The following is a 140416-nucleotide window of genomic DNA, read 5'->3' on the forward strand; positions in this document are numbered from 1 at the left end:
TGTAATCTTATGTTATACATAACAACATTATAATACATTATTCGGCGCTATATATGTTGGATTCTCTAAAGTGACTGGCATTTATTCGGAGTATATGCAGCTTTTATAGTATAGTATAAGTATAAATAGTTTTACCTATGTAACGATTAACCAAACCGTGAATATTTAAGGATCTTTTTCAATGTTTTTGACGTTGCAAGTATCGTCTGCTTGAGAAACTTCTGTCTGCAATTATAGTGGAATCTACTGTCTACTATGTTTTCCCTTTCTATCCAAAAAATTAAATTTATTAATCTAATACTGTGTGGTTTTTGATTTAATTTAAATTTGAATTTTTAGACCTATGTTTTGCCAGTGATCTTTAATTTATTTCGATCTTGTGAGATGTTATGTGCCAAATATGTGCTGTTCTAATATTTGTAATGTAGTGGTGCAAAGAGCTTTCAGGGTTGAAATTGTTTTAAGCATAATACTGCAGTTTTTGCATTTTCAGTATATATTTTGTAGTGATTTTGAACACAATGTTTTTTTGGAACCGTACTTATGTGAAAACCACACTACTTCATGTGCCCACCAGGTAAAAATACTATTTACTTAGACAGCAATTCTTTGCTATTCTTTTGACAGGTGTAAAACTATTTATTACATTATGATAGTATTAAAATTCCCAGTTGTATTACAGTAGTCATAATGTTATTTGTAGCCTGCATTGTTTATTTGTCATACCTGTTTTGCTTTAGCTAAGATGCCTAATTCATAAATCAAAACTGTACTACAACTGTAAATGGTTTTTCTATATTATAGGCTATATTATATTATATGCCAATCAATATAAAAGAGTTAGATTTATATGTTGTTAGTTTAAAAATTTGTTGCTTAGTAGCCAATATTATATGCCTGAACAGGATGGCTCAAAATTCATATTCAAAATACGTCAGTATTTAAGACAAGCTTAGACTTTTATAGATCAAAACATGATTGTTTTGCTTTGTCAGTCAATCAGTCTACAAATATTTAAAATGCAGAATTTGGAGAAATAGATAGTCTAATTGATTACACCTTTCATTGCCAAGTTATGGTTCATTAATCAATGTTAGCTTTTTTAACTGTTGAGAACAAGGTATAATTATAGTGGTATCCTAGGAGGAAGTATTGTACTGTATTTGACTAACATTGTTTTCTATGAAAATGATGAGGCTATTATGTGTGTATTCAGCCAATAATGTGTGAATTCTTACAACACATAGCCTATATTTAGCCTACAGTAGATAAAGTTTGCAATAGAAAATAGAATTTTCCGTGACTGTCCAATGTGACCTGACATAAAAAAATTGGAATGATCTAGAACGTGATCTGAGGTTGGGAAAGTACCGATTAGAAATGCCCCTGGCCATCAGCGAGGGCTTAGGTGGTCTGCACCTCTGTCAAAAAAGACAAACATCCCTTGAGATAGTATCTAAATTCAAGCTCAGATAATGTAAGGTCTCATAAAGGTTATCTTTAACTTTGGTCCTATTAGTACTACATATTTATGATAATTTAATTTAAACCTACTTAAATCGAGTAACATCAAGTAGTAAATAGGGACAGAGAGTAGTTTTGTAGGCCTCCAGTGAGATAAACTCTTCCAAGAATAGTAGCCTCTGTATAATACTAAAGTACCTTAACTTTTTAATTATAATATTAATGTAGTATTTATTTACTTACTTACTTACTTATATAGCCTAATAACAAATAGAAGACAGGGATAGAATGGTCTCGCCGACATCGCTTCCTTTTGGGAAGAAGAAAACAAGAACCGATCGTCATAATAATGTGTAATTTTCACAGAAAGTAAAATTGAATCTGTTCTTTCTAATAATAGGCTAGCACTTTTTGGTTTCCAGTAAGAAAAATTCTTTTAAAAATAGTGGCCTCCGGATAATACCAAAGTACCAAAAATCGCGACACATTGTATGCACCACTCTAACACAATTCACGCATCACAGCTGCGGAGGCTGAACAGGAAATTCCATTCTGTACAGGCCTATTAGTTTTATGAATACATGGATGGTGACTTCAATGCACAAGTGCTGAGTACCTATGTGATTAAACTTCCATTTATTTATGACATCAAAAGTTGTCTTTCATGGGATCTTAATTTAATTTCTTTTCTAAATATGCCTTATATTTACTGTCCCCTCTAGGCTGTCTTAATTTATTTATGGTTCGGGAAAATGTTCACTTTTATTATCTATTTGTTTCTTTAGCTCTTTCTTACAATACTTCTTTGTTTGAACAATCCAGTTCATGACACGCTGGGCTGAAGTTGATAGCCATATCTATTGCCAGTGATAGCTTCAAAGGCACAAGTCATATACGGAAAGCAGCCACTTTGATCATTGGTCAGGGTTGTCAGAATCAGTATTCTCATTTTAGGTTAATGCAAGGTTAATGCAATGTCCATCTGAGGGTTGTAAAATTTTATTGGTCCAATATCTGCAATTTATGGGAATGAAATAAGAAGAATGGATTTGAACCATATCAAGCCAACGCTAATGTAACAATGAAAATAGTAATTTGTTTTATAGGTTAACACGTCAAAGTATTCCGCAAAATTTGGTCCTTGTGAACTGAATCTTTCTAATTTAATAATATATGTGGTATTAAAAAATTAGAGTATCTTTGTACCTATGTTTAAATTTTATCAGAATTTTTGATTCATAGCAAAAATTTATAAATAAGGTATATTTAAAAAACATTTTTAAAAGCCCTTTTTGGTAAGATTACAGAATTTCGGATATTTGCCATCGTTATGGTTACAAAAGGTGAAACACAACGTTTCGAGGATAGGAATCTATTCTTTTCGCCAGATGGGAGAGGTATTAGTAGCCTACATACAAAAATAGAGAACAGAAAGAATAAAAGAATGGAAAGAAAAGGATTCAGACTTACCCAAAAGCTGCTTGGAGTCTTCTCCAGGTGTTATCACTGCAGACACAATCACACATCACACCGGCACGGATAAAAGTGGATTACTAACACAAAAATCAATGTTGTCTCTTTTTTTGGCAACACGTGTCATCTGAAACAATGGGTCAGGAAGGCAATGGTTAGGAGGAAGGGGTAAAGGCAAGGTGCTTCCGGCCCTATGTTTTGGTCTTTTTTTTTTTTTTTTTTACAATAGGAAAATGCATTATGCACCGTCAGGGACAGATGTTCGCCCTGGTGTGTGGGACTCTCACCCACTAAAAACCTACCGGTCCAGGCATTGGAAACCCTCTCGAGAACGCATCTCTGCAACTACTTCAAGAGGGTGCCATCGTTCGCCCAATGGGCATTACTTCATTCTAAAATCCACCGGCATGAGCTATTCTGGTGCTTTATAGCTGCTCTCTTCTTTTTTGCCTTAGCACCCTCTTGCAGAACGCAGCGACAGCGCTCCACGATTCGGGACTGGACAACATCTCTTCTATAAGAGTCTCCGGCGAAACACACCCGATAGCTGCCTCCAGATGTTTTGGTCTTAGACCTTAGTGTCATGGTGTGTGTACGAATTTTGTTGGTTGCGATTCCTTTAATTGGTATAATGTTGTTAGGTTTCCTGGTTAGTTCTTTTCTTAATATTGGTACCCAAAGTTGTCTAACCTCAACCGAAGGTTGACTTAGCGGTTGGTCATGTATGAAGCCTCAATAAGTTTTCTTTAAAAAACTTCTCCTCACGTTGTATTATGTTGGCTTCATCCCATTTCATAATATGATGATTTTCAGACCAACAATGTTGAGCAATTTTAGACTTTTCCAATAGTCCTTTTTTGTTTCTTGATGTTCTTTAATTAATTCTGCTCTCAAATCACTTTTGGTCAATAACAAATTTTTTAATTATTGATTTAATCTTCTGTTACTTTGAAGGTATCTACATAATGTATCTGCAGTATGAAATTTGTTACATTTAATTGATAAAATATGTTTGTTTATGAAGGTGCTATTAAGTCATAATCAAAATCTAAGAGCTGATCAAAAATTTGGAAAACACTGGAACTTTATCTCTGAGCTCAATAAATTTGTCAAATAATTTTTTCTGGACATCTATTGTATGTTAATATGCAACAAAAGCTAAATATGATCACTTGCGACTTTCCATGACTTCAAATAATAGGGTTTGGAGGAGCATAGATTTGTATGTTGTTTATTATTTTTTAACTTCTTAAAAAAGTATTTTTAAGGATTGTAGAAATATTCTCGACTACCAGAGCCTCCCTGTGGATACAACGAGGAGTTCACTTAATGTTTGGTGCAATGGGAACAATCCGGTTTTACACCCTGGCCCCGATTCGGCACTAACAGTTGTATTTCTAACACATTGATCATATCTTAATACTATGTCTCGAAAGAAAAAGCTTGTCAGATGTTAAATATCATAGAACATGTGTAAGAGTCAGTGTTGCCGAACTGAGTTTATCCAGTAATATGTTTTAAACCGTAAAAATTACCTAAAGACCTTTAAACAGAATTTAGAAATTCTCGCTAGTTATGGACCTCCTGAAAACCACTCGTGGACCCAATATTATATAATTCTGGTAGTTATGGACTTCCTAAAAGACACTCGTGAACCCCTGGGGGTTCGGTAACTACTTTTTAGGAACCTGTGGTCTATCGTATATAAAAAATATTTAGGTGTATAATTACAAATTTAGTTTAGTTTATGTTTTACAAGTGTTTTCAGTAATTTGTTGTTGAAAAACCATGAATTAATTTATTATATTTTGTAATATTGGATTTTATTACCTAATTTAAAATCTAACATCTAAAGTTAATTTGCATAAGTTGTATTGCTAAAACATTTCAAACTTAAGTAAATCAATGTAAAAGTCATATGTCATGTTAAAATATGTGACCAATGGTGTGATTTTTTTCTGCGTGAACTGTGGCTAGATTGAGATCTGTTACTTTCGATGTAGTGAAAGTAATACAATTTCTTATATAAATGCATTCTGTTATCATTGTTGGGGGCGCAAGTTAACCAGATATGAAAATATGAAGTTTATTTAAATGATAAAGTATAACAGGGCTACACAGTGCGTAATCAATAGTGTACCGCAAATAGCAATGAGTAATGAGGCGCCAATGACAGATTCAAACCATATTATATAAACATTACTATAAAATGAATGAACACAATTAAATGTATGTATATAAGATACTTGTGATAGATAGAGGCAGGGCCGTGCGCAGAATTTTATTTAGGGGGGGTTCTATACTTATTTTATGAAATAAAAAAGAAGAAACTTAAATAAGTAATAGATTAAAAATTAATACGTATGGAAAATGAGTTTATTATAAAATTGTAAAACTACATACTTTTAATACATTTGTAACTCATTCTTTAAACAAAGTAAAAACTTTTTCAAATAAAAACATATGTGATCTACTCTTTCAATAAGTTAAGTCGCTCTATTGCTCTGGTCCGCGCATGCGCGCTCCGTTTTTGGTCCCGCGCGACCAATTGTGTAGCGCGTCGGAGCTCCAATTTTTAAACAGTATATAACACAAATCAGGCGGAAAGCGCGCGCAATCAAACGATTGGAAATATTTGTGCGCGCATGCGCGTAAACTGACGGCGTAATAGAGCACAATTAAACTGATATATGGAAACAATATGATATATCCCAATCTTCAAGGGGGGGGTTTGAACCCCCAAAACCCCCCCATGCGCACGGGCCTGGATAGAGGGCACTAACAACATTGTGTTAGGCACAACAACTAGCTATTCTGTCTGAGAAAACAAGTAAGAAATTGAATAAACCATCGAGAACAACAAGCCTGTGTCGTAGTAATAATGGATATGATACACCTTGTGTCATGTAACAGGCTTCGCTGAGGTTGCATGCAAAATTTCAGATCTACAGCTCATTTCATTCTCAAGATATCCTGCGGACAGATAGGCAGACGGGCTATCATACATAAAAGAAATTTTTTCATCCTTCCCAAGAGGCAAAAGAGAAATTGTGTTACTCTACCGAGTGATAGGCTTCAATGACGATCAGCCAAACTTCATGGTGGGACAAGCACAATTATAAAAATCATTCTTGTGTATGTTGAAAAAGTTTGATACAAAATTTAAAGTCTACAGATTAAATCTTTCTTGATATATATTGTCTCATGGTACATTCACGTTTTTGTTCATTAAGTTAGGCTTCATAGCAATGTTCAAATAATAAACTACAACGCAAGAGTGCACTTAAATTGAATCTTGTCACCGACTTTTAACATTGACTTTCCAATGTATTATATTTTCTTTTCACTCTATGAATTAAAATGTCAAAAGTTAAAATTCTATATTATTGTATTCAGTTTTTTTACCAATTTATGTATTCTATCTTTTTCTCATTGCCTTGATGGTTACCCATAAGAGCAATGTAAAAATATCTGTTAACCCTTAGCCAAATCACCATATCTGGGACTGAAGACCAAGGAATTGATTTCAACAAACAGGGATTGGAAAGAAAAAACATTATTTGTATTTTATCAGGTTTACATATGGTATATGTATACTTTCCAAAAACAAAAGCCAAGGATGTGAACAAGCTCGAGTTGGGATGGCCCTGTGAAGCATTTATAGGGTTTATTTTTGGGAATTATCCTAATCCCAAATATTATAAATCTGCAACTGTTGATGTTTGTGTATTTATCCTGCAGAAACTACTACTTATGTATAATGTGTTGATATTTTGGATTGAAAGATGAAAGTATTTTCCAGTGACCATAATTTATTTTAGGCTGCTCAGTATGTTTTTCAAAAAGGAGATACCGTGATACACTTATTGTATACCCAGGAGTGCTTACTTTGTTATTTAAAATTGAGATATTCTTGATCCTCATTTAATATTATAGGGAATTGTGAATCTGCAATTAGTATAGAATAAAAGTCCTTTTTTTATATTTGATTGAAATGTATTGATCACTAAAAACCCATTGAAGTGAGACTATATGATTTGATTTAGTCTGGTGATATTTATTTAGATTAGTGGAAAAAGTATTATGTTGTCAATATATGGTATACTTTGTACTAATAATTATTCGTTTTGCAGCTCTAAACTGTTATAAAAAATCCTTTTTCCTTTCCAAAAATTATTTTTTTTAATACTGTTATAAACAGTTTAAAGATTTAGTGTGTGAATAGTAATATAAGTATAATTTACTGTATAGCTTCGTTAAAATAGTATAAGTGCAAAGAATAAGCTAGAATCTAATGCAAGCCTTCCAAAGAAAGGCATATTTCCAAGAAATATATTGTATTATTAACCCAATACTTTAGATATATCTTTATAATTAATATAAAGAACTAGAAATAAGAACTCTTTTAAACATTTTATATTTAGCAATTAGCCATGTGTAAAATTTAATAACCTATAAGAAAAGCATGGAAGTTTAGATAAACTTCCTTATAAATTCATGCTTGCAAAGTTTTACTGCTTTCAACCTTTCTAAGCTTTCATGCTTTTTTATTTTTGTAATTTATATATTTAAAAATTTACTTTCAAACATGTTGAGTGTGGCCTTACGGTGCATAATCAGCTTGAGAGTAGCACTGCTGAGTTCTCACTCAGTATAGTAGTGAAGGTGTTAAAAAATTGTCCCACCTGATTATCAGAATAGAGATTATGTACATCTTTCATCAACAGTGAATCCTACCACAATGGGAGTTTCTTAGTCACTAATAGGATTATTCAGTTATATAATTTGTTATGGGAGTCGAACGAAAGATTAGAGTTGCTGGAATTTTAATTTGGAAATTTGTTGTCAAGGCTAATACGCATACCCAAACCCAATAAATACTTTGTTATGTACGAGGTATGTAAATTAAGTAATGAGACTGGCAACGTCACATTTGATCTGGCAACAATGAATTGGCTTGGGTTGGAGGGGTGGTAGAGGAACATGTGATCCACCCCATCAGTACAAATTTGACCTCGCTTATGTCATTTGGTTGTGCGTAGTGATTGTTTTTGTGAAACAGTTTTTTGCATTATGTCCTAAAAATGAGTAACACAAATTTCAAGCAACAATGTGCTATGAGGTTTTGCCTCAGACTTGGGATCAGTACAATGGAAACTCTTGCTAAACTTCTGCAGGCCTACAGAGATAGTGTTTTGTCATAAGCCCAGATTTTTTGATGGTTTAGAGCATTTTTAGAACGAAGAGAGTCGATTGAAAATGAACCATGAAGCGGAAGACCTTTATCTTCAAGGACTGATGAGAATGTCAACAGAATCCGGGATCTTGTGCGTTCAGATTGTCGGTTGAGAGTCAGAATGATCGGGGAAGAGTTAAATTTGAGTCACACCACCTTTCATCAAGTTTTAACCAATGAATTGTATATATTGAAAGAAAAATCTGCGCAAAAGTGGTTCCAAAAAACCTTTTATAAGACAGGAAAAGATCAGAAAGGAAAGGTGCCTTGACTTTTTGGATTCAATTCAAAATTAACCCCATTTTCTGGACCGTATCATTACTGGTAACGAGTCTTGGGTGTTTAAGTAAGACACAGAAACCAAGCATCAGAGCATGGAGTGGCACACTTCAACCTCTCCAAGGCCCCAAAAAAGCAAGGATGGCAAAGTCAAAAATCAAATGCATGCTGATTTGTTTTTTTGATATTCACAGAATCGTCCACAAAGAGTTCCTACCTCAGTGCCAAACGGTCAATCAACACTTTTACCGGTAGGTTCTTGAAAGACTTAGAAAAAGGTCATTCATGTAAGACGTTGCATTATGATAATGCTCCTTGTCACACAGCAATTTCCATAAACAGGTTTTTAGCTAGCAAAAACGCTCCTGTGGCTCCTCAACCTCTTTATTAGCCTGACTACTTGAGTCCTTGACAATAAACATGAGTGTCACTGAACTAATGGTGGATATAATACAACTCATCATGTATAACATGACCGGTGTCCTGCACAGAAGGTAAAGAGTGAATAAAGTGGTGAGAGAATGTCCGTTGCCGCTCTCTGTCTGGTGGACTTAAGTCTGTAACCTTGTGTACGTGCTGCCTAAAAATATTGTTTCATGCAAGTTCCCATATTGTCATACTTGTAGGCCTATTTTGATCGTTAACAAATTTTCTTCTTATTTTACTCCTTATGTTCTCTGTGCCGAAAGTTTGTGAAGGAAGGTAATATACGGAGAAATATAGGAGGTATAAAAAAGGAAAACATGTAAATATTTTTCCAACTTTTACCATTTCATGAAAAGCAAAGTAGAAATGTATACTCCTATGAATTTGAAAAAATTTTAACATTGTGCTGTTTAAGCAACTGGTATTTAAAACAACACTCTTTGATGAAGGAGGATCCGCAATATTATCTCTACCTCAGGTATATAACTAAGCTGAATTTGAAGTTAAAAGAAATTAATCACCTCACAGCATTGTGACACAAAAAATTCAGGAATGTTTGTTGTGATTTCTGACTTGTGCATGTAAAAACTCTAGTATGAATTTTAAATTTTAATACTGATTGAAGAGATCAGATTACAGATCTTGAAATGTAGTTTCATTGATTTATTGTATCACTGAATAATGAATAATGGCAAATGTCCCAAAACATCCTATTACCTTTGTGATAGATAATGTTATATTATAGATAATGTAACACATTGATACAGAATGTCATCTATATTGTTATAGATTAATCCGATCAGCAAATTAGTGGTGACAAATTTTTTTTAAAAGATAAAGATCGTAATAAATTTATAAACCAATCTGGAATCTCATATTGGTTTATTTATGTGAGTTAATGAACATTTATAATGTATTTTAGCTAATATTTAATGTTTCTGTTTCAAGTAGCATCCAATGATTCTGACGATACTTGCAGGATCACATATTATCGACGGGACTGAAGCTAATTTGTAATGTATCTGTTTCAGGTAGCATCCAATGATTCTGACGATACTTGCAGGATCACATATTATCGACGGGACTGAAGCTAATTTGTAATGTATCTGTTTCAGGTAGCATTCAATGGTTCTGACGATACTTGCAGGATCACATATTACCGACGGGACTGAAGCTAATTTGTAATGTATCTGTTTCAGGTAGCATCCAATGATTCTGACGATGCTTGCAGGATCACATGTTATCGACGGGACTGAAGCTAATTTGTAATGTTTCTGTTTCAGGTAGCATCCAATGATTCTGACGATGCTTGCAGGATCACATATTATCGACGGGACTGAAGCTAATTTGTAATGTATCTGTTTCAGGTAGCATCCAATGATTCTGACGATGCTTGCAGGATAGATATCTACGGGACTCTGAAACTAATTTGTAATGTTTCTGTTTCAGGTAGCATCCAATGATTCTGACGATGCTTGCAGGATCACATATTATCCACGGGACTCTGAAGGTAATTTTGTGATAGTTTAAATATAAAGTTTCTAAACAATGATTAGATTGTCAATACAAAGTATTTATAGTTATTGTAAATTCTCACAAGTTTTACTTCCTAAATACTCTTCACATTTTTGAGAAATTATAATTTAAAAAGAAATACATGGTTTATATTACTGTTAATTTTATATGTAAATATAAAATCATTTCAGATGACATGTAGCTTTCCAAATATTGTTGTTCTTTTGAATTTTCCAGTACATATTGCTTAGTTATGTTAAAACTCTTTGGGAAAATGTAATAATAGTTGATGCAATATGAGGAATATTGGAGTCTTGATGAATCATAACACTGAAAAAATTACGTCAGCTAATTGTAATGTTTTAATGATTCATTTACAGGGTTTTTCGTGCCAAAGGTTTTCCCTTCTTTGCTGCACTTTATTTCTTTTGGTCAATCCACATTTCATTTCCTATTGTGTGTATATTTGTTTGAAAAACCTTTCTTTAGTTTTGAACGTTTTGCTCCTGTTTTTCCTTAGACAAGTTATAGATCCATTAGAAAAGTTTAGTTTCAGCGCACTGCAAAAGTTTTGAAAATTAAGTGGCAAGAACCAGTACGTACATTTTTTATCTTTCCTCAAACAGTTTTTTTTTATATGATTTATGATTATGAGACTTTTCATTTGTAGGGTTTCTATATTCTTTACAGGTCGAAGTCTAATTCAAAGAACACCTTAAATTCTTACAGCACTGAATTATACTCATTAATTTCTCCATTACAAAATTTCTTACCCGTTGATACACGAATTTCTTGAATTACCCAGTTTATGATGACAAGCCACTGTGAAAGTTTATCAATAGATTACCGATGGCTGACTAGTAAATATGAAAACTTAATGCGATGAACCATGTCATGTTCAGAAAGCTAAGTCCCTAAAAAATATTATTGACTATTCATATTAAGTGTCATAAAAGTTAAGATTTTAAGTTTTTGCGGATTTTAAGATTGTTTGCACGTATTAGTAATTTGTAATAGTCGAGAAGCCCAGAGCCAAATAGCATTGTATAAGCACACAACCTTATTTTTTTTTTAAATTTCCCCTTAGAAAGCAATCGACCTTCAGTCGCACTGGTGTTGGTGGAGGTTGAGATAGGAGGGTATTAAAGGGTTAAAAATATGAAATGATAACTTTTTTGAAGTTATATTTTCTTAGCTTTATGCACTTAAAACCGACCAAAAAAGACACATAAATGATAGTTATATGACCGTCAGAGAACTAGATAAAGAGACAAAATTGATATTTTAAGGGTCTGTACATATTTAAGGGTCTGTACATATGGTTAGTTGACACTGGTTTAATATTATTTACTCGTTTTAAGTTTAGATTTAACCTTTTTTAGTTTTAAGAGTTTCAAACTAAGAAAAATATTTTGTAACAAAATTATTAGTAATGTAATCTAACTTATATCTAAAAATATTGGAATGAAATCATCAAATTAAGGAAATGTTAAATTAAACATAACACATTTAATTTAACATTACGTACATAAATACTATATATATGTTTTTATTTTTCAGCATGTCAGTCCTCCGAGTTTAAAGGAGACAGTGATATGGAGGAAGAGATTGGGAAGTTGAAAATTACTTCGTATTTAATTACTGATACAGATGATGGTCTTCCGATACCTGCATTTAATCTGTCCTTTACGAATATCAAGTGGTCAAGTAAGTTACTATTGTATATTTGCTGTACGATCTAGTATCTAGATATAAACTTAATAATTATTGAATTTTTTTGGTATGATTGAGTCTGTAGACACTCTATTAGTTATATGTGCTTTTTCACACAACCTTATTAGTTCCTGTGTAAAGATAATTTATTATTGTAGTATCCTTGGGATTGACGAGGTTATAAAGATAGAGTTACTGTTATAAGCATGTATTATTTATGTGACTTAAGTTATTAATAAGACTTGAAAAAACCAGAAGTATAATTTATTGTAAGATTAAAACTATTTAATAAATTACCAAAAATGGCTTTGAATGTTACATTAAATAAGTTTAAAACAAGTAGAGAAAATAGCTTATAGACAAACTGATTGCTGGGACTGTGATATTTGTTCTTTAAGTTTTTAATAATTCTTATCTGTAATGGTTTGAAAAAAAATGTCCCGATTGTTATTAATTTATATTGTTGTTTATTACTATGTGTTGTGTTGTAAATAATTGGTTGTGATTTAAAAATTTTTATTCAGTACTCTAACCAGTGTAAACGTATTCTTGATATAGTGTGTTATTACTATTTGTTGCTGTGTAATTATGTGTTTGATTATTTTATTCGCTCCTTTAAAAATCACACACTCCAATTGTAATTTGTTTTTGTGAGAACTTTTGTGAAAACAAAGTAAAATAAAACCTGATTTAAATAAAAGTGACTTACTGGAGGAAAAGGAATATTGATGTTTATTTTTTATTGTTGATAAAAACCCTTTAAACACAGTTAATATGCAATGGGAACAGCTAAACCATCTATCATTAAAAATATAATTAATTTTTTGGGGAGTAGATAATTTTTTTTTAATTGTAGGAGCACGGATAAGATTTGTGAGAAAGTCGGTGACAAAGAATGAAGTGATGACACCACTGCCTGAGGCCTGTAGGGAGTTGGAGATGCCGAGACAACGCTCGGAGAGTGCCAGCCTGTACCTGGACTGTCTCTGGTCGGACCGCACTTATCAGGGCCACATCTACCAGTTCCAGTACATCGCCACTCCGCCCGACGGGCCGTCTAGAGCTTTCAAATATGCATTTTTTGTTCCAAATGGTCTGCAAAGAAGTAAGTCAACTTGTGTTTTCGTATGAAACAATACTCATACTTAGACATGTAAGTGTTTTATTTATATTTCAAGGTACATGATTTGTTGTCTATAACGTACTTTCTTATAATTTTAGAGATTGTGAAAGACAAATTGTTTTTTCTACTTAGAATAGGAATCAAAGAAAAATTTATTTATTCTGGGAAAACACACTAGCTACCTTAAATATTGTACCAAAATAATATTTCCTCATGAATACTTTACATCTGTGTCTGTGAAGAGTTTTCTATTTATTATTACTGAATAAAATATTAAATTAACATATTATTATAATAAACTAAGTGTACAAATGTTACAACAGCAACAAAAACAACAATAACAATGATAATGATAATAATATAAATAATATTAATGTATAAATTGAAAAACATCTAAATAAACTAAATAAATATTAACAACCAATATTAAAAATATATTGTGTATATCAGTTTTATGATCGTTATACGAGGGTCTTCCAGAAAGTAAAGAACGATTGCGCATCACGGGCGGCGCAGTTCCCCCACCACCGCGGTAGATAGCTTGTTCGTTAGCCACACCTTCTGCCTCAGTGTGAGCTGAGTAGTGGTACCGTGAGGTCACGTTTGCGTCTCCTGTGAAAGTTTAAAATGGCGGCGTTAATTGAAAATCCCGCCAAGTGTGAACTGCGTAGTGTGATACGGTTTCTGAATGCACAGAATGTTCGACCTGTTGAAATTTATAGGCAAATTAAGGCAGTTTACGGTGACAATGCGATGAACGAGTCATCAGTGAGAAAATGGTGCATTCAATTTAAGGAAGGTCGAACTAATGTGCACGACGAGGAACGAAGTGGAAGGCCGTCACTCGTTACTGACGAGTTGGCAGCGAAAGTTGATGGAAAAATTCAACAAAACCGTCGTTTCACTTTGAGTGGTCTAGTGGAATTTTTTCCACAAATTTCAAGGTCGCTTTTGCACGAAATAGTGACTGAACGTCTTGGTTATCAGAAAATGTGTGCTCGTTGGGTGCCTAAGATTCTTACTGATGTCCACAAGACTAAACGGATGGGAGCAGCTCTTGAGTTTTTGACTCAGTATGACGAAGAAGGTGATGCGTTTCTTGACCGCATCGTAACGGGTGACGAAACTTGGGTTTCCTATCGAACCCCGGAAACAAAGCTCCAGTCAATGGAATGGCATCACTCGAATTCACCAACAAAAAACAGGAAAGAAAAACCAAATTTGAACACCAGGAAATTGATGGCAACAGTTTTTTGGGACCGAAAAGGCCTAATCCATGTGGAGTTCATGCCGAGAGGCGAAACAATCAACTCAGAGGCCTACATCGAGACCTTGCATCGGCTTCGCCGCGCTATTCAGAACAAACGACGCGGAATGCTGTCGTCGAAAGTGGTGCTGATCCACGACAATGCTCGGCCTCATTGCAGTGCACGAACCAAAGCAGAACTCAATTCTTTCAAATGGCAAATCTTCGGACACCCTCCGTATAGTCCAGATCTGGCTCCGAGTGACTATCACTTGTTTCCAAAGTTGAAAGTGTTTTTAGGCGGAAAAAACTTTTTGGGTGACGAAGACCTCAAAGAAGGAGTGAAAACGTGGCTTCATTCCTTGGCGGCAGAACAGTATAACGTCGGTATAGAAAAACTGGTGCCACGCTACAACAAGTGCCTTGACAGTTCCGGCGATTTTGTAGAAAAATAGAGTAAGTTTATAAGTATTTATAAATAAATTTTCATGCTCTTATCTTTTGTTTTTATTGACTTATAACAAAACGTTCTTTACTTTCTGGAAGACCCTCGTATAAGTGATCGCGACCAGCTCTAAAATAGAAAGAAATCATCTACCCAGGGATAGGACACCAACCCACAATAGTGACAAGATGTGCGCATAGTACTTAATCCTGAGTTGACCTGCATGAAGGGGTATAAAAGTTTCCTCAGACATTGTTTATGACGTTGGATGTTTTGCTTACCCAACTAAGATATAGTGATTATACGTATTTGTATTATTTCACGAATTCAACAACACTAGTTACAAGCTGCTTCTACATGGGTCATCACAGGAAGCACTTTTTAAAAAGAGAAAAGTATTTATGACTTTAACTTTGTTAAATAAAATGCAAGTTAATGAAATTACATAATTCTCTCCAATATTATTGATTACTTTCAATATCAACATCAGTAAACTTTACTTAAAGTAGAACAAAAAACCCAATGGTAATTTTGATTTTGTAACTGCTTTTATAGGCCTACTTATCATGTTTTATAAGGCTCTGTACCTCACTAGAGTTTGCAAAACAGAAAGATAACACTCAGTATAGTTTTAATCGTAAGAAGCACAATCTTATATTTGTATGTTTTAATAAAAAAGAAACAATTGAAGAACACACTAATTGATAGATTAAAAATTAAATTAAACGATGTAATCGATTTGTATACTATGTAAATGTATGATTGGCAGCACTGACTGTGCCGATGGCGGAGTACCAGTTGTTCATGGTGGTGGATGTGTCATCGTTGCCACTCATACGTCTGCGCCTTCAGGTGGCACCACCACGCTACAACATCACGCGCTACCGCGTGCAGCTGTGGCGAAGCTCCCGGCAGCCGGACGGCAACTCGTGGGTGGTCCATTCCCAGATCCTCACAACCCCCCCTCACACACCTCCCGACACAGTGCTGGTTGTCGCCTACAACTCTGAGTACAAGCCGGGCGTCTACAACTTCACCGCCCTGCCCATCCACCCCCACTGCACCGAACACAACCCTTGCACTCTCTCTAGGGCCCCGGAGGTCTTGATCGGTATGTGGTAGATAGCTGAGCAGCTAGTTTAGTTCAAACATGTCTATTTAGCTACAATACTAATGAAACATATAAATTTTGTCCTTTTTGTATCTTTGTTCTTTTACAGGTACGGTTCAGTAATAATTATCACTTTATGGATAGCTAAACATATTTCTGAGTTAAAGACTCTTGGAGCAATTGGAAAAAACTTATAAATACTACTAAATGTAAATAACACAATGCTTGGAAACCGTAAGGACAAAATTTCAAATGTTAATAAATCGGGAATTTCTGAAATTGGATGCGATGACTGTAACAAAATTATATTAAAAAAAATAAACAATAAAAACATGATTTAAAGAGCATTTATCGCACACAAAATATGGAGGAGTTGAAAAATCTGCTATAGCCAAGCACTGCATCGAATCAAGATCAGAACAGAACATCAATTAAAAATCTAAAATCAATAAAAGAAGTAACAAAACCTTTTATTTTTTTTTTTTTTTTTTTTTTTTTTTTTTTTTTTTTTTTCTGGGGCGGCCTACTGCCATGCACTTAAGCCTCAAGGGCCTTTTGCGCACCCCGGAAACACCATGAGGACTTCCAGTCTACAACTTCAGCAGTTCAACAAACCGCCGAAAACAACCTATCAAGTCCTCCTGGGAAAACTCGCCACCCCTGTTCAAGCTACCAAAGATGGCATACCGCTCTCTTGCTATTGCTGGGCAATCAAAGAGCAGGTGCTCAGCAGTCTCCTCCTGCTCATTACACCTTCCACAGAGCGGATCCTCCTGAAGGATGCCAACTCTGTGTAGATGCTTCTTCAGGTGACCATGCCTCGTAATGAGACCAATCACCTTAGAAGACATTGATCTGTTTAATGAGAGAAGGTCCGAGGCCACCTTGGAGGAAGGTGACTGTAATACCATTCTACTCACTCTGAAACCCGGATGCAACCTCCACCTTCTCTCATGCTCCGCGTGAATCCATTTCGAGACAACCCTAGAGGATTCACACCTTGGAACACCGCAGAATGGTTGAGGGCCCGTCATAATTGTTGCTGAGCCCTGGTTGGCCAGGGCATCAGCTCTTTCGTTCCCAAGAATCCCCTCATGACCAGGAACCCAACAGACGGTTACATTGTTGATTCTGCTGGCAAGGGAGGAAACGGTCTGATAGCAATCCCAAACCAGTTTGGATTTGATTGCACAGGAATCCAGCGCCTTCAGTGCTGCCTGACTGTCTGTGAAAATGTTAATCGTCTTGCCCCTATATCGCAGACGAAGATTCTCACGAGCACATTCCATAATGGCTGCGACCTCCGCTTGAAAGACTGTCGGATACGGACCCATAGGAACCACCAGCTCCCTACATGGTCTCACTCCCAGAATTCCAGCGCCCGTGCCGCTTTTTGTTTTAGAGCCGTCTGTGTACCATTCGAGCTCCGCTGGTGGAAGAGGTTGCTTCCCCTCTGACCAATCATCCCTTGAGGGCAAAATTATCCTAAAGGGTTTGTCAAAGGAAAACTTTTGTGGCATCTGATCAGAGATCATGTGCAAAACATCCTCCTGTATCAGAGTGCCAATTCTGCAGTGCCCACCTCTGCAGCCCGACCAGAATCCCGTCTGCTGAAGACAGTAGGCACTCTTCCTGGCCATAGCTCGAATGACAATGTCCAGGGGGGCGAGATTAAGACAACAGTCCAGAGCCGCGCCTGGCGCACTAGGAAAGGCCCCCGTGATAGCAAGGCTGGCCATCCTTTGGATACCTGCCAGACGTGCTACCACAGTCTTGGTTTCCGTTTTTGGCCACCATACGACAGCTCCGTACATTAGTGCAGGTCTGACAACGGAAACATAAAGCCAGTACAAGAGCCTCGGCTTCAGTCCCTAGGGCCCACCTATCACACGTCTGCATTGCATTAGAGACCACTTACCCCTGGCAATGACCCTTTCTAGATGAGGTCCCCAGTTTAGAACCCTATCTAGGATCACGCCCAGGTACTTGACCTCAGGCTTCAGCTCAACGGGTGAGCCTTTAAATAGAAAGGGACCAATGCCCTCCATCTGTCGCCTCCTGGTAAAGGCAACCACGGCAGCCTTGGTGGGGTTGACGGTGAGGCCAACCTTATCACACCAGTTTCCCACCATGTTCAGAGCAGCATTGGTCAGTTCCGTGATTGTTGTGTTGAACTTGCCACTCACAAGAATCACAATATCATCTGCGTACCCTTGTGCAAAGACACCGCTGCTATTCAAAGAATTCAGCAGGTCGTCCACAACCAGGTTCCACAGAAGAGGAGAGAGGACGCCGCCCTGCGGACAGCCCCTCGTAGCCTTCGCATTAACACTTGCTCCCATGAGGGTTGAAACAACAACCCTGTCCGTGAGCAAGGCCCCTATCCAGTCACACACCTGACCATCAACGCCACGTCCCGAGACCGCATTGATAATCGCCTGAGTGGCTGTATAACAAAACCATTGAACTTAAATGCATGGGAAACACTACACATAAACATAAATAAAGAAAAACTCATAAACAATTTAGGAGGCCCTACTGAAAATTCTAGTCTTATATCTTCTCAATTTATTCAAAAATTATACTGTAGTCATATTTAATTTTTCATACTGGCTGAAATATTTCCAAAATTTTTGTATTTGCATATTTACACTATATGGTATTTTAATTTGAATAAAAATAATGTAAATATTTATTTGTGGAGTCGCCTGATGATGAAAAACCTTTGGTTTCAAAAGGCCTTGTAAAAAAAAAATAATTTGGAAAAGTATCGTATTATTTACATTTAGTAGTATTTATATTTCTGGGTGATGAATAGTTTATGTTACTTTAAGGAATGTAAGGGCTGTACATTAAGTTGAGTTGTGTAATAATAAAGTCAATATAGTACTAAATGTTAACAGATTCCGGAGAAAACATATTTAACATCTGCCTCTGCTATAGTTAACTATATGTTAATTTTGGTAAGGCCGCCTTCGAGACACAAGTACGTATCCTCCGCCATATGTCCTGTGTATGACTGTGTTAGAAGCCATAATTAACATATCAGGATGTTAAGTGAGAACTGCAAGTTGTGTTTGAAGCTGACCTAAACACTCTGGTGAAGTAGGATGTTGTAAATGTAAAAGTATTAGAGATTATTTCAATGTTTTCTTACTAACACCACTACATAGTTACCACTCACACCACACTTTCACTGCACCTCTATATTGTAACCTTCACACTGATAGATTTGCACAACAAGTAGATCAAACAGCTGATTGATGTAACATTTACAAAACTACATACGAGTGGAGGAAGTCGTTCACTTTCTTTTGGCCTCTTGTCACAAATTTACTCCGAGTTTGCGTATTTTTGTGTGTGTGTATATTACAAAACAAGTGTGCAAAAATATGATACAAACTATTTTTACATAATTTGATACTAAATTTTGGCTTCCAATGGGTTCAATTGATTTTGAACTCAAAATCAAATCAGATTATTGCTAAAGGAAATGTTTGTGCTGGTCTGGTTTATACCATTTATAACAATTTATTAGGTTATAAACAGTAAAAATTTAAGAAAAACCACTAGAGTTAAAAAAAACTACTTTTTAACCCTTTCAATCTCTAAGATTAAAATTTATAACTTTTCATAACAATTAGAGAATGACCTAAAAGTTGCACCAAATTACTCGTATAGATATATACTATCAACAAGAAATATATAGATGTAGTTTTAAGTAATTTAAAATCACAAAAAAAATAGCGTTTTAATAGATTACATAAAAAAAATTTTATTTTTTAAATTTTTTTGTAAATATCTAAAAAAGGAAAAATAATTTTACTGTGGGAAGCTATTTTATTATATTGTACATTTAGAAAGGAACAACCATACAAAATTTTGTGTTATTTCTCTCATAAATAAATTCTTTACGACACATTTTGTATAAATACGCATAATTGTACTTCGCAACAAGTGATACAGCAACTGACTCTTACACTGCAAGAAACTTAAAATAAATATTCACATTATGGATGTACCGGTAAAAAGATGATTTTAGGATCCATAAACAGTTTCAATACAATTAAAAACACTATTTACCAAGAAATATTTACACAATTTTATTTGAAATTTATTTACACTTTTTCTATTTACAAATATGCTAGTTACAATTTTATTCCCATGAGATTGCAAATTTTCAGTCATTGTAACTACTAGACACAATAGCTAAGCACGTAACTACTAACACTAATAATATTTACAACAACAAAATAAAATAATAAAGGAGAATCCAGCATACAATAGTACGATTACATTAAAACATAAAGAATTAACAACAATAGATCGAGTCAGCTGATAATGTCACGTGACAATTACGAAATAAAAATGCATAGACCTCCAAAATAAATATGATATTCATATTAATTATCTACAAATATACCAGGGAATAAAAAAACATAAAACTTTAATCATTTGACGTAGTATTTATTTAAGAAAACGACGAATACCAAGGCGGCAATATATTGCCGCCTGGCACTTTTCAGACACGATCTGTGGCGGCAATATATTGCCGCCTGGCCCGGAAAGGGTTAAGACAAAAAAAACATGAGTTTAGATTTTGATGTATTAGGTTTTTAAAATGTTAAAAAAATATTGTTTTATCGAGATATTTATAAAATTATATGTAATCATAACATAAGATCATCCATACAGCCTCTAATTAATTAATTTAACTTTTAATACATGAAAAAGAGAGATTATTGATATTTTTTGTAAGTAATTGTTTTCTTTACCAGAATGAAGAAGAGGGTTGTTCAGAAACTAAGTTCCTTCTCCATCTGCTTATCCAATTTGTGGAGATGGGGACACAATCTTAATGATACTGTAAGGACATCCCACCATTTGTGTGCTTCAAATGTGCTCATAAAATTTGTGGAGATGTGGACACAATGTTAATGATACTGTAATGTCATCCCACCATTCTGTGTGCTTCATATGTGTTCATCTAATATGTAGGGATGGGAAAACAATCTTAATGATACTATGAGGACATTCCACCATTATGTGTGCTTCAAGTCTGCTTATTGAATTTGTGGAGATAGGAACACAATCTTAATGTACTATGAGGACATTCCACCATTATGTGTGCTTCAAGTCTGCTTATTGAATTTTTGGAGATGGGAATACAATCTTAATGTACTGTGGGGACATCCCACCATTCTGTGTGCTTCATTCAAATCTGTGTATCGAATTTGTGGAGATGGGAACACAATCTTAATGTACTGTGAGGACATCCCACCATTCTGTGTGCTTCATTCAAATCTGCGTATCGAATTTGTGGAGATGGGAACACAATCTTAATGTACTGTGAGGACATCCCACCATTCTGTGTGCTTCATTCAAGTCTGCTTATTGAATTTGTGGAGATGGGAACACAATCTTAATGTACTGTGAGGACATCCCACCATTCTGTGTGCTTATTCAAATCTGCGTATTGAATTTTTGGAGATGGGAACACAATCTTAATGTACTGTGAGGACATCCCACCATTCTGTGTGCTTATTCAAATCTGCGTATTGAATTTGTGGAAATGGGAACATAATCTTAATGTACTGTGAGGACATAGGACATTCCACCATTATGTGTGCTTCAAGTCTGCTTATTGAATTTGTGGAGATGGGAACACAATCTTAATGTACTGTGAGGACATCCCACCATTTTGTGTGCTTCATTCAAATCTGCGTATCGAATTTGTGGAGATGGGAACACAATCTTAATGTACTGTGAGGGACATTCCACCATTATGTGTGCTTCATTCAAGTCTGCTTATTGAATTTGTGGAGATGGGAACACAATCTTAATGTACTATGAGGACATTCCACCATTATGTGTGCTTCAAGTCTGCTTATTGAATTTGTGGAGATGGGAACACAATCTTAATGTACTGTGAGGATATCCCACCATTCTGTGTGCTTCATTCAAATCTGCGTATCGAATTTGTGGAGATGGGAACACAATCTTAATGTATTGTGAGGACATCCCACCATTCTATATATACTATATATATACTATTTATATATATAGTATATATACATTCTATACTATATATATAGTATTTTTAAAATATTACTAAAATTTGGAAGTGATTTTTCCAGTTGATAATAAAAGTAACTAGTTGATTTTAAAAATATCAAGAAAAATAATAAAGAAAACTAGGAATCTGCTTTTACAGATTCTTTCATTTAGTTTTGAAATTTCAATTTTGATCCCGAAATAAAAACTTTGTTGTTCTTTTTTGTTTTTCCAACTGTTTACCATTAACAGGTAACTAAGTGTACAGGAAGCAGAATTTTATTCACTATTTATCTAAAAGCTCTATATAACTGTGATTAATTGGGTAAATTTTTTACATGCATTAAGGATTTTTTACATTTACGTAAAAAACTAATTTTTCTAATGACCCTCATATCTGTACATATAATTTATACATCTTGATTACTATGTTCCATTCCCAGACAGTGATTATTTTGTTAGTTATATAAGTGTTGTTGATGTTTACAGTTGCCAGCCCTGAGATGCCACTGCTGATAGGCATTGTGGGAACAGTGATCCTCATTCCTGTCTTCCTTACAGCGTACTTCATTTGGAGAAGATCCTGTGCCCAGAAACCTACAGGTAAAGTACAAGCTAAATAGAGCGATGTAATGTTTAACTGGTAGAAGAGTTTTATTTCACTCTTAGTATCTCACCTTTACTTAATTTATATTTAACACTTGAGATTTCATAATTTATCTTAAATAACAATATATATATATATATATTATATATATATATATATATATAGTCAGGTACTCCAAAAACAGATGCAAAAACAAGTGTATTATCCATTTCTACTTTTGACCACTGCTCAGCAAGTTACATGTCGGATTTTGCAGGTGATGAACCTCGCCTTCCACCCAAGGTTCTGCTCATCTACAACCCCAACTACCCTTCGCATGTTGATGACATGATCGAATTCCACCACTATCTGAAGAAATCCTGTCATCTCGACCCACTGTTTGACCTATTCGCCATCCCCAACACTGACACTAAAGTAAGCATTTAATAATAATATGAAACATTTTGTTGTTAGCATTGGTCTGATAATCTCTTATTTAAGAATAAAAGTACTGTAATATCCTCATACTGGTCCACTAACACAGCTGAATTCTTCAGTGATTTTGTTTCCAGTCAAAGAAAAATATGAATTCATTAAAAATGATTGCAGTCAAATCAATAAATATTAAAAATAAATACAATGGAGTATCAAAGAACCTTTAACGAACTGACTGTAGGGGCAATCTTTGATCTTCTTACTCATGAAAATTGAAGTCCTTTCTTGGACCGAGAAGAACTACGTACAAGTTACAAGTTAATGATTTTTCTATCAAGAATTACTGCACAGGCGGATGGACAAACAACAATACCATTTTAATGAGGACATGTGTTGTTAATAAGTTATGTTTTTTTACAATAGAACAAAATGTTGATCATCAGCCAAATTGATTAAAATCAAACAAATGTAACTTGGTAACCACTAAAAATTTACTGCAATCTCTGCAAATGGAGGAATACATAGCTTTAAAACATTTCAAAATTGGTTATCAGTAATAGTGTGTTCCTTTTAGTTGTGTACAAATATGTAATAAATAAATAACTGCCTTTATAGATACATTGTTGGAAATGGTAGTAGTTGGAGATTTTAGTATTTTTTAATCACTAATGTTATTTTAAACCGAATTAACTTCAATTCAAAACTCGAGGTGAGTGTTTTTATTATGAATATATTATAATAGGTTATACATTGGTGTGATAAATGTGGAAAATGTGTAACAAACAATGCAGCGAATCACAAAAAGCTAATCGGGTGTCGTGACAAGGTTGAACTGAAGATGCAGACTGACTTTACTCCAGTTAAGATGAGGTACTTTGTTACACATTTGGAACTACTATACTTCTTTCGATGTAACCATTCCTGAGTTGAATGTATTGCAGTTCCAGAATCAGCAAGTAGAAAATAATAGGACAAGTTTTTTGATTCGAATCAGTAAATTTGATATTAGCAATTGTTTTTGAGGGGCTGATTTTGTAATTTACTGATTTTCTTGTCATATTTGTGTAGTTTTACGCAATTGATACTTTTTTTCAAAAATGAATGGGTATATTTGGTATTGAAGCTCCAATTAAAAAGAATTTTAAAATCTTTTGTTTTCATATTAGTCAGTCTGTAACACACTGTATAATATTTTTCTTTCTTCCTGATAAATTGTGCACAATATAAATTTGAATTTTGGTTTTCAGATATTTTTTCATATGTGATGCTATAAACAAATAAGTGGTTTATTTTTTGACCAAATGTGTGTGGTGTATGAATGTAGTTGGTAAATATGGATACTCATGTACTTTCTATTTATAAATTTTCCTATTTATAAAACCTGGCTTTGTTCAACATTAAAACAGTTTCAACGGCATTTTTAATGATCAGGAAACAATATAAAGTTTTCAGCTGCACGCTTTTCACATAAACTTTCCATGGTAAAAAAAAGATAGTTACACAAAACAACAAAAAAACTGTCACTAAATAAGAACACAATAAGCCAGGTCAACGATACAGGTGGCACTGTAATGGCGATGAGCTGCGCTACCAATACCTAAGGGCAGAAGTCTGTACGGCACAAGCCCCACTCACAACAGAGCTATTCTGGGAACTTTTGGTACCCCCTCAAATAGGAGAAGAATGTTTTTGCCGTGTTTGGTACTGTTTACTATTTGTAGACATTTTTTTGACTTTATTGAGATTGCCTTGTGTTTTATCCTATATAAACATTGTCCAATCTTAAATAATTGTTCACTCTTACTTATGATTGCAGAGTTTTAAACAATGTCTCATTTTAAAGATACAATTTAAAGTATTGAAATCCTTAAGTGTTTTTTTGTGATTTCTGCCAGTAATGTATAGCATTACAGTTTTACACTTTCATACTGATTTTGGTGAAATGCTATTCAATACTTTTGGGCAAGTGTTTGTAATAAACAAACTTCTAGCTTTATAAAACTATATGTATCATATTTTATTTAATATATGTCAGAAGTATTTCATATAGTTCGTTCCAATATTGGCATGAACAAAATCAGTAAAAATCCTTGAATTTGAAATATAATCGGTTAAGTGTAATGAAGACGATTGTGTGGTCATAGTGGATTTGGCAAGTTAAATGATTTATAGATTTTCTATGTAATTAATGAAAAAAGTAATGAATCGTCTATCAACAAAAGTAGAGTTAATTTGAAATAAATCTCTTGATAAGAAGATTTTTGACTACATGGAAAGACCTATCTGTGAAGTTTATTTTTACTATAATATAGTAATATTTACTGATATCATAACGTTAATTTTGTTATAATTAACTGTTAAAGGGTAACAAAAATGTTTGAGATATATGCTTAGGACCATTTTAACTGATCCACTATTCGTATATCAGATAAACTTAAATAAGGAACGTCGTCTATTTTTTAATGAAAATTAAAAATATCGATGTAGAATTCCAATATTTGGCTACCATTTTAAACTTTACAATTTTTAACGAAACACCCTATATTTTCTTTTGAAATTTGGGATATACAAATATTTTAAAACATTTTTTAGCTCCGAAACTTATTTAATTTCCTTGTTTAGGAGCTACAGCCTATTAAGTGTTTAAAAATGACATGGTTTGACATTTTTAAGGGTGATTGTGTTAGAAATTTGAAATGTAGTATAAAAGTGAATTACATTATTGTTAATTTTGTATTAGCATTGTATCCAGGTTAAGTAATAAAACCTTAGTGTAATTAATATGTTGGAAACATAAGTATAGAAATTGAATACTAAATAAGTAATCATCATCATAGCTTACAACCAAGTCAGTTTATATGGGAATTGCTTTATAGTTTTTGAACGATTTAAAACATTAGAAAATGTTAGAACATTAAAACATTTAATGTCAATGTTGTACATAATTATCAACTATATTTGGTTTAACGCTAGAAACACGAGCTTGTTAAAAATAACTGTGTCAATTGATTAATAGTAAAATCAAAAGGATCACCAATAGATATAAGGAAATATATATAAACCCCGATTAGGTCTAGAACCGTTTGAGGTCAGATTTAGAGCACTGTCTTCTTCTACTAGAGACCTTCAATTTAATGTACTACTTGACCTGTGTTTTCCTACAGAATAGTCCCCTAATTCGATGAAAAATAATATATTTGTATAAAAAATTATTGGTTATGTACTGATGCTACTAAAAAAACGAAAACACTAAAAAAGAGATTGAACACTGCAACAGAAACTTGCAAAAGACTTTACACAATTTACTTTAATTAGCCTTATCAGCATCATATTCAGGTCATTAATCAGAGAATTACATCACTTACTCGTGTATAAGTCACTATAACTCACACATGTTCTAATCACAACTCACTAAAGTTATGACTTACTATCATTATTATACCAAAAATATCTCTAATTCGTTAAAATCTTTGCCATAATATTCTGTTGTCATAACATTCACACATTTATGCCACTCAATTGTATCTTTCAAATTAATTAAAAATTTTAGCATTTTTTGAACCCAGTTTTAGTTTTCAGTGTTTTTTTCTCAATATTAAATTATTTTATTTCATAACCTATCATTACTGTGTGTATTCTTTAGGCAAAATCTATACAAAATTATCTTTAGGAAGTCCCATGCTAAGAAGATGTATGCACATTATTGTTAAATAATCATTAGTAAAATCTATATATATAAATGCGAATGTTTGTATGTTCCGTTATAACTCTGGAACCAATGCGCGAAACATCGTGAAATTTTGTACAGTGATTCTACACGTTCCTGGAAGTAACATAGGCATACATACTAGAGTAAATTTGGTCCAATTAAAATAGTTTATTTAATTAATTTTTTAATTATAAATTGTTGTTGATGTTAGAGTGTTTTATATTGGATCCGACAGACTGCGCTACGACACATAATACAAAGCGAACTGATACTTAACAGCTGATAATACTTTCAGCTGAAGTTCATCAAAGAGGCAGAAACATTTGTTTACATTTAAAATTTAGAAAACTTTTATTGTAAAGTGCTTGATCAGTAGTGTAATGCAGGTTGCATAGAAGACGTCATTGCCTAATTTTAAATTCAGATTGCACCAATGATCAATAATCTTCTATATATATAAAAATGAATGTTTGTGTGTTTGTCCTTTATGGAATCGTAAACTATTTGACCGATCATTACGAAAATTTGTATGTATATGTATTTGTCCACGAAGAATGTTTCTATGCTATGAATATTGATGTAACTCGCCTCCTGGTGGCGTTGCCAAAGATAAATAGTTTTCAAAGCGCCTGCACATTATAAACTGCAATTACGAGACAGTTACGAATATTCAATAGCCAAAACACTATTTGAAGGCACTAAGTTATGATGTATATTTGTCTTGAAGATAAATTTCTGGTTGAACTTAAAGCTTGAGTGTTAGACCACTTCATATAAAACACATGTACGTGTACAATGGCTATAAAACATATACAGATTTTCTTGAATCGTGGCAACAAAGCAAACTCTACATCGGCGTTGGAAATATAATTTACTTGAGCCGGAAGTGCACATACACGGGTAAAGCTTATGAAAAGCGTGCGAAGCCGCATGAAACAGCTAGTCTATATATATAAAAATGAATGTTTGTATGTTTGTCCTTTATGGAATCGTGAACTATTGGACCGATCATGATGAAAATTTGTACGTATATGTATTTTTTCCACGGAGAAGGTTTATAAGCTATGCCCATCCCTTTCCCGATTCAGGATTCCGCCCCACTGGTTACAGAAATACCCATAAAGAAAAGCATTGCAGCAAAACATATGTTAACGTCTTTTCAAATTTTTAATCAGCTGTTCTTTGTAAACATATATTACACTTATAGTTTTAAAGCATAGAGTAAGCTTAAGAGAAACGACAAATTTTGTTTTAAACTGTTTTTGCAATCACTGTTAAACATAGACTTTACTATCCAGATAATACAATTCAAATTTGACGTAAAAATTCACCTTTAACTGCAATATTTATTTAATATAAACCATGCTCATGCTTGATCAGAAGAGTAATGCAGATATCATAATTACTATCTTACGTTGGCTACAAATATAAAGAATGTTTATAAAATCAACCTTAGTTGTTTTTTTTGACAGAAGTATGGTTCTCAAAACTCCGTGTGTAATATTCTCTCGATCGAGACAACAAAGCAAGCTCAATCGTGGCATCGGAGATATAACTAATTTAATCTAAAAATTTATTATAGTAAAAAAAAAAAATTTACTAAGTAATATAAGGACTTCGGTTCTTAAGATTTGCGTGCGAAGCCGTGGGTAACAGCTAGATAGAGGCAGGAATATGGTACATACCTTCATAATACGCCCAAGAGGCTCACGATGGAACGACTATCAATTATCTCAGCAATGTTTAGAATGTGATAGAAAAAGAATAAGTGAATATAGTGTACTGTTTTCAACGGGAAATTGCGTGCGAAGCCGCGGGCAACTTTTGCAAAAAATTATTGAAATGTGCAGCAAAGCGCGCCGGGCCCGCTAGTCTATATATATATAAAAATGAATGTTTGTATGTTTGTCCTTTATGGAATCGTGAACTATTGGACCGATCATGATGAAAAATTTGTACGTATATGTATTTTTCCACGGAGAAGGTTTATAAGCTATGCCCATCCCTTTCCCGATTCAGGATTCCGCCCCACTGGTTACAGAAATACCCATAAGAAATGCATTGCAGCAAACAATATGTTAACGTCTTTTCAAATTTTTTAATCAGCTGTTCTTTGTAAACATATATTACACTTATAGTTTTAAAGCATAGAGTAAGCTTAAGAGAAACGACAAATTTTTGTTTAAACTGTTTTTGCAATCACTGTTAAAACATAGACTTTACTATCCAGATAATACAATTCAAATTTGACGTAAAAATTCACCTTTAACTGCAATATTTATTTAATATAAACCATGCTCATGCTTGATCAGAAGAGTAATGCAGATATCATAATTACTATCTTACGTTGGCTACAAATATAAAGAATGTTATAAAATCAACCTTAGTTGGTTTTTTTGACAGAAGTATGGTTCTCAAAACTCCGTGTGTACATATTCTCTCGATCGAGACAACAAAGCAAGCTCAATCGTGGCATCGGAGATATAACTAATTTAATCTAAAATTTATTATAGTAAAAAAAAAAAATTTACTAAGTAATATAAGGACTTCGGTTCTTAAGATTTGCGTGCGAAGCCGTGGGTAACAGCTAGATAGAGGCAGGAATATGGTACATACCTTCATAATACGCCCAAGAGGCTCACGATGGAACGACTATCAATTATCTCAGCAATGTTTAGAATGTGATAGAAAAAGAATAAGTGAATATAGTGTACTGTTTTTCAACGGGAAATTGCGTGCGAAGCCGCGGGCAACTTTTGCAAAAAATTATTGAAATGCGCAGCAAAGCGCGCCGGGCCCGCTAGTAATATATAAAAATGAATGTTTGTGTGTTTGTCCTTTATAGACTCAGAAACTATTGGACCGATCACTATGAAAATTTGTATTTATTTGTATTTTTCTATGTAGAAGGTTTATATGCAATGCCCATTGATGTAACTCACCACCAGGCTGTACTGCAAGATATAAAAGTTATCAAAGCGCCTGCACATTATAAACTGCAATTACGACACAGTTACGTATATTAAATAGCCAAACACTATTTGAAGGCAAAGAAATATACGGGCAAAGCTTAAGAGACGCGTACGAAGCCGCGGGAAACAGCTAGTAATGATATAATATCAAAAGAAACTGCAATGGTACATCCATATTGATGTAGTGTCAACATATTAGTTACGTACTCAGATTTCCATTTGGCTCCCCTATTGTGTAATTAAAATCTTTCTTGCTTGTCCAGAATTAGAGCACATAAAGGGTGTTGTATTATCAAAAATTGAATTTTTCTAAAATGTTGCATAAATTTTATTATAACACAATCAAATTTGTTGGGATATTTTCTTAAAGTTTTAGGTAATTGAATCTGGAAGTTGGAGAATTGTGGATCAGGGGGAAAAAGCCCAGATTATGGATGGCTGTAGAAATGGTTTTAATCTTGTGACCAATGAGCCATAAGCTCGTGTTCAATGTAATCAATTACTAAATTATAGATAAACCGTTCGCAAAGAAACCTGCGCAGAAGCAAATATCTGAGCAGCCACATGCAGGAGGGGCCCCCTCCAGTGGTGGGGAGTGGGACAAGCATCTCCTCGTCTCTGTTTTATCAGCTGTGTGGGCCATGTCTCGTTCGCCCTATTTTTTTTACACTGCAGCTATGTTACACCTATTCTATAAGTGTATTTTATTTTTATGTGTAGGCCTATACAAGTGTAATTAATTGAACAGACTAATGTAGCCATAGAGCTTGCGTTTTGGTGTGAGGTTAGCCTCTAAGTGGCAGTGGCCAGGTTAGGGGATAGAGCAAGCGGGCGAGTGCCGAGCAGTGGTGGGGATACTGGGAGAGGGTGGCATCACAGCGGCAGAGGGGTATATTACCCACCCTGTGTGGACTAAAAATCGCCCAGTATCTTTTTGTAAGCGGTTTACTTATAAGAAAAAAATTAATGTAAATATTTGGCTTAACCTCTAATTTGTATGAATATTATTGTTTTTGTTATTCATGTACATGTGCTTGTCAACTGGTCTTGTTTTACGATTTATTGATTTAGATTACAATATTGCACAATACTGCAATATCATGAAAGCTTGCTGTATCTGTTTACTCTGATAAATAAAATATTATTGATTTTTGTTATCAGAACATATTTGACACTATCCGGGTTTGAGAATGAGTAGAATGGTATTACAGTCACCTTCCTCCAGGGTGGCTTCGGACCTTCTCTCATTAAACAGATCAATGTCTTCTAAGGTTATTGGTCTCATTACGGGGCATGGTCATCTGAGGAAGCATCTTCACAGAGTCGGCATCCTTCAGGAGGATCCGCTCTGTAGAAGGTGTAATGAGCAGGAGGAGACTGCTGAACACCTGCTCTTTGATTGCCCTGCAATAGCAAGAGAGCGGTATGCCATCTTTGGTAGTTTGGACAGGGGTGGTGAATTTTCCCAGGAAGACCTGATAGGTTGTTTTCTGCGGTTTGTGGAACTGCTGAAGTTGTAGACTGGTGAGCCTCATGGTGTGTTCTGGGGTGCGCAAAAAGCCCTTGAGGCTTAAGTGCATGGCAATAAGGCCGCCCCAAGGGAAAAAAAAAATCATTAATAAATTAAGACTCAACAATTCCTCAAGCCAATTGTGGTAAAAGATTCTGGTGAAATACCTAAATGTAATATAATGCAGCTCAAACATTTAAAATATAGTTTTTCAAAATTTTTTTTAAATGTCCAAGCAATTTTTACAGGTATTGTTTGAAGTGTAATTATTAGTTAAATTAAATGAAAAGCAATATAACTGGCATATCATAACTTATTTTCTTCCTACTGTTTCTTTAAAGTGTTGTTACATTATCTAAGCTTATTTCACAGTGTAAGTTCATGCCGTTTATATTTTTCTTTTGATATGTCTTATTACTTAAGTTAAAATGTCAATTTACTAATCTGCAAAGGTTTGATTTTAGATGGTCAGTTGTTGATTTCTAACTAATCAATCCAACATTTGAATAAGCAATACAATCAAATACTTTTTGAGTTATATATTATATGTTTTAGTACTTACACTAAATCCTAAAATAAAAAATGATAAAATCTGGCACCAATACAATAAAAAAAGATTATATGCAGGTCTGATTTATACCGTTTTGAACCAATTAATTGACTATAAATTATGACAATGTTTTAAAATTTCATGGCTTTAAAAATTCCTAAACATGCTAAAGCCATGATTTTAAAGTAACTAATAACTTATAACTTGATTTTAAAAATTAAAACACTTTTATAGAGTAAAATATGAAAAGCTTTTCTGGAATATGGATAAATCAGCATTTATTAAAATCAGACCATTTAATTTTTTTTATCACAGTTTTAACTGCATTATCATGAACTAAAATTTAATCTTTGTAACCTTGGAATAACAAATTTCTAAATTTAGTTTGTAGCATTTCGTTTAGAAACTCAATAGAATATATAAATATAAAATATTGTATCTTAACTATTAATGTGTTTATTTTAGAAATGTTTGTTTATGAATAATTGTTTTGAAAATTCGTCTCAAGCAAAACATAATTAAATAAGAAATAAAGATATATTCAAGTACTTACTAACTACATTTGCTTGCTTTATTTGTTTAAAAGTCCTTAATTATTTATTTTTGCCAAGTCCTTTGGTTTGAACACGACTGGTGTTTACATACATTCATTCATATGTACAGGCATTGTTCTAAAACCCATATTTTTTGACCTTACGGTATCAAAGTCGACATTCCGCAGAAACCCTTAGTACTAGTTAGTACTATTACTAATATTTTCACCTACACTATTGTCTGAAAAAGTATTATTGTGTCTTTCGACACACAATCATTTGACTTTGACAATTTGTATTAATACATTTGTCAATTTCAATGTTGATATTTAATCTTTTTCTGTGTAAATTATTAGTGTTAAAAAGTAGACGTCTCAACAGAATTATAGAACACAAAATAGTGTGCTTCTGAATGCCCCAAGGATCCCACGAGATGGTACATGAAAGCGTTTAACGAGGCAGACTTTATCTTGGTGTTCGCATCGCCGCCTGGCCCCGCAGGCCCGCAGCCCCACAAGCTCAACACGTACCTGCACCTGGACCGGATAGCCCTGAAGCAACTACAGTACCGTCTGGCACTACCCCGGCCCCGCTGTCCTGCTGTCAGTGTCCAGCTGCCAGGCTGCTCTTGGGAGACTCTACCAGAGGAGGCCAAGTCTCTTTCCAGGTAACTTTTGTTTTGAGATAACCCGTTGTTGCAGTTATGATGATACTGATTCGTAATTTTTCTCTGTTCAAAAATTGATTGAAAGACATATGAAAATACTGGAATCCTAAAATAGTGTAATACAGTGAAAATATTTTAATACCTTAATTTTATTTCAACTATATAGTCTTTTACAACCAATCGTTTCACTATGTTGTTACTTGCATTCATGTGTATGGCACGTTGTACCATTTTCTTGTCGCAGTTGTTATAATTTCAATCCAACATAGCTCCTTAATACTAAGGTTCCTCAATCGAAAAGAATGAATGAAAGCAGTTTTGAAAAAACTTTCTAATGCTTTCTACTTGTGTCGCATTTACTTAAATATTAATATTTGTAAGAACAAGAATTATAACGTTTAAAAATGAACTTTGTTCTTAGGTGTACATGGTCAGTAACAATAACTAAAGGTTCTGGTTCAAAGGGTGTCGAAACATTCCTTACACAAATAAATTCTTAAATAAATTTGACACAGCAGGGCTGAAATATTTCAAGAATGGAAGTGTGCAAGCAATATTATGAAATGATGTAAAATGGAAAACTTGAATATTTATCTAAAAATTATCTTTGACCTCTGATAAGGTTTAAATTTAGACAATTTTACAGACACTGTTAAAATTTTATTTTAATAGCTGCCATTATTTTAAATTATTGAATTAGAATATTGTCTCCTAATAAAGTATTTACTAAATATTATTTCACTTTCAGGTATGCCCTGCCACGTGATCAAGATCCGATGTTGGTGTTTCTGGGGACGGCTCCGATGTGCGACCACGGGGAGTCACTACTGGCCGCTCTCAACATTCCAAAACAGAAACCTCCCTCGGCCTTTCCCTTGTTCAATCCCTGCACCACCTCGACCGCCGGAGCCACCACGACCACCATCGCCCAGGTCAGTGACGGTTCCGCTAACACTCTGGCCGAGGTGCCGCGAGAACTGTCCGCTCACACCATCTCTGCGGAGTGCTGATACTTTCCTTAGTGCCTGCAGGCCGAACAGTGTCATAGCATAGTGTGCCTCTAAGGCTACGACTCGTAGTCCAGTCGTGTTTGAAAGGCAACTTTTGGTAGTTTTAGAATTGCCTTTCCTAGTGCCAGAGGTTTTTTACTTTGTGAAGAAGCTAACGTAAGGTATAAGAGGGTTGTCGGAGTCGAGCTGTTGTTTTATCTCCATATTTGTCTCTCAGAGAGTGATCGGTTAGTTTGACGTAAATAGCGATTATAGTGGGTAGACGGTAGTTCACTAGGGCTCACCACAGTTTTTACTATACAATAATTACTGTAATTAGAGGGTGTATATACACGCGAGTAGCTTTATTTACCTGCACTGGGAAGTATTGTTTTCCATTGTTAATTGAAGTCCGAAGTTGGATCAGCCAAAGTACGTTATAAATGACTCCTTATAGTAAAAAGACATTAGAATCATTGTAAACTAGAATGGTAGAATAGTTTTAAAGATAAAATCATTAACAACAGCATTTGATAACACAAATAACTTTATATTACTTATTTTATATTTTTTTAATATTATTTTTTACATTATAGCCTATATGTTTAATTTAACTATCTATAATTTGGTTTATCATTCAATAAATACTAATTAATGCATATAACATATATTTAAGAGATATTAGTTTATTTTGCATATAAACAATATGAAGAAAAAAACAGGTTGATTTATATTTTTGTAATGTTCTCAGAGATGTATCAGAGTTCTGTTACATTTTAAACAAAATATCTTCCAGTTTAGATCAGATTATTAAAATTTATTTTGTAAGTGTTTTTATGGATAAATCTTAAAGTACATTTTGAATGAGAAGAATAATGGAAATTTCAGAAACTACAGTTTTGTATTTTCAGGATCTTTATCAACCTAAGATATGCTATTTTGTAGAATGCACCAACATGGTTACCCTCGTTTAAAAAATATGACTGTAACTAACAAAATAATGTATTTTTATTTTTAAGAGACGAGTCTTAACATAGATTTTATAGTTCTCTAAATATCTCTCCCACCGGTTGTTATGGATTCGTTCTATTATTCGACACATTCCTGTAAAATATTTGCATTGCTTTTAAGAACATTAAGTAGGAACATACTGAACCTCATTAAAAAAGTTTTCCATAATATCTGTAATCAGTATTTGCAGGCAAAAGTGCTGCAATAGATAAGATAATATCAATTTAAGAGATTGAGATTAAGAGATTAAGATCAATTTAATTTACAAGGGAGAGATAAGACCATATTTTTCACTGTGGTTTTCTTAACTATCTATATTTTTTAAGTTGATTTAAATAATTATATTGCAGATCAGTAAATCATAACAAATTAAGAAGATTAATATACAGATATAATATGTACCGTATTCATTTTTTGAATAGGAAACCGTGAAGCATAGTATGCTAATGACATATTAGTTGTAATATGATAATTTTAAAAAATATTCTTTTATTTTTTGTTTATTGAATATGAAGGGAAAAAATTATTCGTCTTAGATGATTTTTTTAAAATTTTGGATTTATAAGTACTTTACTTTTATGTGTATGCCTTAAGTACCTGTATCAGTTTCAGTATTATTATTATAGTTTGGATGTTTCAGTTTATTAGTGTTAGATTTATAGTGGAAAATGTAGGTTTAAGTTATGTTAACAGATTGCAACAAACTATTATGACAGCTTATCGTTCGTAAATGTTCAATTGTGTGTTTTATGTTTAGGCTTGAAGCAGTTAAGGTTTTAGTATTCGAAGTAGTTTTTGTTTTAATAAAAATATTGTTTACCTTAGCTGTCTCATATGTATGCTAGAGATGAGAATGCACAGTTTTATAAAGAGGAATTTAAATTTATGGTAATTCATAATAAATTAGTTAACAATATTTGCTTCTATTCAAGTTAGGTGTGGATCAAATTTTACTATAACATGTAAAAAACATTCTGGTTTGGAAACCATTTGAACAAAATTGGAAACCGATCATAGTGAACATTTTTATTGCCATTTATAATAAATACTTAATAGTTCCGTAATTGTATCCTAACTTATGTTTCTAATTGAAATAAAATAGTTTAAACTATGAGGCTGAATCAAAAATGAAACTGGGTTTAAAATTATTATATTCTTTGTAATTGGATTACAATCAGTATCTCCCTCTACATCTAATCTATTCTATTCTTGGCATTTTCTCACTATATTACATTTTTCCTATATGATGAATTAGTCAAAAGGATCATACAATACCATGTAAAAATGTTAAAAAACATTTGATTTCCCTCTTTCTATCTGTATATGAATCATATATGAATCACACAAGGTACTGTTGCAATATTTAAAAATGTATTTGTCTTACTAATATCTATTTTTAGAAAAAACCTTTTTAATATTGGCACTACAAGTGTAAAAACTTTAAAATTTAACTCACTATAAAATTTGATTTACAATATTAATAGCTGCCATATCTCTTTCTTAGCCAGAAATTATTAGATATTATTTCGTGAGACAAATTCCTAAGGAAACTTACAATGCTCTAATCTACACCATAATTTTTTTAGTGAGAGACTAATCCCATTTTTAGCTTTGTACCTTTCTTTACGGGTAACTGGCCTGTACGAGGATTTTATCAAATGGAATAAGGAGAAGAGTTGGTACAGTACATTTTCAACAGTACCTATATTAAGTGTAACAGTCACAGATAAGACTGGAGCCTGCGCTATGTCTAACGCAGACACAAAGTCTAATATCTTGGACCTTGAGGCCAGGTCTCACAGCTGTTTATTTGTAAGTAATAAACGTGTAGCCAAAAATAATTTAGGTATGTGTTTATAATGCATTTTTTGTGACTTACGTGTAATTTCTGACCAAACAAACAAATAAAACAAGAAAATTATCTAAGACAAATCCTTAATGACTTTTTTGAACAATCTACCAAATTTTTTCAGGGTACATTTTTATTAAAGAATCCAATCCCTCTTTTCGATTCTCTGATACCAACAGATTTTCGCCATATGTGCAGATTGGTGACTTTAATATCATATCTGCAAGAAATTCAATAAAAACCACTTGTTAAGTCCTTTAGTGATTCTTTGTTTAAAGTTTGTTATTGCCGATGGAAGGTTTGAAAGGATAAAATAGGATTTTGGAAATTTGCCATCGATATGTGTTACAAAATGTATAACGATGGCAAATGTCCGAAATCCTATTGTCCTTTATTGTTGGAAATTTACAGAGAACTGTAAAAAAAAACTCTGTTTCATGTTTGATACACTCTGTAGTTTTGTTTTATTAAATACAGACAACAAAGAACTAAGTTTAAGGCTGGGAAACCATGCATTTCTGTTGTAAACTCTATTGTAGTGATCAGTGGATTGTTTATATTTGAGTGTGTGGCGGTATATGAACTTGGGTATAAGTTTATTGGTTTTATAAATCTGTACGGTTGCTGTAATTTGAAATACTTATTGTTATTCGAAATTGGGTAATTATGTTTAACCCTTAGTGGTCAGATTTCTTTTTTCAAAACTCCACGAAAGCTCAAAAGGCCACTAATGTTACAATCGGTAATGCAAGCCCTTCACTGATGTGTACATTTTATGACAGATGTGGTGGGCTTGTTTCCCCTTTAACTTTTTAATGACTGGTATAGATTATACATAATTTGTAACTCTATGGGAATTATTGTACTAGCATGCATGGGTTCTGTTCAGGAAGTAGTTAAGGTTAAATCATGTAAGAAATGCAGAAAACCATACTTGACATCTTGACTGCAGAGTGTTTTTATTACTGTATTTTTGACCCATTGAGGAAGCCTTTTGGGCCAAGCTCAGAATGGTTTGTTTGGACTAGACGTAGAGTCGTAGGTCTGGCTTGTATCCAGTTTAATAACGACTGTAATAATATGGAGGTCACAGATAGTTTTATTGCTGACCTATTGTTTTGATTCTTTGTTTTGATTCTTGTTTGGACTTCTCATATTTTGACTGACTTTGATTGTTTTACCGGTTATGATCAATAAATCAGTCAGCTGTTTTTTTATAGTGGATGTATGGATTTCATTGTCATTTTGAAAAATGTATAAATATTGTTTTATATTTCAGTTTTTGTAGCTGTACTTTTTTTCCAAGAACTGTTCTTAAAGATATTGTTAAATAACTCACAAATACAGTATTTCAGTATTTACTGCAGTGCATAAAGTCAACATACAAATTTATATTTTTAAATCCAGTGTTATAAAAAAATGAGGTTAAAAATTAAAATAAAAGTTTTTCAATTGATAAAAAATTCTTTGATGAAACATGATTCAAGCTCAACATTTTTCAAAGATAGTAGTAACAATTTAAACAAAATTTTTACTACTTTACTTATTTTAATTGCTTCCAACACAAGGGAGCAGTAATAAATAGCCAGGGCCATACTCAACTTTGGCGGACCATGGAAAAGATATTCAGCCGGGTCCTGTCATGCCCCGCCACCACTCCATCTGCTTCCATCACTCCGCAAACCCCCCCCCATTGTTATCCCATTGACAACATCTTATTATTTTGGTAACAATAGTAAGAGTCAGTAGTAAGTTACAGTTATGAGATTGAGCTATCTCATCAGCCGACACGGTCCCTTCAAATAAACATGTGGCGGACCCGGTAAAATTGTCTGAAAATACCAGTCTGAGTACGTTTCTATAGATAACCGCTTCCTCAGTGGGTCAATTCTGATTTAATTTTTAAGATCCCTTTTACACTTTTTAGCTTTGTAATGAACGTTGCCTCGTAAGTTGTATAATTCGTACAAGATGATGATGATAAGAATTTCCATTATAATCTTGAATTTCATTTTAATCACCAAAAAAGTTAAAAGTATTACAAGATGTTATTAAGTTTGATATTTCAGTGCCTCAAAAATTTAGATGTAACTAAACCGACAGTGGGGATTCATTGTCTAAGAGACTATTTCACTTCAAGGTAAACACAATGAAAAAGTCGTACCGTATATTTAAGTATATACAGTATTCACCTATGTATACTGATAATTTTTCTGGAGAATTTATAAAAACTCAAGTCCCGTTTTATACATTTTCATAATACGTTGTGACGAAATGCTGTTATGTTGATGATTTGTTGAATATTGATCGGGATATAATATTATTGTTCGAAACAGTGATGTGTATAAACTAGACGGCCTATAAGCATGTAAATACGTTGTAAATATATACATAGTACATTGTTGTTATAATGCTGTTACCTGTTAATAATATTATATCACCTACAAATAATGGTATTGCTCACAAAATGGACAGGAAAATTAATTGCTCATTACTGTTATGTTTTATAGAGTTCTCATTTCCCTCTCAAATTTTTACATTGTCTGCATCTTTCATAGGTAATAAACTGAACGCTAACTCTTCTATATCTAAAGTCTTAAGGATTCTGTAAGCATCGTTAATCTAATAATAATAATTATAGTCACCGTAATAACTGAATCTTATATACAGTATACAAATTTTACTAAATTATATCACTGTGAGTGTATATTTTTTGCTTTCTCCAATGTACAAAGTATTGTGATGGCACAAAAAAAGAGATTTTGAGGTTTTGGTGAAAATGTATGTTTCTGTGTCTATTTGTCCATCCAACCATATTCAGATCACACAGATAGTCTGATTTCAATGAAATTTTGCATATAGTTTGTAATTAATATCTTCAGATAATGTTTTTAAAGGTTTTGGATTTTTGCTAAAAAAATGGCTCCAAACATGTATGGTTTATGACGATTGTGACAATTTTATTTCATAAATTACAAGTTTATTTTAAATTATAGCCACGAACGCAATTCAAATTATGATACCAACAAAATGTATGATATAATTTAGGTGAAATTTGGCTTGAACATTTCTAATATTTTTACAACTCTTAAATTTGTTATTGATGTGATTTGTTTCACCAGATACTATTATTTTCATAAAAAAATATTGTGTTTTCTTCAAAAAAGAAAATAAAAAAATTATTTGCACTCAATATTGATTAAATTTGTACTACTACTACTATCTCATTAGATGCCATCAAAAATACGCCATCAAAAATACAACAAACAAAAATTCCAAATAAATTTGGCACAAACGTTATAAATAACAGACTAAATTCATATGTTGGGTTATGTAAGTCCTTTACATCCCTTAATAAAACATTTTATTGTAACCTTAAATTAATTCCAATCTGAAACATGTTTAGTGTAGAGCCGGTGATAGTTCATTAAATAAGTTGTAAGTACCTATTAAGAAAATATAAAGCTGTAATTTGAACAAAAATTACCTTTAAAACTTGGAACTTGGTTTAAAAATTGGCTGTTAACATAAACACAATAATTTTAGTACATGTTATTTTTTGTTAGTAACTAAAATGAACAAAATTGTGTGTTTTTTTAATTTAACTAAAAAGAGCCATCTATTAAAAAGAGATTGAGAAGTGCAAAACAATTTTTCAGTATTAAAAGTTTATTATTATATGAGTCTTTCATTGATAAAAGTCTTGTCAACATGAAATAGGGATTTCAGTTATAATGCATGATGAAAAAGCTACGAAGACGTTGATGAGCGAGAGTTTTTCATGTATGCATAATATACATAAAAGTGTGTATAGTGTTGCATAAGCAATGTGGGAAAGTTGTACCTGTTATGTGGTACCACTGTATTTACTAATACCAATATCCTGCTGAGATATAAAAAAAATTAACTTGTGGTTTTTGCATTGTCTTTGGTTAAAATGTTGTCACTCTTGTAAAATAATATAGGAAATGTCCTTATTTTTTTACAAATAATACTGAGTGTCTCAAAATGGCAACTGTCCTTTTTAATGTATTTATTACAAGAAAAAAAAATCTGCCATTGAAATCATCAACACGTAATCATTATACAAGTAACATTGGTGGAGGTATTTAATCATTATCTGAACAAATTCTACTAAAGGATATTTTGATATATATATATATATATATATATATATATATATATATATATATATATATCTTTTTTATTTCTGATTTTAAAATGTAAAGTTAATTAAACTCACATTCTAAACTAAACAGTTATACATTTTAACTGTGTTCTTTGTTGGGTCAGTGTTAAAAAAAATGTTTAAATAGCTTTAAAAGAAGACGTTATTATAATGCTGAACTGACGTTTATCGGATTTCATGAAGAATTAAATAAAAACCAATAATTTCAATAATTCTTTTAGTTACACACTGAACTTGAGGTACATATAGGTTGATGAGGATTACAAAGTACGTTGTTTTAATTTTAACCACGTAAAAACCGTTTTAAGTTTTTCCGGACTAAAAATTAATGTTAGTATCAGTAGGCCTCGAGTGACTTTACTGGTATACAAATTCAAATGTAATAATTTCGACTCAATTTTTTACATACATTATAAAATGAATTAAGGTCAATAAATAATTTTAGATATAGCCACTGATTTCGTGTGTGTAAAAATCAATAAAAATATATTTATTGCTAAAATGTCTATTTGTATTAAATTTCTGTTGCTTAGATCATGTGATTTATAAAATTCAACACAAATTATGAAGCGATTAGGATTAATGCTTTTTGTATTATTTAGGGTGCTGTTAACTCATGGATTTAGTTGATTAATTACATTTTATCCCTCATGCATGCTATTAGTAAAAATAATGTATTCATAAACAATCAAAAGTAATTCAGTTTTATCGTGCTTGTTATTTTGTGACATTCAGTATATAAAATGTATCATTTGTAAATCGTAGTTTCAAGAATAAAAAAAAAGTAAAATTTATTTTCCACCCAAAAAAAATATTAATAAAACAGCTACCTCAAATGAATACAATAGTAGTTATGTAGGTTTTACATAGGAGTATACAATTTTTATATGTTGAAATGGTTAACTTAATTTAAATTTTCTATTTTTTAACGTGTGTTGAAAACCACAAGTTTAAAAACCATTGCAATGTTTTGACAATAATTACCATTATCTTATTACTGTCTCTTTTATTTTGCCATCACATCTATTGTTGGTTTTATTAAATTTTTAAGATGCTATATGTAATGATTCAGCAAAATAATAAAAATAATCTTGATAACCAACTATTGGAAAATAATACAAGTAATTTATTAAATTTGCAGACACACTCGTTTTAATTGTTATAAAATTTATGCTAAAATATATTGACTTTGTAAATTAATAAAGTGCTAAAAAGTAAATCATAACTGATCAATTAATTTTACATCTAAAAAAATGAATTGTGGGAATATTTTTAAATGTTGTTTTAAAGTACAATTTAAGGTAAACCATTTAAGCATTTTATTTTCAATAAAATTTTATGAGTATTCCATAAGTGTAAGTTTGACGTAGCATGTAGTACGACAGTGATAACTAAATAGTTAGCATCTTCTCAGGACGTTTGAAGTCCAAAAATGTACAAAATTAGATATTATTCCAAAGTACGCGTTTCTTGTAGCCCCAAAATAAAAGTAGCACGGTTTCTGTATTGAGAGTCAGGACAGTTAAACTGGGTCAGATACAAAGTCTAAGTTTATCGTGAATCTATTGTAAATGAACCGTTCTTATAATTTAAGTACTATTTCATAGTTGTAATCTTACGTGTACTTACTTAGTGATGCTGCTTAGTATAAGTTGATCTGTATTGTCCATCAGAGTCGTATACACTTTTAGAATTGAATTTTTTTACTTACACGTGTTGTGTATTATAATTATTTGTGTAAGGAATAGATGAAATCCGTCCTTCAGCCAGGACATGTTGTGTTCCACCATATATTTTTTAAATAATTTTTCATCGGTATAATTTAGAGGAAACAGTAATCTGAGTTGTGAAATAAAAGTTTTGTTGATAACGCTTATTTGTTGAGTTTTTAGAATTGTACTTAAGATGACTTAACCGTCTCAGGACCTGTGTGTGATCCACTATCAGAACATATTTATGCACATGATCTATCACATGTTTGTATGAAACAATAATTTTTTCTATTAATTATTGCATTAAAAATGAATATGTGAGGGAGAAAACACGTCTCGACAGTTCAGTAAAGCAGAGAACAGAGAAGGTACATGCTACCACTGCGTCAATAATTTGAAAAAAATATTATTTGGCGATTTTCATTTTATGGTTGATGTTTAAATACTGAGGAATCAAATATTGTTACTTTCTGAAGAGTTTAATTTATACCAACGATCTGGTCATTGATTTTGTTGCCATGGGCAGTGTCTATTACATGAATCAGAGCACAAAATGTACAGTGAATTTGTTTCTTCAAAGCCAAATATTTGCCATATTGTATATGTTTACAGTTTTCAAAGTGTGCTGTGATCATATAAAGTTGACATTTTCTATCCCGGGTTGTGAGAATTTGTTTGATTTGGTGATTTGAGCAAAGATTTGTAGTAATGTGACGGTAAATTGTGCTTGAATGTAATTTTTTATCATAAAACATTCAATGATTTCTTTACAAAAATAAATAAATAAAATGTCCTTGTTTAGAAGAAAATAATGGTCAATTAAATGTGATGGATTCCAATTTCAGTGGTTGAATAAAACAATTTTAAATAAAAATATAGCATTTAACAATTTAATGATTAAATATGTTATTTTTCAAACAAAACTTTTATTGCAATACAATGAATTTTGATTTGGAGTAACGATTGAAAATTTCAAGCCTATCAACATTTGTGTTTTTTAGCAGGTAAAGAAAAGTACTTAAAAACCCAAAAAAATGTGCTATAGAACTCCAAACGAGACAAAATTCAAAACGTTTCAATATCATTCTCATGAAATTGCCATTATAAAAAATTGAATTTTAATTCTAAATCAATCAACGTATTTGGTATATAAACATGAAGCATTCAATGTACACATAACGTGTAACAAAGAGATGGGTTTTTGTGAATTCTGTCTCCGTATGTCTTAAACAAAAATAAAATTATGATGAAAAGTGGCAAACTCCCAACATTCGGTTTATAAATCACTGCTTGTTGTAGTGCCAAAAATGCATTAGTAGTGCCTAAGAAATAATTAAAATATGATAATAAGTTTAATGTATAAAAAATTATACGCAACCAAACGTTAACTGAACACATATAAAATTACTGTACATCGTAGATGTAAATAATTTGCTTAGACCAACAAAACTTTAATGTCAATTTGTTGTCATATAATTCATATTTTTAGGGAATTGCACCCAGTTCTAAGTGAACTGAGACACTAATTATTATTGGAATTATTTAGGAGACTGTTCAAATTTATTCTGTAACAATGCACACAAAATCACTAAAGCCGAATTTGTAAGAAATATCCAGTCCGTTATTTTAGTCTATACCTTGAAACATATTGGTTATTTTTGTAACATTAAAACTAATGTTCTGAAATTTATATGCAGCAATGCATTTCAAACTAAATTGTGAAGAATCCTGTGTTTCATAAAAACGCAAATGACATCTAGATCTGTCAGGAAAATATATTTAAATATGAAAGTAAAGAGGTACTTACTGTTTTTATGGAGGGTCTATGACGTATTAATTCTCTTTATTAGGCTGATTTTGCTAATATCTATTCAAATAATAAAAAAAAATTAAGAAATGTGATAATTTTAAATTTTGTTTAAATTGTGTTCAAGACAGCATAATAAATCTCAGATTCCTGTTTTCAGATAGGTTTAGGAAATGTTAACCTAGCATAATACTCGTGCCATAGCCAACTACTATAGTGATTTAGCCATAGCTAGTGAGTTGTATTTGATAGATTTGTCATTTTTCTGTAGGAAAAGTAATACATATGAAAGATCAATTAACCATAATGCAGTTATTATTAGGGTAATTTAATTTTGAAATCATTTACTGGTTGATGATACGTTTGCAGATGGTTCTGCTTGTTGCCGTTGTCGAGCAACTTGTAATTTGCCACAGTTTTATAAGTAACATTAATTAGATGTAAACCGAATAGTACAGTAATAAAAATTAATTGATCATTAACGTGTTGTATGATAAAATGAAGCAACATTTTTTAACCTTTTAACAGAGCGGTTTGTAAAGTACAGTTTAAGACAGTGTGTATAAAGCTTAAATATGATATTAAACATGGATATAAATTTGTCAGCTTTGCTTTGCACAAATGCTCAATGTTGCTAGACCAAAAGACTGTTGTGTGTAGGCTTGTACATAGAGCATGCTCCCACTGCGCATTCCAGCTTATCCGTTCATTATTTCCGCAGATTATGTTACGCTCCGTATTGTTATTACAGAAATTAGCTTAAAAAATTGTGATATTTTCATTTTGTATTGCTTTTGCTAATACAGTGTAATGTTATTGATATTTTTAATATTGTTGTTAAATATCTTGTGTTATTAAACATATTGAATTGTTACGGTTTGTTGTTCTTTTTAATTATTCACCATGGAATCCCACATAATGATGTTTATAATTTAGGAGATGAGAGTAATTTGTATTGTATAAGCACGTAAATTGTTCAGTAAATTAATAGAGAGATTTCTACTAAGAAAGAAATCTGTCGTAAGCCTCGTTTTGGTAGATGTTAAAATGGAACCTTATGAAAGGGTAAAACAATGTAAAATGATAATATCCTATCAGATCATATATTTTTAGATGATGCATTCAAAACCAACCATCAGATACGTAAATAACAGTTAAATCAATGTCTTGAGACAATTGATATAAAGACCAACTATCTGGCTTAAAATGGCTAATTTCAAACTCTATCTCATTGGCTGATGGTGATATAACTCTTATTTACATAAATAATATATGTGTCAAGTTAAAAAAAGTATAATATGAGTAAATATTATCGTTTCATAATTTTCAACATTCTTGATAACCTCTCATTTCAACCCCCAATACAAATATTATGGCTGACAATATTTTTCTTTCTTGACAAAAATTCACCTCTTGATCTAATGAAAAATTATGAGACTAAATTGGCTTTTGACTTTTAGTACATCTAGTCTTCACTACAAATGCAGTTGTAATCAAAACTCTTTTTCTCTTTAATCTGTATACTTTAAAGTATGTAAATCACTATTCTTCCTTGAATCTCTAGAATTATTTGTTTCATATACATGTTGTAAAAATTACTAGTTAAAAAAAGACGGTAGTCAGAATTGTTTTTGACATGTTTTATAATCACTGATGGAAAAGTAAGAAAGTTCATGTAGAGAGTGGAGCTGTATCATGATTTAAATCACAAATCAATATGACATCAGTTATCCCACAAGCTGACAGCTTTTTGCTAATGTGATGCTGTCTCTTTGGTAACTGGCTCTGCCAGTTTTGGTTAACTTCTTTTGAATGAAGATTAATATCCACAGCAAGAATATCTGAAGATATTTGAAGATTTTATTTAAAAGCAGTGTGAACAGAATAGCTTAGTAATTAGTTGTAGTTCAAATTATGTCTGTTATTGGCAATATCATGTTATTGAAAAAAATCAATGTCATCCTCCTTCTTCCAAAAAGTACAAGAAAAACAGCACCAATGCATTGCGAACTGCAAAATTTGCAGTATGAACTACGTTACAATATTGATTATGCAGGTTTTCCCTTAAACAGGGTCTTACTGAACCTGCTCAGAAAATATGTTTCATTGCTCAAGAGAATTATCATTTGGTGGGGGAATAAAAATTCAGGTAAATACAAATCAATACAAAAATGTTTATTTAACATAAATAAAATAACTTATAAACGTTAACTATTTTTAAGGTCCTGCTTTGAGTGTAGTCGCACGTTACATTTGATTTACAATTCTGATGAACTAAATTAAATATTAACAGTCTTAATAATATAAATCACATGAAAGATCAAAATTGCAAAGAAACCCTTTACCCCATGTAACGTGCAAGACACTCAAAGTGGGTTCTTGGATGATTAAATGCAAACTAAAATATTATTTTTAATGGAATAAATCAATGGAATGCAAAAAAGTATTATATATCAACAATCTAAAACACACAGTATTTTTTAACAGTGAGTAATAAAACTAAAAACTTTGAATTTAGAATTTCTGTGTAGAAAACGATCTTATCACTAATCGCAGGACTATGAATGTATGTCATGGAATTCTTTACAGAAACATTGATTTTGCACCATAAAGCTCTTCTGTCACGCTATTAATATTGGACTAATTATCACAATTATTACAATAAAATTAAATGGAAGACTATATTTCTAATAAAAGATGTTCTGTAACGACAATTTCATTAATAAAGAGTAATAATTATTGATGGTCCCCCAAAAATCTCTCTATTTAAAATATTATGAACTTTGAGCAGTATGAACAGGTACAATTCACTATTGCTATTTACAACTATGAAATGTGATTTGCTACGACTGAATGAGTTGGTTTACAAACTAACTCACAACTGCAGCGGGTTTCAGTGGCACTGGGTTTAAGGACATTTTACAAGTTTCAAACACGGAGCATAGATATCAACAACTAATATACAGGATAAGAATATCTGTCTATTATCAAATACACAGGAAGTACAAGTTGAAAGTTTCGCGTATGAAAACCACATAGAAAAAGATGTGTTTGATTTTGCTATTTAAATCTTTGGATATTTTACAGAATTCTGTACTTGAAAAAAATAACGAATTTCGTATGCGATTACCAACAATCTCGCTCATCACTGCCGTCACTGCACTCTATGTAGCCGTTGCAGATCCTTGCGGGAGGCAAACACTCTCCTAAGGGACACCTGTGTCCATGACAGGTGCTGTTCAGTCTGCCGACGTGTCCGTTCTTGCTCTCGTCGGCCATGCTGGTGTGCACCCAGTTGACATAGTTGGCCACTTTGGTGTACACTCCGGGCCTGTTTGCTCTGGCGCAGCCGTAACCATTGCTGGTCACTCCCATTAGAGACCAATGTCCATCATTTTCCTGTTGAATAAAAATTGTGTAAATAATGCTCAGTTTCCCCTATAAACCATTTTATAGTTGATACTTTAGTTTTGCTTTCAACAATGTATACACATGTACATAATAATAAGTAAAGAATTTTGAACTGAATTGAGTTTTCCAAAAAAAAGTTGACTAAGCTTAGCAACATGTTTTAGTAAACATATTATTTTGGGATGGGTTGTGTAAGGCTAGGGCGTACTAGATTATATTGGGGGTTGTCTGTATAATCTCTCAGAGCCTTTTAAATTGTTCCAGGTTACCTGAGTAAAATTGCTGGAAGTAATAGCTGAACTTGTGGTGATAAATACACATTTTCCCTCTTTACATGATATGAATTCCTTCATTTGTGATATAATATTAGAAAATTAGGAAGTCAAAGATGAGGAAGTAGACAAAGAACTTCAGGTATGAAATAAATATGTACAGTATCACAGCCACAAGATGGTGGTAGTACCGAGTACTCCAGGTCTTGAGTGCTTACCAAACTGTCTCCGAAATGGCCATCCTTGTGGTGGCAAGGGTCATTCTAATCTACCAGCTCACTGTTGAAAGGAAGCAGGTGAGAGGGAGTGATGTCTGGATTAATGCGGGTTTTAGTGGGTGGGAATCCCTATTACCAGCAGAATACGCTGATTATACCAGTAAACTAGCATTTTCCCCATGATCACAAGAAAAAAAACAGTATTACAACATTTGAGGTAAAACTCAAAGGGAAATATCAGGATTGTGATTCTAAAGGGGCATAAAGAAGTACTTGTTCCTTCTTGCGTAAAGCTAAAAACATATAAAGTCCTACAAGGAATTTAGTGGAGAACTTGCAAATGGAATAGATGACTGCACATAACATAGATATGGATAGGAAGGATTGATACAATGTGAATATTAAGTTAAGCTCCAGTTCAACTTCCTCCTAGTGCAGCTTCTGGAATCTGACGCTGTCACAAGCTTGAGTTCTGAAATCTGGATTTATGTTCATCAGAAGAGATCCAAAAAGAGTCAGCGATGAAGAAGCTGCAAATGAACTCTTTACATCATTTCAACATCAGAGACACCTAAACTACAAAATACAGTATAATCTAGGTGAAGGGAACATTCTCATTGTCTCATCAAGTGCACAATTGAGTGCACTTCTCATCGCTGAGTTTTTTGGATTTTAGGATTCAAGTCTTTGACAGTGTCAGATTCCAGACGCTACATTAAGAGGAAAGTGAACTGGAACTGAACTCAACATTCACATTAAATTAACCCTTTTCACCATGTCTAAGTTATGTGTATAAAACTCAGTTGCTCCACCGTACTTAGAGATTTTGGCTAAAACATTGTAGTGCATTCAATTAACCAAGAAGAAGAGTAGTCTATAATTTTTTTCAATGATAAGGTACACGGTTAGCTTAGCAGAGTTTCTCTCATACTTCAATAATTAGTGAATTTGTAGATACCATATGTGTACATTGTGTTCATTTACATTTCTCACTAAGATGGAGCATAGATTCATCGCTAAAAATTAGAAATGTGCCATCTTCCATAACTTCTAACATTTGATCACAAAATTCAATACACTCTTTTTTATTAGAAATTTGTTTGTTATTATTTTATGAAACACCAAAAATAATATAACTAATTAAAAAAATAAATGTTCATTCTCAGATTCTGTTTTGTAATTGACTTCAAGCGCATAAAGAAACAATTCTAATATATACATTTTATGAAACATTTAGTAATGATTTAAAAAATATATAGTTTAAATGACTTTAAAATTAGATATTTACACTTTTGAAGTATATTTAAAAAAATCTACAAACCCAATTATTTTTAATTTATAAGGGAATAAACAAAAAAACCATTATATCCATGTTGTCACATAATGTGTTCAAGGCCTTAATACTTGATAATAATGAGAAGTTTGATTCTTTCTTCTTTGCTAACATATGAGTTGTATTACAATTGAATAATTTACAACTTCAAAAATAATGTAATATGATGCAAACGTGATATGGTGAAACGTAATATGATGCAATGTAATATGATGCTACGTAATCAGGCCAGATATCTGGCGCTGCCACTTGAACAACAGCCTACTGCTCCGTATTTCGGCACCTGTCTCTTCTAGAGTTAAAGGAAGTGGTTGAGGGCAACTCATATAGAACATAAGAGAGCATGTACCTGACACATGAGAGGTCCCCCCGAGTCTCCCAGGCAGGCGTCTCGGCCCCCTCTGTCGTAACCCGCACAGAACATGTTCTCTGTGACCTTGTACAGAGGTAGGAACAGCGTACGTTTACGGCATTCTGAAGTAGAGATCACAGGCAGCTGCACCTCTTGCAATGTGTCAGCTGAAAATTTTACTGTTCTTAATACTCATCTAAAGATAAACTAAATAACTTACCCTTTGTTAATAATTATCAAGTTGATTATAACCTACACATTACCTTGTGGTTCTTTTACTAAAACTTATAAAAAAATACAGCAACTTTAAACCACCTGTTGTAGGAGAGAAAATCGTACAAAAACAATAGCTAAATGAATGATCATATCTACAAAGTATTCAAGTACTAGGCTAGTCTTGCTTACAATTATTTAATAGCTTATTCTGTCACTTGTTATCTCTGTTATGTTGTTCTATTTTTGTCTGTCATTTGTTACCAGTTTTAATGTAGACTAAGAACAAATAATCTGTCTCTGTAACATAATGTGTGGTAATATTAATTAATTGATCAAAATCATTGAAGCTGATTAAAATTGGTTAGTTTCACATTAAATTTAAACAGGTGTTAAAATTATTGAAACATTTTTCAGTACATTCCCTCATATGACCTGCCGGTACCGGCTGTTGATCGGAATGGCAAAAAGTTGGATAACCCTTGCTCATAATAAGCAAAAGAATATATTTCACAGAAGTATAAAATAATGTTAGCTAAAAATAAAAAGGTTTTTTTTTGTATAACAAGAAGCTGAGAAATTGCACTTCGTGGGGGCCTTCGTGGGGGGGGGGGGTGCTGCTTTTGGAGTGACAGGAAATTCTGGATGGGTAAGGTTGGGGGTAGGGGCCGTCTCCTGTTAAGATCCATGAGGAAGGATTTTGGGCATTAATCTCATTTATGTCTCCTTAGAAGAAGGGAAGCCAGCTCAGCACCAGCCTTTCTATTAAAATAATAAAAGTTTACAATGTGCTGTACACAGCAACTAAATGATGATAATCTGAAAGTCTGCTGTTATTGTTTGAAAAGTTTTGACGTTATTGCCTCATACCGAAAACAAGCTGGTGGTTGAATATCCTGAGGAGTCTGATATGAGAGGCTCTACTTTATTACTATTGAAAAATGTCATTATTAGTCATAATGAAGTTTAACTTACGAAATATCCTTCCAATTTCGAACAACTGTCCCCAGCCAATGACGGTGCACATCTTCCCGTCTCTCAAGATAGCGTTGGGCTGTGGCAGGCAGATCGGACGAACGTAGTTGGTGAGGCTCACGGGTCTCTCCATCTGCAGGAGTGAGATGTCGTTGATGAAGCCTGAGTCCACGTAGTTAGGGTGGAGGAGGATGCGGGACACCACCCTCAGCTGTTCGTAAGGAGAAGGCAAGTTGGTTCCTCGACGCAGAGCTCCCAGTCTGGCCACCCAGTAGTCATCCAGAGCGCTACACAGAGTCTTATTTTAACTGCAGTCCTTGACCACTTACAATTTTGTGGGGAAGGTTGCAATTCATGTTGTAGCAAGTAATTTAGGATCAGAACACTAACTTGTGACTGGTTGTATGGTAGTAAAAAACATTCAGGGGTGGAATTAGTGGTAAATAACGTTGCAGCAGATAATTTACTCGATACAATTAACACTCCAGTGGGCGCGCGGAGTACAGGTGTCCTCCACTGATTTTGTTTTGCGTGACTACAAGGGTTGGCAACACTTGTGACCTTGAGCGACCACATACCTTTCCCCCCACTCACGCTCCACCCGTCAGTGTATTATCAGCGTCTATGCTCGCTAGTTGTCGCTGTGACCACGTGTTTATTTGTACGGTGCAGTAGTGGAGGACAGTTGTCCTCCGCGCGCCCAGTAGTGACGTTACTTTTTTGGCATATTGGTGTGGTATTTTTATTTTTAATCTCGTATTGTTGAAACAATAATGGCCAGTGAAAGTGGGGACTGTGAAACAGTTACGCCGTTGGCTAGATGAAACTGAGGATACCGAGAGTGTTCTATTTATAGAGGACGAAGATGAAGGAGAAGAAGACCACGTTGAATACCACACAGAGAATAGAGTTGATGTAATCAATGTAGAAGATAAACCCGGATGATGTTCCCGACGAAGCCGAGGAAACGGAAGTGATTGAAGTAGCAGTCCCTCCTGGACCTTTCGTGAACCCAGAGTTTTATTTGGGAAGAGATCGGACATCAAGATGGTACTTAGAAACCTCAAGTTGCTCAGAACTTCTCGTACACCAAGGTATAACATTATACCAGTTTTTCATCGCCCAGGACCTCAAGGGTCAGCGAAAAATGCTATAACTCCAGAAGCTGCCTTACAGTGTCTTACTGATGATGAAATAGTGAAAAAAATTTTTGATTGCACCAACATTTACATAATGAAAATTCAACCTCAGTTTGACAGAGAAAGGGATGCTACGCCCACTGATTCCCGAGAAAATTCGTGCATTGATTGGTATAATATACCTTGCTGGGGTTTTGAAGGCTGGCAGAAGAAACGTATTTGAAATGTGGGATAATTCACAAGGAACGGTAGTAGAGGCTGTTTTTCTAACCATGAGCGCCAAGAGGTTTCGATTTCTTTTACGTTGTCTGAGATTTGATAAACGTCCACAACAAACAAAGATGAAAGATAATCTGTTGACAATCTTGCTGCCTTTCGTGAAGTATTTGAGATGTTCGTGTTCAATTGCAAGAATGCATACAAACCAACTGACTACCTTACCATTGACGAACAGCTAGTTGGATTCAGAGGGAAACTGTACCTTTCAGGTTCACATGCTAGTAAACCTGCTAAATACGGGATAAGAATCTTTGCTTTGGTTTCTACAACAAACTTCTATTACTACAAATCATGAAGTGTATGTACGGAAGCAACCAGTAGGCCCTTTTAGAATAAGCAGCAAGACATCTGACTTAGTTTTGAGATTGGTGCAGCCTATTTCAGGAAACCAATAGGAATATTACCTGTGACAATCGGTTCGCATCTGTACCCTTGGCAATAAAGCTACCGGGAAGAAGAAAAAAATAACAATGATTGCTACTCTGAGAAAGAACAAAGCTGAAGTTCCCCCAAACTTTTTACCTGATAACTCAAGAGAAGTCAAAAGCAGTTTGTTTGGCTTTAAAAAAAAAAAAACTGTACATTAGTATCGTACGTGCCCGAAGAAGAAAGAAGAAGACTGTGTTAGCAATATCAACTATGCATGGAAACATGGCCAATCGATCCAAATACAGGTGATGAGCGAATAAAACCCATGATCATTACATCCTACAACGAAACAAAGTACGGCGTGGACATTCTAGACAAAATGTGTCGTCAATACGACACTTCGAGGAACTCACGAAAATGGCCATTAACCCTCTTCTTTCATATCCTGAATGTAGGAGAAGTGAATGCTCTTGTAATATATAAAACAAATAAAAAAAACTTGACCATGTGAGCCGTTGTGACTTTTTGAAAAGAAATAGCCTTCAAACCTATTTAGACCACAAATTGAACCATCGCATCAGTTTGGAAGATGATACCACAGGAAATAAAAAACAGGAGGAAGGATCCTGCTGAAAACTGGACAGAGAACTTCCACCTCAACCAGCAGCCCGAGGAGTCGCTGGGAAAGGAAGATGCTACCTCTGCGGCCGAGCCAGAGGAATAAGACCTCAAGGAAAAAGTGTGTCAAATGTCTTGGGTGGGTGTGTGCTGACCATATGAGACAGGGTTTGTGAAAGGTGCATTGAATAAGCTATATTTTCCAAAGTTTCAACATTCTGTTTGCGTTTTTTATGCTGTACTAAGATGAACCTTTTTTTGTTTATACTATGAAAAACAATTTGTATTTTTAAAACTAGAAAGTATTAACAACCTTGAATTTTTATTTTTTTTCTTCTAAAAACATAAAACTTATATACTTTAGGCTTTTTTATAACGTTTATAGCGTAACCTACTACACTTATTCACGTTATTGTTTGATTTATCAGAATTTTATATTTCCTACTTATATTGTTTTGTAGAATACACTTTTTTATAGAAAATGTGATTCATATATTTCTTCTCAACCCAAAACAAAAAAAAAAAACATGATCGCTAAATATACATTTCATAGGGTAAAGTCACGTAACAAAAGTGGAGGACACCTGTCATCCGCGCGCCCACTCGGCGGGACGGCAAACCACGCGCCCACTGGAGTGTTAAGGGATACATGGTGACAGAATCTCCCGCCAAAATCCTAATTATACAAAAATCAAATGAAGGTAGATGAAATCATACGTTTTGGGCTCAGGGGGCCATGTTCAGTGAAATTGTCAAAATTATCCGTAACCCTGGAGCTTCCAGTAATTTTTTCTTAAATGCCAAAGGATTCTCTCAGCTACGGCAAATATTTTATAAAAAATTACTAAAACTATGAGAAATTTGATATTAAAACAGTTTTTTTCTATGGGTTTTTCAGCTAAAGCCATAAATTCTATTATGTTTTTCTCATACTACAAATTTAAAAAAAAAATATATCTTTCAAAAAAGTATAATGTAATTTTTTTTCAAGATTCCAGATTTCAGGAGTCAAATCTGTCACAGCTGCACAGACTTCAGACGCTGCACTAAGTGAAAGGTGAACTGGAGCTGAATTTAGAACTGACAGTCGAAGAGAGTAGTTGTTAGATTAAGATTGTTCACATACAGGTTTCACACTATCTCAATATTTCTCCTGAATATAGACTTTCTCTTTCTTGAGTCACTTATGTGCGATTAATGCCCTATTTTATGAATTATTTAGTGGGCACAGATATAGAGTTTATCCCAATTATTACTGATTACAAAATTAGAGTAAATCTCAATGTTGCAGTTTAATATGGTATTCAGATATATAGAATATTGAAAGATAATGTACAGTAATGAAAGAAGACACTGACTGGTAGAAGCAGTGACCCGCACTAAGCAACCATTGGTCGGAGATGAGGGTTGCGCCGCACTGGAACTCTCCCTCCTTGTACAGAGCTGCGAGCCACGGCCATGAGCCTGGGCCTGCGTTACCTCCCCCAACGATCCTGGAGTGTCGGGAGCCGGTAACACGCTTTGTCCTGCAACACCATCATCATTGTTAATAGCACTCTCTCTGTGTGTTTGACTGGTACAACATTTAATATTTGTCATATATGACTACATAATATAAGTAGATCAACATTAAATTAGAAAAATAAAATAAAATATTGATTATAATTTTATAAGGTACTGAACAAAAGTTTGAAAATGAATTTGGGAAAATGTAAATACTACTGAGAATAAAGATTATGAATTTTCTACAATATTCAGTTTAAGATGATGCATTGATTGCCTAACTTAATAACAGAAAATCTGCTAAACAAGACAAAATAAATGTTTAATTTAATATTCAAATTTAAATATCATATGACAGTTTTTAATTAAATTATTCTCACTGAGTAAAAACTGAAGTTTGAAATGGAAACAATTATAACAGAGCGAATCAAACCGTAGCATAATCAACACTACCAAACACAATTGTACATTGAAACAGTGTTACTCTTCTGTCCTGCATTGTAATAAACTTTATAGAATCTATTGCCATTGTGAGACAAAATGTAAATTAAATGATCCCGGTTAGTAACCATTACTCCCAGATACAATGATGTTTGATAGAAGACATCAAACTGGTGGAAAATTGAGTCATTAACTCAAGATTTACTAAACTTAATTACACTAACCGCATCATGACTGTGGACTAGTCTAGGATTTTCAAAATTCAAACAACACATAACTCAGCTAACATAATTTCAGTAAAACTAAGTAATAGCTAAGTTAGAATGTTGATATTTATACTGTAAATATAATAAATCCATACTTCAATAATGGTGCTTATAAATAATTTTAAATCAAATTAAACAAAAGAAATATAACTCGTTTGCATGAAATAACCTACAAGTAACTCAATAGCAATCAGCAGAAAATCTAGTAGTTGAGAGGTAAAGAAACTATGGAGGTTACGTATTATACTGACCACACATTATACCAATCAAAACTTACTTTATGTAAATTTTTAACAAGAAATTTAACATATATTGAACAAGAATAAACGTCTCCTTCTTGTTGTATTGTTATGTCGGTTTATCTCATCTCAATGGACAAATTTCGGTAGGGCCTACTATCGGAATGGCAGTCAGTAGGAGTGTATGTTGATGCAGCAATTATTTTGCATGTGTTGCTTTGAATATTACATGGTTGGCCATCCTGTAGGATGATTGGTTCTCGGATTGGGCAGTTGGTACTCTGGTAGAGCTCTTGGTCTTTGGACAGTTTCCTCTTGGATAGGATAAGTTGTAGCATGTGTGTTACAGTCAGGCACTTAGGTTAAGTAAGTGTTTGTTCTGTTTTTATCAAGATCAATATATTTGTTCTGGTTAGGATAGGTACTGGTATCACAAGTTAAGATCTGGTTTTTTTAGGTTAACACACATGGGGAACAATTGTGGGGGCAGCTGCCTCAGGTCTTACGTATAGGTCCTGGACCTCAATGTCATGCCGTGTGTATGAATTTTGTTGGTTGAGGTTTGTTTGATTGTTAATATGTCTTTTTAGGTATCCTAGTTAATTATTTTTTTCATATTGGTAGTTAAAATGGCTAACTTCAACAGAAGACTGATCTGTTAATTTTTGATATATGAAACCTCAATAAGTCTGTTTGAAAAATTTTCTTGTGGTGAATTAGGTTGACATCCCATTTCACTCCCCCTTCCAAGCATCGTCTTCCTGTTCTCTTTGTTACAGGTGACATGCCGCGATACCACAGGAAATGCCGATATTGATTTTCTAGTCAGTCTTGCACCTTTTTTGGTGGGTGTGATGTGCTGCTTGTGATGTTGCTTCTGTGCAGTGACATCGCTTGGGTTCATTCTCTTCAATCTGAACTTCATGCTATTTGTGTATCAGTCAGGTATTATTTGAATATTTTAATAGCAGTCCATCACCACACTTTCTAGTTTTTAGCTTCTTTGTGATGTAGTAGGGGTTTTTTTGACGCAGGAAGAATAGAGTAGATTTCAACCATCAAAATGAAATTTTATACTTTTCCTAATATATATCTGAAACCCTTTTATCCCTTTAAATCATTAACCACCCTTAACAACATTTTAAAGAAAGAATCTATGATTAGTAAGTTTATGGTACTTTTAACCTAAAACATAGAAAAAGAAAATGTGGTCGGTATAATGCATAAGTACTGAAATTACATTGCAAGAAAATGGTCTTCAGAACTTAGAATATGATTTGGGAAGCCAACTGCAAGATTAAATGCAAGTATAATGTGGTTGTAATGTCACACACCAAAAGAGGGAGCGTGTTCACTTACCTAGCCCACTGAGTGTTAGCTTGCGGCCGCACTCCACACTCCAGGTTTCTGCAAGTTATACGGACAACATTCTTCTCTGAACAGTCTGTATCTTGAAATGTGAGTCCCAGTCTGCAAAATGATTGAAAAACATTTAAAAGTGACGGAATCTGTTAACATGTTTTTCTAAATATAAAAGTTAACTAACATTGTTATTTCAAAACGTGCAATTAATTAGTTAAAAGGTTTTTCAGCACAGTTGTTATATTCTTGCAATCATAAGATGAAAAATTGTAACTCTGTGACGATTGGAGTTCCATGGCTTACAAACTACTGATTGCAGAAACTTTCAGATTTGTCGTATGAGTACAGGTCTCTTAGGTTATTTGTTCCAGTACCTCACATAGCAATCTCATTGTGAAAGAAATCAAATCCCAATTGTATAAAATGGGAAAGAAGTGGAAATTTTGCTAAACATCAAAGTGGTGGCACATCAGTTTTTGCTATGCCCTGTGTGGGTTCAACTGGAAGGTATAAACCTACCAGAAGTGATCCCTGCAGAGGTATGGTGGTTACTAAACCCCTCTTTTTACAAAAATGATGAGTTTTTTCATATCAGTTTTCAAGTACTGTATGTACATTGTCTTAGATGTCATTGTACTTCCAAGAAATGTTGAGATAAAGTATATTGTCTATTTTCTGTAATCGTACCTTGAACTTTGGGGTTGATGGGCAGCATCGTTTGAGTAGATCAATTCGTAGTAAGTGTTTTGGTTGTTTGTATCGTTAACACTTTCAATGCTGTCAAAATATCTGAAAAACAGATTAATTCAATAACATTTAAAAAGTACTTAACTTTTATAAAGTCCTATTTTTGTCAACAACATATATTTGACATATTTACTGATAATATATAAAACACTGTTGGTGATTAGGGACAAATAAGTTTCCAGAAGCCAAAGAAACACAGTTATTTTCCAATAAATTAAAGTATTTTTTTTAGTTTGTTCAGATAATGTTATATTTATTTTCTTCTTTTAAATCTAACATGCTTTGATTTAATAAGAAAGACTTATTGTTTCAAGAAAATCTTATACAACCAAACCTTGTTACTCCAAAATTAAAGAGACAGAGAAAAATTCAAGTTGTTGGTTTGAGTAAACGTGATCAAGTTACAAGGGATAATAATCGCCAATTATGAGTATCAAGCTTCAAATTCTTAAAAAATAACAAATTTGATACATTGATACTTTTATGAACTCTATGCTGTAGTATGACCTAATGTAAATGTAGTTTTAAACAAAACATCTATTCTCCTTTTATAAAGCAATGTAAAAGATTAATGATTCTTGTGATTCATTCAGTCAAATAGTGAGTGAGTGATATTTCCAGTAAGCCAATCAGGGCTGTTCTTTTTGGTCATGTGATCCTAAGCTGTCAGCTGCTATGGTATTGGTTTCTTTGAGGTTATGGTCATTTGTTAATAAGTTTATTGTGGTGAAGTGTTACTTGGTTATGATATAATAGACAGAGACAACTCCCATAAGTAGATACTTAATTTAGTACATACTCTGCTTGTCCACTTAATAATTCGTGTAGGCCTACTCACAAATAATACATTGGTTGTAGCCCGGTTTTGTTTATTTCATTATATTCCATTCAAAACATTCTTGATCCATTTATAAAGCAATCAAAACATGCTTGATCCTTTTATAAAGCAATCAAAACATGCTTGATCCTTTTATAAAGCAATCAAAACATGCTTGATCCTTTTATAAAGCAATCAAAACATGCTTGATCCTTTTATAAAGCAATCAAAACATGCTTGATCCATTTATAAAGTAATCAAAACATGCTTGATTCATTTATAAGGCTATCAAAACATAATTTCTCCTCTAAATTCATTCAAAACGTGTTTTCTCAAAATTTACATTAACTTTCCGGGTAAAATTCAGGTTTAATACCATATGTGTAAGGTTGAAATTTATCATAGTTACCAGGATTACGAATAAAAAAAAAGCCTGAATACAAGCCTAATTTTTAGTACTTCCTGAAAAATTGTACATAAAGGAGAAAGCATGGTTTGAAGGTTTGCTCCACAGTTATAGAAAGTTAATATATCATAACATAGTTAATATGAGGCGCTAAGCGGACAAGTGGCCTAACCCACAAAATAGCAATATTGAGATATGAGCCTTAGAATATCTCTAACACTCTATTCTAAATACTGCATATCGACCCAAGCCACCTTTTCCATTTTTCTGATAGATAGCAGCACTAGTTTGTTTGTTTATTATTGGTCTTTGAGTCAGCTGCAAACTGAATAGTGGCCCAAGCCACAGCCGTGTGGCCTAACCCACATTCTGTTCCATTGTTGTGGCTTGAGCCATTTGTTTGTTTACTTAAGTGTCACCTCTTAAGTGTCACCTTAAATTGCCGACTGAACACTGTAAAAAAAATATTTTTATTCCTATTATGACCTAGCGGACCATAATCTACAAACCTCCTTTAATAAATAACTTTAGTAACAGTTGTCAAAAAAACAAAGAGTTTATAACAAAATCTAATTCAGAGAAAACGAATGTTTACAAGGATTTATAACTTAAAAAAGGAAAAGTGGAGAAGAAGTCAGGGTATGTAAGGAGTATTTTAAAAAAGTTTTTAGGAGTAAGCGATGGCAGAATTTCACAGGCCATTAAAAATAAAGACAACGCCATAACCCCACCAAAAGGACAAGAGAGGACCAAGGAAAAGCCCCTAAAAATAAAACCCCTGATCATAGGCTGCAAAAGGTAAAGGACTTCATTAGTAAGTTTCCAGCTTATGATTCCCACTACTCTAGGGTAAAAAATCCAAATCGAAAGTATCTTTCGCCCAAAATTAAATATCTCAATCATGTACAAAAATGTATGTTGAAGAAAATCAGGTTGATCATGTTTCACCCTTTGTCTTTAGAAAGGTTTTTAATAATGATTTTAATTATCACTTTCATGCTCCAGTCACAGACAGCTGCCGTAAGTGTGATGCATATATAACATCAAACTTAAATCATTACCAGAAACTGAACAAAGGCCTGTAAAAATTGAACAAGAATTACACTGGCGCTTAGCTGAATCAGCACGAACGGGTTACAGGGTAGATGCTGAAAAAGGGAAGGATCCTTCAAATGACGTTAGCGTGATTGCGTTTGATTTAATGAAAACATTGCCAACACCTGTGCTATCCACAGGGCCAGTTTATTACAAACGGCAGTTGTGGACGTATTGTTTAGGAATACACAATTTGTCCACTAAAGACAGCTACATGTATGTGTGGAATGAGGCTGTAGCCTCCCGTGGCCCTGAGGAAGTGGGATCATGTATTTTACATTTTGTGGAAAACCATGTTAAAACTTCAAAAACTGATCATGTACAGTGACCAATGTGGCGGTCAAAACCGCAATATAAAAGTAGCTGCACTATGTGATTACATTGCTACGTCTCCTAAATATTTTTGTACTGAGATTGACCACAAATTTTTAGTCTCAGGACATACATATTTGGCCTGTGACCAAGATTTTGGTCTTATTGAAAAAGAAAAAAAGTATCACTCTGAAGTTTATGTACCAGATGATTGGATCAAGGTGATCTTGTCAGCAAAAAAGCCACCATTTAAAGTAAAAAAAATTGAAAAAGATGACTTTTTTCATTTGAAAAGCTTATGAACAATATTACAAAACCGCAAAGTTGTCAAAACTGGGGATGTGGGAAATGATCAAAAGGTTGAGTGGCTTAAAATACAATGGATTAATTTTAAGCAGGTCAGAGCCTCTGCTCTTACATTACAATACTCTAACAACGAAGAGGTCCCCTTTTCCATTGTCAACATCAAAAAAAGGACAACAACGGAAGTAATGCAGTTAGATGTTCTCTACCCCAATGGAAGAAAAATAGATGAGCCGAAAAAAGAAGGGACTTGATGTCTCTTTTAGAATACATACCACCAATCAAACACTCATTTTACACATCAATTTTAAGTTCTGGAGATATTCCGTCAAACCGTTCCAGTCGATGAGGAAGAAGATGAACTTGTTTGAATATTGTATCTTTGTATTAATGTTTAATTTTTTACTATATCCTGTTTTAAAGTAGTGTACAATTTGTTTCATATCAAGTACAAGCTTAATGGTATCATTAAGTGATGTAATAAAATGTTAATTGACAGTAAAGGTTGTACAGTACTTATATTAATATATTGGCCACAACCACACATAAATTTACTTAATGTATAAAATATGCAATTTTCAAGTGGCCCAACCCACTTTTATTTTTAAATTAATGAAAATAATTAAATAAAAAGGTTACCATGCATACAAGAGTTATGTTCTTATATAACAGTAACAATTACAACTAGAAAGCTTGAGTTTTTAATGTGTTGAAAAAATGTTAAAAAAAGTGACAAATCTTTAAACGCTAATAAACTCAATACAGCTGTTTTGGGGTTAGGCCACTTGTCCGCTTAGCGCCTCATATAGTATAACACTTTCACAGTTTTTGACAATATTGCGTTCATAGCGATTGTGTAAACGTGTGCTTCTGATGTAATATCACGCATCATCGTTATATTGTTCCTGTTTTATTCTGTTTTTTGCCGTAATATTATGTATGAAGCACTTCTGTGACAATCATGTGTCACGCAAGTAGTTCTGGCGTTTTCTACTAGATGTCGCAATTCCCTGGCCCTATGTTATTAATTTTTGCACCTTGGAAATTTTACTGTAGTTGTACAATGCGTGTTTTTGCCTGTCCTGTAGTATTTTATGGTTTTATTTCTAGTGTTTATTGGACCATGGAAAAATTTTATACACAAATAGAAGATTGGCTTCGTTTGCGTGATAATGATATGGATACGGATATTGAAAATGACTTTGTGGACAATATGTAAAAAATATAAACAATTTTTAAAAAGCACTAAAAATCAAATTTTTGCATAAAATAATATATCTAATTAAACTCTAAAAACTGACTGTAAAAATAGCAAAAAAATAAGCAAAACAAAATTATTTTAGTTTTCTAAAAAACTGTTAATGGGTTAAGACTATAGAAAATTCTACTTATCAAGTTGTTTAAAACACAATATTGGAGTTGAAAGTTGAAGAGATTTGACTTATCAAGGATTTTGAGGATTAAAGAATCAAGATCAGACTGTACTTCATTATTGTTATAACAACTACCTATAGTTAATTACCTGAATGTCATTGTCTTGCAGACAACTTTTCCCAAGTCTTCCAAAGTCCATCTTGATTGAAATAAAGAACTTAAATTTGCAAAATTTTGTGTACACAACTTGCCCCACTGGCCTTCCTTTCTGATCATTAAAGTTCCTGTAAGAAATCAGATTGATATTTTAGGAACTTAACCAAGTCAGATGGTTAAAATTAAGCAATCAAATTTGAATGTGTAGTTATGAGTTAATAATTTTTCAGTCTTCTATCAAAATATACAAAGATCCACATTCAATCAACACTTCCCACCATAGCTACGTTATGTGTAGGTAACTCGGTTGCTCCACCGTGCTTAGGTCATGTCAGAAACATTGTAGTTCACATCATCAATCAATCAATCAACATCAATTATGCACCTGATGAGAAAATGAGAATACCTCTTCAGGTACATTACCCTATATTTTTATATTTTGTAGTCTAGGTGTTTCTGATATCAGAACAATGTAAAGAGTTCATTTGAAACACTTTATCTCCCGACTTTTTTGGATCTCTTCAGATGAGCATGATTCTAGATTTTGAGAGTCAGGTATGTGACAGCATCAGATTCCAGATGCTGAACTAAGATAAAGGTTAACTGGAGCTAAACTCAACATTAACATTGAATCTACCCTTCCCACCATATCTACGTTACGTGTAGAAATCTTAGGGAATATTGGCCAAGAGGGTGTAGGCGACAAAAATATATTTAATTATTTTAAAGCAAAGTGAATAAAAGACTAACATATGCCAAGGCCTTAAGAAAAGATAAGAAGAGCTCCTAAGCTGCTAATATTGTTGATCACATGGATTTTACCAAATTAAAAAAAAATGCGGTAAAAGTATCACGTGCGATCTCTTGCGTTTTAAAGATTTATATTCTAAATAATTATTTTCACTGTTAATGTTTACTTTTACTACTAAATATTTGTTTTAAAAACATTAAGTGGTGACAAATAACAACTAGTTTAAAATAAACAAAGTTTAAATAAAAATTACAAATACAAGAACTGATCTCCTCTTCAGTTCATAAACATAACTAAAGATTTAATAGTATTGCTACTAATATTATTACTACATCATGTGTACCAGTCATTTTCATCAGAGAAATTCTAACACAAAATAATCATCTATGTTTATGTTAAGTTATAAGTTTAAAATACAAAAAATAAATTTAAAGTGTTAGTTTGGTTTTTAATACAATTAATTTATTAATGAATGGTCAGGATATTAGAAATGTAGATACCTGAGGAATAATAATTCATTGTGTCAGCTTGAGATACGTTGGGAGCTATTGAGACACAATTTTTCTCATCATCACCATTGGGACAATGAATATCTCCATCACAGACATGGACCAGGTCTATACACACTCTGGAGTTGCTGCAGACGTACTGACCACTGGAGCACCAGTCTGTAACATTACAGTTGAATCACAGACATGGACCAGGTCTATACACACTCTGGAGTTGCTGCAGACGTACTGACCACTGGAGCACCAGTCTGTAACATTACAGTTGAATCACAGACATTGGACCAGGTCTATACACACTCTGGAGTTGCTGCAGACGTACTGACCACTGGAGCACCAGTCTGTAACATTACAGTTGAATCACAGACATGGACCAGGTCTATACACACTCTGGAGTTGCTGCAGACGTACTGACCACTGGAGCACCAGTCTGTAACATTACAGTTGAATCACAGACATGGACCAGGTCTATACACACTCTGGAGTTGCTGCAGACGTACTGACCACTGGAGCACCAGTCTGTAACATTACAGTTGAATCTTGGGAAACGTAATGGAACATCTTAATGCAGTATTTCTGCTTGAATCAGCTTTTACTAAACATTAATTTACCATTTTATCCTGGACTTTTTTTGCAAAATTTGTTCCACAAGGGAGTATTTGCTAAAGGTCCTAGCATTATTCCCCCTTTTATGATGTAGACTCAAGTATACTTTAAACTTGAGTTCATAACTTTATTAATAAATCTCGATTCTTTTGTAATTGTTCTGGTATAGCACAAGTGTAATTTTTAATTGTAATTTTTGGAAATAAATATTTCTTAATTTTTTTCTAATATTTTCTTTAACTTAGCTGTTAACTATGTACTAAAACACATGAAATAGGAAACACTTTGAATCCAATAATTACAAATGTATGGACCAATGTCCCCTTGAATATATAGCAGTGGCCACCTGTGGCATAAAGATTTGTCAATTTTTGTATACCATTAATCAAAATGGTCTGAAATCTAACAGTGAAATATTTTACCTTGAATTATGACTATTTAATTAATATAAATTTAGATGTATTCATAGATTTATTCCATACAACCCGGTTTGGTGTACTTTTGTATCAGACCTAAAGACAAGTCCTAATTGATCCACTGATCATCAAAGTGGATTAATACATTACTACTTATATTTTTATTGCTTTATACATACCACAGTTGTTTTCATCAGAGAAATCCCAGCAGTCAACAACCCCATCACATATCTTCCTGGTCAAGTATTGTGCTCGTAGGAATTCAGCACAAGAACAGTTCTTTTCGTCCGAGCCATCAGTACAATCTACAAGGTTGTTACACCTGGACAATGAGTTGATGCATTCGCCACTACCACACCTCATTCTCAAGCTCCCAGAACAGTCTGTAAAGGAGTTATTAGAGGTAAATTCTACAATAAATATTTTGGTAGTTGCTGCGTGATGGTAAAATTCAAATATTTAGAGTTTTGAACAATATTGAATTTTTATATGTGTAGTGCCATGTATTTCACAAATTAAAATATATATATTGTTTGAATTTATATATTTCATTATCACTGGTTTCAAAGTTCCGATGTACGTGTTCTTTGTAGCCTAAAAATATTATTACGCAATTGATTATTTTGAAATAAAATGCTCTTGGGGGGACCCCTTCGTCCCCTACCATCGATGCAGGGAATGTCTAAATGTGTTATAACTAGCAGTCGAGATATTCATATGTATGAAACATGAGGCAGAGATATGTACTGAACTGTGAGACACCGGACAGGGGTTTACGAACACTTGTCTTCACAGGCAGGGGTTCGCTTTGTCAACAAATGGCCTGATTGAATAAAAAATTGCCACAAGGCCCAAGGCATTAAAATCTTGTCTGAAATGCCTTTTAGAGTCTCAAGCATTTTACAGCGCTGACGAGTTTATGGCATAAGACTGGGTGATCGCACAATTAGCAGACTGACAACCAGCGTTGGAAGTGGGAAAAAATATCATGAATACAAGAAGTAAAATAGATAAAATTGTATGTTTGACTGGGGTGTCAATGTAGTGTGACTGTTTGAAATTTTAGGTTAATATTGATGATTGCTATACATTATATTATGTTTGTAGCAATGAAATATTTGATTTATTGAATGTTTTTACATACTGTAATTTGAAATTGGTGGGCTTCCTTTAATTGACTGACTACTCTTAATCCGATTCTGCGACCTGAAAAAACATCATTAAGGGAGAATAAATAAATAAAAATCATTGTTACATTGCTTTAACTAACTGTGCATATTTTGCCGGATCAATATTAAGTTTCAAGTTTTTTTTTTAATAAACAATTGTAAATTGGTGGCAATTCTAGTTGGTAAAATGAGGCTGCAAGATTTCAGGGAAACGAGAGATACCAGTAAACACATATAAGAGGGCTGTCGCCACTTAGATCCAGAGAGAAAAAGAATATAAACAGATCATATCAATATTTGTTATTTTGTTTGTTGACTTTGTTTCCCTCGAGGTACTAATAACATTGTTTATCCAATAAAAATAGGAAAAGATACAAAAATGATCTGTTGTTATGACACAAAACGTAAAGGAGTTGATTTGAAATAATACTAAACATTGAAAGGTGTAAAGGATAAAAAAATCATTGCTGCATTGTTTTACTAAGACAACACATTTACTAACCTGTTGTGTGGTTTCCTGTGCTGAGAGATTTAATCGGATTTTCATCTTTATTGGTTTGTGGATCATTTGGAGCTTTATTATACACTTTTGTTAACATCAAAAATCCGTCTTTGTTAAGAATATAGTTTGACGAAGTCTTGTTATTGCTGTTACCATTTTTTATATTTAGATAATCATTTGTGTTGCTATCTGTTTTAAAATTAGATGAACTCACGTTCTTAGCGTGTTTTAAATGGTAAAGAAGTATGTCAGGTTTCATTTCAAAGAAGGTTGAGTTTTTTATCAAGCTGTTTTTGTTGTCAGCTGAACTTTGGCCGTACTTTCTGTTGTGTGCTATATCGATGTAGAACTCTTCACTGGAATTAGAACTGAACTTTGAGTTTTCTGTTGTTAGATTGTACATTATTTCTTCCAAAAGTTCTTGAAATTTAATATCTTTTAGTTTCATTACAAACACTGACTGGTTTGCGATTCCTTTGTGTTTCAGATCACTTGTGTTCGTAGCCGGTAAATTGGAAACCAACTGAATACCTTTGTCACTACTAGCCAAGTCAAATTTTAAAGGTGGATCTTCTGCGATGTTAAACGTATTTGACATTTTGGACTGACGGTGATTTCGTGGGCTAACAACATCTGATATGTCTGCAGTAGTCAGTTCTATGAACTCTTTATCATCTAGTGTGTATTCTGTTTCGGTGTTAGCCTCAACACTAGGAGTTGATTCTGTGTGAATATCTCTTGTTTTCAAAATTTCCACAAAATTAACTCTATCAGTTTGAGTGATTGGTTCTAAATCCACAGTTTTGTCAGAATTTCTTGTCATATCGAAAATTTGTTCCATCAGTGCTTCATCTTTTAATAAATCTACAGGTGATCTCCTCTGATTTTCTGCAGTTCCATTCTCCTCAAAAACTGCATCTGTATTTTCATAAAAACTCCCAAAATCAGTCTGTTTCTCTTGGTTTTGATCTGTTACAGATTCAACTTCAATCTGAATCTGGCTTTTAATTGTCTTTGAATGGTTTGTTGTTTCTTCTAATTTTTTGGTTGGAAGCAGTTCAGTATGAAATGGTTCTGGAATTTGAGATGGTCGAGGGCGAATTTGTTTCCTCATATCAATGTTTGAGCGAGCCGGAAGTAACGTTACAGGAGTACCAGACGGTATTTGTTTCTGGGATGACTTTCTGTATGATCTTAGAAATGAATCTAAATTGTGGAACTGCTGTATGATCGGAAAGTCTGGTGTAATATCACCTAATATAGGGATATTTTTATGTCTAGTAAAAATATCTCCATGAACTTTATCGTAGTGTTGATAATCTCCCTTATTTTTTTCTGATTGCATGTTCAATAAAAATGAAGTTGTTTTCTCATCAGATCTAGGTCCAAACATATCATTATCATATTTCACAGGAGCAGAATGTTCAATTGTATGATGTGGATTATCAAGATTCATATATTCATGATTTTTTATATTTAGACCTTTTTTAGACCATCTTGAACTTGAGGATGTAGGTGATGTCAGATCTTCAGGATCTAGCACGACTTCCACAACACCTACTCCTTCTGAACTGTAACCTTCAGTTGCAAATGGTCTTCTTTCAGGATACCTGGTAAAGTTCTCTGGAAGAATAGGTTTCCACGGCTCCTCCTGACCTTGAAAAATGTAGGGTAACAGAGTAATCAGGTCTGTATCTGGATAGTTCATGGCAGATTCAGTTGAAGTTGGAGTTGAGGATGACTTTTTAATTTTGTCAGCCCTAGGTTTCTGTGCTACTAAAGCATTTAAGGCAGGACTGTGTTGAAAGAAATCAATTGAGACTGGCGAATCATTTCTTGACGGCTTAGTGGAAGTTCTGTTGATTTTCTGATGTTCTTGACTAGAAGCAGGAGATTGAGATGCTAATACATTAGATGTTTGGTTTGCGATTTGATCTTTTTTTGATGGCTGGGATGTTGATAATTTAAATGTACCCTCAATCACACCATCGTTTGAGGATGAAGTCTTTGGTATTTGTGCTACGCTAGAGGGTGTACTAGTATAGTGAGCAGTTACAATTCGAGGAAAACTCTTTCTTAAGAGACCATTGTGAATTTCTACGGTTTGATTTCTACTGGGGACATCTTCATGCTGTGCAGTATTATTTGATTCGTTGATAATACCTGAAAAATAAAATAATACAATTATTTGTTTATAAGAACTGTTATAAAATCTATTCTTTTCTTGAGGATATAAACAATTATATTTCTCAAACAAAGAAGTCAGCATAAAAATTAGTAAATTAAACAATGTATCTCAGTTCAAGATTTTTTGACATTCTCGGCTAAACCACTAGTAGAAAAGCAACATAATAGTAAAACAAGCATAGTAATCAAATCTCGTCTTTATTGTAGTTGGAGTTACAAATAATAGTTTGACAATATTAATAAATATTGACTAAAAATTGTTAAGAGATTGCAGAATAATAATACTAAAAAAATAATTAGATGAAAACAAATCATTTGTATTTGCAGAAGAAAGGTCCAATAACTAAATAAGTAAGCCTGCACTGCAATAAAGAAATATTAACATACTTACTCTTCAAAAAGACATCAGCTTGGTCTATTTTTAGGTTTTTCATAGATTTTGTGGCAGAAACCCCTTGTAGAAGAATGGTTTTAACTTGCTCCTCTATACTAAGTGGCCCCCTGGAGACAAAAAATAACATAACCTAGTTTGAGGTCTATTGTTATAACAGGACTAAAGTCAGTATATTAAGCAATCATATTTTATAATATATTTGAAATAAAAACATTCCTTAGACTAGAAAGTAAATAATGCACATAATTTAATAGCCAGAGTATGATATGTATATAATGTGATCTACTATTTGCTGCCATTGTTAAAAATAAACAATCATCTTTATTGTTGACTAATCACTGGTTTTATACAGGGTGTACATAAAGTCCTGCACACGTATAATATTTTCTGAACGATAACAGATAAATCAACAAGATTTAGTACATCAACACTACACCTAAAAATCTACTTTTTGAAGGAACTATCAGTTTTCTGTAATATCATGGGGACGTCCCGCAAGGAGTCAGAAGGAAATCTTATATAGGAGCATAGGTCAATAAGCACATCATTTTAAAGGGCTTATCTAGCAGAGTTTAATGCCGCAAACCGCACTCAAAAAGATTGATCCAGTACAAAATGGCGGCTGTTCAAAGGTTTTACTTGGTTACATTTTATTAGTAACCATAACCCCAGTAAAGCAAAACTGCAACCACCAAACGAATACTGCATTGAAAATGATGCCTGTGCAGGACTTTATGTACACCCTGTATGTAATTTCAAGTACAAAGTAGTATAGTACCTATTTAAATTTGTAGATTAGAGAGAATTTGTTTCGAGGGGAAACATTCATTATCACCTTCGGTTCTAGATTACTAATGTTTTTTCTGAATAATTGTTTAATTTAATAATTTTAAAAACCTTAAGAGCCAGCTGAACTGGAGTTATCTTGATTTTAAATCTAAAAGAAAGATGTTACACCTTTAAAACCTTATTTTTAATCATTGAATTATGGAATATGTCTCATTTTTAAGATACTCATACAATTAATATGGATTCAAACATTTGTTAGTTAATATTTCTATTTGTTATTTAGTAAAAAATCTTAAACTTATTTTACTTTATTCTTTAATACTAAAAACCTTTGAAAAACTAAAAAAAGGTTAGATGCAAATTAATAATATTTTAAAAATGTAACATCTCCTACGATTCTCTGAAGGGGGTGTGGTATTTGAAGTTTAAAATCTTTGTAATAAAATAAAACTCAAGGTCATTCCATGCAACCATCTCTTAATACGCAAACTATAAACACTGTATATATACAGGGTGTTCACAAACTTCTGTAGCTGGTAGTACTCATCATTCTAAACAAAAAATGCCCCGTAAACATATCTTGAGAAATATGTAATTTGCCTACCAGCCGCCATTTTGTATTTCTTATAACAAATTAATATCTCTAGAAGTAGTATAGCTACTTCTATCAAATTTTGTGTGCATAAATAAGAGGAAACTTTATTAAATATTGGAGTAATTTGCTTTAATAGACTACTAACAATATGGCGTCAGTTGAAAATGCCAAAAAACTAGTTTAGTTATAAAAGATAATATACAAGTCATCAATTATTCTGTAATTTTTATAATTCCACGGTACTTTTTTCAATTAATTCCATCAACACATAAACGAGCACAATCACTTTTGAGGTATGCTTGGACAAGCCAGGAGCAACAAACAAGGTACATTTGAGAGGTATCAGCTGATTTTTGCACCAGGCTTGATGTGTATATTTAGTATTTTAAAATTTGTTTGCCTTTAAAATGTCTAATGTAGACGAAATGAAGAGAATTTTGTTCTTTGAAGATACATATAGTTACAATAGTTTTCTGAGAAAACATTAACCAATTAATTATACCAAATATAAAAGACCCACATGCATTTGTATAGAAAGTACATCTTACTTTGGTATCTTCCGTCGATCCAGTATAAGTCTGAAGAACACAACTAAACTACTGTTGGCAAAACCAAGCACTGAACATTGCTTGACAGCTGGGCCGAGATCACTTCTTCTAAATATGCTCTCTATCTGAAAAAAGAACTTGGTCAAAGATTTTTACAGAGTGCAAAACACTCAGTGCATTTCATCGTGTTTTAATCCATAAAGTGTTAATATTAGATTTTACAGATGTAAAAATTTAGGCTAAAAGCTATTAAACATCCGATTTACATATAGCAGAGTAGATTGAAAAAGGTAAAAGTAATAATCTCTATTATAAGTTTTTGTGAAGTGTAAAGTAAAAAAGTCACCAAAAATACGTTATATATATTTGAACAGACTACAAACTATAAAAATATGGACATTAAACACAAGTATATGGGTTAAACTGAACATTGATAAATTGTATATTTTCCATTTCATTCAGGGAATAAAATATGGAAGGCAAGTTCTAAAGATTCAATAAAGTATTTAAATTATTTTCATATGTTAGGGTATATAGTTAAGCTCTGATCAGATTCTATTACATCTATTATAACATTCATATGTTTTTTTAAGGAGAGGTCAGTCCCCTTTTAAGCGTTATTCCGCCCATCCTCATAGGCCATTGGCCTTTGTTTATCAAGCAGAATAAGGGGGAGAGTCAAGACAGTATAAGGTCGATGGTACTGATAAAAAGTGGGACAGTCACAGACAGGATTTGAACCTACGCTATCTCTAACTCAGATCCTAAGTGCAATGTTTTAGACCCACTCTGCTATCGCACTCCCATCTGTACAACTGCACTCCCATCTGTACAACTGCACTCCCATCTGTACAACTGCACTCCCATCTGTACAACTGCACTCCCATCTGTACAACTGCACTCCCATCTGTACAACTGCACTCCCATCTGTACAACTGCACTCCCATCTGTACGACTGCACTCCCATCTGTACGACTGCACTCCCATCTGTACGACTGCACTCCCATCTGTACGACTGCACTCCCATCTGTACAACTGCACTCCCAATGTGTACATGCAGGTCCTCACTAGGTTACAGTTTGTGCTCAAAGCATATCTCTGAAGATGTTATCTTGTTACCTCTTAACGGCAACCAAACTACAGATTGATAACATATATCTATTGACAGACTAATATCTTTGTAAAAACAAAGTTTTATCTAGCTGTCTTGTGATGCTAGGTAACTAATACTTGAGGGTCTCTCCCAAAACTACCCCGCCCAAACTGTGGGGGAGTTGTTCTGTTATATTTGTTACAGTTCTAATTTAATCATAACTTATGAACTAATGAAAGTACGTTTACTATTCATAAGTTCTCAAGAAATCCAGTTTATAGGGAAATCTTTATTCTGCAGTTAATATTATAAATTATCAACTTTGTATAGCCCATCAATAATTTGTATAATTTAATCAATAAAAATTTATGTAAATACTTTTGACATACCAGTATCAACTAAGGATCAAGTATCAATCAGTATTAAAAGTTTGTTAAGCATTTTTTTTCATAAAATTAAGAATTTTAACAGTTTAAAATTTAACTAAATGTAAGAACGTTTCATGTGGTCCTAACTTTGCTTGTTTAAATAAACAATGTTTATTTTATGACTTAAAAAAGTATAATAATAATATAGGAAAAAGTCTTGTGGGTCCTTAAACCCTTCAGTAATAGGAAGCTTGTCTTTATTTTTTAGTTGAACATCAGGAAAACTACTTTAGGTCACTTGAAACTAAAGAATTTCTATCAACGTTAAAGAAACTTAAATTCTCTCTTCTACAGTTACAAGAGGGATAACAGAAATTTTAATTTGTCCAAGGGAACAATGGTGACTGATAAATAATGCCATGGAATAAAATGATTTACTCATAAGAAATCGTAACAGTAGTCCTTCAACATTCACCCACACAGTTCAGATTTGAATGATTATAAAAGTAAAAACTTCAAAATATTATAATTATCATTGTTTACTTGCCATTATTTTATAAACTTGAGATTTTCTTTGGAAAAGTTGGCTGGAGTGATCGGACAGTGAGGAGTTGTAGGAGTCCCCACTCACAACTCTGAAACTGCCATCCAGCACCAGGTCTGAAAAATAAAATGATAACCATTCAATGTACCATTTGAATGCTACAAATGAATGAATGACATTCATTCCAGCAATTTTCTACAAGTAATCTTTGAATAGGCTAATTATAACTCCATGGACAATAATGTATATATTTTTAAGTAAAATTAAACAGTTTAAGATAAAAATAAACAATAATACTATAATAATAATACAGTACTGGAAGGTCTGTCATGCAGAAAACCTACCTGAGCATAGACCTAACTAGGATCTAACCACCTCCATTAAAATCACTGAGAAGGCTGGAGAAAATGAGATAAAAGGAAAGAAAAAAATAATAAAAACAGCTTTGTTTATTGCTTCTTGAATTTCGTTATGAAAAAATGATTTGGGTTGAAACGATGACAACACTAAATTTTGTAAGCGGAATGGTATGGTACCGTAATAGAGTAAGTAACTTATATTGTAAAATTATAAAAAAATACATTTAAAACTCTAAAAAAATTATACAGGAACTATTAAAAACTATAGAGGAGTAGGAGAGAGTGAGTATGCTATCAGTAACAGTGACATCATGTCTGTCAAGGGTCAGGTCTCCTATCAGTAATGATGATGATGATCTTGCCATATCAGATATGCCTAATTAATTGTAATAACTGCTCAAGGATGTGGTTTTAAAAACTGGCAAAGATTGAGCATTGAGTAAATCAGAAGCCTGGAAGAAATAAGATGTATTTATCAACTGCATATGTGATATATAATGGGATTTTTTTTGGAAAAGGATCTATAAAGTTGTAAAGTGACTATTCCTGTTTAGAGCATATCTGGTGTTATATGATTAAGGAATTCTTGAACATTTGGGAAGCCGAACTAGAAGGGATTTTATACTGCTGCCAAATCATGTACCTATGAAACCGATTATCACCAGCACTATTTGATTAGAGTGTACTATAGTTGTACTATTATTGTACTATAGTGGTACTATCATTGTACTGTAGTCTGTAGTACTATCAGTGTACTATAGTAGTACTATCAGTGTAGTATAGTAGTACTATCAGTGTACTATAGTACTATCAGTGTACTATAGTAGTACTATCAGTGTACTATAGTAGTACTATCAGTGTACTATAGTAGTACTATCATTGTACTATAGTAGTACTATCATTGTACTATAGTAGTACTATCATTGTACTGTAGAATATAATAGCTGTACTATCGTATCACTGTAGAGTAATATAGCTGTACTATAGTTGACTATCATTGTATTATAGTAGTACTAGCATTGTACTATAGAACACTATAGTTGTACTATCATTGTACTATATAATACTATATAGTTGTACTATCATTGTACTATAGTTGGATGGAATACTCACATTGTGAAGCCTCCAACTTCAGGGCTGAAACAAACAGATGTAATCAATTAGAACAATTATTTGGGCTTTTAAATTTTATTTTGAAAAATAAATTTGATGTGTTACATAAGATAGCAGCAACTAATATATGAACTAATACAGGCATATGAAACAAATTATTCAGTTCAGGCTGGATGCCTTGTTGAATTTTCAAAACCTGTATTGTTGAACTTTGGTACAAGTTACTTATTAGGTACAAAATAATGAAATAGACTTCTGCGCTGTGGATGGCTATTATAATTACTTAAATTACTCATAAAATTCACAAACATTGTTTATAAATGATGCAATTCAATCTGAAGTAATTCTCTTTACACTCTTTGAGATATTGAAAGTAATGTTAAATTGAATAGTAAATTGTACGGAATCGTCGGTATTTTACTAGCGTCTAAGTGCTTGGAAAATTTAGTTATTTTCTATTTTTAGGGGTTTTCCTAAGCCAATGGTATTCTGATAGATCACACTGAATGTTTTTGCATGAAAAAATAGTTCAAAGCCAGTTGAAATAAAAAAAATGGGATGTTACCAAAAGGATTAAAAATCGTGTAATAGTCCAGTACAGCCATATGAATACATTAACTTAGTATGTTTAGTACATCCTAATGTGGTATTATCAATTTAAAATCTCGGCTATTAAGAATTACTATAATTCTTACTCTTTTATTTTACTTGACTCACTTTAAACCAACCGTTTGAAACAGGAATAAAAGCTAAATCAGCGTCAGCCAACAACATGAAAACCATTTCAGCCACCGGACAGTCAATTTACTTCTTAGGGAAAGCTCCTTCATCGATTTCCTGACTTGGCTGTCAGAATCTGGTCTAAATGCTTATACGTTCACTAAGAGAAATAACCATTTTGCATTTCAGTAATGCTCAACAATTTTTTTAATTCAGTTGAAGTGTAACTTGAGTGAGCTTTTACCAAATACTGCTAAAGTCAAGGAGTAAATACTTGAGTAATGATCCAGTACATAATTGAGTAATGATCCAGTACATAATTGAGTAATGATTCAGTACATACTTGAGTAATGATCCAATACATATTTGAGTAATGATTCAGTACATACTTGAGTAATGATCCAATACATATTTGAGTAATGATTCAGTTACATACTTGAGTAATGATCAAATACATACTTGAGTAATGATCCAATACATATTAAGTAATGACTATTTTTATGAATTTTGAAAGTGAGTCTTCTGAAATGTTAAAAATATGATTCACATATAGTACAAACTGATTAGAATTTGAGTAATTTTAGGATTTCATATTTCCTTGCATAAGTTTTGGAGTGTTTATGAGAAGGTCTAACCTTCCTACTACATTTATCATAGGTTTACACCCACCTCCCATGTAGATGGCGAGGCCGGCAATGACCATGACGGTCAGGACTACCAGGAAAGCAGCAGCTGCTAGCAGCATGTTGCACCACTGCCGTTGTCCCCATCTCCGCCCTCGCGAAGCGTCTGGAGGAGGCAGGGGGTGGCTTCTCCACAGGGATGCTTCTTTCGGACTGAAGCTTGGTTGGTACTGATTGTAAAAAGGATGAGCTTGTCCCTTTAACATAGAACCATTCCCAATAATTTATTTTTGTTCTAGAAAACCTTAAAGCTGTTGTTACACTTATACAGCTTATAATATATCGACCTTATAATTGGGCTTTATGCCTGTAAGGGCTAACTTTTGCGGGAATTTTATAGTATATATTTTAGTAGTAATTATTGTTAGTTGTAAGTAATTATTGTTTATTTATGAACTGTTTTAATCGTGTGTTATTTGTTTCATTTCATTTGAAATTGAGTTTGTATATTCCTGCAATAAAAGAGAGTTTTATATTCTATTCTATTCTACACAACATGAAAAAATTGGAACATTTGAGAGACTAGGACGTGTACAAAGACATTTTTTACTACTTCCTTAATCATAATATGACTCTTAGGGTAGATATTTTAAAATAAGATTTATAATAACTGTAGGCCTATGGTGCCAATCAATATATTGAAGAAGTAGGCAAACAAACGAGTTTCTACGAAGGGATTCATCACGATTTTGACATTGACGATTTTCTAATTTTCATTAAAAACCTTTAATTTTTCTAAAATCACTTTTCCTTAAAAATATTGAAATTAATAGCGGTTTCCACCTCTCTTATCCAAAAAGGAAAACCTTCGAGACCGCATATCTACAGGCAAAAGAGGACAGATAGTTTATTAATAAAGTAAAAATAGGTAGATTTTGAAGACAAATTAAAACAGAAAGAAAATTTGCTGGGTATGATATAAGATTTATTTGTAATTAAGTTGTTTGAAAATATATTTTGTAAATTTCTTGCTTTTGTAATTTTTCCAATTTGTACAGTCACAGCACATATGATACCTCAACTAACAATATGACGGGTCCATTTAATCGAAACACGATTTGGACGTTCAAATACCATCGAAACACTATCGATATGACACCTAAACTAGCAATATGACAGGTCCATTTAATCGAAACACGATTCGGACTTTCAAACACCACCGAAATACGACCGATATATGACACCTGAACTAACAATATGACAGGTCCAATTAATCAATACACGATTGAGACTTCCAAATACCACCGAACTACTACCTATATATGACACAGAACTAATATTGTGACAGGTCACAACATGACTACTTCTGTTAATCAATCAGAGTGGCCAAAATTTTGTGTGTATTGGATTAATATTTCAACAATGAGGAGAAATGAATACTTCTAAGTCTATTTCACGAAGACCAGAGGAATGCCTGCCATTCTTGTTACGTAATTAGTTTCACACGTTTCGCCAAAATGAGACGGAAATGAGACTTCTTTGTGCTTCGCATAAGAGCGTTGGATTTCCGGCCGAGTTATTCGGATGTGGTGGAAAGCATTGTGGAGCTGATTAGCACACAGAAGGACTGTGGGATGGATGTTAAATCCTTATAAAACTAATGTGTAATGTGTAATGTGTAGCGGTACTACACCAGCACGACCGCCGAGATGACACCGGTTGTTTTGAAACTTGAGAAAGGTGTTACGGTAGTTGAATGACCTGATGTGGTAACGGCGTCTGGAGAAGATAGCACAACCAGGCAGGTCTGATCGGGTGATATAGAGTCATGGTATGATGGCTCTGCAGACCGCTACTTGTCGGTGCCGGTGTCTTCCACACATCGTCGCTGTCTACCGCTGGTACTAGAACGTGCGTCTGTCACCTGCTTTGTCTCTAGTAATAATCCAACAGTTGTTGGAGCTTGCTCACCTTACATTCGCTCAATCTCTCATTTTCAAGTATTCCCGTCGGCAATGGAGATTTCCAAAGTCATTACAATTTAAAAAAAGGACGATCCTTGCAATTCAAGCAACTATCGTCCAATTTCCATCCTCCCGGTTTTTAGCAAAATGTTAGAAGAAGCTTTTCTCAAACAATTTGAACAATTTCTTGATCGTTACGAGGTTCTATGTCTCGAACAGTTTGGGTTCAGGAAAACAAGTCGACAATCGATGCCGTAACTAATCTCATTTACAATGTTGTTGAGGGCCTAGAGAGGCGAGAGCACGTGCTAAGCATATTCCTCAACCTCTCTAAAGTTTTTGACTGTGTGCATCATGCAACACTGTTGCACCAGCTGTGTTGCACCCCAAGTGGCACTCGGGGACTGCCGCACGATTGGATCTCGTCTTATTTGAAAAGAAGAGAGCAGTGCGTGCAGATTGCAAATGTCTTGTCAAGCAAAGTCAAAATGCACTACAGTGTCCCACGGGGATCAATATTAGGGCCAGTCCTTTTTTTAAAAATGTACGTCAACATATTGAACAGCAATCCAGAATAAAAAACAGGCTCCAATATGCTGAAGATACGACTCTCTGTATCAGATAAAAATCAAAAAAACGAACTTGAAGTGGAGTAATTCATTGAATTGAATTCATGCGTAGAACATTTCTCCAGAATCAGTTTGGAAACAAACAGTTCCAAATCAAACGTCATACATTTTTAATTGGATCAGGCCATTTCTTGATAAAGCGAACCCCTGCCTGTGAAGGCAAGTGTTCGTAAACCCTATCCTGTCTCTCCCAGCAAGGTAGGTATCTCTCCCTCAGGTATCATACGTATAAATATCTCGATCGCTAGTCATAGCACATTTAGACATACAGAATAATGTTGTCTCTAAAATTTAGAGACTTGGCAAGGTTAGTAGTTGCAACCTTTTGGAGGCTGCCTTGCATGACTCTCTGAACTTCAATTGTGCAATATCCGAACCGCTTAATTTTGGATTTTAAAAGTTCTGGAGAACTGCCTGAACAATTTTAATAAGAGTAATACCTCAAGTTAGAGTCTTGATGAGACAAAACTAATTACATGATGAGAAACCAAGCTTCGGACAACTTTATCTAAGATGTGTAACGTGTAAAAATGTAAAAATTCTAGTCTCAATTCAGAGCCATGTTGTGTAGAGTTAGTTACCTGAGAGACATCTAATTTCCACCACTGATATTCATTTATCAAGAAGTTTAAAATGAAGTGTCATTTGGGTTGGTACAAAAATAATTACTTGCTCATTAAAAATAATTTATATTTTGAGGAGGGGTAACATTTTTGTTGGACTGTTTATTTTAAAATTCGTGATAAAAACGAATATTGGTAAAACAATAAGGGTTTGTAAGACCAGTGGATCACATCCGCACGTACTGTCGAGCGTCGTTGCAAGCAAATGACTCGTGATTGTGAGCGCTTTATTGTTTATGAGTGGAAAGAAAATAAACGAATTTTTCTCTCCGCCTATCGTTAAACCTAGTGTAAAACGGGTGTGTTCGAATAGCTCTCCGGAATTAAATAAAGTGTCATTGATGATATGGCAGGTGATAAAGTGGGGTTTATGTCGATCGCGGAGTTAATGGAGGTGATGGGGTCGTTATTTGACGAGAAAGTGGCTTCTTAGGCCAATAAAATAGAAGGTGGAAACGTTGTGTAGTAAGGTTGGTGAACTAACAAAAGAAAATTAAACGCTTAAAGTTGAAATTCCTCGGTTGAACCAGCAAGCGCGTGAAATGTTTTCTAAAGTTAGATGACTTACAAAGTAGATCAGGAAGAAATAATTTAATTTTAGAGAAGGTGTTCAAAAATTATGCGTTGAATATTGGATTGCAGAGATTGGATGTGCGTAATTCTTGCGCATCGTCCGGGTAACAGTGAGATGTTGATTTGCACACTCTTCTGATGACTCCAACGGACTACATCATGCGACATATCCATAAGTTGAAAGGTACGAGGTGAGTGATTCACGGAGACTACACTAGGGATGTCTGAGTGAGACGTGCACGCTTGATGGCTGTTCAGGACAAAATGGAAAGAGTATGTGGTAATACTCGGCGTATACCATTTCCCCGCGCTTTTGTTAATACCCGCTTCAAGTGGGAAAAAAAGAAACTGATGATCGTAGAAAGGAAGCGCTGAGAGGCTACCAGACATCGTAGAATAGGAATTGTCGGATTTACTTGCAAGCTTGGTGCAGAAGAGACACGACAGATCTGACAGCCAATGGCACAGTGGATATTTCGCCTCCTTCACCAAGGTTAAGATGAGACTGTTAATGATTAAATCAATAACGAACATAGTACAGATTTGCCTGAACATGAACCAAAATTTGCAGAGCATTGTAAATTATTTCATTAGTAAACAAACTGCTTATTTAAAGCCAGCTCCTTCAAGCAGGAAAAATTGCATTGTTAAAAAACAACCTTGGTTTATTTTGAATATCTAAGAATGTGTGGGAAGCCATTAATAATTAAGTGGCCAAAAGGAGAACGGTGGCAAACTTAGAGACAAATGTGTGGGCACAGCAATTTAAGAGATTATTGGACCCGCCTGCACTGGTCGGGCGAATATTCTTTGCGGAGACACTTAATCTTGATGGCTCACTAGATAATGCATTCTTAAAAGGAAAAAAATACCTCAGTATTATTTAGCACAAAGTATGAAAAGGGACCGGATTTTGGTGGGGTCCCTTATGACTTTTATAAAATCCCTCGCAACTGTTTATTTCAAATTTACTTTCACTTTATAATAAGATAGTTCTGTGGGGCGACGTGCCACAAGTTTTAACAGTCTATAATATTTCTAGACAAAAAAGAGGATATCCGTAATGTAGAAATATAGCAGTTCATTTTCACTGACTGCAAAGCTAAAATATACATGATTTTGCTTTATAACAGATTGAACAGATGGGTGAATGAGCGCAATATAATTAGTGAGTTTGGAACGGGTTTTCGGCAAGGCTATTCAACTATTGATAGCATTATTAATTTATTATTTATATTTTGTATGGTTAGTATCAGTTTAAATGGTACTACTGGTCTTCTTTGTTGATTTCTCGTCTGATTTCGACAATATTGATGTAAATGCATTGTTTTTATAAACTTTTTAGTTCAGGAGATACCAACAGAAATGATCTCAGCTCTAAAAAATCTGTACAATGGTACTGAGGCAGGCTTTTGATGTAGGACGGAATGACTCATTGCTTTGAAACTGGAGTAATGCAAGGTTGGGCACTGGGACCGCTCCTATTCTCTTTATTTATTAATGATTTGGAGGACAGAGAATACAGTTGTTGCTTTATGCAGATGATACTGTGTTGGTAGCGAGTTCAGTAAACAGCTTACAAGTATTAATAACCTCGAGAAATATTGCGATAATTGTAATTTATTTCTTTAGTATAAAGTAATAGTTTTTTGAAATGGAGGAAAATCAAAAACAAATGATAAATGTTGGTTAAGGGTAAGGTTGTGGGGTTTGTCAATTATAATATAAACATTTACTTCAAAATTGACGTGGTAACCCATTTAATAATCAAGTGTTCGTCGGCAAAACGCAACTACTAGCATTTGAAAAAGGTTTTATAATGATGATAAGGCTTTACTAAATCTTAACTGTTCTCGATTCTTTGCTACCCTCAGAGCTAAGGTATTGATTAATTTAAAAGCGTTATTTGCAGTGCTCGTACAATCTATTTTGTGAAATATAATTTAATGTTAAATAATAACTTCATATAATAATAGCTTTAAAAGTACATTTTAAGTTGCATATTTTCTACTTTAACACATACTTATTTTTTTAATAATCTGTCCAATATAAATGATGTACTAATTTTTATTTTGAATAGAATTGTTAATCGGGTACTGTTAAGGTACTTTCTACAAGCGTTACTAGGAGTTATTTCAACTGATATTAATCATACCAAAATGAATTTCAAAATAATTTTTTATAAGATCGTGTAGAACATGAAAAATTGTCGGAGAGCTCAGAAGCACTGAAGTGATTGAAACAAATTTATAGACATTGACTATTGGCTGTTACCCGCGAATTCGCACACAACAACCAACACACGGTGTTAACGGTGTTGTATAACACGGATATCATATGAGACTGGTGTTAAGTTAAGCGTGTATCACATATATGACAGAAATTAAATAAGGATTTGCAGGTGAGTAAGAAAAACGTAAACGGAAGTCTCTTCTTCTAGTCGCTTCGCTCTGCTAGGTAGGTTCTCGCTTTTTGTTTTCGGTCGAAACGAAGAGTGGTATTCCATAATACTTGGGCTTGAAGTACTTCAGGTAACACATTTCTAGCGAAACAGATCTATAAACCTTACGTTGTGTAGTAAAAATGTATTTAATATATAGTGTAGTTTTAAAGATTTGTAGAAGTTGCAAAGGGGGTAGACAGTTCTACGTTAAATATTTCTTCCTAACACTTTTATTATGGTGTTTCCAATTTATTTTCGCTATCTATTTTCCTAAGGAAAACCCTTTGCATGAAAAGACCAGAATAATAATGAAAAGCAATCTTTGATATCCGTGCACTCAGTTGTATGCACACTTATCATAATGACCGATTATGTTTGGTGCCTTACCACATGAAATTAAAAATTAACAGATATCCCAAACTTTACAATTAAGAAAACATTATCATTGACAAAAATAATTTATAAATATATGTCATCCACATAAATTTGCGGTAATATAAACTTGAGACTTTTCAAAATTACGGAGACATACAGTAACACTGAACTGGTTTAGTTAAATAATGCCATATACAGGGTGTTCAGTAAAAGTGTTCCAGTACTTTGTTGAAATTTGTTCTACACATAAAAAAGGACAAAACTAGTTGATATGAAGGTATGTCCTAAAACGTTTAGTTTTTCAGTCTGTCTGTATGTGTTTTTATAAAAAAATATATTTTTTGAACCAGTTAAGATAAAGTTATGAAACGGGTAGTTATTGAAATTTGGTAGACATTTTCGAAAAAAGAATATTAACAAATCCATTTACCCGTTTCAAAATGGCGTCTGTGTAAAATGTTTAAAGTCAAATAACAAAAAGACCGATACAGTTATAAAAAAAACATTCTTGAAATATCGAACTGTAACGGGATATTGAAAAAGTAATTTAGAAATTTAAAGCACTTTAAAAATATCTTTTACATACTATGTTGTAGAATGTTCCAGGTAAGATACAGTAGTGAAAAGATTTATTAAATAGAAAAAGTAGTTGGATTCATGAATTGTAATGCACCAGAACTGAGTTCAATTTCTTCAGTTAGTGAAAATGCCCATGACTAATTTTGATCGTACTTCCTGAAAAAGGTCTGTTGAGGACAGGAATGTACAATGTGATTTATCTACTGAGTGACTACTCCACCAGTCACAGGATCTATCTTACCTGTCAACAATTCAGTTTTCAATAGAACGGAACAATACGGAAGTTGTTAGTCAGGAACCATTTCTTCTGCGGATGGTTCGTTCCATACGGTTCTTTTCTTAGGTCAGATGCCAAGACGGTGTTTTGCTCGTTAAACGATCCTAAACAATTGCGCGGTATGTACTTAGAAAGAAAGTATCATCGTTGTTACTGGGGGTCTGACCTAGATATAGCATAGGGACACGAACGGGTTATTCGTGGAGGTACATCCTGGGTATAGAGGAAGCTTTTGAGCAAACTGAAGCTTATGAAATTCCGATGCATCATCACGCAATATTAACTCCTACCGAAGAGGTGAGTTAGGGTACGTTACAACTACTTCTTACAACTCGTACGTCTCTAGAGACAGGGGTGTGCGCAAGTCTTTCGCGTTCACTTCTTTAGTCAGATCAGCAATTGCTGTGAGATTATACCTTCATTGCCCTACATGTTCTCTTTTGGAGATAACATTTTAGATGAGGAATATAGAGGCTTCTAGTGAATGGACTCAAAGTACTGTAGGTGTTTATTTATTCAAGCCATTGTTAAGATTCAAATTTCGTTAATATATGCTATGCTAATTTTAATCAATCCTGTGTTTAAGGCGATGCAACTTCCATCAGTGTGTTTTAGTGTTTAGGTTTGTGTTTTCATGTTCTCAAAAAGACGGAGGGGCGCGGTAGACATTTAGGATGAAAATGTAAATGAAGGAACTGGTGTAGGTAGAAATAATACATTAATTACTGCTGTTATTGGAAGGAAGGTCGTACTAAAGCATGTACCCCTAATTACGTCAAGAATACGTTTGCCTCACTAGTTCTGAAGAAATTTATCAAACTCTGCTGGTGGAATTGTCATAAGGTTTGCAATCGTGATATAACAAAACAAAAGGGACAGTGGTATAAAACGATTCTTATCGAGGAAAACAAGCCTTATAAAAGAAAAAGCTCGTGACTAGAAGAGTTAAAAACACGTAGTATTGATTTTACCGACACGTTTAGTTTCATAATCAATTTTAAACTGTATATTGCCTGTTGAATATTGTTAAGCTTGAACAGCTGTACTTAACACGATTTGACGGGAATACAGATTTCCAGGAAGGAAGCTACCTCAAACAACCTGAACGTTGAGATGGCAGAAATAGAAATATATGGACAAGTATGGAGCCTGTACTGACAGAAAGGATAACAAATTTCTGTTTACTTAGGGCGATCTAAATCCATTCTTGTGTTTTTCACAACAGTAATTGAAAAAAAATTCCTTGACGTATTTATGTAAATTTATTCTTGCATGGATGTGCGAAAAATTTGTTAGGTGTAACAGCTGAATGGAAGCAGTATAATTAGATTTTTTTATAAATCTAATCCAATGGCTCTAATTCAAACGGGCACACACAATCCGATGATTACCCTGTAGGAAAGCTTCATTATAAGACGTACACAAAAGTGGAAGAAACCTGGTGTGATTTGTATTTGTCATATGCAAATATAGGCTAAGGAAGATATCTTGCTAAAAGTGGTTGGTGCTAAAGGAGTTCCAAAGACGTTGCTGCTGGAAGTCTGTAGTATTTGCAAGATAATGATAATGATTTCTGATGGAAGATAACACGCACAAGACCTTATGTTTTCAGAATGGAGGTTCAGAAAATTCACTGGTGGTTCCTTCCCCTGATGATTGGATTGATGGCAAACGTATCTTGCGCTACTAGGAGAAACATGGGACTATGTATTAGTTCCTCGAAAGGCGTACATATTCATATTTCTATTGATATTCTTTCCTAGGCAAAGAACGATTTGAACTTTGTCCATCTACCCATTTTAGCTGGTGAAGCTGTGGTTGATGAAGCAGGCCTTTTCCACTTTATAAAGCGTTGAACATATTGTCTGACAGGTGAAATCTACAGAACGGCAAGGGAAACTGTTTCATTATGTATATTGAAAACGCCAAAATTTGTGATTGACTAAATCTATTGAGTTCCACAGAGGTTCAAGCACAATCACGTCTTTTGTCACATGCTCGTGCAGTTCCAGTGTTCCAAAGGGTTTGAAGGCATTCAGCGTGCAAACTGAGGGACAACTTGTTAGCGTATTGAAAAAATAGGTCCAATGCTTTAGTTCAATGAGAAATTTCAAAAAAAGAAACTGTAGCAAAAGTTATTTTTGTATTTGATACTGAAATAGATACTGTTCCTCATTGCGAGTTGATAACGCAAGTTTATATCTTATCTTGTTTTCTTATCTTATCTTATGTTTGTTTTCCATCTGTAAAATACTTGAAAAAGACTAAACAAAATAACGGATGGAACAATCTTGCAGCAATAATCTCTTGACAACATAATAACAGCGGTGAAGTGCGGACGGGGGGGGGGGTCTTGTAAACTCGGAAACGGGTTATCTCGGGTTGACAAACAAGCCAGCCAGAGTCAAATCCTTGCCACGTGTATGGCGGCTGTCCTCGAGGCTCTATAGAGCTGACAGACAATCCTTCTGACATTATACTTTACACTGTTACAGCAGTAACTGTCCAGTAACATATCAACCGTGATACGATCTAAAGAAATTGTTAGAGGTCTTCCTATTTGAACAAAATAGACCTTCTAATCAAACTGTGATGAAAAACCTCAGTTGTCTTTGGACGGACTGAAGAAGATATATCAAAGCACTATTCACTAGTCCCGCTAATTTATGCCCTAGAAGGAATTACATGTCCAGCCTATTAAAAGCAACAACTCGAGAGGTATTCCAGTGGATTTTATTCCATTTCTAGTAGTAAGGCCATAAAATTCCAAAGGCTGAGTGAGGAATGCGCTGAGAAGGAGATCCAAGAGCATTCCCAGGGAGAAGGTTGTCGATGTCGAGGTCCGTGTGCACAACGTATTTGTAAATTTATTGCTGGAGCGTATACGCGGTGTGAAAAAGAGGGTGAGCTCAAAGAGAAATGGGAGCGGCGAATAGTGTTATGAGTGACAGGCGAGGAACGGAATAATGGAAGACCGTGGAGCACGGAGATATTTGTAATGACCTAACCTACACGCGATTGGTCAGCTGGAAGATGTGTAGAGGTGTCTGCTGAGCCGTTAGGCACCGCTACGTTGTCATTCGCGTGCGAAATGTCCGCAAATTAAACTGCACTGTCAGTACACAGCTGTTACAAATACACACGCAAAGCTGTACTTAACCTTTAATTCCCACTGCCCTGCCAGGTCGGATTTATAACCGCCGTTTCTCACGAATTGTCTGTTTATGTTATGTACAATTCGTTCAGTTCTTCTTCTTATTTTATGGTTTATTGGTGCAATCCGTTTTAAGAGCCAGGATATGTTAAGGTCTACACGGTTGTACGAATGGAACACCGAGATGACGTTGTGTCTCAAACGGACAGGCCACTTGATCAAAACGGTGACTACCAACCTATAAAGTTACCCAGAATCACTATATACGCCCTTGACTTCTATCTACGCCTTAACTCAATATGGTTCTGTAATTAGAGTTATATGCATATATAAACTTGTAGATTAAAAGTATAGTATTTTGTTTCTGGTTGTATTTATCTTGTTCCTTGTTGTATTTATCTTGTTCCTTGGTGTGTTAATCTTGTTGTATTTATTGAACTTACATAAGTAATGGTTTATTTTCCCCCTCAGTATGTCTGTTGTTGTTATTGTAGTCACTGAATCACTTGTTATGGCTTTCAAATTGTTATCTCTGTTATTCCTTGTATAGTCTATTAATCTAAGTATATATCTTTAGAGTAATTATATATTGTGATTGTATTACTATATTGTTATTTTTCTGTTATTTTAAAAATTATTCTAATGGGTTATCAAGTATCAACTACGGCTAAAAGTATCAGTATTCTAAATGTCCATCTTGTTATTATCTGTATATAACTGGCTGTTTGCCGTTGACTAAATAAATAAATATAGTTTCCAATAGTCATGTTAACCATCAAAGAAATTATTAATTCTATGTAAATCTTCCAAGCAAAATAATTTAAATCATATCAAATCATTGAAAAGTTTTATAAATTCATTTTGTTATAATTTATAACTGCTTTATACATAAATTAGGAATTATAAAAACAAGAGCAGCTAAATTTTGTGTAATATTGTGTAAAATAGTTTCCACCCAACCCATACAAATCCAAGACCTCAAGGTCTTTTCAAACGCGCCACGCAGGCATCTTTCTGGAGTTTTCTGGTATCCCAATATTGGAAGTTTCTGATGAAAGCATATCGTCTGTACAAAATGTGCAAGATTTGTTATATTTAATGGTCTTGTAAGATAATATTACATATTTTCTTAGAGAATGTGTCGTATGAAGCTTAGAATATGTAACTAAGAATATTTGCCGTGAAGTAAGTGAATACGTTCCAGATAGGGTGCTACGATCCCACAAGAGTTTCTTGCACCTCGTTGCTTGAATGCAACTTCCAACCACTTTATTGTGATAATCACAGTAATTTGCTTACGGTTAAAATTCTTCTGAGCATCTTTTTACGCCACATGCAATTGAGAACAGCCCACAATTCCTTACAATTAATGAAAATGGCCGATTGCTTGATTACGGGTTGGTTTGGATGAGTGCAACCTCTAATTTGTACGCACGCAAGTTCCAATTCAGCCCATTGCTCTCAACTCTTGCAAGGACCATCCTTAGTGTAGTCCAAAGAGTAAAGGAAACACATCATATGTGCCGTGGGTTTCTTATTCCTCTCTGTTGTATGTAGATTGTATGTATATCTATGTATCAAAACGGGTGCTCTCGTAATTCTGATTCTTAACAAAAATCAGCGTATACGAGTTTGTTCTAAATGGGATCAGAGACAAATGAATAACAAGTTACAATTTCTTGATGCTCAACCCAGCCTAGGACAGAAATGGGGTTTACAAATCTTCTACCTATAACCATATGGATGAAGTTACAATAAATTTTCATGGACGTTTCAATCAAAACAATTGTAACAGAGGGTAACAATTGTTATAGCTTTTAAGCTTCGAAGGTAAGCCCAATGACAGGAACATTTTATAGAATAAATCTTGACCATCTCCTGAACGAAAGTCCTATAATTTAAAATCTGTACAACTCAAATGCCACTCATTCAAAATTATTGTGAAATATATAGAGTAATCCAACATATTTAGATGAAAATTTGTAATCTAAATTCATCTTACCTCTTAGATACTTCGTAGGAAATCGGGTTTAAAATTTTGTAATCCAACTATTGAAATCTGAAAAACCACGAATCTCTGCAACTATTGAGAGCGGGGCTTGAAATTTTTTACTTCTACAACCTCTTGAGCGTGTGATTTTTGAGAAATTTAAATATGGTTTATTAATGGCAACACAGACATGTTCAATATCGAAATATAATGTATGCTACTTACTCTAGAGAAGATTTAAGCCTTCAGTCGTAACAGCTTGTTAAAAAACTTTTCGTTTGTTTGTCCAGGAAAATCCGTAAAGAAATGAGAGACCTCGAATTTTTTTTCAAGTATCTGAAGAAACTATTGAACTAAAATCTGTAATTTGATAATGCATGCATTCATGTTACTTTTTGAGGAACTCACTAAGAAAATGACTTTGTTTTCTAATCTTAGGTCTCCGCCTCTTGGCCGTTAAAAACTGCTTGAACATCAAGAACCACTGGTTGCAATTCTACTCAAAATATTGATATTATTTGAATCATTTGACTAAACGAAGGTTAAAAAGGAAGAAAGTGGAGCGGACAGAAACGATAACACGGTACTGATGCCTAGAACATCGACCCGCTCCCGTTTGGATAATACTTTCGACTCGCAATCATAGCGTAGGTGGATGAGATACCTGGACCGCACGTCCCTGACGATCAGTAATGATCTTATTCCAAAAGCAGTTCATACTTAACTATCACGAAGAACTTAAATAATGCAAAGAGCAGTTAAGATGTTAGGTCAAAATTGACCAAGAACTTCGTACTCTAAGATGAACGGATCCTGAACCAAATGACCGTGTACAATGATAAAACGATTTTACCATTGTACTACATCAACATTGTACTTCTGACTTTGCTTGGATGTTGTCCTTGACACCTGCTAAAGTTCATAAGCAAGCGTTAGTGATATCTTCCCTAAGCAGACAAGATGTTGCACTCCAAGAGCTTCGCACTCAGAGATTGACCAGTTACATCTCTACAAGTGATCATGTCCGATGATAAACATGATTCTACTGGCTTCAACATTGCACTTCTGAGCTTAATGTTGTCTTTGAAAACCTGCTTACGTTTGGCAGATACAAGTGTCTCAAAGAACCTTTGCAATGCCTCCCCAAAGTAGTCAAGATGTTATGTCCAAATCGGTAAGAACTCTGCACCAGAAATGAATGGATCCATCAAATGATCGTGCACGATTTTACTTTATTCTCCACTGTGCTTCTGGCATAACCAAAATGACCTCTTTAAAACAAAACTCATTGCCTGTCTTTAGTAACAGAGATGCCGTTTTAAAAAAGAGGTTGCCTTAAACAACTCGCTGCTCTACTGTAAAATGAGTACAATTCTGCGGATAACGGGTGATCGCAAATCAGTTTTACTCTAAATACAAACTTTTGGGACATAGGAAGGTTCAGAGTTTGCAGTAGAACAAGCCAATTTTCGTCCATTTGGTACTATAGTAGTGTTAGTGCTTGGCTAAACCTATTTATTTTTCAGTGCAGTAGTAAAGGAAGTTATAAGTTTATTATTTGCCCACCAGGTAGGAATAGTTTACATGTGCACAGAAAACGTCTGCTTTCCTTCATTGTTGAAAAACCAAGTCCACCGATTCTTAGATTCTCGATATATGGTGAGATTAAAATGCAAGCAAATGTTAAAACCCCTGAATGATCCCTAGGTTAGGTTAGGTTAGATTGAGTTATGTTATGTTATGATAGGTTAGGAAAGGTTAGGTTAGGATAGGTTAGGTTCTGTTAAGATTGGTTAGGTTAGGATAGGTTAGGTTTAGTTTGGCTAGGCTAGGTTAGGTTAGGTTAGATTCTTAGATTCTCGATATATGGTGAGATTAAAATGCAAGCAAGTTTTGAAACCCCAGAATGATCCCTAGGTTAGGTTAGGTTAGGTTAGATTAAAGGTTAGGTTAGGTTAGGTTCTGTTAAGATAGGTTAGGTTAGGATAGGTTAGGTTTGGTTTGGTTAGGTTTGGTTTGGTTTGGTTAGTTAGGTTTGCTTTGGTTAGGTTAGTTTAGGTTGATTCTTTTAGAATTTACGTAGATCCTGAACCATTTACAGGACCAGTTTATATTACTACATCCATTTATTAGAGCTTATATGATATAAAGGTTTCATTGAATACTGCATAACCAAAAAAAACGCGTGGAGTCGCATTGCCGAGTTCCATACCCAACAGCACAAAACAACAGTAGTGACTGTTATCACGCTCAGCAGCACAGAACGACAGTTTTTGAGCGTTCCCGTCACACGCCAGTGTCAGGATAATCATCCTTGGTCCTCGAGAAGCCGCGTTGGACAAGAATCGTATGATCTGTGATGTCTAAAATAATTTAGCTGTATTGTCGAGTTTTTGCTGCGGCCGAGATAATAGAATTCCCGCACAAATCTTTCATCACCTAATAGTATCCTTTGTAGCAGTTTAGTATAAAACAGAACGGCAGTGACTTTCATCTATTAGTCCTGGAGAAGAAAACTGATTTGTATTGTATAAGCGCACAATGTGTTATTTCCTGAAATCGATAGAACATTTTCGCTAAGAATGAAGTTGTTAGCTTCGTCGTTTCTTTGGAGGTGGTCAAAGTGGGAGGGTTAACATATATATTTTTCTTAGCCAGGTTGACTATTTGGAGGAACGCGAATATTTTAGTCGTATCAAGTTGTCGGACGTTGATATACCAATTAAGTTACATTTTGAGAAAAATTTATGGTTTCATATTTTTACCCTTTTCCATTCGAACTCCATCAAACTTGTGTGGCATAAGATGGCCTTAAGAAAATTCCTCTATCGACATTAGCACTTGGAAAATACGTTTAATATGTAAACCTGATATAATACAACGCAAGCAATACTGTTGGGATTGGTACAATACAAACTTGAGATTTTGTAACGATATCCCTCGCAGTTTTTTAAAGATTTTCTTCTATGCTATACAATATTTTTTATTTCATATTCGTATTCTACGTTTCATGTTCAATGAAAACATATAAAAAGTATATTTTGGAGTAAAATAACATGGCTGGCAGCGGCACACAAAACCTTTTAGAAAGCAAATAGTCGTGGCCGACGATTGATTTCTTTCTTAAAAGAAAAACTTCCCTACCAATTCAAGGAAAATCGAGTTATGATTTCTTAAAAGGAAATATCGACCTTATCCATTAAACTAGCAGACCTACAACTCAGTAACCGTCAGATAAAATTAGTCCACTTTGGTTAGGTGTTCATAATTTTATATAAATTGAATAAAACACAATAGCATTTTGAGGAATGTTTTTGGTCAACGGATTAGTTTTTTTTTTAAGAAGGAGGGCCGATCGCCTTTTAAGCCTTTTTCTGCCCGTCCTCATGGGCCACATACCTTTACGAGGATATTCTGAAGCAGAATAAGAGGCCGAGCAGGTCCAGTACAAGGTCGATGGTACTGATAAAAAGTGCAACGGCCACAGGATTTAAACATGCGCTATCTTTAAATCAGACCCAAAGTCCAACGTCTAAGATCGCTTAGCATCGGCTCACCCAATGCCACATAAATAGGCTACTCTTTTGACTGTTGCCGATTTTCTCGAAACAATGAAACAACTGCCGAAATGGAAGATGGTATTTAGAAATTACGACGAATTTTGTGAGTAATTCCGGGAGGAATGCGTAGTTCCATATTCGTTCAGGATTTCGGAACACCCTCTTTAATGTTTATTAACTCCACACAGTGATCGTGTTTTTGCAAAACACTCTATTTAATTATCATAAAACTTGTGCCAATGAGAATGCATAAGCAAAAAAATCCTAACTAGCTTTGTTCAACAGATTCTGGAACGTTGCGTTATTCTTGAAAGCAACATGTGATATTCTTGAAAGCAATCATGTGATATTCTTGAAAGCAGCATGTGATATTCTTGAAAGCAACATGTGATATTCTTGAAAGCAACATGTGATATTCTTGAAAGCAACATGTGATATTCTTGAAAGCAACATGTGATATTCTTGAAAGCATCATGTGATATTTATGAAAGCAGCATGTGATATTCGTGAAATCAACATGTAATATTCGTGAAAGCAACATATGATGTTCTTGAAAGCAACATAAAACACTAGCTATTCTTGACCTTTACCTTATGGTAGAGGTAGATCTCAAGTTCGATTCCCAGGGAGGTCATACAAAAGTAGCGGAAAGAGGTTGGAATATTTTCCGTTGGAAACGTTAAGTGTGATGAATAATAAAGTGGCTCTAGCGTAATAGAACCCACTTAAAGAAAAGAACATTGAACTGTATTAGCTGCCACTTATTTGGGGAGGGCATTAATTATAAACTCATTCGTAAATCAGGTCCAATAAAAAGTGCAAAACCAACAAAAGACCCAAAATGACGTGCTGAGAAGTCATTAGTTATTGATTCATAATCCCTGATTTTCAATCTCAATTTAGGTGCAAGAGCTGATGGGAACTCAGCGCCGGCAGGAGTCCGGTTGATTGAACTGGTTGGCTGCAAGCTTAGCGTGTAAACAACGGGTTAATCGGCTTAAACCAGTCAACAGAACCAATCACACGCTTAAACCAGCTGGCAGCCGATCCAATCAGTTGTTTTAAACCAGTCACCTGATCCAATCACGAGCTTACTCACTCAATACCATTAGTACGATAACACAGCCCGCCACACTGCTCCGCCCACGTACAATTTCGTCCCAATCTCATTCGTTAATTGAAGATGAGATCTGGCCTTCTCGTCGATGAATACAGACTGGATTGTTCTCTCCCACAGTGAACTAATTACTAGTGGATCACTATAAAAATTATTGGGGATAACAGTTCATTGTTTCTTTCTTTGTCCATTGTTGACGACGGGTGATTTGGAAGAATAACAAGCTTGCGGACGTTTACTATTGTTATGTATTACAATGACAATAACACGACGTTTCGTAAGCTGTGATCTGCTCTCTTCTTCAGGAGCCACGTCCTAATATTATAATTATGACATACAACTTTGACTATTATGTGGTTGTCGTGGTTTGTTCGAATGGTTTACGTTTTTCGCTATCAACAGTTTTTAGAATGTAAAATTTTAAAAATACTACAAAAAGTAAAAAAGTGTTTTTGTTGTAACAAAGATTGCAAAGATTGTTTGTACACCCTTCATCAAATTCGAAAATTTAGAATAGTTGTTGGTCGAAAGGAAATTATTTTTATGGTCTCTTAGAACATTTATAAACTGTCTAAACATTACTTAGCTTACTTAGAAATGGACAACTACTAACAGTAAAAATAAACCATAGTGGAGAATTGACATAAATAAAAATGTAACTTTGCAACTCATTTAAGATTATCTTAAAAATGTATTAATCTAAGAGAATCTAAATTTTCGTTTGCCATTGTGTTTGTTAAACAGAAATTTCTGCTTCCATGCCTGTTAAGGGTGTAGCGCCTGAATATCTGGCAGTAGTCTTATAGCACACATTAAAATTAATTGTTACAATTTGTATGTGTTTACATATGCCATAAAACTATTTTTTAGTTTATAGGTTTTGTGTTGCTTTTCATGTTTCTACTCCAGGATTGTAACTCTTAATCGGACAACCAGGGCGGACCTGATCAGAGGCATTTGAAATTTTACTAGTTGTACTCCCCTCCTTGACATTGAATGTTTTTCTCTTCCGGGCATTAAATTAAAATTTTTATTGATTTCCTTATCGTTTGGCCTTTCTCTAATAATTTAAATTAAAAAAAAAATGTTAAAATATACCTTTTTCTGTTCGTGTTCTGTCATATTCTTTACCTGATCCAGTAATTTAATATTTCTCCAGTATTCCTCATTATCTATTCCGTTTACAAATGTATTTGCTCGTACAAATTACAAGTTTTGAGTGATAAGGGGGACAACACAATGGACTTTAATAAAGTGAAGTATAACTCCAAGTCAAACTTAGTCGAAGGTAACAGTCTACTGACAGGATTGACGAAAGTGTTTCCGCCTGTTTCTCACGGCCAGATCAGGGTCTAGGATCTTTCCGAAGGCCTCAATCCTCTGTAGAACGGTCGGATCAAAGGCGGACAGACCCCCAGACACAATGTCCCTAGCAACCGTGACAGATCCAGCTGCTTTGTGAGGACTCACCCACCCACACACACACCAGTGCCGCGTAATCGCTGTCATTAGACTCGGATGTCGCTGCTCTCGGTAACAAATGAATGACTTGGCTCTGAGAAGAAAAGGCAGTTCTGGAGCATATGTGGGGGCTTGTTCAAGTTCACGGTACAAAGGTTATTCGTAAAACACTGCAAGTGTAAATTTGTACAGAGGTCAAATAGTCTTAAATTAAACATCTTTATCCACTTGTCCTTTACCTGGAGTTTCTGCAAGACTTGACAATAGCAAGTAGAGTCCTCTTATTCAAAACGTGGGTCCTCCCAAAAGCATTTAGTCTAAGAGCCAAGAGCCAATTTGCATCGTGTAAGCACATTTAATTAGTTCTTCGTGAAATTGAAAGACGGATTGAATGAAGTCGATCATTGGGCACAGTACTTTTGTGTGGCTATATATATATTCAATGTGTTTGGTCTCAAAGTCAAAGAACTTATTATAAAATTGCATCCTACCAAGGACACCAAAAAAGGACGGAATTACAATAATCTAGGAGCCAAGAGATAAATTGCATTGTATAAACACACAACCTGAATTTCTCAGATATTAAAAAAATTAGCTTAAGAAATAATTGGTGACAACACGCTAACTCTAATTTGAAAACTAGAATAAATTATTTCTCAGCTCATATTTTTTACTATAATACAGCTAACTATAAAACTAGTATCCGTCTGTAACTGTTATTTATATGTCTATATAAATAACAGTTACATAACCGTTACTAGTCAACTAGGTAAAGAGACAGAATTTTCCGCCAAACAGTCGGCGATTACTTTCAAGTGAGTCACGTTCAGAAAAGTTTGAGCTCAGAGACAACTTTTAACCCTTTTAGTACCCTCTCATTTCGACCTCCACCTCATATCGCGGCTGATGATTGATTTTTTCTAGGGGAAATTAATAGTCAGCGTATAGTTTAGATGATACTGATTTTTAATTGTGTCTCTGGCGATTACTTTAAAGTGAGTCTCGTTCAGAAAAGTTTGAGCTCAGAGACAACTTTTAACCCTTTTAGTACCCTCTCATTTCGACCTCCACCTCATATCGCGGCTGATGATTGATTTTTTCTAGGGGAAATTAATAGTCAGCGTATAGTTTAGATGATACTGATTTTTAATTGTGTCTCTGGCGATTACTTTAAAGTGAGTCTCGTTCAGAAAAGTTTGAGCTCAGAAACAACTTTTAACCCTTCTGATACCCTCCCATTTCGACCTGCACCCAATAATAACGCGGCTGATGACTGATTTGCTCTAGGGAAAATTCCTCTATCGACTTCAAAAACAGATTGTGTACCTACTGATAAAATGCAAATTAGCTTGAAGAAAGAATCCAACTGGTTCACTTCCTGATTTACAGAACTGATTGACGGACATGGACTGAAGTCACTGACTGGTACTGGACTTATTGGGAGTTCTATAAATAAAGTGAACTCCGAGTACTGAACTGGAATGTCAGTGACCTACGGGAACGTGAGGACAGACCGCGCGTCACTCGAGTGTCATCGCCGACAGACTCGTGCCACACCAACAATAACCAGGATGTATTATCATGCATGAATTCATTTGTTCATGAACAGAGGGTTTTTGAGCTTACACCAATAATTCTGGACCCTTCAATTTCAATTCACACAGGAATTATACGTGCTCACCAATGATGTGAATGGTAAGATCAAATAGTATTCTATGAGCACTTTCAACTGAGAACTACGACGAGAAAGGTTGCAACAGTGGTAAATATTTAGATCCATAAGGAAGTTTTGGACGATTCTTCAAAAGTCCATAACTGTAAGTCCTATTGTATAATCCATCAGCCAAGCTTGCATTGTTTACTTATCACTATGGCGTGAACCCTTGCAAGGAACTGCGTCTTTGCTCTTCGGTTGTCCAAACAGAGGTTACTGCAACTATAGAAAGCCTTTGATAATCTTCTGCGGTACAAGAAAAGACTCTAAAAAATTCCACTAATAGCTTTGAAGACGTTGAACTTCTGTGTGTTTAGCTTCAAACTTGTTTGGAGTTCTTATCAGGTCATTTCTTCTTTCGGTGGGATCAACAACATTACTGTTTGTTGGGGTCAGGCCATTAAGGGTTCATGGGAAACTAATCCCTCCACAAACCTGAGCTGAGCAACAAACATAGCAGGACCTCAATTGATCTGTGGAATCCCTAGGTGTATGGCATATAGGGCTTCTTGCAGAGTGGATGCACATTGAACATACAAGATGGTGGAGAATGTTGCCAAGCTTAAGGAAGAGGAAGCTTGTTCCTCCATCTTTTTAAAAGGTGGCAGCTGATCTTTGTTATGGCATTTTCCTATAAGCAGATGTTTATTCCCTCAAATATTGGGCTTAATGAAAATAAATGGATATTAGAAAGGATATCTTCACTGACTAGGTATTTTTTGTTGTCGATATAATCCGCTATATACGCTGTGTAATCAACAATTTGAAACTGCAGAACACTTGCGTTTTGACTTTCCTAGAGATAGTTTCGTCATCTTTGGCACTATGAACATGTGGATGTGAAGTTGAATGTTAAATTTAGCTTCAGTTCACCTTCCTCTTAATGCAGCGTATGATATCTGACGTTGTTAGAGACGACTCCTGGAACTTGGTCATTTTCGTCTGAAGCAATCCAAAAATAGCTGTTGACGAAACTCAAAAACTGAAAACGAACTCTACATTGTTTCGACATCAGAGACGCCTACAAAATATATTGTAATCTAGGTGAAGAGGTATTTTCATTGTTTCATTAGGTGCACAGTCTAGGTGTCTCTAGTGTCCAAACGATGCAAATAGTTCGTTTTCAGGGAATAACAATGGATAATTAACTTTGACGATGATCCTACATTCACACGGCTGTCAGTCCAAACGCATCCCATAATAATTAATATATATTAATTTTAAATCACGGAATGCCTATTCGCTTTTTTTGTTACAATTCATACAATTTGTTGGATGACCTTTAAAACCTTTCGATTGCTTTGTTAATTATTACAGTAGTAAGTAGATTGCGTTTGTTTCCATAAACGCACCGCAATATTTAAATATGTAACATTTAATAAACAAATTATAGTCTTTTATAAGATCACTGCAAAATTCTCCAATAGGCAACTAGAAAACATTTACTTTGAAAACCTCAGGCGAAACAGGTGTTACACCGTTACCGGTCCTGTCCAGAAGGAAAGTGAATAGTCCGAAATAGAAAAGATGAATGGAGTGAAAGGAAGGTGGAATTGAAGGTGAGTAGGAAGGATCGTCCTCATGATGTCACCAAGCGATCGAAGTTTGAAGGGGTCTTATTAAACAGTTCCCATTTCACGTAACATTCGTGTTTCCGCAGTTTGATCCCATTAACTACTGTACGGAAACTTGCTTTGGTTCATTAGTCAACTTTAGCTAGTAGACTCACTCCAAATAATTTCATTCATACAAAGTGCTAGTGACCTACTGTCGTCAAACTCATAAAAACGCGATTGGAGAAAAAGTGGAGGTGAAACGCCTCAATTGAGCAAACTAGATGGACGTTTGCACTTAAGGCCCCTAGTGGTCAAATGACCGGAACGAACTGAGTAACGGGGTCAATACAACCAACACAAGTGTCGAGTAACGAGTGGCGCGCTGCGGTGTCCCCTAACTGTCGAGGTGTTTAGTTATCTGTGGCATCGTCTGCCTGACCCAGTGCCTGAACCAGCAAACGGAACATTTAATGTATTCCACTCCACTGAGTCACTCTCCAGCTCCAGCGGCTCAGCCTCTCTTATCTCCAGTTTGATACAATTCCGAGAATCGTATTTTTGACAATTTTACTGGAAACCTGTATTGAGTCTTGTCGTCTTATAGGGACTTGAAAAATGTCATATCTACCTGTCTGTCTGAACGAGAACGAACCGAAATTTTGACTAAAGCTTATTTACGTACAAGGTGTTCAGTAAAAGTGTTCCAATACTTTGGGATTTTGTTCTACTCATAAAAATGAGTTTATATGAAGTTATGTCCTAAAAACTTTTAGTTTTCCGGTTATCTGTCTGTATGTGCTTTTTATTAAAAGATTATATCTCTTGAACCAGTTAAGATAAAGTTATGAAACTTGGGAATTGTATTAACCTTTGGTAGACCTTTTTGAAAATAATAAATTAACAAAATCCTTTTACCCGTTTCAAAATGGCGTCTGTTCAAAATTGTTAAAGTAAAATAAAAAAACCGGTATAGTTATAAAAAATGCATAGGATACCACCAACTAATTAGTCACTTTTATATCAATTTCTACGGTGCCTTTTTCAAAAAAATCCGTCAACGCATAAGCGAGCACGCCACTTTAAAGATACGCTTGCACAAGCCGGGAGCAATGAAAATTCTGTCTTTTGATAGGCATTTGCTGGTTTAAACAGGTTTTATAAATTTTACAAGATATCAACTGTTTTCAAGTTTGTATGAATTGAAAAATGTGTAGAACAAAATCCCAAAGTACACACATTTTTACTGAACACCCTGTATAGACAACGTCTTCCCAAGCTGGGTAGATTGTCTGTATTACTGGGTCTCTCACTCACAAAAAACTACCGCCCCAGACATTCTTCTCCCTCGGGACTGCCCTTCTTATTGTTTCAAGAGAGTTGATGAACATTTTTACATTGTATAGCCACTATGGCAACAAGAAAGTTTCTGAATAAATAAATATCGTATGATTTCTATTACAGCCAAATAGAGGCAACTTTTTCTAATAGCATCATCTCTATCTCCTTTTTCAGCCTGAATGCGATTTAGAAATGTACACATCTGGAATATCTCATTCCCAGCACTTTTTTTGAAATGCACAGGTTTCACACGAAAACTCTTCCGGAACATCCTCAAGATAAGCCGCAGTGGAAAAGAGAGAACCATTAAAATAAACGTGAAATATTGCAGAATCTCTAATAGAAAAGGTGAATGAAGTAAATGAATATGCTGAATAGCTTAGACTCGACGAGATTCTCTATTTTTTGAGAATTTATCCTTCTAATAAAGTAAAAATGACACCGTGAAGAAAAAACGTCTGGATCCTTGATATTGGCGTAGAAAGTACGAAGCAAACATTAATAAGTGATCTCTATGACCTCTTTCTGAGACACAATATCAACCCAAATGCTTATCCATGGATGAATTATAGCTATGAAAAAGGCGGCAGGTTTTAAAACAATGCGTCATAAATTTCTTGATCATGAGGATGCAGCTCATGTTTTCATAAAGATAAACGAATAATAGATATTTCACCTAACCTTTCATGACTTCAGGAATGTTCCGTTTATTTGTACAAAACTGAACCAGTTCACTTTTTATTTTACTTCCAGTTTACCAGAACAGTATGAATTAATTGAATAATGTATACCACAAATATTTGTGTCACTATATTTATACCTCTTTTCTCCGATAGGAAAAATGCTAACTCCCTCGATGATCAAAGTAGTGTGAGTGTGAACTGGGTCTCTCACCCACAAAAAACTACCAGCCCAGACACTCTTCACCCTCGGGACTGCCTTTTCTATTGTTCCAACAGGGTGTCTATTGTTCTACAATTGCTTCCATCGGTCTGGGATAAATCTTTGCCAAGTTATCTTTTACTAATGTTCAGATGCCCTCTGCATTTAAAATACACCAATTTGTTTTCTGGTCACAAACCTTTTTTGTCTTCCGGCTTTACTGTCTTCTGCGGGAGAAGGTGTCGTTTGCATCGTCATCTTCCGAGGACCCGCAGGAATACTTTAAGTTTTTGAACTTATCCCTCTTGAACAGGAAGCTCGGTAATGTTCAATAATTTCCAGAAAATTCCGTTCTAACAATTCAACAGCCAAGCATTTCATACTTCAAGTTGGCCGCAGTTCATTCAAGTCTAAGAAATAATATAACGAGAACGGAATTCCGTCTTCATTTTACTCCACTTTACTCCATAAATTAGGACCAGAACCAGCGGAACTACCCATTACATCCAGCTACAGGATAATATATTGCAAATTATTAGCAATTAAAAGTCAAGCTACCCAGGCTCGTAAACAGAATGTGTAATTTCGCAATGCACACTCACAAAAACACATAGCTGAACCACTCATTTGTCCAAGATTATGTATATTTGTCACGATTCATGACTTCGCATAAGATTTGTTAATGTGGGTACTCTTCCAATAATTCAATTGCAATTTGTTACGCAATTGAATAGTGACATTTCATCTAACTGTTAAGGGGCCTCCCAAGAGGGTTCACTTCTGGCTGATTTATACTTTACAGTTGAACCTACACCGGGTACAGCAAAAAGTGATGAGCCACGTAAATCTGGAAAATCTTATAGATGTCCAGGAACGACACATCACTAATCGCAAATGTAGAGATATTGGGGTGCAAGGATTGATCTTTAGGTATAGTCTACTGTAAAAGATGATTGTTGGAGTTGGTGGGGCTCCCTAAATGCTAAGGGCTGTTGCTAGTCTAGACATAAGGACGTGACATTCCCTGCCTGCTTTGACTGGAGTGGCTGGTACAGAGGTAACTTCCCTTTTTTAACAAGATTAATGCCCAAAATTATTCATCATGGACAGAAGGCGGCCCCTACCCCATCCAGACTGTTCAGCCACTCTGGAAGCAGCGCAAAGGTTAATTTAAAACTGTGTAATTTCTCAGCTTCTTAAGAGAAAAGAAGAAAAAGAAAACAAACTTTCATGGGGTTCGTGTAAACATAAAAATTATAGCAGGATCGAAGGATTTCAATACATCCTAATCTCAAACGAAGTTTCAAATAAGATTCTGTAATTATAAGTTCACATTGTCGACTCAGATCGCTTGTAATAAGTTTACTTACATCAGTTCTACAAAAAATGTTAGTACAAATATAGATATAGGGTTCCTTTATCTTTGAATCCCTAATTATGATTGAATTTGCTGTTAAAATATTGAAGTTGGTGTACAACTGATGGATATATCCAATCTATTTACAAGTCTGAATAAAGATGTCATCATCAGTGCTTTGTGGAGATGTCAATGAGGAAATTGAAAAGCTCTTAAGACGTTCCTACCGAAGGCGTTGTGTAGCTGAGGAATCCCTCAGCAAGAGGTTCCGGATCCAATCCCTACGGAGTTTAAAAAAATGTAAAAATGTATTTCATTTATTTTTTTAAAGGAGAGACCGATCCCCTTTTCAGCCTTATTCTGCATTAAATTCCTCATGGGCCACTAGCCTGTGCGAGGATCTTATCAAACAGAATAAGGGGGAGAGTCGATACAGTACAAGGTCAATGGTACTGATAAAAAGTGCAACGGTCACAGACAGGATTTGAGCCTGCGCTATCTCTAACTCAGACCCAAAGTCCAACGACTTAATCGCTCGGCCATCGGCACTCCTACGTTTAATCACGTTTGAGAAGTTATTGCGAAAGGTTCATTTAATTAAAAAGGAACAATTAGGTTTGTGATAAAGTTCGCTAGGCGCCATGCCTTCGTGTCAACCACTGCCAGACCCAGAAGAGAAGAGCGGAGCACGTCGCAGGAGCGGAAAGCTGTAATTATCAGCTGTTAACGTGGTCGTGCTGACCTCAAGGTCACGCCCAAGGTCAAGTGACACCCTGCCCGGTGGTCCAACGCCTCGTCTTTTTGCATATACACGACTACAGCCGTGTCCTGATGGGCCGACAGTTTTTGTTCTACAATGCCATTGCATCTCCGTGCAGACTCTGACAAATTTATTTTCGAATATATCAATTCCCCATAAAACTTCTTATCAATTTGTCTTTTTTAGTCTCCGGTTCAAAGATCCAGAATGCATTGCATCATGAGAATGTAATCTTGTCTTTTTCTAATAACGGAGAAGATGATTAGCTACCATATTTTGATGAGCGTAAATAAATTTAATCATTCTCATTAATTCATACTTAGACAAATTTATTTGAGTTACTAGTTTTTTGACATTTAATTTTTACAGTTTATAAATTTATCTTAATATAGCATTCAGTTAATGCTAATTCTGAAAAAAGCTGGCCATCACTTGAGAACATCAAGTTGTTTTAGGTCACTTGGTATTAAAATGTGATCATTCAGTTTATTTACATGACCGTAAATTTGAATCGGATTCAGTTTTGGAATGCTGAAGGTTTCTTGGTTTCCAGTGAGGGAAAAGTTCAATGCAACGTTTACAGAATTAATATAAAATATATTGCCAGTAAAAGTCACCGATATAACAAAAAAATGAACATACGACAAATTTTAAATAGTTTTAATAATGAAGGAATCCGAATACATTTTTAAATAGACATTAGCTGTTCTGATGAGTGCTATGTAAGTTGAGTCATTCCTTGTACGGAATTTAATAAAGAAATCCCACAGTCTTTTACAGGGTGAATAAAATGACCCTAAGTCTAATCTGAAGGTAAACATCAATTAATCTATCAAGAATATCAATATAATCCGATCAATAGACAATGGAAAGCAGAAATCATTATTATGACAACTTCTAACACTGTTATTAAAAACCAAAGCTTGGTGCATTTGAATCACATGTAGGGTTACATTATACAGTTTTTTAATTAGTAATAAATTGGTAATGAAAGAAAACTACATTCGGCTCTTATTTTAATAAGTTGGATAAAGTAAGTCTTGGGAGCTGTGTTCTATGTTGCTTAAAAGGATCTTTATATTGTGGAGTTCCACAGGGCTCTATATTAGATCTATTGCTGTTCAATACTCAATAATATGCAAAAAATATGAGCCCAAAATAAGTATTTCAGTATAGCTAAACATTAGCTATAATGATGTAAAAAGTAGCCTATTAAAAATTACATCAACACAAAAGAATTTCCCTTTATATTTGTTACATCTCATTGACTGTAAAGATCAATGTGTATAAACTGTATGTCAGGATTTACAGTGGATTCGTAACCGGAAAAGGAAACACAATGGTGAGGAGGTAAGTAATTAGTCTCTGTGAACTGTAATTCATGAGGGTGGCCATGGCCAAACCGACAAGGCTTCTGTGTAGCACATCATTGTAGTTTACAACATTACTGTGTTCTCTGTGTCTCCTAATCTATAGTGTTTCACCAACCTCAGGAGAGGTTAATGTTAGACCTAGCATTGTAGTTTCAAAAGAATCTGTATTATCTGTGTCAATAGCACGGTACCGGTGTATAACACACGGTAGCTGTTACCAACACATTTTTGATAGCCCTTGTGTGATAATACCAACATGAAAGATATAATAATTACCAAAAGTAATTCAGTCTCATTAGCAGAAAACAATTGGAAACTCCGAATAATGTTGTAATTCTGCAAAATTTAATCCAAATCTGATAGGAAATACAGTGCAATGGTGGAAGTGCAGATTAAGTCGTCAGAATTTAGATTTACATTGAAGATAGTGAAGGTTAAAATCCTGCCTGTGACTGAAGCATTTCTTATCAGTACCTTGCACTGTATCGACTCTCCCGCCTTATCCTGTTTGATAAGATCCTCGCACAGGCCAGTGGCCCACGAGGAGATGCACTATGCTGTGAGGGTCTTAATGCCTATACATCATATTAAGCAGTTTGGCTCCTAGTAAATTTAGATAAAATAATATGTTTGAAGAGAACATAGTACATTTTCTTGAGCAGAACATTTCTTAGAAATCTAAAAAGGTACACTAAAAGTTTGACAATAATTTTGCAGAAAGGAATACAGTCGATTCTCTGTTTATTATTGGACGTACTTATTCATAAGATTAGAATCTTACAATAATCAAAAGATCCAATTAATTCCAGTTTTTGAGGCGTTTTGTTGCCAAAGGAAACAAACATCTTTAGACTCATGCAAATTGATGAAAATGAAATAAAAATCGAAGAAATTCATGGATAAATAAAAATAGTTCAATATTCACTTAATTGCATATCCGATCGAGAATGTTTATTTATGGTCACAGATGAATAGTTAAAATGATTAAAATGTATTATAAAGAATCTATGTGTTAATCTTACTGTACAATAATATGATAGACTGTAAGAAAGCCACAATATAGAATATAAATATAGAAAATTTGTATAGAAATAAATATAAAAAGTTATATTTTGAAGATTTAGTATTCATTTGATTTTTTAAAGTCAATTGTTGTAAATAAAACTTGCAGTTGGGACCACATCGTCGTACATGGCTATAGAGTAGTAGGAAAACTTAATTTCCTGGTTCCAAATGAATCCATTGTACGTTTGTAAGTTAGAAGAAATCGTGACAAGGAGAGAACGTGCCAACCAGTAGTTGTTTGAGTTTTGTTATACAGACAGACAGACAGACAGGACAGTTATAGCCAGGTCACTGAGCTGACTGTCTCTTGTCTTTATTACATTCAGACACGTCCAAGACTCAGGATGTGGGATTCGGCCGCCGAATATAAAGAAGTCTTCACCGTGAACCCAGCCACAAACTTATGCAATGGAATATTCCGCAACAACACAGACGTTATGAAGACCGTCGGACCAGTCGGAACCAAAGTTGTCAGTTACAAACTCAATGGTTTGTAACGGATTAAAAAAATACAACCGTCATTGTATTCATTTGAACGGGCTGAAACAAATACAAATTCATCGGTATGAATTTTAAAATAATGAGTAAAAAATGAAACGGTTTGGATTATCTGTGAATGTAAAATGTATTCAAGAAAAAGCGTGATAAACAATACTTCCCAAATTAACGTCAAAAATAAACACAAATAATAATAATCTCAAGACAAAAAAACAGATTATTCTTATTTAAAAAGAATAAAATCTTGCAAATTTAACAACTTTTTAAAATGAAATTAATTTTGTTTTATGAAAAAGATATGGAGATCCCTTTTAAACCTTATTCTGTTCTTCATAAGCCACTGGCCTGTGCGAGGATCTTATCAAACACGATAAGGGGGAGAGTCGATACAGTACAAGGTCGATGATACTGATAAGAAGCGCTATAATCACATAGAGGATCTGAACCTGCTTTCTCTCTAACTCAGATCCTAACCCTTACCGCTCGGCCATCGGCTCTACGATCCCAAACATACTACAAATTAAAATATAAAAGAAGGCGCTATTTATTGTTTTAATGTCAGGAAATGTTTCTCTTTATTCTACGAAACTTGTCATTTCCAACACATTTATTTTTTGTAAAGCTGATAAAGCTACAAAATATTACAAATATGTTTATATACTAATCAAGTACATCGTATTCTCGCTTGTAAAGGTTTCCATATAGACCCCAAAAATTCCCTCTAATTTAGAAAAGAATTCATTTAAGGGTTTAAATAATAAATATCGAAACACACAGACAGTATCAAACTATGTTGCAATGTAATGTGGATAGATAGGCTACATGTGTTAATATGGCACATGTTTGAATCTATTATGAGTGAAATGAGTTTGTTTACAGATTTGTTTACTCCTTTACTCTTTCGTTGACATTATGGTTATCCATAACAGCAATGTAAACGTATTCGATAACACTCGGCTACATCCTATGGAGTGAGTGACGTGCACCATAATTTAACTTAGGCATAAATTTCAAGTCTATAGTTCGTTTACAAGAATTCATGCTGACAGACATACAGACGGAAAGAAATGAAATTGTTCCAGCCCTACGAATAGGCTTCGCTAAAGCTCAGCCAATTACGGATGGACATATTAAATTATATTTTCAACGGGTGAAGAGGTTTACGAGTCATCAAAAAGGTTTATTTCTAAGGAAAATATACTCATTTCCAATTCTTTTCCTTGGAATCTCCCAGCGGGAACCGTAGTAAATGTTAAGTAATTAAAATTGAATACAAAGTAAATTATTTAACACTCTCTGGGAAAGACATTTGAAGAATAGAACGTTGTCTAGTTTTGTTTATTTAATGAACGCACACATTAGTTCAGTCATGGGCCACAAACGCAAAACACACACACACACACACACACACACACACACACACACACACAACACACACACACACACACACACACACACACACACAAACGAGACCGTCACTAAGCTCGTTAGTCTCTAATTACCTATTTATCCTTCCGCTCGTTTTTGCACGACAGATAACGTCTACTGTTGATAACAGCTTGGCGTCCTGGTCCTTGGTGATGAAATCATTTCCCCAAACTATTCTCCCGTATTTTATGACTATTTACTTCGGCAAAACAGGTTACTTTCTAAATTGAATATGCTTCCTGTAATAATTTTAAATGCCACAATGTTTTTACCGAAGGATCCAATTATCTGGATTGATAGATAGTAGATAAAAGAAATGCCCTATTAACACATACGAAGATAGTAAAACTATAACTTTCTTATACAATTTTACAAACCTGTTATCGATTTACTTAATTTAAAATATCGAATTGTTTAATAAATACTTTTAAATATAGGAATGGGTTCATAAAGTTTCAGGATTAACGTGAAATATTTTTAGTTAAGATTTGTTATTGACTGGGCCTATTACTTGAGGGGCTGGAAAATTTCATTTCTGTCTGTCAGATAAAGTCAGCATGATATCTCGAGAGAGACCTGAACTAGACTTTAAACTTCGCACGAAGCTTCATTTCTATTTAAGGAATATTGAGTTCGATGTTGGTGCACGTCACTCCATGAGATCTGGGTGGGCGTTAGTGAACATTTCTGTATTTGTTTTATGGGTAACCATGATGGTAACGAGAAAATCCCAGAGTAAATAAATTTGTAAACAGGATGAGTACAATGATATGATAACACATTTAGGCTAATGTTCTATGCAAACTCAGCGAAGCCTGAAGAGCAAACTCCTACTTCATGTAAGTAAAACAAAAAAGGACGTCACTTTTTAATGAAACTTTATATATTTGTCCAACTTATGTTGTGTAAATTGAACTATCAACACTAATTTGTAATACATTTTATAAAAACATTGAATAGGATTGTCATCTTTAGATGAATTAACTCATTCAAAATAATCCTTTTAATTAAATATGCAAAAAAAAACTTGGAAAGACGTATCACATAACATAGAAATGAAAAGTTTGTGGGAAGGTTTTAAAGATTTATAATTGATTTGGAATTCAAATGAATTCCTAAAACAATAATAAAATATCAATGCTGATCATTTTAGCCAAAAATAAAAACAGCTTTGTAGTCCCCAAAAATTAATAGAAGGGGGGAAACTAAAAAGATTTAAATGCTATTACTTTACCTTTTCATAGAAAATGAAAGGGCTTGTGAGGCCAACTATCAAATCACGATATCCTAATATTAATCGCTTGATCTAAAATGCACCCTATTTATTACCATAATACAATAAAACAGCGTAATAGTGGAAACTTAAAGATTTGTCATTTTTTTTATCGGTTAAATTATTTTTTTGTTCTTTTGGGGCGTCTTATCGAAATTTTTAGATGAGTAAGTGATATTTTTAATACATTTTTAGTAAATAAGTCAATCTTCACTTATTCAGAGATCGAAACGTCAGCCATTTGGGCTGAGCACATGGAAATTCACTTTGCTCAAGAGTTTGTATTTATATTATAGGCCTACCTTATATTTCATGTGTACCTTGGCAGGTTTTTCCATTTAAGATTTCAGAATTGACGCTTCCCTCCTTTACTACTCAATTTTTGAAAGAAAATTTCGAAAGAATACGATACATATTAGTAAACAACCTTACATAATTTTGAACCTTATGGCTATTTGAATAGTTGAGTGGGAATTTTCTGCTCAAATTATGATAAAATGCTTTTGTAACAAACAGGTACAAATGTTAGACTACGTGAGAACAGCCCAGAACAAGGCTTAAAAGGATATCATGCTCTCCTTAAATAAACTAAAAAAAAAAAAAAAAAAAAACATTATGATACTTAAATTTTTGCGCGAAACCAGTATGCTGTATTTTGATCTTAAAATTATTTTAGTATTGCTTAAATAATGAACTTCTTTTTCTTAACCACATAACAAGTATATCACTTGATTCAAATTATAGATATCCTTTTTTAATACGCAAATAATATTTAATAATCATAGTTAAATAATACAATTAATTAAAATTAGGCAACGCCTTTGTATAATAAAGAATTTATTTAATAACATAATAATATAATCATTAGAGCTCTGAAACTGTCTGTAAAATTCATGGAAATTTCTAAAAAATGTAATAAATTAAGTAGTTACCAACTTAAAGAAATTTTTACTACCCTGTTTTGTAAATCAATTAAATGTTTTAAATTAAATTAGCACACATTTAATTTGTTCAGGATGGCTATTAGTTTCTGATTATTTAATATATTTAACAATATCTAATAATGACACATTTTCTGAAGATATTGTTTGGTTTTGCTAGTTGGAGTACTTTTTTAACGGCTATTAAAAATATATATACTTGCTCGGAAATTCTTTGGGGGTTGTTCTTAAAAAATCTCTAGACCATTTAAAAGTACACATGTCTGAATGAAAATCGTACATTATGTTTTAACGCACATCCTCCTTGAATGTATCATATCAAACAGAAAATGATAATTTTGATAAGACAGCTCGAAATAAATGATCTTTGGAATATTCTAGGGCGCGAATAGTTGAGAGGAGAGAATTGATAACGAACGTTCGTACGTACCTGATAGTAGCGCAGTTGGCGGCGATATGTGGACTCCATCACTCCTGCTCGCTGCGCTCGCTACTCCTGCCACTGCACCGAACGCCTTGCCTCCAGTGATGGCATTGAACTTGACTGCGCTGCACGCCGCCGAGACTCCTACCACCACTTCCTTCCTTCCACACATTATCCCCACCCCCTCCCTCCGTTCTCTTCTTCTCTCGGTTATCACGTTTGTTTTGTTCCCGCCGCCTTCCCTCTCAGGTCTCGATTCAACAAAGCACTCCGTCTCTCACTCCTTGTCTGACTACGACCACCGCATGCAGATGAATGGATGCGGCTCAGGCGTTCAGATTTTAAATTGCCCTGAAAGCGGACTTGTTCTACTCAGTTGAGTTCGAAGTCTAATGTTAGAACCCTCGAGTGAAAGCCGAAATACCTACCAGGTTCCTGCAGTAACGGATTCAGAAGAACGTCATAACTAACAATAGAGGGGAATTATGGGGGGTAGAGTCCCTCCCAAAATACTTATTAAAAAAATGTTTAAAAATTGATTTTACAAACAGCAGTTAAACGCGTGACTTTAAATTAAACCTATCTAATTTAAAAAAATAGATTTATTCTACCCTACCTCAGGTGAGGTGTGCCCTTCAATCAGATTCATGCCAAGTTCTAGATACGCCTGTGTATTGTGGAACCTTATCAGAGGTTCCACAATCCAGGGCATTATGATGGAAACAAGATGTTTCCGGACATTTGCCATCGTTCAGTGATACAAAAAAAGTAACACTACGTTTCGAGATCTGCAATCTGATCTATTCTTCAGGTAAATTTTACCTTCTTATTCAGGTATTAACCTGAAGAAGAGAATAGATTGCAGATCTCGAAACGTAGTGGTACTTTTTTTGTATCACTGAACGATGGGAAATGCCTGGAATAATATCCTGTTTCCTTCACAATCCTTCCATCGTCAAAAACAAACTTCAAACCAGGTCATTTGTTACTCAGGAGATAAATCAGTCATAAGGACGAGGTACGCTGAGGTCCGGGTGATTATCTCAGTTAGTTGTGAGGCCCAACGCTAGGCTGCGCCACGTAATTTTGATTGGTACCGTTCTAATATTTGCTAACTGACCTCTCATTCCAGAGATGGCACTCAAGCGCTCACTTTTGCCGTGCCTTAATCAAGAACGTAGCCATACAAAAGTTTTGGGGGGTCAAGACAACTGATATTTTCCATAGTGTACAGACAGTAAGAACAATTTTTCCCTTAAAAAGTTGTTGACCCCTTTCCATGTTGAGAACGATCTTTCAGCAGTATATGTCAGTATTACTGAATTATTTAAATAATAATAATCGTTATTAAAAAGATTATTTCAAAATTTAAAAATTGGGGGGTCCGGACCCCTTTGATCCCCTCGCTGGCTACGTCCTTGGCCTTAATTGGAAGTTTGTATAGAATGAAACGTTGGTTTCAAATCTAAATTCAGAAAGTTACAATTAATTTAAGTTAAAAGATATGAGAGATTGTGAGTAAAGAATACATCTATCTGATAACAATCAGAGAAACCTTAAGGTACTATTCTATTATAATACAGCAAAATGTATTTTAATTGGAAAATTGTGCAGTGTAAATAGAGAAGTTACTGAACACTGAAAAGACTACAAAAGGTAAACAGTATGTTTGCTCTAGTTAAATTAATCTTAAACTAAACATGATGATCGGAATTCAGTGAAGTTTGTATTAAATCAAACGGCAGGAATAATAAAAAATCCTTCTTTTTTTGATTATGGATTTTTTAGTATTCGTATGAGATTTGGTGTGACCGCTTCGTTTGAAAATATTGGGCTATTCACCATCTCCCCTACTTGCGTTGGATAACATTTGAAAATTAGGATGTAAATACCTTGTTTATACTTAAACCGGTTAAAAATATCACAAAACTTGTAACTGTAAGTTGTATTTATACTGATTTTGTTTGAAAATATAATCCTACAGTTGTGAAACAAAGAACACTACTTTTGGACCGACAGGTGGCTAATACCCGTAGTAAATATTGAGGGATGAAAACAAGAGTATTGGTTCACAAGTTATACTGCTGGGTCCTATATTGGATGAGCAGAACAGTCGTGTTGCAGCCAAACCCTACCAGAAAATTTATGAATACAAGTTTTGGTAAATCTCTATAGTTTTAACTTGGCATATTTAGAGAAAATTACAGTAAATAAGATGCAGGCCTGACTGAGAATCAGCATTGGAGACTCCACGCTCATTTTACACATTACAGTTCTGTGCAGTCCACTCACCCATAGCTCCTTACTCGCTACTCTATTTTCTACTTCGGAAGGATCACATTTTGTCTGACTGAACCTTTTGTACCCCTCTGGCATGATCGTGATGGCCGCCATTTGTGACGTTACCTGGCAACTGTTATATGTTACAAAAGTAGGTTACGAGAATTGGAGTCTATCCTCTTCTAGCGAGTTCATCGCTATACTTTGATTAGTTTGATTCAGCTTGATTAACAGCCTTAAGGTTTTTGACACCTAAATCGTTTTATGCGAGTATCATCCCTTGTCAACCGCAAACCTTAATCAAAGGAATTCCATCACATAGTTTTGCACAGAAATTCATAGTGGGTCCCATAAAAAAGATTATGGTATCCAATTTCGTTATGGACTTTATCTTGCAATCTTTTAAAAATTTAACTAATACTTAAATTTTAGAAAGAAAATGACTGTCACTGTCGTAATAGGTCTCTTTTTTATAAGCGATGTTCAGTCACTGGTCTACGCATTCTACGATTTGGAAGTGGTATAACTGTCACTTGTTTGAGGAATTCCTATGATGGTAACACTATTAAAGGTGATTACTTAAATACAATACACCCTCCCCCCTGTTGCAATGCTGCATAATATCAGCGAAACAGTAGCCAACATCCAGTAAAGTTGTGTGTTGCTTGAAGCTGTAATATATTATTATCGCTCCTTCATTTTTGCTCTGAGTGATATTGGTAAATTTAATTCAAAATTAAGATTTTAAGTTACTTAACTGATACTATTTGATTTACTTTTTGTGAAAAGTTCAGATCCCCAGAGAATTACCAATGTATCAAAAACAGATTAACCTAAAACAAAATACTACCTTAAAAGTTTGTTATTGGCAATGGACGTTTTGAAAGGATAATAGCATATCAGACATTTGTTATAGTTACATCTTACTTCATGTATAACACAAAGTTTGAAAAAGTTGAAATCTATTCTCTTCGTCAGGTGAGAAGATAATAAGTATATCAAATAAGAAAGGAAAGAGATCAAACATACCTGTAAACTGCTTGGAGTTCAAATACTTCTTCCTGGACTCCGTTTCTCCTGTCTGGACTCCAAACAGTTTTCGGATATGTTTGATCCCTTTTATTTTTTATTCTTTCTTATTTATACATTAATTATCTTCTTACCTTACGAAATGGAAAGATTTCAATCCTCTGAAATGTGTGTTATACATTTTATAAAATATAACAATGAGAAATGTTGCAATTTTCCCGAAGATTGGAATGGTTTCTCTTCTCCAAAAAAACCTTAATGGATAAGGTTAAGCGTACTTAAAAATACAATATAGCAATAAATTCACGCAATTCATGGTAACACCAGAACAATTTCCTCGATAAAATTCAAAAATGTACTTGAGAGTCAGAGTACAAGAGGAAGTACCGATCGTGTTACTGAAAACCACATTCCCACCCACCAGAGACAATGGGTGTGGATGTGTTCAGTACGCTTGTTCTATGCTGTGACTTGTTTGATCATCCAGGCTTCATCACCGCGTATTGAGAAAATAGGAGTACGCCACACCACGTTTGTATCACGTACCAGGCTTAATTGAGTTACATACAGCATTTCAAGCATATACCTCATTTCATTCTTGAGTCATCCTGCGGAAAGATAGGCGGAATCATAGAGAAAATACATTTTTACTTCTTCCCGGCAACATAACCTCTTTATCGTGTAAGCCTACTGAATAATAGCTTTAATGACGAATAGCCAATCCATCAGCCATGTAAATATACAGATAACACTTTTTTCAAGGTATTTTACACATGATACATACATGCTTTTCATTGAGTTGGATTGCCTACTGTGTTTAAATACTAAAGCTCTACTCACTTAGTGATAATGTCTGCGTTGGATAACATTAGACATATGTTACTGTACCACATGTTAAGATCTTATATGATTCTATTCAGTTTGTTTGTACCCATAAGACAAAATGTAAAAATACGATAGGTAAAGCTTAGGAAAATCCCACCGAACGATATGTACCATTGTCTAACTCTTTGTTGCCTTTATAGAGTTGAAGTTTCATACAAAATTATCAGCCTATATATGTCTGTTCGTTATTGAAATCTTTGAGGAATAGGCTTCGCTTACGCTCAGCCAATTAGTTAAAAAAGTTTTAACCTCATTACTCAAACTCATTTATGACACCTGAAAAAGAGACTAGATTCCAACCTTCGAAACGTAGGAGCATATTCTGTAATACTAATAACGAGAAATGTAAAAAAATTGTTATCCTTTCAAATCATTCATGGTCAATAATAAACTTTAAACAGAGAATTATTCACTTGTTACGAACACGAATATGCTTGTGTTGTAAATGTGAATAAACCAGACCAATTTCAGACGCCCATAACCAAAGCGCTCCATTACTCATTTCTCAAATAAACGTTGTTTACATCGCCAATATCACGTAGTAATTATGTTTGCAGTTAAATGACGTGCTAGTAATTTATCATAATTAATGTTATTTGTCGCAAAGTAGGGTAGAGCGTTTCAAACAGTATGATTATGGTGTTAATCCCAATGCTAATAATTAATAAATATAATCTATGGGTTTAGTTATTTTTGTACACAGTTGATGAGCTTGTTTTTTAAATGTAAAATTAAGTCGAGGTATTCATTAATACTAATATGAATATGTTATTTGGCAATTATTTTTGTATTGTGGTAATTAAGATTTGAAAATTAATTTTTGAATATTTAAATTTACAGAGTTTGAGAAATTCTGAAAATATTTTGCTCATTAAAGCAGTAAAAAAGTTTCAATATATTTGGCCCACCATTGGAAATACGACAGGTAAATATTGCATTGATTATTTTTCAAGATTGTAGTTTTTTAGCGAACTAATAGACCAAAGCTAAAGTTGTCAGTTAAAGTGGAAAAATACTGTATAGATAATATAATTTGAATTTGAAAGGAGAAACTGTAATAAAATGCCTTTAATAAAGAGGGACTTTGGTAGCAAAAATAAGAATATATGTGAGGATCTGTATAGTAACCGATACAAATATAAATACAAATTGCACAGCTAGTGTTGCCAACTAGCAAAAATTGTCATTGCGTGTTTTTGTTTTTATATTACAAAAAGTACTATGAAAAAGTAAATAGCTTACAGTTTTCATTTTACACTCTACACTCAAACAAAATAAATGAATAAGAAAACACAAAAACACTTTCTTTCAAAAAATAGTAATTGTAAAATTTTACATTTTAATATTCCTTTATGGTGAATCGTATATGTAAACTTGATTGTTTTTTATGACTGCTTTAAGGATTCAAATAAATGAAAGGAGTGATGGAGTCCACACATCGCCGCCAACTCCGCTACTATCAGGTACGTACGAACGTTCGTTATCAATTCTCTCCTCTCAACTATTCGCGCCCTCGAATATTCCAAAGATCATTTATTTCGAGCTGTCTTATCAAAATTATCATTTTCTGTTTGATATGATACATTCAAGGAGGATGTGCGTTAAAACATAATGTACGATTTTCATTCAGACATGTGTACTTTTAAATGGACTAGAGATTTTGGAAGAACAACCCCCAAAGAAGTTCCGAGCTTGTATATATATATTTTTAATTATTGCAGTTGTTTTAGTTTTATGAAGACAACTGTTCATATTATGTATTTTTATTTTTATCTATGTTTGTGATTAAAATTTTAATTTTCGCGTCTTATGGTTGGTTTTATGTGTACTAGACTTATGTCTAGTGCATGTATTAAAAATATGATGCGAATAAAAAACTATTGTTTGATATTTTCAACCCTCTTGATAAATCTTCCACAACTGTGGTGGCTGTTGACAAATTCTTTTTTTATAAAAAATTACTCTATGCGTTTCGTGAAAAACTAGATCGTGTGCTTATAGAATGCAAATTATTTCTAGGTTCCATTGGCGCACTCCGATATGTTCTCTGCGGGTGTCCGGAACAATGGGGAGTCAGGGGTAAGAAAAAACCCCCCTAGGGGTGTCCGAGGGCCTAAATATTAGGTCCTAAAGTCCTTAAATATTGTACTTCTGAACTAACAAAATAAGGGAAAAGGTCAGTTTAGAGGGTATACAGTTAACAGTAAAACCACTTTACTAACAATGACCAGGTGAAGCTTCTATAGGGATAATTAAAATATTCTGTACAGTTTATATGAAGTGTATTTAACTAAAACAAAGTTTAATAATAACATTAACAAAAATTAAACAAAGTAGTTAAGTTTAAATCATAAATCAATACCAAAGCTAAATCTTGATGTTTACTCTGGAATCAAGAAATACAGATATCCGAGTTTGAAAGTTTACGATAAAATAATATTTGTACAAGATAGATACACGTGTACTGTATTTGTAATTGTGCTGTGTACATTTTGCAATAGTATGAAGATATGTGTTATTAAATTACTATCTTAGTTTTATTCTTGACCGTGTGGTGCACAAACTTCGGCAATGGTCACATTATGGAGCTCTTAGTCATCATTTTGAGCGTGAAATTTTGTAAATGACCCACATTTAAAAAATTTTAATTTTTAACCCACATTAAATCGTTAACGTTCCGTTTTTAACGCATAAATCGTCAGACTACCCAGGCCAGTGTTGCGTCATATTGACAAAGAATGACAACAAACTAACACAATACAGAACTGCTTTGAGTTCGGGAACTCACTCACTACTGTGACAACTAATCACGTCGGACGTACCGGTGACTTTTTGTACCGGTTACTCGTCTGTACAGAGAGATATAAGTGTCCGTAAAACGAAAGTACCCGGTACAGGTAGCTGTTACAAATACTTTTAAGATACACGTAATTTACACAGTTACCGTCGTTTCTGGTGCAAAGTACTCGGGCTGTTAGAACATTTTTTAAATTTAGTAATTACTTGTAGACTACTTGTACAATTTTAGAAGCACTCTGTATCGTATGAGTCTAAATCAGTACGAGTACATTTTGTACTCGGTTACTGAAGTACCGGGTACAGATAGATGACAGTAGAAATAATAAGAATTAACCTCACTTTCGTTGTTGCTGCGTGACGGTGGAATTAAAATATTTAGACTTTTAAAAAAAATGTGAATTTTTTTATATGTAAAGTGCAATGTATTTGATCATTTCAAATTGTTATAAGGTTGGAGTTTATATATTTGATTTATTTCAGAGTTCCAACATTTAATGTTATTTTTAGTTGAAAATAGACTATTAGGCGATCGATTATTGCAAGTTAAATGCTCTTGGGGGTGAGAGATACGTTCGTCCCCCCATCGGTACGCCCCTGCTAGGTTCCTAGAGTGTCGTGCTTTTTGTTTTCACAGTTCTATCGTTCTGGTGTTTGAAAGTAGAGCCTGCTGAAATTTCACGAATTATTGAAATAAGTACAATAAATAAATATATTTTCCACATATTTTCTTGCTATATCATAAATGTGGGTTATGATAAGCTGCTCAATCTACAGTGCACATTTTAAACTAACCTACTATAATATCATCTGAAACCTTATCAACTGAATACTATCGGGTTCCGTATAGAAGTTATGTCACCTCATAAACACAACTAAGAGACTATTTCAGATATCCGACCCACTGCCTTTGTACTCAGATATTTGATGGTGCAGAAGTGGTCCGGAGCTGGGGATATCTTTCAATGGCAGCCATTTATTTCAGGAATGATTGCCAGCCATTGGACACGTTCTCTGTGGCACATAACCTGACAGTAGACCACCCAAGCACTGCTTGCCAGTGTCAACGTATTAAACCACAATAGCTCTTTGGATTTACTATACGTTGTTAACACATTCACTGCGGGACTGGGCACAGGATGGTTGTCTCATTATCTGGTGGTAGACCACCAAGGCGTCCACTTGTTGAAAAGGGCTACTATGTATGAGAAGCCGTGGGTAACAACTAGTCAATATGTTTGGGAGTTTCTTGTAATGTTGTTGTAACAGGCTTCTCTGAAAATGCATAACAAATTTCAAATCTATGGTTCATTTTGTTAGGCTACATGTGTTTCTATGCCACAATGTGTTGAAATTAATTTATTCTGAAATTGTTTCGTTTTTTGAATGGTTGGTTACTCATAAGAACAATGTAAAAATGGCCTTTAACGTTGAGGCAAATGCCCTATAATCGATTTCAACGTTGCTTATATAGAAAAGAAAATTTATGTAAAAAAAGTTTATAAGTCAGTTCATTCTGGAGATATTGAGACAAGCAGACATAAATTAAATTCCAGATCCTCAAATGATAGGCTTCGTTAATGCTCAGCCAATAATTTTTATTTATATAATTTGTGTCTTATGTGTCTTTTCGTAAATTTTTTAGTCGCTGTTAAGAAGGCAATTAATTGTTTATTTTCATATATCACTATCATTGCTATTACTTTTTTAATAAGAAATGTTTTTTGCTCAGCCATTCTTACCCATTTTTTATTAGTGGCGTTCATTGAGGTGGGTTTAATGCCAAGTTTGAAATGCTAGAAGTACTTCTTATTCTAAATCATCGATGGTGAGTTTTAGAAGTATGTTTGTTTGAGCCAAAATACGTGAATGTTTATTCATTTATTTTTAATATGCAACTGTTTTGAATTTGCTAAAATACATGAAAGTGTGTTGAAAACAGGCATAAGTCAAAGTGGGTCAATTTCTAGAATAAAATTTGGAAACATTTTTCTCGCCTCTAAGACAGTCGCAGTGTACAAAATTCGTCACTTTTTGGAATTTTAAACCAACCAGACATATCAGCTTTACTTTGTAAAGATCGAAATTGCAAGTGAAGTCAATAGTCTGTTTCAAAATGGGAGTTCATGTTAAAGTATAATTCTAAGAAAGTTAAACATTTAAAATTTTTGTTCCACGCAACTTATATTGTAAGCGATTAATAACAATTTAACTGTAATAGTAAAGTATTGTTTTTCATAATTCTACTTGAAATTACAGGCATTTAAATTGAAAATTTTAGGCACTTTGTAATCAGGCCCAAAATATAAACTGTTGAAGATTAAACTGTGAAATGTTGACAGCATGTATACGAGTTATAGCTTCAGGAAAAAACATGTTTTTATTTACAAAAAAATTTATTTCGTCAATAAAAATATCTAAAATAAATTAATTTTTAAAACTATTTTATATTAAAAATATAAGTTCATCGTAAATAAATCAAAACCATGACACTCCCTGAATTTATCACATGTGCATATTGAAAAATGTAACATTTTCTACTTTAGCAGTTTTTATTTGGGCGTTATTACAGAATTGCCTACATTTCCTACTAAATACCTATAATTTCACAAGGAATGATAAAAATGTTTCTCCTTATGAATTTAATATAACAAACCTTATTGTAATGTATTGTGTTTTACTTTCTGTAGGAGGCATACCAAGTCACGTTTATGTTTTCTTTTTATTCAAAGTTAAACTACCCGTCATGCAATTGCGAAATGAGATGGGACATCTTGTTGACTTCTTCGCCACCAGCCCTGCTAGATTTCGAGAAGAAATCAACAAATTAGTATATGGCACTCTATAATTCTGTTACAACTATACCTTTTTTTCTGTTTTTACTCGCCTTTTTAGTAGTACTTTGTTATATATTATAGTCTTTGAATTTAAATTGTTCGATATTGTTGTTGTATTTTATAGTTTATTGATTATTTCATGTACCTGTTCTTGTTGATCTTGTTTAATCAACCCTGTTTTGCTTGACTCTCTGTGCATCTTAAATCTCCAAACTTTTCTTGTTATATTGTCAAATGGTTACCTGTTGTTGTTATTGAATTATTGTTATCTATTGATTTAGTCGTTATCAAGTTATTGTTATCCAATTGTATCAGTTGTTGTATTCGCTTGTTGCACTCTTATTCTATATTGTTATGTTATTTTACTATGTAATGGTATTGTAAAAGTGGCGATTGCCGTGGAAATAAATAAATGAAATGAAATAAATGAAATTGCCAAGGGCCTCTGTCGAGGTCCTCATGCCAGAGCCCCAGATTCGCTGAGGGGTCTCCAGAAGACAAAAACCACTTAATAACATGAGCTGAGGGCTGGGCGACCAGTAATGAAGTGTTTGTAGAGGCCTTGTAAAGTGTTGAACACTGGCGCTCCGCCATTACATTATCTCCACATTTTTGCCGGATTTATTGAGTATTAAGTTCAGACGATAAGAGGTGGAGTCAATTTGTGCCGGCCATCAGGCCATACTTTTATAGGCCATAAACCGATTAATAAGGTGGCCATCCAGCTATAAACTGGTCCGATATTTCAGTATCGACAATATTACGGCACGAAACAGCGCTTCTTCGGTCTCGGAGGGCGATGCCTTTGGTCTGACATTGTGCATGAATAGTAATCGCTTATATATCTCTCTCAACATCCCACTAAATTTATCTGATCGCTGGAAGAACATACCTCAGTGTTCGCATTCCTGCATGCATTTTCTAACGTTTCAACGTAAATGTTGATATCTTGAATCAAATTTCCGCTCGAAACGATCGTTTTCGTTTCGTTATTGGAGTATTGCTATGATGAAGATTAATGAGAAACGATAATGGTAACGGTTATATGGGCCTAATAGTCGTAATATTCCTGAACCCTAATAGCCCGGGAAATGAGAACTAATTAATTTGTATTCTATAGGCACACAATCTGTGTTTAATAAATCTATAGCAAAATTTCATTTAAGAAATGAAGAATAGACCGTTCGCTTCCACACTAATTGTTGGTGAAGGCCGAAACAAAAGGGTTAAAAATATGAAACAATGACTTTTTCTTAGGCAGTATTTTTATAGCTTACAATATTTACAACATATTTACAATCCATCGTAAGACACTTAAATAAAAGTTAAATAGTCATACGCTAACCATTGAAAGTTCATAAACGTCATGTATAGACCCTCAAAATGATAAAATTAAGTGTTTTTGTGTGGTACTCTGACGGTTAATAAGCAGTATGACGCTTTTAAGCGTATCAGGCTAATAAAGTGGTTTAACAACTGTATTTATAATCTATATATATATATATATATATATATATATATATATATATATATATATATTCACTTCGAGTGTATAAAAGCAGAATTGCTCTGTTATATCAATTATTAAACTTCTTGATAGAGGATATATATATATATATATATATATATATATATATATATATTACCTCTATCAATTTTAAGGAAAAAATTTTGTGGATCTGTTCAATACAAATCAGCTTTCGGCTCCTGGTTTCTATATAGATTAGAGAGTTGTAGTTTAGAACAGCTATGCCAAGTACAAAGTATACAAAGCATTTAGGTGAAAGATGTCAAATGTAGCAAACCGATAAGCAGAAACTTAGATAATTGTATGAATTCAAGATAAAATCATAGGCTACATAATTAGGCATCACTTTACTGCGAATGCTGTCAAAGATGAGGTTGGGTTCTGGAACCCATGAGGACCATAAGTCATTGTGAAACAATGGAAAATAATAATAATTATAGAAAATTTTCGTAAATAATCGGAGGGTTGGCTTAAAATTCCATTCGCAAATTTGAGACAGTTTTATTACCAAAAGTATTAAAAACATCTAAAATCATTCAAAATGGTTTTGAATGTTTCTCTATAATTAAGGGACTAAGATTGTAAGGTAATCAAGAATCAACTGAGGAGCAGCTTTCGGTTTGTTTTGAATTTTTATTGCAGTTTTATGTAAAACCAATTAGTCTCAATTGTAGAATTTGTTACAAGGACCTTCATTTTATTTTTTAAACTTTTATTCATTGGATATCCAGATTGTTTTCAGTTTTATGAATACATACATTTGTTTTAACCCCATAAAGTTTTTCAGGGTTGACGAATCTTACATCTAGTACTCTGTGTTATTTATTTTTAATTAACAAACTAAGAAATTAATGTCACCACTGAAGCTTACTTAAATTGTAGTATTATTTATTACTTCCTATTTTAAAATTTATTTAGAGCTATAAAATATGCTACAAAATGAATTTGTTTTCCAGGATAAACACATTTATCTCTTCGTGGATTGTACATGCAATATATAAAACATTAAAATCATGGAAGCAGTTAGGGGAATGAAAATAAGTTTGAGGCGAAAGGTTACTAATGCATTATTTAGAAACCCAAAAAGATAAAGTTATTTTTCAAGTTCATTTCACTTGAGATTTACATTACTCTCTCCTTATAGCGTAATAATGTGGAATATGGTGTGTTGTAATTCGAAAGGGTTCACTTCAGGCTTCTAACAGAATATATCAAGATTTTGGGATGAAGGGTTGATCGTTCCTTTACAGTACTAACAAGTTTCGTTAAGTCTACACTGGAGTTAAAATGCCTTCCTCTGACCCTTTGGCTGGAAGGGGCTGGAGCAGAGATAGCCTCCCCTTCTTCCAAGGTATTGTTTAATGTATAATGGGAAACGATAATGCTCTCTAGCCTTCTTCATAGCGGAATTAAAAAGGGATGACGGCAAGAGGCGGTCCCAGCCTCATCTTTCTCCCTGGAGGGTGTTTCACTTTCGGATAGTTTATACCTTCCATCTGAAACTGTAATGGGTCTAGCAAAACGAGTTGGCATATTAATAACCATAAATGTAGAGAAATTAGGGTAGAAGGATGGATCGATATGTTTAGTATACTATTGATAGATCTGCCTACTGTTTCGGATACCTGTTACAGATCCTAGTGGGAGGATTGTTAAAGATTGTTAGCTTGGAAATGAGGTAGTCATTTTCTCTTCCCATTTTGGCTAAAAGACTGGAAAGAGCTGACCTTCCATTCTTCCATACCATGGAAGATCAAAGTTCTTAATCTCTGTTAAAATGGTCTCTATAACATTAACAGTATTGTCAACCTCCATCTTTTTAACATTATGGAGGTTCTTCATCTATGTTAAAAATCCTCCCTATAACAATAACAGTGTTCTCAATCTCTATTCTTTAACATCGTCAAAGTTCTTCATCTTTGTTCAAAAAGTATATTAGCATCATAAAATTTTGAAAATACATGTTTAAATGCTAATCGTACTATCTTACACACAAATTAAAGACAACTATTAAACATTAAACACATTCCCAATAGAGAAGAACTAAGGATGTACGAAGGATGTGTGGGTGAAGAAATGAACAAGGCAGGATAGATTTAAAAGTTTATCCTTAAAAAAATGTTTGGTATACGATCGGGGTCAGTAGTGCGGGAGTTAACGGATCTTGAGCGAAGCAACAGAATCAATTATCCTTTGGAAGGTAGCTGGGTCGAGCCCGAGGAACATCCGTCTGTGAAGGCTGCGTGCGGAACGGATCAGGAAATCGTCCACCTCCGAATTCTCGACCTCTCTGAGGAAGGTGTACTTTGCGTAGTAGACGGCAGCGAATGTCGAGTAGAGTAGAATTGCTACTGTCACGATCTGTAACAAAACATATGGAACAGATCAAGCATTTACTGATTGGTTTTGAAAACTATCCCTACACCATCGTCAGAGTTCATTGTCTCCGTTTTAAAACAGTAACATTAATTTTTTTTATCTCTGATTAAAATGATCTCTGTAACATCGTCAGTGTTCATCACCTCTGTTTCAAACGTTTTTTATATACCATTAGAATTTTTTTATCTCTATTTAAAATGATCTATTTAGCATAGTGAGAGTTCATCTATTTCTTTAAAGCGAGTTCTATTTAAAGCGATCATTTAACATTATTAGAATGTTTCATATCTGATTAAAATAATCTCTATAACATCGTCAGGATTCACCATCTTTGTTTTAAAATAACACCTAAACATCAATAGAATTTTTCATCTCTGTTAAATATAAATCCAATAATATTAACAGTATTCTCAGTCTCTATTCTTTTATCACAGCGAAAGTTCTTCATCTTTGTTAATAATTATCTCTATAACATTAACAGTGTTCTTGATCTCTGCTAAAATGGATCATACAACATCATCAAAGTTCTTTATCTTTGTTAAGAATGATATTATCTGATATTAAAAGTGTCCTTGATCTTTGCTAAAATGGATCATACATCACCATCAAAGTTTTCCTTGTTAAGAATTACCCCTCTAACATTAACACTGGTCTGGATCTCTGCTAAAATGGATCATATACATCATCAAAGTTCTTTATCTTTGTTAAGGATGATTACTGTAACATTAGCAGTGTTCTTAACTTCTGCTAAAATGGATCATATACATCATCAAAGTTCTTTATCTTTGTTAAGGATGATTACTGTAACATTAGCAGTGTTCTTAACATCTGCTAAAATGGATCATATACATCATCAAAGTTCTTTATCTTTGTTAAGGACGATTACTGTAACATTAGCAGTGTTCTTAACATCTGCTAAAATGGATCATATACATCATCAAAGTTCTATATCTTTGTTAAGGATGATTACTGTAACATTAGCAGTGTTCTTAACTTCTGCTAAAATGGATCCTACATCATCGAAGTTCTTCATCTCTGTTAAAATTAATCCCAATAAAACTGACATTGACTTAATATTTAATAAACCGATCTCTATAACATCCTCAGAGTATTTCAGCTCACTGTACGATGTAGTCCAAGAGCTTCGAGAGAAATGTAGGGCAAGAACATAACTTAGATTCTCCAGAGATCAATAGAGATTGACAAGAAAGGGGCCGATTGTCAGCCACGCTTCCTGTTGGTGAGGGTTGAAATAGGAGAGCAGCGAATGTGTAAACTTCATGTCAGGACAGATTTTTTTCCATCTTCAGAAAATTAAAACCGATCGTCAGACATATAAATAATAGTTATCTATGTCAGCTAAGGATATAAAAAGATATACGTTACTTTAGAAGTCTTTTTATATTCAATATAAAAATTCACTCTGATAGAGGAAGTAAAATTGAGTTGGGTTTGGCATATCAAGTGGATATATTTGGATATCTACGGAGTACAATGAGAATTTACTCCTAGTTCAGATTGAGTATTTCTTGTTAGATAGTTATTTCTTATAACAGTGGAGATAAGTAGTATAATGTATAACAACAAAACAAACGTATTTAAACAGAAAATACAGTTTGAAATGTAAAAATAAAAAAGATTAGATTATACAATTTCAGAATTTGTTTGAACTAAAGCAGATTAGCAGTCACATAATACGGAAATACATGCTCAAACTTAGTTTGCATTTAAGTTTTTGCATTCCAAACTTCCAGACAAGTTTCCTTGTAAAAGCGTGAACTTGATTTAGTCGAAATTAATCCGAAATTAAATATATTTACTTACAACAATTAGTTGTGTACTTCTATAACACTGAACTGCCACCATCTTGAAACCTTAATACAAGGTGTTTATTTAAAAAAAATATGGGATTTATCGTATTTACAAGCAAGCTCGTGTATATACCGCATAAGCGCAATATATACATTTATATTCAGGAAATCATGATCAGAGAAAATGCTAAAATGTCCCGAAAAATTCCGTTCTTAGGGCGATTATAATCTATACTCACAAAAATACTCAGATTGTGCTTTTGTGGAAGCTATAAAGCCCACCCATAGGCAATTGGCTAACCCAGATTTTTTAAACGAATTCTACACGGCCATACGCAAAACTAAAATAGAAGTTGTAACACTTTAATGTGGTCAAGGTATTCGTTAAATAATTTCGTAGGCTATAAAACATAAAAAAGAAGTCTGGATGCCGTCGTTATTCTGTTGATCGTAATACAGGCAGAGATTGTAGGCTGGTTGGCTGGTTTATAACGGCTTGAAAACGATACATAACATTGATTAACTGTGCGTCGTAAAGCCTGAAAAACATTCCGACTTGAAACATAGAAGCCAAACATTCTAAAACGCTGAAGATAAATTTCGTTGACGATTGAAGGAATATGATCTAGGAATGTTTTAAAATATAAGTAAAGACTTTTTTCAAAAACGTTTTCCGGAAAATATTTTTTCTCATATAATTAGCCATTCCAGAAAGTATTGATAATATCAGCTTCAAATATTTATTTCATTCAATATTGAGAACATTATTTCAAAACTACCCTTGATATTAATTACGTAAAAACACGAAAATTTAAAAAGAACGAAAAATATGTGTGCCAGATATTAACATATTACAAAAATTGTATTTCCTAAATGTTTTGCGAAATATTTTTAATGTGCTGTGGTGAAGTTTAGTCAATTATTTTAACTCCTACCTGAGCCAAAGAGTTCATTAACTTAGCAAGACTGTGAAAACTTAAGCAGCAGGTGTACCACATTTTGAAAATTAATGTTCTTTACGTTAGGTTTCTTTTTCAGCCAAACCAAATTTTACAATATTTACCATATAACGACTCAATGTCTTTATCACATTTACCCGATCTCTCCAATTAAAAGAACCGCTTCACTTCGAATTCCTCCATCCGGAGACTAGAAGACCCTCAGATATAATTAAACCTCCCCAAAGATGAGATAACAGCAATTAGAGCAAATTTTATGAAAGTACAAAAAGCGAATGAAAACGGATGGAACGCAAGGTGAGCAAAACGGCTGCTCGGCGGCGGACATGAAAGAACACACAAGACGCTCGATAAAAACATCTACGTTAGGTCTCCCACAGAGTACTGCACATGGAAATGGGATCTTTGTTTCCAAGGTTGAATATTACTCTGTCACGCAACGCAAACTTCTTCCAGACGCAACAATAATCGTAAATCAAAAGTAAACGCCATAAACGTCACCAGCCGTCATAGGTGTTAGGCAACGTCCTTGGAACGAGCGGTCGCCCCATGGAAATCAATCACAATACTCGAACAAGTACTGGGGAGTGTTGAAAATAATGACCAATAAACGATACAAGAGAGTAACTTAGGAACCGCAGAACGTAATGAAAGAGCAACTGCACAGACAGACTCAATGCCCTTTGACCTTTCCACCCCGAAATGAATGCAATTCTTCCCTGAACGAAGAGAAACCTGAGTAGGCCTACAAATTTTCAGTGTCTATGACAGGGTTCTATCACACAGACAGACTGATTGTCTTTTGCACTTCCGACCTTAACATGAAATGGGTTCTTCTTTGGACAAAGAGCAACCAATGTACTAAGTTGAAGTCTGTAGGACTTTTTGACCATGAGTGACACACAGGCAGAGCGATGGAAATAAGAACCAAGAAACCGGATTGTAACTCTCGCATTACGTAACGAAGGAGTTATAGCACAGAAAGAAGAACTGACCTTTAACCTTTACACCATAAAGTTTAATAGAATTAGTCTTTGGACCAAGAGGAACATATGTACCAAATTTCAAGTCACTACGACCTTTATATAAAGAGACTGCCCTTTGACTTGCTGACTCAAAATGAATAGGATACTTCCTTGGGACAAACAGGATCGTATGTACTAAATGTAAAGTTTTTAAGACCGTTTCAAGCGTTACGCACTGACGGACAACGTCTAGATTTTAAGAAGCCCTTGTCGGATTCTTAATACTATTGAAGATGACGACGCGTTTGCTTCTGTAACAATACATCTTCTTACAGACGCACGTAAAAACGCCACAATCGTAATACACTTGTTGATTTTACAGACGGCATAATTTATAATTTGGTACTTAATTCGTACTAAGTGATTAATTTTGATGGTGTACTTAATTTTTTGGTGATAATTCATTGTACATTATTACTGTTCAATAGCAAATAAAAATTAATCTGGACATCAGTATTTGCCCACTGCTCAGGCCAATTGTCCTCAGAGTGAAATATTGTCTTTCTGCCCGTCCATTTTTACTAAAATTTCAATTTACATTGCTGCAGCATTTGATACTACACTGCTTTGTCTGCGTTATTTATAAAACAACATATTAATTTGCTAATGGAGAACAGGAAGAACGAATAGTTTTAACCATATGATTTACAATAGCCTGAGTCTGCAGAACTAAGCAGGGAACTCTAAACAAAAATTAGATATAGTTGAAAAAATTTGACTTACTTTACCAGATTTTAACAGCAAGATTTAATTTTAAAATCCTTGTATATTAACGCTATTAATAATTCATTACAATATTACTGTATCTAAAAATAATTATACTGTTCATTATGCCAAAGGAAAACAATTATGACAGTAATATAAAAAGTGCAAGCAATTTTTCACACAGAAAAGTAAAATGTATACGATTGTATACTCAAAATGAAAAGTAAGAACTTAATTTATTCTATAGTTATGATTATTTAGCTGAACTACCTTAAATTTAACATTCATACATTGTCTCTTAAACACGAAAACATATAAATTCTCAATTTAAAGTCTAAATTGACAGATTACAAAAAGAAGATTGAAATAAGTTGACGTTGAGCAGCTTCCATTAGATCCTATATAATTAATTGTTGATAAGAACTATGCATTTAGAAATGTACGGCCCTTTAAGGGCAATAAAGAAATTATGTCAATTACATTGAAAGAAGTATAGTTGTAGAAATACGAGTACACCATTAAAACGCATGCACTTTTTAATTTAGGTGGTTTAAGTTGAACAATCAAGCAAGATATTCTGTCTCAAATTTTATTTTTGCCTCGTAATTCGTAATAATTGCTGAATTTTACGAAAACAATGTTATTGTTATATTAATATAATCATATATACAGTATTATATTGATAGTAGGTTTAAAATAGTTTGTAAATCTAGTGGAAATGAAGATATTCTTTAAAAAATCGAAATCATAAAAACAGCAGTTAGTATAATCAATATACAGGGCGTTACAAACTTCTGTGGGTAATATTCATGATTTAAAACAAAAAATGTGATATAAACATTGGTCGAAAAATCATTTGTTAAGCCGTTGGCAGCCAGTTTTTTTAATAAAAAATTAATACCTCTACTATTTAAACTAAAGAAAGCAAATTTGGCACATAGGTTTGGATAAACAAGAGAAAAAAATACTTGTATTATTTTCTTTGATATTAAAACAATAGTATCTGCTGAAAATTGTTAATTTCATTTGACAAAAAAGCAGTATAGTCATAAACAATGTAAAAGACATCAACTATTTGAAAGATTTTATTGCAATTCCAACGGTACTTTTTCAAACGAAATCCGTCAAAGCATAAGCGAGCACGACCACTTTAAAGGTACGCTTGTACAAGCCGATAGCACCAAACGTATCAAAGTTGAGATCTATCAGTTGTATGTTGTTTCTGTTGTCTGTGGAGGAGTGTTGGGGAAAAGATGCTTGGCTGTAAGAATCTAAGTCGAAGATGTAAACTTTCTGTTGAGTGATGCGGAGCTTTCTTCTCGTGATAAATACTAACACTTTTTTTGGTGATATACACACAACTTTCCTGCCGAGGTACACAACTTTCTTCTCATTATAAACACTAATTTCTTCCCGTGATATAAAAACAAAGGTTCCTCCTTTTATACACACAAGTGTCCTCCCATGATACACACTTTCCGTCACACACAACTTTTCTTCCGTGGTACACACATAACTTTCCACTAATTACCATTTTACAAAAGAAAGTTCTAAATTAAGGTAAAATTCTAAATCATTACCCATGTTAAATAACTCACCGATTTCTACCGAAAATCAATGGTTAAAGAATGTTTGGGTTTGTTCACATTTGTTATCAATGTTCTAATGGTTGATATATTTCCTGCATCAGGAAAACAGCAGTTTTACTTTTCTCCCTAAACAAAGCAATAATTGGTTTCTTTGTGAGTAAATATTAAGTAAATATATATTTTGCATACCAGATTTGTGAAAATAAAATAGTTCTTAGCTTAGTAAAGAAACGTATCTAAGTACCAACTGGATGAGACAACTCCAGAAATGTTTTGTAAATGAGTTTCATTCAAATACAAGTTGCAAGCCCCCTAATGGCTTAGGTCATGATGAACAAAACCACAAATTGTAGTCGTGGGTAAATTACCTGGAACACTGCCCAGAACTTGTATGAGGCCTCATTGATGAGGAAGTCGTAGTAAGAGTTGGTGACGACTCCGAGCCTCGGCTCTGACCTGCACACAGAAGGCACAATTCTAGAGTATTCTACATATGGTTAGTACATACTAAACCATATGATAAAGAATATGAACTACTTAATATCCTAAGCATAGTGCAGTAACATTTTATGATATATTCTGACCTTCATAGATCTTAAAAAGTGTTAAAGTTTTTGGGGAATATACTTCAGTTTAGGGTGGTACACCATCTTACAAAAGCAACCTAACCTAACTTAACCTAAAAAAGGTTAGAGCTTTCTTTATTGATTACAAGCGCCGACATCTTTTATAAGGACAGGAAAAAAGAAAGTGTTTTTAATAATTAATTGAGGAATGTTCGAAATTTTTGATGCAACATACGGGAACTTTTATCTTCAGCCTTTTTATTTGGGCTTAATACAAAACTGTGTTTATTTCCTAATTTAAATGCCTTTAATTCCTCTTGGACTTACCAAAAGCCTTTTTAAAGAATTGCCTTAAAATATAACGATTTAAAATATAAAACAATTTCTAACCAAATATCCATAGCATTACCTATTATATATTATAAATTATACAATATTATGTATCTTTTATGGAGAAGTATTATAAACATAGAGAATATGAACATTGCTGTTTTATATTCTGGCATTCATGAGACTTGTTATAAAAAACAAAAAAACATTTTAAACTAATTATATTTTTGAACGAATATTTATTGTATAACGTTAAATCATTCATCTTAGGGATGAGACACGCTTAAGTCAAGGGGGCAAATACAAAATATTTCGTATTTCTCTAAAAATTTACAAAAACGTAGGGGCGTATGTATATGAGTCGGAAACAAAATTTGAGATTGTATGAGTTAGTACTTACGTCGATTCTAGTTTAACTTACTCGACTTTAAAAAATGGGAAACAGCCTGTACAGCCTCGGCAGCTCTAATGTTTAGTTTCATACACTTAAGTCATATAGCTGCATAAGAGAATTCTAGCTATGATTCCATACGGATCCGAGATTAACCTAGCCTAACCTAACTCTAACCTAACCTAGGAAACCTAACCTAACCAAACATAAGCTAGCCTAGCCTAACCTAATCTAACTTAACCAACAATACAGTACTGTTAGACGACAACATTTCGTGGAAAGTGATTATGAACAGCGGAAAGACGATACTACTGATATTGAATATCAAATTTCGAAACATTACCAGCCTTAACGACTATTTATGGGTTATTGATGGACACTAATAACTTTTGCAGAATGCAAACCATTCAAAACAGGAACTCTACTCATGGAAGTTTCCTGAACTTCCTTTATTAACTCCTACGTCACATTCAAACCAACATTAGATAAAGCCAGAATTATTTAGGGTCACGTGATGGAAAGCCACGGCAATCATTTCGGCACTGAACATCCAAATTACATTTTTTTCTTTTTGTGGATTTTTTGAGTAACTGAATTTAGTAGATTTCTCCATATAAACAGTTCAGACAGGAATACATGGACTCTTTCTGAGTTTAGACCCAGCTGCAAAGATATTTACTCCCCCTCCACCCACAAATAGCTGTTCTTCACCGTCACAAGTACAAGCATTACGTTCTCATGCAAATCCACTTCTTAATCTTCTTGAAGCGGAATACCGCTTTCACGACCGGGGATGTGACTATAGTCATCTAAGCTTCAAATTGGAGATGGTAAAAACCTAAGAGGATACGCCTAGTCCGCCATTAAGCACGGTGAAGTGCAAGAAACCCCTAGGTACAGCCTCTGGCAGTCGTAGTCATCAGATAACAGAAGAACGTAAAGAGCAATCAAGGAAAATAAACTTTCTTATAGAGACTTTATCAAACTCTAACTTTCAAGTATATCGGACACTAACATATTTCTGCGAACTTTTCAAGCTCTGCTATGGTTGGGTTCTAAAGAGCTTTCGATAATAGTCAAGATTTTAATTAATGTTTACATCAACCTTCTTCGGCTTCGACACGAATATGAAGTCTTTTCACAGATACAATTTTCTCCATAAGCATATAAATTAGGTATAAACCGTTTCTCTCAAACTGAACGTGGTAGTTATAAATGACATAACTTCTATGGCTGGCACAATACACAAAACAGTACATTTTTCGTGCTGAAGATAAGATCTTGCTCTGTAAACGCCTTGCCCACAATCCAGAATTGTATAATGATTCCACTTTTACCAAATAAGTGATCATCGTTAAGCGTCTACAGGCTATAACTCATGCTTATGTAATGTAAAAGTCTATGCAAAAGTCAATAGATTTGGGTAGAGAAATTCCGTAAGAAACATTTAAGTAATTACAAGTAATTATCAATACCTAGACGAAAAATTCGTCGCTTAAGTCATATGTGATAATAAATAAGGAAATACTCGTGTAATATTTATTTGCTGTGATTACTGATTACTTATCTTTACTACTTATTTAAAAGTAAATTTTAATTGAGCACTACAGAGATGATTAAAGACTCAACAATTTTTGAAAAAGTAAACGTTACGCTAGTAAGAACCAGACGAACTATTCCCTGCGATTTAAATATTTTTATAACCTTCTTGAATTGTTTGGATTATCGGATTTCGTCAGTAAACAAATGTATCCAGATCACTAAGAGAAAGCTCTTACCAGTTTATAAAGGAAATAGCTTAAAAAACGTGACCTACAGAGAATAGGATGTGTATTGCGTGAATGTATATATCAATATTAAAATAATTATATGTAAAAATAAATCAGTAAATTTATAATTCGCTCGAGGGACTAGGAATGTTTTATTTCTGCACGTCCGTACGACATCTTGAGAACGAACTAGCCTACAGAATTGGAATTTTGCACGAAGCTTCATTTATTTAGGAGCAACACTGAGTTCAATGGTAGTACATGCTACTCTACGGAGTTTAGCTAAGCCTTAGCGAAAATTTTTTACTTTATGACGTAATAAATAAATACGTAAACAAACTGAGTACAATCATACGAAATAGTGACATAAGGCGTAGTAAAAAACGCAGCTAAATGAAATCATACACCGTCAGGTTAGCTAGACATATTTCGCGTACTTAATTTAGTGATCTACCTTGTTTGTAATATACACGATTATCATTGAAAATTATGTCAGAATAAACATATTCTTATATTCTATTTATTTCGAACGGTCCACATGCAAATCAACCCTATAGAAATTAAAATTAAATTCAATATGACATTTGTTCAAACGGGGTATTTATTTGCTTCTAAAACCTAAGTGCTTCTAAAACACGTAGTTAGTGCTATGAGGAAATATATTTGATAGTTTTGCAGATATAGGATGCATCTAACTACGATTAATACTAGTACGTTATGAAAATTTATAAACATTTGCTCCAAATTTGATTAACATTTTTGTGTATATATGTATTTACTTATATGTTTACAATGACATAACCACAAGTACATAAAAATAATTCTGACTGTAGGTCAACAACATAAACTTTCACTCGAGCTACATAATTAACAATATGGCAGTAGCATTTTGATACTCCCAAGGATTCAAAACTACGTACGTTATTGTGAGAATTTAAAGTCTGTAGGACCTTTTTATCAAAAGTTAACGCACAGACGGAAGAAAATAGCGGTATAATCTTAAGAACCTACCGAGTGCTTAATAATATCGTTCTTTATACTGTAAAAAAGTTCTTTCTAAATTTGGCTTGATCGGAATTGTAGAAAAGTATATTTTAAATGTAAAACGTCAGATTGCTAGATTGTAGTTTAGAGATTAGTAATTAATCCTGAAAGTGTAAAGCAAGTTTAACAGTATTTTTTTATTTTTTAACTACACTTTTACAATGTAATTCATTTTTTGAACAAGACCTTTCGAAACCAAACTGAATCACTGCATTGAGACAGAATATTAATTTAAAATCTAAAATTAATAAAAGACGTAACAAAACCAATGAACTTAAATGCTTGGGAAATACTACACCTAAACAGGAAAAAACTCATAAGCAACGAAGAAGGCCCTATTGAAAATTCCAGTCTTCTTTCTTCTCAATTTATTACAAAATTAAACTGTAGTCATATCTAATTTTTCATACTGGCTGAAATGTTTCCAAATTTATATTTTTTACATATTTACACCATATGGTATTTTAATATTAATTGTAATAAAAATAATGGAAATATTTATTTGTGGAGTCGCCTGACGATGAAACTTTTGGTTTCAAAAGGCTTCGCTCAAGAAATAAATTATATTGGAAAAGAGTTGTTTTACACCATGTACTTCTATTAAAAAATGTTTTCCAATTGCTCCAAGAGTCTTCAAGTTTAAAATGGTTTGTAATAAACTTACTCTCAATGTAACCCATAATAGCATAGATTTTAAAGTGAGAATACACATTATGGTGAAAATACTATGCCTAATACACTATGTGACTAAACTCTGCTGATACGAGTTAAAAAAAATTGGTATACTAGCTTTTTTTACCTAAAACTCAAGTTTTTAAAGCGAGGGAACCACATATGGGTATGGATACCGTGCATACTACTATGCCCATATAGCTATATTTGGTTGTTACTAATTAAAGACGATTTGATCTTGACTGACCTGTCCTGTAGTCTGTCCTGTATCCTGAGATCCTGTGAGACGGATGAGTTCTGCCCCTGAGCATGAACGTGAGCCACCACACACCCGCACACCACCGCCAGTAACGCCGTTCGATGCATCTTTACCGGTCAATACCACCGACTGCTCTAATTAACCTGGTGACAACGCTGAGCTAACGGACAGGGTGTTAAACGGGTTAACAGGAGAGGTACAGTACTGTGGTAACGGGAACGGCGAGCTTGCCCAATTCACTAGCTTCTAATTGTTTATCATTAGCTTCGCATTAATACATTAACTTTGTAAGGATGTCGTGCAAGTCTTTGCTTTGCATACGGAATAAATCTGAGAATTCATAGTTGGAGATTAATAAAGTTAGAGAATGCATTAGAGATTTCAGGAATTGGCACAAAGATGTATCATGAGGCATGAAAATTGATGGTTTGACGAACGTATAGGTCAGTAAGGAGGTTAGAGGAGGAATGGAATTAACCATTCTTGAAGACTGGAAACATTACGTCGCCGACGCTTATCACGCTAGAGGAAGAAAAACTCTTTCCTAGAGAACTCTGCCGGTTCGTAGAATATCTGTAGAACGAGTTGAGTTAGAAGCTTGAAATTTTATACGTAGCTTCATTTGTATCTATTAACGATGATTTATCTATTAAAGGATGATTTTTTATCTTTTAAGCCTTATTCTGCCCGTCCTTTTGGGCCTTTGGCCTGTGCTAGTACCTTATCAAACAGAATAAGGAGCACAGTCCATTTAGTAATAAGTTGACGGTACTGATGAAAAGTGAAACGGTCACAGATAAGGTTTGAACCTGCATTATCTCTAGCACAGATCCAAAGTCCGACGTCTTAGACGGCCATCATCGGGATTTCCCGTAAACAGGCAACACCGTAAATTCCATGATGTTGAATGTCCAACCATAGGGTCTGGCTTAGAGTTAGTGAAGGCTAACTTCCAGCAGAATATGTTGAGAACGAATAAATGTTGCATGAAGCTAAATTTATATGTACAACCTATATATATGCTTCATGAGTTTAATAATGTGCACATCTCACTACAGGATGTGGCGGTAGTGAAACCTAAATGTCTGCGGGGTATATCAAGAATACATTAAGCTATAAGCTTTAGCGAAGCTTGTTACGACATGTAGTGTGTACTCTTACCTTGATCAGTAAATTAACCAAATATAGCAAATAAAACGTTTATTGTCTCTGTTTATGTTATAGGAAACCACATTAGTGAAAAAAGTGGACAAAAGGTGCTATAGTTCTTAAAGAAAATAATAGGAAGTTAGTTTCACACTCGTAATCGGAGGACGAGGTATCTGGTTCCAGATAGTTCTTGAGATTCTAGTGATACTTTTTGTTCCCTTACTACAGTCTATATAGATTTCAATATAACTACAGCGGGATTGAGCGGGATACTGAATAATTCAGTCAGTTTTTTAATTGACTGAATTAGGGGATACTGACGCATTATTAATAACAACAAATACAATTTGAACTCTTCTTGTGAGCTTTACATAAATTCTTGGCGACAATATATGAGGACTTTTCTATTAAGTAACTATGGAAACCATGTTCAGTTAAAGGTTCTATAATAAAGGTTTTTTAAATGCAATATCTAATCCAACAACGTTCATTGAATGGAAGCAAGTTTTACAACAATATCAATATTAATTATATCATAGGTTATTTTTTCAAACCTGCATGGTATAATGTACCTATGGTGGGAAGGGTTGGTTGAAAGTGAATGTTGAGTTTAGCACCAGTTCAATTAAAGGGTTTAGTCAACCCTCCTCACCATTGCTACATTCTGTGTAGAAAAACTCGGTTGTTCCTCCGTGCTTTGGAATTGTATCAGTTAACATCGTAGTGTATTCTATTGTGCACCTCATGAGACAATGAGAATGCCTCTTCAGAGATGACTAGATGACTATGATGTCGAAGTCAAAGCGATGTAAAGAGTCCATTTGAGATTCTTTCACGTCAACTTGTTTAGATATCTTCAGACGAACATGACTCCAGCTTCCAGGAACAAGTCTGTGACAGAGTCAGATTCCAGACAGACTCCAGAATTGGAGCTAAACTCAACATTCACAGAATGGTAAGTTACCCAATTCCCAGTACTGGAAAATTCGGGAAATTGGGATTTAGTGAGATAACTGAGGAAGGAATGAGAGGAAGTGTTTGTTAACCTCTGAAAATAGCATCTCTGATATTATCTTCGTCGAAGATAACAGATTATCAAATAAAGAACGGATACAACCTCCTCGCTTCTTATCGAACGAGGTGTTCCTCAGAGAACAGTCTTGGTCCAGTTTTGTTCATCCATTGCCAAATTACCGAAGTATGAGTAGAGATTAATAGTCAACATTTATAATTATCATAAGTTATCAACATCTATAAGTTTCATCAGAATAGCTATATGGTTCTGGATAGATATTATCGTACAAACCAACTGTAACCTTGATAGCGTTAGTCAGTGGTCTGTTAATTATATAAAAGCTGAATTTGGCTTAATAAATGCATGTGGTCTCGACATTTTTCACACCAATCCTTTTCTCAGAATATTCTATCAAATGGTGTTAAAATCCTTCAGAGCGAAATTGTAGATACTCGTGCTTCGTTCAGGACTCGCCTAGCAAGCATTTAACTCATGCAAAAGTGCATTAGAGTGACTAGAGGCAGATGATAAACTTCGACGCTTTTTGCTGGGATACGAATCATAGAGTCACTAGACTTATCAGTAGCCTATTATGTTACTGATATACCTTACCCCATTCGTAAGGTAATGGCTTTCGTAGAAGATTCAAGGATCATTTAAAGTTCATCCGCTATGTATATGACCTGGATAGTTTTAATCATGTGCCCTCTTTTGTATGTCTACAGATTGACTGACATCGAGGTCGTAGGCAGGACCTCAGGTTATATTGACAGTTTCTACAGCAGAGATTTACTCTCTACCTTTGTGAGAGGCTGGTCTTTGTGATGAGGCCTTCCAAATAACGACTGAAGATCACAGCCTTCACTTTCCAAGAGTGAGACGAAGTTGGTTCATTGTACTACAGCTCGACGTTGTTTAATAACATCACTAGGATATTAGGGGCAATTCCTTTTAACAGAAATTAAAATCCTAAATCTCGTGGTTTTGAAAAATATTCTTAGTCTATATTAGTAACCAATCGAGTTAGTGTTCAGTTATAACTTCTCAAGTATTCTTGTGGGCTTCCCTATTGTATTATTGCTATTTAGTTCTGTGACACGAGTCATTCTGTAAAAATGAGCCGAGAAGCAGTTTAGCAATATGGCATCACAAAGAATATCTGAAAGAAACACTACAAGGGGAACAAGCATTACTTAAAGTAAGATTCCGAACTTGACCAACAAATTAAAATGACCCTGAGGTCATTTACACCTGGCATAAAAAAGGAACAAAAATGGATCTTGACATAAATAACCTAATAAGTGTTGTACTAAAATGTATGTATTATGTTTTATCAAAACACTCACAGAAAAATTCAGAATGTTGCGTAAACTGTGGCGTTTTTATGTCACGGTCAATGACAAGACATTTAGTGCAACGCTTTCAAACGCTTTGTCAGTGTGTTTTAGCGCAAACAACATAAATATAATTTAAGTACATCACGTTACCATTAAATGAAAAATTTTAGGGTATTGAGTAACAATCATTACATAAAATATAAACTAGGTTGTATATCTTGTTTGAAGTTTATTTTTGACGGTGGAAGGATTGTGAAGGAAACAGGATTTTCCGGACATTTACCATTGTTCAGTGAAACAAAACATCAGTAACACTACGTTTCGAGATCTGCAATCTGATCTCTTCTTCTGGTAAATAAATAAGCTAACACATAATTACAAACGAGGTTAAAATAAAACAAATTTAATCATACGCTCTGGTATGATTAGTTAATTTATCCTAGGTTTTTGTTATTTACCTGAAGAAGAGATCAGATTGCAGATCTCGAAACGTTATGTTACTGATATACCTGTATAATCTAAATTTATAAAAAAGTAAGAACGTACAGTAACGCTTTCTACACATCTCCCAAAATTCTGGCTATAATATCTGCAACACAATCCTCACATCCGGAAGTGAGGAAGATCTATCTCAAGTCAAAGTTATACCAGATGTTACCTCGCCGCCTCCGGGCTAAACCATGCACTACCTTCCTCCTCCCTGGAAGGAATTCCAGTTATGGTTTCACTTGACTTGTCCAGCCTGAGAGCTATTTTATAATAGTTAAGGTGAAGGCCGGAGGGTCTAGTGGAGTGTAAAATTGGATTGGCGCTACATGACGGCATCACGTCACGGCAGCGGAAGCCAAGGTAAGGCGGTCAGCTGATGGTGAGAACTGATGGCGCGCTGGTCACGCGGAGTCTGACATCAGCTGTTAGACACGGACATCGTATTGACATGAACATCTCACGCATTCGTACTAGGTCGTCAAAATTATTTTTCTACATCTTCCTCACATTATACAAAACTAATGTAGTTGTATTTTATTTTTAATTGTGGTATAATTATTGCAACTTTAAGTTTCCCAAGAACATATGCTAGATAGAACAGCCTGCGCGAAAATAGTCCAATGGTGGTTGGTACACCTGAATTCCCCCTCCACCATTAACCTCTGCCATGTCTTCCTCCGTAGACTAATGGTTATAGTCTCGGCTCTCTAACCGAGAGATCACGGGTTCAAATCCCGGGGAGGTCCAATCATGTACTTTGACAATAAAAACCAGTGAACATCAAAGCCGGCATAGCTAAGACGCTGAGGCTTAATGAGAGAAAAAAATCAATCACTCTTAACGCCAGTTGCAATACACAACGCCAGTTGCAATACACAACGCCAGTTGCAATACACAAACATACTAAGCTGCAAATGTAAAATATGCATACAATTGATTTCAGTCTGTTTTGAAGGCTAAATGTAAATCAAGCCAAGGTCAGACTATAATACTATAGGCGAAGCACGAGTCCACCCCTGACCCACGGCGTGGCTGTGTATTGTAGCGGTATCACCTTCCTTTGCAGGTGCTTACGTCAGTAATGACGTCTGAAACATTACAGCACACTATTATAGTTAGTAAGTTACTATAGTTGCACTATTATAGTTAGAGTCTCAAGAGAAGTGATTAGACCCCCCAATTTCAATTTTAGACGCCTTCAATTTCCCGACATGCAAAGTGCCGGGGTTATCTCGTGACTCGCCTATAGTAGTATAGGCCGGAGAGCTCCCCTCCCTAACAATCGTTACGTCACACTATCCGTCCGGCCGGCCGTATACTCCTCACTCACGTATTTATTACAGCTGATTGATTATAAACGCACGATCATCTGTTACTAGTTGGCTGCTACAAACTCTTCTGTTGTGAAAAGCAAAAGCACAACAGAAATTTGTATTTGTGTTGTTTGTGACAAAGCAAATATGTCAGTTTAAACTCGAACCATGAAAGAAAATATAACCTATTTAAACAAACTACTCTTACAAAGGCAAAATTTTCTATAGCAAATATGGCACTTTGGTTCCTGGAGTTTGGAGTCGTGTTCTTTTGAAGAGATAAAAAAGTTGATGAAGAAGAGGCTCAAAGCGAACTCCAGAGACACCTATACTACAAATTATGTGAATAGAGGTCTTCTCATTGTTTCATCAGGCGCACAACTGAATGTGCTTTAGACACGATCTATAAACATGGCGGAGCAACCAAGTTTTCTACACATAACGTAACTATGGTGGGAAGGGTTGATTCAATGTGAATGTTTAGTTTAGCTCCAGTTCATCTTCCTCTTAGTGCAACGTCTGAAATCTGACGCTGTCCACATACTTGACTCCTGGAATCTAGAGTCATGTTCGTGTGAAGAGATCCAAAATATGGTCGGTGATGAAGAAGCTCAAAATGAGCTCTTTACATTTCGACTCGAGATAAAACATGACATGTCATGAACAAATATTCGGACGAACATTTACAGAGAACAGGTTCCAGGAGTCAAGTTTGTGACAGCGTCAGATTCCAGATGCTGCACTAAGGAAAAAGTGACCTGGAGCCAAACTAAACATTCACATTGAATCAACCCTTCCCAGCATAGTCGTCATGTGTA

At 34.1% G+C, this 140416-nt stretch overlaps 2 protein-coding genes across 3 annotated transcripts; one reads left to right on the top strand and one right to left on the bottom strand.

Annotated features, from left to right (window-relative positions):
* Positions 1-224: 224 nt before the first annotated feature.
* Positions 225-35871, top strand: LOC124363104. 2 transcript variants are annotated; one of them, XM_046818227.1, is made up of 9 exons: positions 225-577; positions 10328-10388; positions 11954-12100; positions 12963-13211; positions 15690-16031; positions 22575-22688; positions 22949-23106; positions 32782-33047; positions 33796-35871. In XM_046818227.1, the coding sequence occupies exons 1-9, from the start codon at positions 401-403 to the stop codon at positions 34055-34057; spliced, it is 1776 nt and encodes a 591-aa protein (XP_046674183.1). In that variant the 5' UTR covers positions 225-400; the 3' UTR covers positions 34058-35871. The 2 variants fall into 2 exon arrangements, with proteins under 2 accessions (XP_046674183.1, XP_046674184.1); XM_046818228.1 differs by having other exon boundaries at positions 32803-33047.
* A 10887-nt stretch (positions 35872-46758) lies between these two features.
* On the bottom strand, positions 46759-109551 carry LOC124363105. Its single transcript, XM_046818229.1, has 16 exons — positions 109448-109551; positions 76134-76344; positions 74745-74768; positions 73276-73388; positions 71268-71392; positions 69333-69442; positions 66755-68917; positions 65263-65466; positions 64056-64223; positions 62797-62932; positions 58282-58383; positions 57592-57702; positions 55142-55309; positions 51379-51665; positions 50188-50357; positions 46759-48003 (listed from the first exon to the last, which is right to left on the bottom strand). The coding sequence occupies exons 1-16, from the start codon at positions 109484-109486 to the stop codon at positions 47731-47733; spliced, it is 4404 nt and encodes a 1467-aa protein (XP_046674185.1). The 5' UTR covers positions 109487-109551; the 3' UTR covers positions 46759-47730.
* Positions 109552-140416: the final 30865 nt, after the last annotated feature.

The sequence above is a fragment of the Homalodisca vitripennis genome, chromosome 5 (genome assembly GCF_021130785.1).
Source record: "Homalodisca vitripennis isolate AUS2020 chromosome 5, UT_GWSS_2.1, whole genome shotgun sequence".
NCBI classification, from domain to species: Eukaryota; Metazoa; Arthropoda; class Insecta; order Hemiptera; family Cicadellidae; genus Homalodisca; species Homalodisca vitripennis.

Excerpts from the sequence above, each read along its gene's own strand:
- LOC124363104 (XM_046818227.1), top strand. The coding sequence starts at position 401 with ATGTGCTGTTCTAATATTTGTAATGTAGTGGTGCAAAGAGCTTTCAGG. Across the intron at positions 10,389-11,953 it reads TTATCCACGGGACTCTGAAG|CATGTCAGTCCTCCGAGTTT; the intron begins GTAATTTTGTGA and ends TTTATTTTTCAG. Across the intron at positions 16,032-22,574 it reads GGCCCCGGAGGTCTTGATCG|TTGCCAGCCCTGAGATGCCA; the intron begins GTATGTGGTAGA and ends TGATGTTTACAG.
- LOC124363105 (XM_046818229.1), bottom strand. The coding sequence starts at position 109,486 with ATGGAGTCCACATATCGCCGCCAACTGCGCTACTATCAG. Across the intron at positions 76,345-109,447 it reads GCCAACTGCGCTACTATCAG|GGACAAGCTCATCCTTTTTA; the intron begins GTACGTACGAAC and ends TCTATGTTAAAG. Across the intron at positions 58,384-62,796 it reads TGCAAGACAATGACATTCAG|ATATTTTGACAGCATTGAAA; the intron begins GTAATTAACTAT and ends TCTGTTTTTCAG.